Here is a 126745-nt window from a genome sequence, read left to right on the forward strand (position 1 = left end):
CCCACATATTCAGAAATCTGTTAGAAGGACTCATAGGATTCACCATATAGCTGTACTCATGGCTAAGATTAATTATAGCAACATATAAGGATACACAGTAAGGATACAATACAGTAAGGATACACAGTAGGGGTACATAGTGAGTATACATAAGGGGAAAAGACATAGGAACAGCCTGGAAGAACCCATGTACAGACTTCCTTATGCTCTCTCTCCCATAAGTCATCACACAGTGCACTCTTCCCCTGCAGTAAAAATGAAGGAACATGTGTGATATTCCAATCCAGAGAAGCCCATTGGATACTCAAAGCTTATAATGGGGGATTGGTCATGCCAACTCTGCCTAGCATGTACTAAAATTCCAGACTTCCAAAGAGAAAGCAGGTGTTCATCGTAAATCACATTGTTTGCACAAATGGCAGGCACAGTGCGCCACTCCTACCAGTTAGGAAAGGGTGGAAACCCCCCACCCCAAAATCCAACTTCACAGACACCAGCCAAGGGCCAAATTTTCTAAGGATAGTAGTCTTAGGCCTGCAATGTTAAGTCTTTTCTGCACAAAATGTTTTCTATTTATGCCTTTAAGATTTTCTCTCTATCACTGGTTTTAAGCAATTAGCTAATGATGTGCCTTGGTGTCATTTTCTTTATGTTTGTGATTTTGGAAAATTTGATACCAATATTTCTTCAAATAGTTTTTTTGTATCCTCTCTCTCTCCTCTCTCTCCTCTTTCAGGGACTCAAATTACACTTACATTAAACTTAATCTTTTCCTACAGCTCACTGATACTCTTCATTTTGGTGGTGGTGGGGTCTCTTCTCTCTGTTTCATTTTGCATAGCGTCTCTAGCTATATCTTAAAGTTCATTAAACTTTTCTTCTTCAGTGTCTAATTGACCATAAATCCCATTTAGTATATTTTCCATCTCAGACATTGTAGCTTTCATCTCTAGAAATTTTATCTAAGTCTCTTATTTTCTGATATTTTTGACATCTTTATTGAAATATAATTGACATGTATTAAACTGCACATATTTAAAGTATGATATTAGATGAAGTTTTGACGTATATAAACACCAATGAGACAATCGCCACAATCAAGGTAATAAAATAATATAGAGCGCATCCATAGACCACAGTGGAATCAAACTAGAAACAAAGATACAGAAAAATTTCCGCGTGCTTGAAAACTAAGCAACACACTTTTAATAATCCTTAAGTTAAAGAGGAAGTTTCAAAGAAATAGACAAATAACACTGAATGAATATAAAACATATGAAAATCATGGGACACAGCTAAAGCAGGGACAAGAGGGAAATGTATAGCATTAAATGCACACATTAGAAAAGAGGAATGTGGGTGACATCAGAAACATGGCAGAGTGAAAAATCTACCCTTGTCTCTCCCCGTCAATCTACAGCCAGTAAAAATACATCCACAATTCAACAAAGGTGCCTCTGCCCAACATAACAGGTCGCCGAAGAATTTCACACATTTGCACGTCTAAAGGTGGGTGGGCTGTAACACACAGAGGAGGGAACAGCAGCCATGGTTCCTGCAATCCTAGCCCTCTGACCAGGCAGCAGAGCCCACAGCTTCAGAGAACCCAGTGACAGCAAGGAAGGCAGCACACATGACTCCAGGCACCCAACCACACCAGTGCCCACAGCCACTGCTAACCGGGCAGCAGCAGCAGTGAGGCCTGGGACCCCATCCCTCCAGCTGTTGAGGCACCCGTGATCCCAGCCCCCGTCTCCCTCCATTCACAGTGGCAGAATTCATGAACCCAACAACAATGGACAAGGTAGAGGCACCTGCACGACCCTGGCTTCTCCCCCTGCATCGACCCCCTCCCTCCACAGCAGCAGAGCCTGTGACTCAGGGGGTCCCAGATGCAAGGGAACAGCCCACCATCCCAGTGATGACAGAGGCTCTGGCAGAAGCAAGGCAGCAAACACCCAGGTGGCACAAGAAGCAACAACAAAGGCACAGAGCCACACCTCTTACAGAGTCAGGGGAGGCTGGAAAGTGCCACGCTCAAATTTTACCAGGGGCAGCTCAGGCAAGAGAAACCAAAAATGTGTATGACAGTGCCACCTACCAGAAAACAAAAGAAAGGAATCAAACACCTAACCTGTCTTTTAATATCAGCAGAGGAATAATTCATCAAACAACATGAAGAGCCACAGTAACACTACACAAAAAGAAAGTGACAATTCTCCAGAAGCCAAACTTACAGTCACAAAATATTGCAATCTAATGGATAGAGAATTCAAAACAGCTGTCATGGAGAAACTCAACAAGATGCAAGAAAACACAGGAAGGCAGTTTAATGAGCTCACGAGTAAAATTAATGAACAGAAAGGATATTTTACCAAAGAGATTGAAATTCTAAAAAAGAACCAAACAGAAATTCTGGAGCTGATGGACACAATAAACGAGATAAAGAATGCATTAAAAAGCATTGGAAATACAGCAGACTATATCGAAAAAAAGAATTAGTGAGCTCAAAGGCAGAAATCTAAAAATGATACAAGAGAAAAGGTAAACAAGACATTTTTAAAATGAGGAAATCCTACAAGAGCTATTCAATTCTTTTAGGAAGGGCAGCATTAGAATGAGTATCCCAGAAGGAAAAGAGAAGGAAAAGGGAGCAGACAGATTATTTAAAGAAATAATAGCTGAGAACTTCCCAAACCTGGGGAAGGAACTGGATATATAAGTCCATGAAGCTAAGAGAACACCTAATTACCTTAATGCAAAAAGACCTTCTCCAAGACACATAGTATTAAAATTGCCAAAAGTCAGTAACAAAGAATTTTAAAGGCAGCTGGGGGAAAAGGATGGTAATCGACAAAGGAACTCCAATTAAGCTATCAGCAGATTTCTTAACAGAAACCCTACAGGCCGAGAGGGAATAAAATGACATTCTCAAAATACTGAAAGATTAAAAATTGTCACCCAAGAATATTCTAGGGGAGTTGCCTGGTGGTCTAGTGGTTAGGATTCAGCACTTTCACTGCCGTGGCCTGGGTTCAATCCCTGATCAGAGAACTGAGATCCCACAAGCTGTGCAGTGTGGCCAAAATTTTTTTAAAAATTCTATACAGCGGGGCTTCCCTGGTGGCGCAGTGGTTGAGAGTCCGCCTGCCGATGCAGGGGACGCGGGTTCGTGCCCCGGTCCGGGAAGATCCCACATGCCGCGGAGCGGCTGGGCCCGTGAGCCATGGTCGCTGAGCCTGCGCGTCCGGAGCCTGTGCTCCGCAACGGGAGAGGCCACAACAGTGAGAGGCCCGCGTACCGCAAAAAAAAAAAAAATTCTATACAGCAAAGTAATCATTCATATATGAACAAGAAATAAAGACCTTCCCAGACAAACGAAAGCTGAGGGAGTTCATCAACACTAGACCTGCCTTATAAGAGATGTTGAAAGGAGCTTTCTACCAGAAAAAAAGCAGTCAAAATACACAAAACTTTGAACGAGGTCATAAGCAGACAGAATCAGAAAACTGCAACTCTCTATCAGATTGTATAGGTTTTTACATGATGCTCTATTACAGCATAAAGGTTAAAGGGAGAAAAGAAGAAGGCAGAAAAATAACTACAGCTATCTCAGTTTGGTAACAAACTCACAACATAAAACGGGATCATTTAAGACAAAAGAAACATAAAAGGGTAAGAGGTAAAGGATAGAATACATAAAACTAAATGAAGATAAGATGCAAGCAACAGAAAAAGGACTACTTTATCTTTGAGGCATTTTATACAAGCCTCCGGGTAACCACAAAACATAAACATGGAGCATAGAAACACCATATTTTTTTAAAAACGAAATTCAGAAAAATATAGAAAACCACCAAACCAAACTGGCAGCCAGAAATACAAGGAAAAGAAACAATAGACATATAGAGCAATCAGAAAACAAAAAATAAAATGGCAGTATTGGGACTTTCCTGGTGGCGCAGTGGTTAAGAATCTGCCTGCCAATGCCGGGGACACAGGTTCAATTCCTGGTCCGGGAAGATCCCACATGCCACGGAGCAACTAAGCCCATGCACCACAATTACTGAGTCTGTGCTCTAGAGCCCATGAGCCACAACTACTGAAGCCTGTGCTCCTAGAGCCCGTGCTCCACAACAAAAGAAGCCACCGCAATGAGAAGCCTGCACACCACAACAAAGACCCAACGCAGCCAAAAATAAAAATTAAATTAATTAATTAATTTTTTAAAATGCAGTACCAAATCCTAATATATCCATAATCGCCTTAAATGTAAATGGATTGAATTCATCAATCAAAAGACACAGAGTGGGACTTCCCTGGTGGCCCAGTGGTTAAGAATCCATTTGCCAATGCTGGGGACATGGGTTCAACCCCTGGTCCAGGAAGATCCCACATGCCACGGAGCAACTAAGCCCACGCACCACAACTACTAAGCCTGCGCTCTAGAGCCCACAAGCCACAACTAGTAAGCCCTCGCGCAACAACTACTGAGCTCATGCACCACAACTACTGAAGCCCACATGCGCTAGGTCCTGCATGCTGCAACTACTGAGCCCGTGTGTCGCAACTACTGAAGCCCACGAGCCTATAGCCCATGCTCCACAACAAGAGAAGCCACCACAATGAGAAGCCCCTGCTCGCCACAACTAGAGAAAGCCCGTGTGCAGCAGTGAACACCCCAACGCAGCCAAAATAAATAAATAAAATTTTAAAAAGACACAGAGTGACTGGAGGGATTAAAAAACAAGACCCAGGGCTTCCCTGGTGGCGCAGTGGTCGGGAGTTCGCCTGCCAATGCAGGGGACACGGGTTCGTGCCCCAGTCTGGGAATATCCCACATGCTGCGGAGTGGCTGGGCCCGTGAGCCATGGCTGCTGAGCCTGCACGTCCGGAGCCTGTGCTCTGCAACGGAAGAGGCCACAACAGTGAGAGGCCCGCGTACCGAAAAAAAAAAAAAAAAAAAACAAGACCCAACTATAAGCTGCCTCCAGGAAACATACCTCAGCTCTAAAGACGCACATAGGCTAAAAGTGACGGGATGGAAGATAATACTTCAAGCCAATACTTCAAGCCAAAAGAAAGCAGGTGTGGCCATCCTCATAACAGACACAATAGACTTCAAGCCAAAAAGGTAACAAGAGATAAAAATGGACAGTATATAATAACAAAGGGGACAATTCATCAAGAAGACGTAATAGTGATTAATACCTATACACCAAACGTAGGAGCACCAAAATATATAAAACAATTATTAACAGACCTGAAGGGGAAATTGACAGCAACACAATAATAGTAGGAGACTTTAACACCCTGCTTACATCAGTGGATAGATCATCCAGACAGAAAATCAACAAGGAAATAGCGGCCTTAAATGAAACATTAGACCAGATGGATTTGATAGATTTGTACAGAATATTCCATCCAAATGCAACATACATATTCTTCTCAAGTGCAAATGGAACTTTCTCAAGAATAGACCATATGTTGGGACACAGAACAAGTCTCAGTAAAGCTAAGAAGATTGAAAGTAAAGACTGAAATTTAAGAAGGCTGAAATTGTATCAAGCATATTCTCCAATCACAATCGAATGAAACTAGAAGAAAACTGCAAAAATCACAAATATGTGGAGACTGAACAACATGCTACTGAACAACTACTGGGTCAACAAAGAAATCAAAAAGTACCTGAAGACAAATGAAAATGAAAATACAACATACCAAAATCTATGGGATACAGCAAAAGTGGTACTAAGAGGGAAGTTTATAGTAATACAGGCCTACCTCAAGAAACAAAAATATCAAATAATCTAAACTTACACCTAAAGGAACAGAAGGGACATACCTCAATATAATAAAAGCCATATAAGACAAACCCACAGCTAACATCATACTCAACAGTGAAAATTGAAAGCTATCCCTCTAAAATCAGTAACAAGACAAGGATGCCCACTCTCACCACTCTTCTTCAACATAGTATTAGAAGTCCTAGCAAGAGCAATTAGGCAAGAAAAAGAAATAAAATGCATCCAAATTGGAAAGGAAGAAGTAAAACTGTCATTATTTGCAGATGACATGATTTTTATATATAGAAAACCATACAGATTCCATCAAAATACTATTAGAAATAAATGAATACTGTGAAGTTGCAGGATACAAAATCAATATACAAAAATCTGTTGCATTTCTATACACTAACAATGAGCTAGCAGAAATAGAAATTAAGAAAATAATCTCATTTACAATTGCAATAAAGAAGAATAAAACACCTAGGAATAAATTTAACCAAGGAGATGAAAGACTTGTACATTGGAAACTACAGTAAGTCCCCTACATACAAACGAGTTCCGTTCTGAGAGTACGTTTGTAAGTCCAATTTGTTCAAAGTTAGCCTAGGTACCCAACTAACACAGTTGGCTATATAGTACTGCACTGTAATAGGTTTATAATACTTTTCACACAAATAATACATTAAAAAACAAACTTGAAAAGTACAGCAGTACCAGCTACATCACTGCTGCTTTTACGCTTGCTTCCAGACATGCTGGGCTTGAGATAAAGATACTGTACTACTGTACTCTACACAGTACTGTAAAGTACACAAAAGCACAACCACTTGTAGAGGATGCATGCACATGACAATGTATGACAGACGTGTGAACTAACTTACATGACTGGACATGTGACACACATTCATATCTTTGAAAGTTCGAAACTTGAAGGTTTGTATGTAGGAGACTTACTGTATAAGACATTGTTGAAAGAAACTGAAGACACAAATAAATGGAAAGATATTCTGTGCTCATGGAATGGAAGAATTAATGTTGTCAAAATGTCCTTATTATCTAAAGCAATCTACAGATTCAATGCAATCCCTATCAAAATCCCAAGGACATTTTTCACAGAAAAAGAACAAAAGATATACAGTTTATATGGAACCACAAAAGACCCCAAATAGCTAAATTATTCTTGAGGAAAAAAAGAACAAAACTGGAGGTATCACACTCCCCGATTGCAGACTATATTACAAAGACATAGTAATTAAAACTGCATGGTATTGCAAGACAAATAGATGTACAGATCAATGGAAAAGAACTGAGAGCCCAGAAATAAACCCACACATATATGGACAATTAATTTACAGCAAAGGAGCAAACAACATACAGTGGAGAAAGGATAGTCTCATCAATAAATGGTGCTGGGGGACTTCCCTGGTGGTGCAGTGGTTAAGAATCCACCTGCCAATGCAGGGGACACATGTTCGATTCCTGGTCCAGGAAGATCCCACATGCCGTGGAGCAACTAAGCCCATGCGCCACAACTAATGAGCCTGTGTGCCACAACTACTGAAGCCCGCATGTCTAGAGCCCATGCTCTGCGACAAGAGAAGCCACCGCAATGAGCAGCCCACGCACCACAACAAAGAGTAGCTCCCGCTCACCACAACTAGAGAAAGCCCGCAAGCAGCAACAAAGACCCAATGCAGCCAAAAATAAATAAATAAATAAATTTACATAAACAAATAAATAAATGGTGCTGGGAAAACTGGACGGCCACGTGCAAAAAAATGAAAATAGACCAGTATCTCACACTATACACAAATTATCTCAAAATGGGTTAAAGACTTGAATATAAGACCTGAAACCATAAATCTCTGAGAAGAAAACATAGGCAGTATGCTCTTTGACATTGGTCTCAGCAGTATCTTCTAGATATGTCTCCTCAGGCAAGGAAAACAAAAGCAAAAATAAACGACTGAGATTACATCAAACTAAAAAGTTTCTGTACAGCAAAGGAAACCACCAATAAAATGAAAAGACAACCAACCAAATGGGAGAAGATATTTGCAAATGATATACCCAATAAGAGTTTAATATCTCAAATATAGAAAGAACTCATACAACTCAACAGCAAAAAAAAAAAACCATACAACCCAGTTTAAAAGTGGGCAAAGAAGCTGAATAGGCATCTTTCCAAAGAAGACATACAGACTGCCAACATGTACATTAAAAGATGTTCAACATCACTACTCATCAGAGAAATGAAAGTCAAAACCACAGTGAGATATCACCTCACACCTGTTAGGATGGCTGTTATCAAAAAGGCAAGAAATAACAAGTGTTGGCAAGGATGTGGAGAAAAGGGAACCCTCTTACACTGTTGGTGGGATATAAATTGGTGCAGCCACTATGGAGAACAGTATGGAGGTTCCTTAAAAAATTAGGAATAGAACTACCATATGATCCAGCAATCCCACTTCTGGGTATTTATGCAAAGAATACAAAAACGCTAATCCAAAAAGATATCTACACCCCCATGTTCATCATGGCATTATTTACAATAGCCAAGATATGGAAACAACCAAAGTGCCCATCAACAGATGAATGGATAAAGAAGATGTGGCACATATATATACACAACAGAATAATACGCAGCCATAAAAAATATGAAATCTTGTCATTTGGGACAACACACGCATGAACCTTGAGGGTATTACACTAAGTGAAATAAGCCAGAGAGAAAGACAAATACCATGATTTCACTCATAGTGGAATATAAAAAACTAATAAACAAACAAAAACAAAATAAATGAGCAAACCAAGCCAAACAAAAACAAACACATAGATACAGGGAAAAGAGTAGTGGTTACCAAAGAGGAAGGGGTGGGGGGAGGGTGAAATGCATAAAGTAGATCAACTGTATTGTGATGAATGGAAAATAAATTTTTGGTGGTGAGCATGTTGTAGGGTATACAGAAGTAGAAATATGAATGCTGTACACATCAAACTTATATAATGTTATAAATCAACATTACTTCAATTTAAATACATTTTTTAACACTAAAAAAAAAAAAAGAGGAATATCTCAAACTGATAATTGAAGCTTCCACCCAATGATCCTAGAAAGGAAGAAAAAATTAAGCCCAAAGCAACAGAAAGAAGGAAATAATAAAGTTAAGGGCAGAAACCAACAAAATTGAAAACAGGAAAACAACAGAGAAAATCAATGAGACAAAAATCAATAAATTTACAGAGAGAGAGCACAAGGGGGTAGAGAGGGAGAGAAAGAGAACAGAGATTACCATTATCAGGACTGAAACAGGAGATATCACTACAGACCCTGCAGACACCAAAACAATAATAAGGAAATACTACGAACAACTCTATATACAGTTGTAGGTTCGTGACTCTTTTGTTTTTGACAAATAAAAAATTTTATAATTTAAGGTGTACAACATGTTTTGGTATATGTATACATTGTGAAATGATCAAACTAATTAATATATCCATCACCTCCCATAGTTATCATTTGTATGTATGTGCAGTGAGTATACTTGAAATCTACTCTGTTAGCAAATTTCAAGTACACAGTTCATTATTATTAACTATAGTCACCATTCTGTACACTAGGTCTCCAGAATTTATTCATCTTACAACTGAAAGTTTATACCCTTTGATCAAAACTTTCCCTTTTCCCATACCCCACAGCCTCTGGTAAACACCACTTTACTCTCTTTTTCTGTAAGTTTGGCTTTTTCAGATTCCACATATAAGTGATATCATACAGTATTTGTCTTTCTCTGTCTGACATTTCATTTAGTATAATATCCTTAAGGTCCATCCATGCTGTCACAAATGACAGCATTTCCTTCCTTCTCATGGCTGAATAATATTCCATTGTATACATGTACCACAACTTCTTTATCCACTCACCCATTGATGGACACTTAGGTTGTCTCTATGTCTTGGCTATTATGAATAATGTTGCAATGAGCATGGCAGTACAACTATCTCTTTGATATCCTTTTTCACTTTTTTGGATAAATACCCAGAAGAGAGATTCCTGGATCATATATGGTAGTTCTATTTTTAATTTTTTTAAGAAACTTCATACTGTTTTCCACCATGACTGTACTAATTTACATTTCCACCAACAGTGCACAAGGGTTCCCTTTTCTCTACATCCTCACCAACACTTGTTATTTCTTGTCATTTTGATGATGCCATTCTAACAGAATACGGTTTCTCATTGTGGTTTTGATTTCCATTTCCATAATAAGTACTGATGTTGAGCACCTTTTCGGGTACCCTTTGGCCATCTGTATGTCTTCTTTAGGAAAATGTCTATGCAGTTCCTCTGCCTAGTTTTTAATTGGATTGTTTGGGTTTTTGCTATTGAGTTGCATGGGCTCTTTATATATTTAGGATATTAACCCCTTATCAGATATATGATTTGCAAATATTTTCACCCATTCCATTGATTGCCTTTTCATTTTGTTGATTATTTCTTTTTCTGTGCAGAGACTTTTTCACTTGATGTAGTCCCACTTACCAATTCTTCCTTTTGTTGTTTGTGCTTTTGGTGTCATATCCAAAAAACTGTTGCCTCGTTAGGTAGTTTTAATTAGGTCCCGTCACTCCCAGAAGTCACTCCCAAAAGGGCCCTGACTAATGTACAACCCATCACTGCATCGACCGTCAGGCCTAGCACAAAGAAGCCGATTAAAACCCAGCTGAAAAGGGCAAAGCACAGAAAAATGGTCTGAAGAAGAAAATGTCCAAATGAAGCACAACTTGTTGGGCCACCACCTGCTACTGCCATGCACTGGACAGTTTTACTTGGGTCAGGTGGACCAGAGAACAGCACCAGCCCCAGGGAGTGCCCAATCTTCACATATCTTAAATGCCATCCTCCACTCATCATGGGACAAGGCATTATCACTCACAAAGCCCACCATGACCAAGTCCCTCTCCAACTCGGGCTACCAAGCAGGTCCTACTTTCTCTCTCTCCAAGTTTCAGAAACAAAAGAACCATGATAGGATATTCAATAGGGAATCTTTTTCCATCAGCATCCATTCCAGCATCTATGACCTCCGGGCTCCCACACTGACCTACTTCTGGTTGAGATGGCCTCCAGTGTACAACTCATCAGAGAAGCTTCTCCTGATCACTGTTTTAAATAACAATCCTTACCACCTCCACCCCATCCTGGTATCCCTTCCAGGTACTTTTCTCTACCTTTAAGCATCATCTAACATGGTACCTATTTTTTTATGTTCTGCCCTCCAAGCCAACTAGAATATAAACTCTAAGGAGTCAAAGACTCTCAGTTTTGTTCCCTGTTCTATGCCCAACATCTAGGACAGTGCCTGACGCATGCTGTGTTTTCAATAAATATTTGTTGAATGAATGAATGAATGCACGTGCAGTGATGTAAGACTAAGACCAAGTTAACAGAGAGAACAGACAGAGGAGCAATCCAACTTCCAGTCTACAGGAGGTGACGATGAGCAATAACTTGATATGCTCATCCTCAGGTGGGATAAAAGAAGGAATGGGACAAATGGGACGCATGAGGCATTCAGGTCCAAGCTAGCAGCACAGTTAGGCGAACAGCTATGGTTTTTGCCTACCTAGCACCCATTTACCCTTCTGACAATAACGTCTGACTTTCCTTGAGGTTCTGTCTGACCTACTTTTGGGGTGAGGATCTGACCTAATTTAGCCAATCAGCATACCCCACACCTTTGCTCATACCAATTGCTTTCTGTTTGGACACATGATCCAATTCAGGAAAGAAGAGTCAATCCCATGATATCTACCAAAACAAATGGGAAAAAGAAACTTCCTCTCCAAGGACATTGCTAGCAATAAAGACGATAAAGCCTGGAGCTGTCGCAGTCACCACCTGGAGCCTAAGAATAAAGCCAACTCAGAAGAAAGCACCAAAGAGAGATGTCAAGAGACAAACTTGAGTCCCTCCCTGGATCCAACCACACCTGAAGGTACTGGGCATTTCAATAATGCCAGCCAATAAATTCTCCTTTTCTGGTAAACTATTTTGAATTGGGTTTCTGTCACGTACAACTAAGAACATCCTGACCAATACTAAAGAACAAGAGGGAAATACATTCTTGAGGCTCTTAAATACCTAGCTGAGAAGCCTCATGTCAGGCAAGGTGTTCCAGAAGGGCCATCCCATACCTTTTGGTGAAACTCATTGCCAGTCTTTTTGGTGAGCAGGATAGGGGCTGAGGAGAAGGTCATGATGCTAGTTTTTTATTATTTGTGTTTACCTTTTGGGAATTTATTCAACAACTCTGTCTCAAGAGAGCATAATATGGTGAAAACATCACTGAACCAAGAGTCATTTCTGGAATGGAAAGCCCACTAGTTAAGACGTTCTTAATCTTCGATGGGGTCAAAACCCCAGAAAAGTACACATGTGCACAAACACATAATTTTGCATAGAGTCTCATGGGTTTCACAACTCTAGAAGCCATTCTATATCTGTAACCTCTCTGCTCTACAGAAACTAGGACACTAGCTTCTGCTTGGACTCCTCTGGTGACAGGGAGATCACTACCTTAAAAAGTAGCCCAACGTAATTGAACTGCTCTGGAAAAATTAATTCGTCTTCATATTGAACCAAGATCTGCACACTGTAACTTCTACCCATTGGTCTAAATTTTCCAGAGCAAAACAGAAAAAAAATTTTCTCTCCTGTGTGTAGCATCTCTTCATTTCTCTGAAGACTGTTTCGAACTTTTAAATGCAAATAATTTATGGGGAGAAATGCAGATGACGTGCCATGCAAATGATTTTACAGTGCATTGTTATAAAGATATATTCTGCCACCTCACTCTAAATATGCCAAATACCCAAATGTAGACGCTAAATTCCAGACAGGCACCACTGCTATTAATCGGCATGGTCTAGGTTTTGCAAAGACAGGAATTACTGTATAAAAATATCTCGAAGGAAATAGCAAAGTCTTTTGGAAAGAGCACTTCACTGAGAATCAGAAGACTTGGGAGTAGTATCTATCTCCCATTCCAACTACCTGTGTATCCTTGGGCAAATCATTTAACCCCTCCCTCTGGGCCTGTTTCTCACCGGTAAAATGTGACAAAACCTACCTCACAGGGATGCAGTGAGAATCAAATGCTATCGTGTTCGTAAAACTTCTAGCCCAAGCCCGGCACAGAGCAAATTCTCAGTACAGGACAGCTCCGGAGCTCTGCAAGCCCAGCGTCTCATTCGATGCGCTCGGCACTCTTGCACCAACGGGATTCCCCTTCCCAAGCGGAGTCTGCGCTCTGGGCTCGACTGAGGCTCCCTGGCCGCTCGCGCTTTTCTCTCCTTCTCCAAGATGGCGGCGGTCGGCGGCGCTGAGGCGGGATCCGAGCGAGCCTAGTGAAGGTAGCGGCGAGCGGAGCCCCCACGAGGCCAAGCTGGGCCCCCACCCCCAGGCGGCAGTGGCCCCGCCCCGCCACCACCCGCCGCCTCGGGCCGCGACACCGCCCTGAGGGCGCCCGGGGCCCGTCGCGGCCTAGCCCAGGGGCCGAGCCGGGGACTGGAGTAGCGGCCGCAGTCCGCCCCCGGGAAGGGGCTGGAGCGGGTCGAAGGAGGAAGGCGGGCGGGAGCTGTTCAAATGGGGAAGGCGGGAAAGTGCGGGCCGGGAGGGGGCGTGCGGCCGCCCCGGGGGCCCGCGGGCCGAGGCCGCCCCTCCCCCTGCCCGGCAGTCTCCGCCCTCGGGGGCGCCGGGAGCCGCCGGGACGCGGGAACCCGAGTGGGGCCGCCTGGCTCAGGACCCGGGACGCAGGGTCCTTGGGCTGTCAAAGGGCGAGGGGGCCGGGTGACGGGAGGGCCGGGGCCGCGGCTGGCAGGAGAGGATGCAAGGAGCTTTCTTCTTTTCCTCTTCGCACCTTCGCACAGCTTTATTGAACTAGCTGTTGCTGCAGAACTGCCGGGAGAACCCTGTTGGTTTGCCGTGAGGACCACAAAGACGGTGGTCCTTGGGGCTCTTTGTAGCAATAACCCGGTGTGGTGTGTACTCTTTGCGTGCGACCCAGTTTGAACATACCTTCCGAGTGGGTTTTTCTCCATCCAGGCCCATTTCCCCCCAAAGCTGGTACTTGTAGATTTCACTTTATTTTCTGTCGGGCAGAAGAGAACCATTTATCTCCCTGCCTCCTGATGGCTGACTATATTCCCCCATAGCAGAATAAATAAAAAACTGAATCCAAAGTAGAGCCCGTTGATTGGACAAGGCTTGTCAAAATTTGTACCGCTGGATTTTTGGGAATGTGTGTTGTCAGCCGCTCTGTGAGGTCGTCGTGGTTCCGCTCAGTTGCACTACAGTGAGAGGATTCAGTCCCCATCCCAGGCTGTCGGGATCTCTGCAGTTCCCAGAGCTGGCAGGGGCTGTGAGTGCTGCATAGGTAGGTTCGTGGAGAAGGAGAAGGGAGTGGCAAGAATTCGGAGTCGCTGGGTTCTGAGATTGGAGGAGATCTCGACGAAAATGAGAAGACATCCCCTGCTCCTATCCTAGAAGTAACAACAACGACAGCAATTCAGAAACTGGCAACAGCTGGATGTGCATCTTCCTTTTTCGGCACTGGCAGTTTGAGTTCCTGAAAGAAGTGCTGGAGGAAGAGAACACGGAATCTTGAGCAAGGCTGTCCTCCTGGACTGGACCTGGGTCTCAGGATTTTGCTTACTGCCCCGTTTCCGAGGTTTACTTTGTCTTTTTCAATACACACTTACATTTTGGGATGAAGAGGCTGGGGCTCAGATGACCTCAAAAAATCACCTTCTGAAACTTTCTTTTTTTTCAGTATTTGTAATTTGGACCTTCAAAATAACAAAGTACTGTGTCTGGTGATTTTCAGTTTTTCCCTGATTCCTTTGATAATTCTAAAAGCAAAGCCTGAACATCACGCATGTACTTACCTACAAGTGGAAGAGCAGCTCTGCCTCCTTTTTCATCTCCTGAAGAAAAGTCCCACAAGAGCCATTTGATAATTTGCACCTTTCAAAAGTACACATTTTTTATGATGGCATATTTCTTACTTCCATAAACAGCTTTAAGTAACGAACTTTTACTTCTGTTGTCATTTGTTAGCCCACTAAGAGGAACATAATTGTAAAATTATCCCTGCCTCTTGAAGTTGACAACACTGGATTCTGTAAACTCCAAAATTTGTGGAATTCGGGAGACTGAGCTTTAACACCTGTTTTACACTTGCCAACATTTAATGTAATTATGGCTTCTGTTTTCTAATGTGAATATCAAACCTACTATTTTTCGTTTTCATTAATCCTGACAATCTGCTGCCTAACCCTGGACTGTGAATTTATCGTGGATAATATTCAAGACCTGGAAGGAATATCACAGGAGTCGTCTGATCTTACATAAATGTTGCCCTAACTCTGCCTTTCTTCCACACTGTTGCTTGAGACTTCTTTATCTGGTTTCATCTTTCTTCTATGAGTCAGCAACCAAAACTAACCTCTGGGCTGCAATAATATCCTGATTTTAAAGAACCCAGAAGTTCAGGGTCTATCAGTCTGCCCAGGCTATGAGTGAGATAGTCCATTGTGTCTAAACTTAGTTTTTTAAGCTCTTGGCTGTCCCAGTTCTTTATTGAATTAGACTTGCCTTCAGGCCCTGTTCATTTTTTACTATCGGTTATTTAATCTTGTAATTTATAAAGTGCTCTTCCATGTCTTTGTAAAAATTGAATAGTAGCGGGCCTAATTCTAATACATAATGCTGACAGCCAGCACATGTTTTCTGTGCTGCCCTGTGCCTCTGAGGATCAGCTCCTAATTTTCTGTTCCCTTTTACAATTTTTTCACCCACTGGCTGTTTTTCAAAGCAGTCAGTTATGAGACCATGAGCACTTTTTCACAGGCCAGTGACATCATTGTTTTCTTTCTCATACTGTCTTCAGAGGTACTTAACTCCTATTCTGACTGTTCGTTGTTCAGCTCTGTTTTATGTTAGTTTTGATGTTACCAAAGGGAAGGCCTGGTTATAAGTCTCAGGACCTGCCTTTGCATCATACAGAAGAGCATTTTGTTGTTGACAACAGATTGGTGGACACACTGATGATGTTGAATATTTAAGATTTTTTGCCCATTATTTCTCAAATGTTCTTTGCCAAACTCCATTTATCATGAAAAACATTTAAGCTGAGGTCTCAAGATGTGGTATTTCTTGGCATTATCGGCCTATGAAGATTAATGGGATCCATATACTCTTCTAATAAGCTCACTACTTTAGTGCTAGTGAGTGGATGTACTATTTTTAAGTGAATGGATATAATTCCCTATGATGATCCCCCTCCCCAACCCCTTGTGGAGTTACACCACTTGGGTGGACAGGGGATGACAGTAATTTCTATTTGGGAAAGTTTAATGCCTAATGCTGGAACATGAAAAACTGGCTATATTAAGTATCTTGCCTCCTCGTAGTTTCTACATGAGACCTGACCTCATATCACCTTCATTTCCTGTGAAAAGCCCTTTGAGTAAATAGTTCTCCAATTACCTGTAAAATAACCCAGTTCATTTCTTCACTCTTACCTTGACCAAGTTCATTCATTCCACTTCTTAGGGAAGTGGAGAAATGCTTTTTATGTTTCTGAATCTGACTTGTAAATCATTCTTGGTAATACTTCTCTTTCTGTTTTCAACTTAGGCGTTATCTGTCCCTTGTATCTTATCTGACTTGTGCAAATAGGCCTTTTTTCTTTTGGTTTATTTTAAATGTAACTCTTATGAAATTTTCCCTTGTTAATTCATCTTTTCTTTCCCATAAGTTACATACTTCACTATTACCCATACCTTCCTGAAGGGACTGGCAATGTCTCATTGAAGTGTCCTTCAGCATTTCTAAACCCCACTATAGTGGTGAAGGTAAAATAAAATTTAAGTAAATAACCAGTCAGATCAACTTTTAAGCATTTCACTAACTGAATGAGGACATTTTCAATATATTTAGTAAATAATTTTTAAATTTCCTGAAAAAACTTTTCCTGTGGGAATTGTGACATTGCCTGTCCTAAAATTATTTGAAGAACTTTACCTTTGAGTGCAGTTCATGGCTTGTCATCTTCAAAGTCAAAATGGACGTATAAACTTGAATGCCAAAAAATTAATTTTAGGGCCCCCCTGGTGGCACAGTGGTTGAGAGTCCGCCTGCCAATGCAGGGGACACGGGTTCGTGCCCCAGTCCAGGAAGATTCCACATGCCGCGGAGCGGCTGGGCCCGTGAGCCGTGGCCGCTGAGCCTGCGCGTCCGGAGCCTGTGCTCCACAACACCACAACAGGAGAGGCCACAACAGTGAGAGGCCCGCCTACCGCAAAAAAAAAAAAAAAAATTTAACAAATTTAAGACAATATTTACGGCATTTAAATTTTAGTAGTTCTTCAAATCAGTGAAAATCTTAATAATGATAAAAATTTCATCACCAGTGGACAGATGACAATTCCTCCTTATTTTCACCTATAGCCTTTAAGAAAGGCTTGATAGAGTTGAAAGCTGTCTGTGGGCAACTAATATAAGAAGTGTGCCTACTTTTACACTTCTCTGATTTTGAGCAAATTCAGAGAGCCAACAAAATGCATACCAAAAAATTATGCTCTCAAGATCTTTAATGTCACTATCATGTTCTCATCAGTTCTGTTTAAATTGCAATACAATAGATTTTAGCCTTTCACCGATTCAAATGGTAGGATTTTGTGGTCTCGAATGCATGGTATAACCTGTCTTCCTCTGCATCCTGCTTTATCTGTGCATTTTGTAACCGTGATTGAACCTATCCCTCTGACTTAATGTCGGTTTTCACCCTGTCTCAGTGTTGTCAGACCTGTTGGCATGTCAGAAGTTCTCATTAATCTTGAAGTGTTTTTTTAAATAGGAGGTGTTTTATATACTTCCCCAAACAACAGCTTTAATTCATGAATCAAATCAAATTAAGCCTAATGCACTTCCTACAGCTTCATCCCTAGTATATTTACAAAGAGAAAGAGGAGGTGACAAGACACTCCTTTATTCCTTGCTGCCCTTCCAGTCTGCCCTTGGATCACTACACATTTCCATCTGGAAGGTTGCTTCTCCACAGTGATTTCGCATTACAGGAGGGTTTTCCTTCTTTGTTTCTCAGACCTGGTCCTGTAGACGGGAAGGAGCCTGGACACAGGGACCCATTCTCAAAGGCCCGGCAGGACCGCCATGGCTTATGATGACTCCGTGAAGAAAGAAGGTATGACCCCTTAACCTGAGAAGCATTCCAAAGGGGGTGTCCTCTTCAATCCTTGCAGCCCATGGACATAGAGACCAGGACTGGCCATCACAGCCTGGACTCCCAAGTGATGATCCAGAGCACTAGTAAAACTCCACGTCATCCCCAGACTGGGCCCATGGAAACGAAAACCAGGACAGGGTTCCAACACAAGAGTCCGAACCATAAGTCTCTGTAGTCTATTGGGGTGATCCCCTGCAGCACTCGTGGTCCTTGCCAGCTCCAGTGTGCAGGAGTCTGAGGATAGGAATCACACAGTGGACACCCACAGAGCAGCACAGCACATGAATCCTTATTCTTTTCAGCCTTACCTCTGCAAGTCTGTGTCCACCTGCCAAATCACAACTAAGAAACCATGTCTAAGGATGCACCTTGGGCCTTTGCATAGCGTGGAAGCATTGTTTCTTCATGTTTGATTCCTGTATTTGCAGCCAAGTCATCAAGACATATTCTTGTCCCCTTGGATCTAGCCCTGTGTTCCAGTGGACTTACCAAATAACATGATTCTAATTTGGAAGTGAAGGGACTATTGCATTTCATGTGTGGCGATTTGGTTGTGACTTACTTGACTTTCTCATTTCCTTTCCCAAATGAACCTGTGCTTCTCAGATTGCTTTGATGGTGATCACAGCTTTGAGGACATAGGGCTAGCTGCTGGCCGAAGCCAACGAGAAAAGAAACGTTCTTACAAAGATTTTTTAAGGGAAGAGGAAGAAATCGCTGCTCAGGTCAGGAATTCTTCCAAGAAGAAGTTGAAGGTAAATTCTAAACATTTGAATTAGGAAAGTTTTAAACTATTTCGTATCATGTTTCCTAGTATTTGAAGAAAGAGGTTTCTTTGAAAAACATTTAAAAAGAAAAATAAACATCATTCACATCTATTTTCACTATTTCCTGTGTTTTACTTTATTTTCCAAAGTCAGAAATCATCAGAAAACAACATTGGTTCCAAACTGCCTTTGCCTCATCATCTTATCCATTGCTCAGTTCTTCTTCCTCTTCCATTCTAGGATAGTGAACTTTACTTCTTGGGGACGGACACGCACAAGAAAAAGAGGAAGCACTCCTCTGATGATTACTACTATGGAGGTAAGGATGGGAGGGGGCAACAGGTGGGAGAAACACATCACTGGTTCTTGGAGTCGGGGTAGGGGAAAGGGATCCAGATGTTGCTGACTCAGTGGCCTATTTAACAGGACAGTGGTTCTTGTTCTGAGTGCCGATAAACCAGTGTGAAGGAGGAGAGAGGTGGAGGGCTGGTATTTTGGAGGATTCAGCATAGAAGAACAGTCTTCATGTGTGATACACCAGGTACCAGGTTCCTTCTCCCCTCAATCATCCACTTATCTTGTGCCCATTGCTGTCTAGCATCCCTTTTGCCATATGTAGTCCTGGGCCCTCTGGCCTGCACCTGTGGGTTACTTCTCAATCCAGCGCGTATCCACTCACAAGACCAGTTTTTCTTAGCTATATTGTGCACATAGCTGACAAGACTAACTCTTTCCTAGAATGGATTTGTCCTGAACACAGGAACAAATGATGCTTTGTCTTCAGTGTAATCTAAATTGTAACTACTCGTAATCCTGCAGCTATGGTCCATTCTTCTGGGTATGCTCTCTTTGGTTGCTTGTGAAGACTCAGTGAAGAAAAACAACTTGAGTGGCAAGAACTGTCTCCAGGGTCAGAGGCAGAATCTACCAAGCCAAGAAGCACATGAGCATCATCTCTGAATGTTTGGAATCAGTTGAAGGGCCTCCCCTCCAATCATTCCTGTTAGCCTCTTCCTCATCTTAGTTGGGTGTTTTTGGTGAGAGAGGAAACTTGCTGGAAGTTGCTTTGTCAAATGGACAATTACTTCTCTTGATTATTTCTAGATATTTCGTCTTTGGAGTCGTCACAGAAGAAAAAGAAAAAGTCTAGCCCGCAATCTACTGATACAGCTATGGACCTGTTGAAAGCGATCACTTCCCCTTTGGCAACAGGCACCAAGCCTTCCAAAAAGACAGGAGAAAAGTCCTCCAGTTCTTCAAGCCATTCAGAGAGTAAAAAGGAACACCACAGGAAGAAAGTCAGCGGAAGCAGTGGGGAGCTGTCCCTGGAGGATGGTGGTTCCCACAAATCCAAAAAAATGAAACCACTCTATGTGAACACAGAGACGCTGACCCTTCGTGAGCCTGATGGGTTAAAGATGAAACTTATTCTCTCACCAAAGGAGAAGGGAAGCAGCTCAGTTGATGAGGAGTCTTTTCAGTACCCCTCTCAACAAGCAACTGTGAAAAAATCCTCTAAGAAGTCAGCTCGGGATGAGCAAGGTGCTTTACTCCTAGGACATGAGTTACAGAGCTTTCTGAAAACAGCCCGGAAGAAGCACAAGTCATCCTCAGACTCACGTTCGTCTCCTGGCCCTGAAGGCTGTGGGTCTGATGCCTCCCAGTTCCCAGAATCCCACAGTGCTAACCTTGATCTTTCAGGGCTTGAACCTATTCTAGTAGAATCAGACTCCTCCTCTGGCGGGGAGCTAGAGGCAGGGGAGTTAGTGATCGATGATTCTTACCGGGAAATCAAGAAGAAAAAGAAGTCAAAGAAGAGCAAGAAGAAGAAGGACAAGGAGAAGCATAAAGAGAGGCGACACTCCAAGTCCAAGAGAAGTTCGGGACTTCCCGCTGCAGCAGTGGGAGAGGTCCCAGCGCCCCCCGGCCCTCCGCCCAGCATCCCGTACACTGGAGCAGCCGCCCCTCCCCCACCGCTTCCTGGCCTCCACACAGATGGGCACAGTGAGAAAAAAAAGAAGAGAGAGGAGAAGGACAAAGAGAGGGACAGAGGAGAAAAGGTAAGGCATTTTTTAAAGTATGATGCACTGTAGGAGGTGAAGCAGGTTTTTCCTTGACAGTAGTAAGAGGACTTGGAATTAAGCAGATGAACCGCTGGGAATGTAGCAAGGTAAACCTGCTGGAATGATATAAAGTAGAAAATATTGCCAATGGTACAAAAATAGGAGCGACCTTAATTATTCATGGGTTTTCTTGATAGAGTTGTTCTCCCACCGTGCCAAGCATAGGTTTAGAAATACAGAGGCTTATTCTAACTGGCCCTTAAAATTCACAGAAGGAGCCAAACCCAATTTCTTTCACTCAGCAGCGCTGTCTGGCTGAGGCAGTTGAGAGATATAAAAACGTATTCATTCTGTGAGTTCGTTGTGAAAAATAGATTTTCAAAATTAGAATGATGGAAAAAAAAATTAGAATGATGACCGATTAACAAAATAAGCTAACGGCTTCCCACGAACTGGTGTTGGCTACTTTCTGGTATTCTTTTTAGTGTCCAACGTGTGTGCTCTCACCATTTGAGTGCTTCCTGTGTGCCAAGCCCAGTGCTACCATAGGAGTTAAGAGGTGGAAAGAGGGCCAGGAGGACACAGCTCTTGAACCTCAGTGAGCTCACTGTTGTTGAGGAGACGGGAATGAGAGATCAGCCGCCTTGGTTTGATTTCTTTCTCACAACTCAAGAAATTTTCTAGCAGTTGTACTACAGTACAGGGGCTGATGACTGTGTCATTACAGGTTTCCTTTAAAAGATAAACTTTTTCCCCAGATTACCAAAGTAATATATTATTTTTCTAGAAATTTAGAAATTCAGAATAGTAGAAAGAAAAAAAATCATAGTTTTGCCACCTAAGGACAACCATTTTCTTCCTTTGCTCTGCAAAGTTAAATGTCAGGTAAAATCTGAAAGAAAGGCAGCTAAGAAAGAGAAAAGCAAATATATTAAGAATATGGGATTGGCGATTTCATTTCAGTCTATAATTGAGTCATAAGTGATTTTCTCCACTAGTAGGAGTGCCTTTTAAGCAAGTGTACAGATCAGAAAGAAAAAGCTGTATCTTGTTTTTTTTTTAACTGTACCTTCTGAGCTAAGAATCAGTGTGAGCATCAAGAACTGAACAGTCCAATACTAGGGTGGGTTTTATTCATTGTTTATTCCAAAATTGTTTCATGAAATAGTACATATCCTGTGTAAGAGTCTGTTTATTCCAAGAATTTCCATTCTAGTGATACATGATAATGCCGTAAACTAATCTTACAGTGCTAAATGTGAGGAGGGCAGGGTGGTCAGAGAAAGCTCTAAAGAAGAAAAGGGTTGTCAGCAGAAGGGAACACATGGAGGCAGAGAGATGTTTAGGAAGCAACGTAACAAAACAGCTGAACTCTAGTCCTATGTTTCCAACTGTCTGATAAATATTTCTTCCTGGATGCCTTGGCTACCTCAGAGCCATGTGTCACTAATGGAGCTCATCATCCAGACCCTTAAACGTGCATCTCCTCCTCCATCTCCTTCTGTAGTCCGCATGTCCTACCAGTCAATCCAAACTAAAAACTATATGCTGATTATTTTTCTCAGTACTTCATTATGAAATTTTTCAAACAGAAAGTATTGAAAGAATTGTACATATGCCACCCATTAAGATTCTTCAGTTAACATTTTGCTGTTTGCTTTATCATCCATCCGTCCATCCATCAATTCATCTTATCTTTGTTAATGTATCTTAAAGTAAGTTGTAGGTATCACATACACACCCCTAAACACTTCAGCTTGCATATCATTAACTTCAGCTCAATACTTGTTTTCTGGGCTTTTTTTAGGTAAAATTCACATATGGTAAAATGCACAGATGTTAAGTATACCACCTGATGAGTTTTGATAAGTTCACACACCTGTGTGACCAAACCTCTATCAAGATACAGCTATTACCCTCATCACAGATACCCAGTAATGTTTCTCATACCCTTTCTCAGTCAATTCCCACCCCTAAAACCAACCACTGTTCTGATTTTTTTCCAACCTTATGGTTCACTTTTACATTTCCCTCTTCCCTGCCCACACCCGCCACTATTTCCGCTCAGCTGTTGGGCCTGATACTCTTCCTCCTTAATAACTTCCACACCCTTATGCCCTCTATCACCACTGCCTCATCCCTCCCTCATCCCTCTCATTAAGTACATTACTACTTAATGTAGTAATAAATGGCCCCCTTTCCATTTCTTCCCCCATGCAAAATTCATCTTACTCTGATGCCAGAATGAACTTAAGGACCACTTTGATGATGACAGTTGTCTGTTCAACATCCTCAGAGCATCCTTACTGCCTTTATGTTAGACCCATAAGCTCCAGGAGGACCGGGATCATGTCTGTCTTGCTGTCTACTCTGTCCCTGGTACATAACCCACAGTCTGGCCCATCGTAGAAAGTCAGTAAATACTTCTTGAATGAATAAGTATCAAAGTCCAAACCCTTGACCAAGCATTCATAATTGTGATTTAGCCCGAAACTTCCCTCTTCAGCCTTACCTCCTGTTAGCCTGCTTTGCGTGTACTGTGTGGGGACCATACTTGTTCCTTACCGTCTTAGCTCCACTCCTTGGATGGTATTTTGCAGTGACCTTCTTCCCCTTGTTTTTTCTCCTTCACATATTGAAGGCCTGCCTTCCCTTCAAAATGCGATCAAATGCCACCTCCTCTAAGACATCCTGACTCTCCAGTTATAATTAACTTCTGAATTCCCATAACACCCTTGCTATGGGAAGTTACTACACTTGTTGTCTTCCTTATATTGGATTCATCTTTGTATATATTCGATTTCCCCTACTGAAGACGCCTTGAGGGCGTTTTAGTTCCTTAGGGACTCTCAGCCACCTTGATGTTATTACCTTCAACTCCTCGGTGTCCTTGGTAAGCATTTTGTGACACATGTCGAATGAATATGTGGATGAAAACATAGCATCGAAAAGGTAGGTTGTAAGCAAATGGTAAAGAATCTTGAATGCCAAAGTAAGGGATTTGGCCATGGGCACTTTGGGGTTATGAGCAGAGTTTAAATATGCTGTAAATGATAATTTAAGAATAAAATGATGAAGCTTTACCTGGTGACTTAGACCGAGGAGAGACTTGTGGCAGATCACCCAGGAGGTTATTATAGTCGGAGGTCAGTAATGAAAGCCTGATAGAAATAAAATTGAAGAGACAGATTCAAGAAAGACTCTGAAGAAAAAACTGACAAGATCTAGCAGCTGGGCTTGGCTCTGCGGAGCCAGATACATAAATGAGTATATAAATGTCCCTTAAGGTTTTGAACCTGGGTGGCTTGCAAGATAAAATTATAATCTCCTCAAGGGTAGGGACTTATATATAATTCCCCCATGCAGCTAGCAGTTGCTAGTGAAAAGTGAATTTCAGTTTATAGCAAAAAATCTTACTATGAATCAGTATTTGACTGTGACTGTCCAAACCTGAAACCTGATACTTTGAATGTAATCATTTATTTAGCCAACAGATTATTTATGGGACATACACCATGGTTTTATTTTTGTTTTTGTTTTTTGGCGGTACGCGGGCCTCTCACTGTTGGGGCCTCTCCTGTTGTGGAGCACAGGCTCCGGACGTGCAGGCTCAGCAGCCATGGCTCAGGGGCCCAGCCGCTCCGCGGCATGTGGGATCTTCCCAGACCGGGGCATGAACCCATGTCCCCTGCATCGGCAGGCGGACTCTCAACCACTGCGCCACCAGGGAAGCCCACACCATGTTTTTTAAACCTGACCTGTGCATGAAAATTTCCATGGAGATTTAAAAAAAATCCTTTCCAAAGAAATAAAGAAAAATTTTAAATCCTGGGTTTTGTTTCAGTATAAAAAAAGAACTATCTGAGGGAATTCCCTGGCAGTCCAGTGGTTAGGACTCTGCGCTTCCACTGCAACGGGCACGGGTTCAATCCCTGGCTGGGGAACTAAGATCCTGCAATCTGAGCAGTGCGGCCAAAAAAAAAAAATAGTATCTGAAAGTCCACCTAGAGATAGAAAGGAAGGTTTCAGGAATAGCATTCCCTCGGCCTGCAGTGAGCACACACAGAGAGCCCACTGGTGGAAATGCAGGAGGCCTCTGTGTGCCCTTTCTACCCTAGAATCTGTGACCAAGACTGCAATGCAAATAGAGAAGCAAGAGAATGGCTGGTTTGGGAGAAGAAGAAAAGTTAGGTTTAGATTCCAAGATATAAGCATCTAGAGATTCAGCATAGCTAAGTGGTTAAGAGCGTGGCTATGGAGCCAGACCCCTTGGGCTGCATTCCTGGCTCTGCCACTTCGAAGCTATGCGATGTTGGACAAGTTGCATGACTTCTCCATCTACAAGTGGGGATGATGATAGACCTACCTGGGAGGGTTGTTAAAGGTTCAGTGAGGTAATACATGGAAAGGTGTTCAGGGCCTCAGTGTGCCAAGGCCCTCTGGGGCGCCACAGCAGACTCACAGTGGCACCACTAGATTTTTTCAACATTAGAATTTCAGAAAAAACAGTCATACTTGCCATCTGTCAGGTACCTCATGAACTACTAGCGCAAAGTAATTCACAGTTTCAACGTCTTTTTATGTTCCATTCCTTTCAGTGATTGCTGTGATAAAAAGCACGTACCACGTGAAGACCCACACAGGAACCATGAACCAACAAAGTTTGGGAACCTTGGCTTTGCACAGTGTTCGGCACATTAGCTAAATAACATTCAATACACGTTAGTTGTTACAGTCATCATCTCAGTAGACTTTCCAGGGAGCAGTGGAAATGCAAGACCTAGAGTTCAGTGGACCACCTGAAACCAGGGTTGGAAGAGGGGCCGTGGTGCTGGAGGAGACACTGAGAGGGCTTAGCATCGCAGAGGGATGAAGACAGTTTCAAGAACAGATTGGTCTCATGCTTGAGAAGGAGTTCAGGTGTAGTGGGGAGAATGGAATACAGGCTGGCAGAGTTCACACGAGAGTGAGAAGCGAAGGCAGCAGTGGGGGACTCTTCCTGGAGAATTTTGACTGATACAAAGAAGGGAGATTGGACTATCTCCCCTGTGAATGGTGACACTTTCAGTGTGGAGTTTCATTTAGGGAGTGCTTTTTTAGCTTTTCTGTTTGCCTGTTTGTTTCTTTGTTGTTGAATCCTGCTTTCCAGGAGGAGAGAGAAATCATATGGTGATACCTTGATGATTGTTTCCGCTTTAAGACCATCCCGTTGGAGTGGGGATCTTTTGGTTTATGTTGGAGGAGCAGGATATGGTAACATTTCAGAAATACCTTACTTTGGGTTTTACTAAATCAGTAAAAGCCCATTCACTCCCACTCAAACTAAAATCTGTGACGTTGCCACTTCAGAGGAATGCCTTCACTTACCTGTATGTTTCCAGAATGTTCTCATTTCCTCTAAGCAAATGAAGCCTGGCCCAGTGGCCTAGTGCCTGGCACACTCAGACATTGCTGTCGATCTACTAATAAACTAAATTCTGAGAGATAGGGCTTCCCTGGTGGTGCAGTGGTTGAGAGTCTGCCTGCTAGTGCAGGGGACACGGGTTCAAGCCCTGGTCTGGGACGATCCCACATGCCGCGGAGCAGCTGGCCCCGTGAGCCACAACTGTTGAGCCTGCGCGTCTGGAGCCTGTGCTCCTCAACAAGAGAGGCTGCGATAGTGAGAGGCCCGCGCACCGCGATGAAGAGTGGACCCCGCTCGCTGCAACTAGAGAAAGCCCTCGCACAGAAACAAAGACCCAACGCAGCCAAAATAAATAAATTTTAAAAGAAAAAGTTAAATTCTGAGAGATAACTAGACTTGTCATGGTGTTACATAAATTCTCCCTCTGTTAAGACTGACGCTGAATAACAGTAGCGATAAGTGGTACAAATCAGGAGGTACCATCTCTGAAAGCCTGCTATGTGCCAGGCTCTCTGAGGCATTTTTGCACACATAGGGGTCTTGACTGACAGGTATTGTTAGCCCCCTTTCACAGAGGAGGAAACTGAGAAGAAAAGACATGGAGCCAGAAATTTAATGGAGGTTCTTTAACCCCAAGGCTGTACTCTTTCCACTGTAGCACATGCCTTTCTAAAACTTAAGAGACGGTTACCCGGTGCCACAACCAGTCTTTGACAAAGCTAAAAGTAGGTTCTAGGGTAAGGGAGACTGACATGGTGCACTGGTGTCTGAGATTTGTCCTATGGAAGCACACAGATGTTGAAATGAAGGGGCGGAAAGCTTGGACTCGAGTTCAACAGACTTGGTTCTTGTTCTTGTTGCTACTTACTAGCCTTGTTCTCTTGAGATTGCTTCCTCGCTTCTCTGCTCACTTGTGAAATGGGGTTATTTAGATTAAATTAGGTGTACATGTAGCACGCTTGGCACACACAGGGCAGGGCTCAGTCAGTAGCTGCTGTTAACAACGACTGTTGCTTTCATCCCACGTTCTTCGGAAATATAAAATATACTTGAAAACATCTTTTTAAAAGTTTTTTTTCAACCACTCATTTCACATATTCGACTAAGCAAAAGGGCTCTTGTTTATGTTTTCTTTTGCTTTTTAATATTAACATCCACCTTTTAGGAAGCAAACTCTGTAGCTGTCACCTATTTGGAAAGCAGTTAAGAACCAGAAAGAAAACAGGGTCTCTAAGGACCAAAAGCAGATGTTATAGAGCAAGTTTCCTACAGCTCCTTGGAGCACGTCGTGGGCACTGGGGAAAGGAACATCAGCTGGAGGGGAGTCGGGACCACTCTGACCCCGTTGTTTTCTTCATAGAACTTCACCTACGAGGGTGTTGTGAAAAGCAGACGAGGTAACACAAATGAATGTGCGTACTGGCCTTTTCACACACAATTCTGAGACTTTGTTATGTATTCAGTACATATTTATTCTGCACTTACATTGTGCCAGGCACTGAATCAGGTACAGTGTTAGCTCTCAAAGAGCTCCGTGTGTAGTAAGGGGTTGGAAAGCATTCAGAGTGTTGAACCTCAGCAGAGGTGGGTGCAGAGTGCCAGGGAAAGCCTGTGGGTGTCCAAGAAGCTTTCAGGGGGAGGCAGCCCTGAACTGAAACTTAAGGCCAAATAGGTATTCCAGTCAGGGAGTGGAAATGCATGTGAAGGCCCAAGAGGGCATAGGGTGTTCAGAGAACCACAGGAGGTCCAACCAGCAGGTTAAAAGTGACCATGTGGAAGGCAGGAAGCGGGCTTTAGTAAATTAAAATAATAATAAGAGCTATACTTACTGAGTTGTTCATATGTTCTAAGCACTGCACTACGTTTTTTATCTATGGTGTATTGGTGAATTTTCACAGGAGCCCAATGAGATGTAGGTATTATCCTGTCCATTTCACAGAAATAAGCTCAAAGTGAAATAACCTGCCCCAGGATGCACACCTGTTTAGTGGCAGCACGGGAATTTGAACCCAGATTTTTCTGATTACAGGACCCAGAAAGAATGTTTAAATTATATTCAGTGGTGTATTATAAGAGAGAGCAGAAATAGATTCCCATTCAGAATGGTTAAAATAAAAGCTTTGGTGTGAAAACTTTACTGCTCTGTCACCCTTTCCTTTAGCCAGATCGCATTTAGGGATCTGAGTCAAGTTAGTTCAGAAGAGCATCAGATGGTGGCCCTGCGACTCCCTGGGTAAATGACTCTGGATCTGTTTCTCATCTTTAAAATGGCAGGAATGATGGAACTTACCTCGTAGGGTTGCTGGGTCGGTTAAATGAGTTTCTATAGGTAAAGCCTTGGTAACAGTGTCTCCTACACAGTATTAACATCAATGAAGAGATTGGGTTCCTGTCATCAGCAGAAGAAAGCCAAGTTTTATTTTGAAGATTCATAAATGATGTTTTGCCTTAATTCCCAGATGTTTTATCCTTTAAAATAGGTTTTTAAACTAAAATAGGTTCTTAAATCTAAGCTATAGGTTCATAGATGGGCTTGAAGAGGGATTTCTATCCGTTTCTCAAAGAGTTCTATGATCTCGAAGAATTCAGCGTGACTGCTTTAAACAGGGCATTAAGAAGTTGCTCTTAGGGCTTCCCTGGTGGCGCAGTGGTTGAGAGTCCGCCTGCCGATGCAGGGGACACGGGTTCGTGCCCCGGTCCGGGAAGATCCCACATGCCACGGAGCGGCTGAGCCCGTGAGCCATCGCCGCTGAGCCTGCGCGTCCGGAGCCTGTGCTCCGCAACGGGAGAGGCCACAACAGTGAGAGGCCCGCATACCGCAAAAAAAAAAAAAAAAAAAAGAGTTGCTCTTAGAAGGTCTTGATATTGTGACACGTATCCTCAAACATTTAAAAAGAAGTTCTGGCTGTAAAAATTACAACTTTGTGAGTCACACTTAAGTGGATTTGTTGATAGTCATTTGCTGCTAGTAATAAAGTATCCAAGTTTTTAAAATATTAACATTTTGTTAAAGGAGAGCCCATGTTATTCCAGATGTAACTACTGTGATTCACTTGCCACACTGTTTTCTTGCACTAGAAAGTCTAGGGTGCAGTTACTAGCCTTGCATTTAGAGTCACTTGGAAATATTTTGATGTCTCGAGATCATCCATTATTTGTGTTATTTCTAACTATTAATGTAGAAAAATGTCTGTTCCCTGGAAAAAATTTAACCCTTAAGTTCGAATTCCAACTTTGGATCCACAGGCCTAAATTGCATCTTAGAGCACAATGGTTAGGTTCTAAGGTCAGCACATAAGGTGAAAATTGTCAGTTTCCCTTGAAAATCCCTTAGGAAGGCTCCACGATGAAGGCCAGCAGTTGCTCAGTCCAACAGAATGTCAGCCCAGTGCACCTGGATTTTACTCTCTTCACCAGGTGAAGTCATTGGTACATGTTAAAGAGCCATAATTTTATTTATTTTTTTTTCATAATTTTATTTTTTAAACTATGTCAGCTCCAAACATCAGAATTACACTTGGGTAGCAAGTTACACACACTGAGGGAGACATACAGGAACTGCCTGGGGAAAGCAGATCTCATGCTGTCACACACACTCCAAGGAATGGGTTCTTAGAGCAGAATCACACAGACTAATCAATCCATATCTCCCTCTCTCTGTCTCTCTCTCATAGCCAAACAGAACTTATATGAACTCATGCCTTTCTTTGTAATGCAACCTCATTTTATCTTGGGCCCAGTAAAGGGGGATTTGAAAGGATTAGATCACTTAGAGCATTTGGGGATGTGAGGCTGCTACTAAATTAATAAAGGCGATGCAGCACCCAGAGCTCACTTGTGTGGCATCTGAACATGACTAACTTCACCAGAAGAATGCTAAAAATAGGACCTTTACTACTGAAACGAAAGTTTAAAGTAAAGGCCTTGCTGCTATTTTCTTTGTCTGATTTAGGTCAGAAGATTTCACTCTATCCTCCCTCACCAGAATTTCTATTTTTAAAAAATCTTGTATTAGCTTTTTGGATGCTACAACTTCTATTTTGAAAAATACAGAGGGAATAGAAAGGAACTTTCCTATTGTGGCATAACAAATTACCACAAATCTAGCAGTTCAAAACAATATCCATCTATTAGCTCACAATTCTGTAGATCAGAAGTCCAGACAGGGCTCCACTGGGTTCTCTGCTCCATCTCTCACAGGACTGAATCCAGGTGTTGGCTAGAACTGGGTTCTTAGCTGAGGCTAGAGGTCCTCTTCCAGGTTGTTGACAGCATTCAGGCCCTTGCAGTTGTAAAACTCATGGCAACTTGTTGTCTTCAGGTTCAAGGCCAACAACAGGAGAGTGTCTCCTGTTGGGTCTCACCTCTTTTAAGGTCAGGCCCACTGGATAAGGTCAGGCCCACTCAGGATAACCTCCCTTTGGATTCACTCAGATTCAGCTCACTTAGGGACCTTAATTACATCTGCAAATTCCCTTCTGCCATATAACATAACATGATCACGGGAGTGATGCCCCATCATATTCACCAGTTCTGCCCACAGTCAAGGGGAGGGCATTTTACGGGGTGTGTCCACCAGGAGGCCGAAATCCTGGGCGCCATCTTGGAATTCTGCCTACCACAGAAATAACATGACTGAGTACCTACTGAAGTGCCAAACGCTGATTAATTCCCACCTCTGGGAATGGTATTAACCAAGTTTTACTGACAGGGAAACTAAAGCTCAGGGAAATGAAGCAGTTTGTGTAACTAGTAAATAGTATGGTCAGGATTCTAACCTAGCTCTGTCAGCCTCCAAAGCCCAGGCTCTTTCCATTTTTTCACATTATCTCTGATAAATCCTGTCACTTCTCCCTCCCTTTCAATTTATCTGCCTTTCTCCAACCCCACTGTCTTGGCTGTAGGCCTTCATCATCCCTCTCGGGCACTCCTGCAGCAGACCCCCGACCCCCATCGGGCTTCTTGCCTCCGCTGTTGCTCTGCTCCAGTCCATTCTCCATGGTCCTAACGTGCAACCTGACCATGTGACTTCCTGCTTAAAATACTTGCATCACTTCTTTCCAATGGAGTCCATACTCTTTAATACAGGTTACAAGGCATCCGTCTCTAAGCACTCCCTGCTTCTCTGAGATCATCTCCTACTTCTCTCTCTGATGAGTGTTACCATTCTAAGAGCCTAGAACACCCGTAACCACTCTTCACCTGGCTAATTCCACCCAGCTTTCCAATGTACGTTTAACGTCACTTCCTCCAGAGGCTTTCTTCGATTGCCTAATTTGTGAGGTGCTCCTAATACATGTTCCTGTACCACCCAGTAGTTTCCCTATAATATTGTCGCATTTTATTATGACATATTTATTTGTCTTTTCTGTTAGGTTATGTGTCTGGTTCTTGGCTGTATTCCCAATGTCTGGCACATAGTGGATGCTCAGTAAATATTTATTAAGAAATGAATGGCAGACTAGTTTGGTGGGTTACTTCTTTTCTCTTTCCTTTGCAGTCTCCTTCTTTTTAGTCTCTGTTTTTCTTTCTTTGCCATTGAAATACTTTTAATATCACATGTCAGGGGACTTCCCTGGTGGTCCAGTGGCTAAGACTCCGCATTCCCAATGCAGGGGGTCCGGGTTTGATCCCTGGTCAGGGATCTAGATCCCCACATGCCGCAGCTAAAGATCCTGCATGCCACCACTAAAAGATCCCGCATGCTGCAACGAAGATCCCGCACATGGCAGTGAAGATCCCGCGTGCTGCAACTAAGACCCGACACAGCCAAATAAGTAAATAAATAAATAACAAATTTTTAAAAAAAATATCACATGTCAGAGAGCAATCCACTTCTCATGTGTTTTATTCAGGATCAGATAATTAGTATAAGGTGAAGCTAAAATGGTGAGAAAAAATGGTGGGCCTTTAAACTTTACATTTCATGTTTTCCACTATTTTATGCTGCTTGACTGCCTTAGAATAAGATCTGGGCTCCAAAAGCTCATCCTCTTAACTACTCACTGTACCCAGTACAGATACTCAATGAATGCCGGTATATTTTCTACATAATTGAATAAAGTCCTTTATAAGAGTTATGAGAGGAACCCCTTTCTTCACTATGTGGATTTGGATCTAACATATTGGGTAAGAGTTGTGATTAATTTTGTAAAGGTAGTTTCAATTTTATGTTATAGCTGTAGAATAGCCTTGTGGAATAGAGAGCATTGACTTTTCATAGTCATATCATGTTTGAGAAAACATTGTTAAAACTCCTTGCAAGTTTTATTTTATGGCCAAATGTCAGGCCTATGAATAAGCTGTTTTTAAAAGATTAGTCTAAAATTTTTGAAGCTAAATTTATAACAAACATGGCATAATTTTCGTAGCCAAAGAAGTGCTATCTCATTCAAAGCAGTTTACTTTGGAAGACGTTTCAGGGTTGTTTCCATTCTTCAAAAATGGTTTCAGAATTCCTTTTGGAATTAAAGTCTGAGACATCACACAGCTTTTTTACTGTCATAAGTTTTGGCTAGTCTTTGGCCTTTGAGGATAGTTGTTTTATGAAAACAACATTAAGAACTAAGGTGAGGGCTTCCTTGGTGATGCAGTGGTTAAGAATCCGCCTGCCAGTTCAGGGGACACGGGTTCAAGCCCTGTTCCAAGAAGATCCCACATGCCGTGGAGCAGCTAAGCCCGTGCGCCACAACTACTGAGCCTGCGCGCTAGAGCCCGCGAGCCACAACTACTGAGCCCACGTGCCACAACTACTGAAGCCTGCACACCTTGAGCCCGTGCTCTGCAGCAAGAGAAGCCACCGCAGTGAGAAGCCCGTGCACCGCAATGAAGAGTAGCCCCCACTCACCACAACTAGAGAAAGCCCGTGCGCAGCAACGAAGACCCAATGCAGCCAAAAATAAATAAATAATTTTTTTTAAAAAAAGAACTAAGGTGAATAAAGTGTGTGATCAGGCTTCATTTAAAAACAAGGTGCAACTCTGAAGTCACGAGACAGGACTGTGTTGTTTGTTGGTTTGTTTTGGTTGTAAAATCAGATTCTTGAGGCAAACAGAAGTTTCCAGTAGCTTTTAAAGCACCAACCAACCGTTCATGTCATTATAAGTACAGGACCAGAAAGGACTATCTTGGGAGGCGATGGAGGACTGATCATCATGTTTTGATACTTACAGATGAGGTTGTAAGGAAAGCCAGACTGAAGACATCTCAGTTTATTAGATAATGGTTACAAAGGGATAATCTTTTCTTTTGAAAAGTAATTTTTTCTGTTACAACATATTTTTTTTCTTTGGCCCATAATGCATAGCCCTGGAGGTCAGGCTAGGCTATAGCCATTCTCGTGTTATAACTGGCATAGCTGCAGGACCCAGGGAAGTCACTATTTTTCTAAGTTTCCTTTCTCATCCTCAAAATGAGAGATTTGAACAGGTGCTATCTAACGCACCTTTTCAGGTAGGAAAACTCTTTTCTCCTGAGTCTATGGATAATTGTAAAATGGGATGCATAGTAATATATAGTATCTTTTGTTTTATATATCCCTCATTGAACTGGTTTTAAAAGCTCATTTTGTTTTTGTTTCTCAAAAATCATGCATTGCTTTTGGAATTGTCATAAGTGAAGAATAAACATATTTCAGGTAGTACAAAGCAGTTTGTTGAAGTGAAAGAGGTTCATCTTACGTTAAGTACCAAAGAATTGTCTTCAGTTATTTGCTTCTCACCTTGGACCACAAGAATGTGAATAATAAAATAACGATAAACTACAAGTGACAGTCAAAGCAGGATCAGGAAAATTTTAAGATTAGAAATCAAAACCAGAGGAACAATATGAACAAAATTTAGCTCTTGATTTTCTGGCCCCAAAGCAAAGGGAAATTATGTGGTTCTTATTTTCAAAGAAGATGAAAACTAGACACCTAAGGAGAGGTAAAGATTTTCTTGGCACTTAATTCTAACCGAAATATGTAACATTTGTAGAAAGGATGAAGAGCGTTACAAATAATTATCAAGTAGCTGCAACAACCTGAAAAATCTAAAATTAGCATGTGGTTTTTACCTTCTAAAGTAAAACTGATACTCATCTCTGAGTCATAAGTAACATGGATTAAAAATTAATTATCGTGTTTAGGAAAGCTGGTTAGTAATTTAGCACTCTTGATGAAAAAGTGCAGGTATCTTTTTTGTTTTGTTCCCATAGATGCAAGATCGCTCAACCTGTGTTCTAATTAAGTCTTACCCTGTTCTATTTTTATGTGGTACTAGCCAAAAAAGAAGAACATGTCGGCCTACCAGGTGTTCTGTAAGGAGTATCGTGTAACCATTGTGGCTGACCATCCAGGCATAGGTAAGAATATTTCTCATCTTTAGTGCTTTTACTTTCCATCTGTGTCCCTGAAGCAGTGCAGTTAATCCAGTCAGCAGGCAAACTTATTCCCATAGTATGAAAAGAACACAAGTCTCATTTCTTTCCTCAGTTGTGCAAGTCACTGTAGATTTTGTCTTAGTTCACCCCGTCCATAAAGCACAGTACATAAATACGCAGTTGTTTCTTTCCAAGGTTCTACAGTTGACCTTTTCCTTAAACTGCCCTCAGTATAGAGTCGGAGTGAGATGACATATTACATTGTTCATATTTGTCTCTATATGGAAGTTAGTGAGGTGAGAAGCACACTACACCTCAGGCCTGAGACAAGTCACGTACCCTCTGCACATCTCATTTGTCCAATGTGTGAACTAGCTTCCCAACCTGCTCACCAGGGTTGTTGTGAGGCACACTGAAGCACTGTGAAAGACACAGATGTGCTTTATAAAGCACGACCTCGCTCTACATGTGGAAGCACAGCATTACACGTCTGGAAGATCGCTTCCGAGCTGCTCTAAGGAAATTCTTCTTTGTCTCTGAGCTCTCAGAAATTCGGTAAAACTCTAACATCTCTTAATCAGTCAAATTCTCCATAACATATTTTCTCTAACTTAAGTAGATAAGCCCTGTTCCATGGAATCAAATTAAAAGACACCAGAAAGATGCTTAAGGAATAAGTCCTTAGAGAGTAGACATGTGAGAATTTGAGCCTGTCTCACGGCCACCAAAACAGCCCCTTCCTTCCAGAAAAGAATCAAGGAAAGTGATGGGGTTTGGTTTGGTTTTCTGAAAGACTCTTGTGCTATTTAAATCTGATCTTCAAGACCCTTTTCCTAGTTTTTGCTCCTATCAGTCGTCTGTTTTGTTTATGGTTAAACCTTTACTGTTTTGGGTTGTTTATGTTATTTTTTTTTTTTTACTCTTTTATGCTAGATTTTGGGGAACTGAGCAAAAAACTGGCTGAGGTGTGGAAGCAGTTGCCAGAGAAGGACAAACTGGTGAGTACAGTTTACTATGGACACATTTTTCATTGCTTTATGCCTTCCAAAATGTGTGATCCTCCGACACACCGTCCCAAACAACACTGAACACAGAAAAAAAAATTACAAATCGGTGGAAAATGGTTTAGCAGAGGGCAATAAAGTAGTTGGTGCCAGTTCACTCTACATGAGGATTTAGCTGCAGGGAGGCTGTCTTCTAACCTCATCTAATTTTTTCCCAACAACCTGACATTTGAGCCAAAAGATGACGTAACTTGGGCAATGAGTCGTGTTAAAAGAGAATCTAAAGTCAGAGGCCTTGACCACAAACACCTACTAGTCAGCTGTGGTCTGAGAACTGAGGAAAGTGGTCCACCTGATAGTCACAGCAAATAATAAAAACATGGGACAGTGTTTACTAGGTAAGTAGGTTCCAGGTCATCATCCTCATCAACCATTACGAAATAATAAACCTTCCTGTCACAAAGCTAATAAGACAATGATAAATAGTCATATTCGAATCACAGTCACTTTCCAATTAGATGATATGAAGGTAGTCTAGGCATTAGAATTACCATCTTGCTTTTTTAAGGTACAGCTTGTCTGGGTGAAAACAACATATATTTTTCACCCAGGTCAATTATCTTTAGTTTCTGTTTTCCATGTCATTGTTATCCTAGTATTGGTGTTTCCAACCGGCAGGTTAGAAGAAATATTTAAACCACATGGACATTAGGATGAGCCAGATGTTTCCTCTGTGATTTTACATTTCAACCTTAGAGTGATCGCAGAATCAATGCTGCAGTGTGACCATTAGCACTGGGGGGTATTCGTGGTCCTCTCCTAAGATACTACTGTCACCGCTATCTGAAGCCTGTTCACTGACCCTCCAGCTTAAAAGTTAACATTAACCCTCTGTCTGCTCCCCTCCACTGTTCCCTTTCTTTTCTTCATTCTCCTCTTCCATGACTGCTTTCCCTTTTACTTTTTTGCCCTTTTAAATTTGTTTGCCCTGATCTGATTGCAGATTTGGAAACAAAAAGCTCAGTATCTGCAGCACAAACAGAACAAAGCAGAAGCTACAACTGTGAAAAGAAAAGCATCCAGCTCAGAAGGTTCCATGAAAGTGAAAGGTAGTGACCACACCCCTCTCCTCTTTTCATTCTTTTCCCTAGAGCACTGTGAATTTTGCTTCCTCACTAAGAAATGGGGAGAAGAGCCTATATTAGAAGCAGATCTTGATATCCAGATATTATTACTAAATATTAAGGGTTGCCAAAAAAATTTAGAAAATGTTGTGGGTTTTTTTGCGGTACGTGGGCCTCTCACTGTTGTGGCCTCTCCCGCTGCGGAGCACAGGCTCCGGGCACGCAGGCTCAGCGGCCATGGCTCACGGGCCCAGCCGCTCCGCGGCATGCGAGATCTTCCCGGACCGGGGCACGAACCCGTGTACCCTGCATCGGCAGGCGGACTCTCAACCACTGTGCCACCAGGGAAGCCCTAGAAAATGTTAAGTCAGAAGTCAGCAAGCTTTCCTGTAAAGGGCCAGAGAGTAAATATTTTATTTTTTTATTATTATTTAATTTTTTTTTTATTTATTTATTCGGTTGCACTGGGTCTTAGTTGCAGCTCTTGGGCTCATTAGTTGCGGCATGCGAACTCTTAGTTGTGGCATGCATGTGGGATCTAGTTCCCTGACCAGGGATCGAACCTGAGCCCCCTGCGTGAGCTTGGAGTCTTAACTGCTGTGCCACCAGGGAAGTCCCTGAGAGTAAATATTTTAAGTCTGAGGGCCATATGCATTCTCTGTCACGTATTCCTCTTTGTTTTTTCTACAACCATTTAAAAATCTAAAATCATTCTTAGCTCACAGGCCAATATAAAAACAAGTCATGAGCCAGATTTGGCCCACAGTCCATAATTTTGTTAATGCCTGGTAGAGCTCATAAAAAGGGAAAATCTGGAAGAATATTGGCAAGCTTTCTCTATTTTGTCTCTGTTCTCAGCTTCCTCTGCAGGAGTACTGTCACCCCAAAAGAAATCCCCACCCACTACCATGCTGTTACCCGCCTCGCCAGCCAAAGCCCCTGAGACAGAGCCCATCGACGTGGCTGCTCATCTCCAGCTGTTGGGAGAGTCCCTGAGCCTCATTGGACACCGCCTGCAGGAAACCGAGGTGAGGGCACTGCCAGCAGCATGACTCCAGTTGCTTATATAATTTGAATCCACTTACTCATTCCACATACATTCATTGAGCAACTACTGTATGCTGGGTTATGCCAGGTGCTCAGGATACGGTGATAGAGAAGAGAGATGGTAATAGAAACATCTAGAGATTTGGAATCTACCTACTGGCTCTCAAAGTTTACACTAATACCATCCTATTGAAACAATGGCACAAAAGGAAATTAGACTACCCTGTAACTTTTTTTTTCCCAGTTTTACAGAGATACAATTGACATATAATCCTGTAATTCATTTTTATTTTTTAAAAATGCAATGGGAAAAATGAGTACAAATCCCATGGAAGCTTTGATTGTTTTTATTTCTAAGAGAGTTTGGATTTTTCTATGCATTTCCAGCAAGGTTTTCAATAGACAGATTAGACTGTACAGGGGATTAAGTGTTCCTCTACTGCTTTGAAAGTAGGTAGCAACTGGGAGATTGAGGTTCCCAAGCTCTTCATTTCTCTGCACTTGAATCATACAGTCCTATGTACCCTAAGGAGATCTGTGTCCTTTTAAGCTTCAATTTCAAAATCACTTAACCTGCAAAGCTGTCATGTTCCATTTCTATTACCATATTCAATTTCTAATCATATTTCTTCCTGGCTAACTCAGTAAGTAGTGTAGTATTTCAGTTTTCCACTGGGTCCTAATAGGACATTTCAGCAAAGAAATCCGTCTGAATTACTAAAGCCATCTTTAAGCTGAGAAATCAGTGTAGGGATATAAAACTACTCACTTGCTTCTATGTGGAAGTTGAATTATTATTCAACAAATAAAATGCCGAAGGCCACAAGAGATGAAGCTTTGTCTAAGTTCTTTGGCTAGTTTCTCAAAATTTAGTAGGTGTCAAAACAGCTGCTTTCTTGTAGGCCCAGATATTTGAATGGATATAGATATTTCCAGAATAAAATATTCTGGGATCCTTATTTATTTTTCATATTTAGACATTCTTACATTTCCTAAAAAGTTAAAATTTTAAATGATTTGTGTTTTTCACCTTCCATATTCCAGATTTTCCCTGACGTTTCCATTGAGTTTAACAAATACTTGTTGAGTACTTAGGCATTATTCCAAAAACTGGGGGGAGTAGAAATTATGATGATTTCGTATCCTCAGGAAACTTACAATCTAATTGGAAAGATAGAATAGATAAATAATTAGCAAATAAAACAAGCCAGCTTCTGTGAGCGGTTGCTGTGGGAGAGTTACATATACATATTGACCAGAAAAGGGAAAGAATGTTGCAGAATCTCTAGTCCCCTTTTATTTTAACATAAGGAACAGTCTTATTATGATATAATTCACATACCATAAAGTTTACCCTTTTAAAATGTAGAATTTAGTGGCTTTTAGTATATTCACAGATTTGTGGCTCCATTACTACTGTCTATTCCAGATCATTTTCATTACCCCCGAAAGAGACCCCATATACATCAGCAGTAATTCCCCATTCTCCCTATACTCCACTTTTTCCCAGACTTTAATCATTTGTGTATATTTTCACAATTTTGCCATTTCCACATACCACTTTATACTGTTATTTACTTTGTATTTTTTTAATTTTATTGGGGTATAGTTGATTTACAATGTTGTGTTAGTTTCAGGTGCACAGCAAAGTGATTCAGTTACACATAAATGTATATTCATTCTTTTTTAGATTCTTTTCTCATATAGGTTATCCCAGAATATTAAGTAGAGTTCCCTGTGCTATACAGTAGGTCCTTGTTGGTTATCTGTCATATATAGTAGTGTGTGTATGTTCATCCCAAGCTCCTGATTTATTTATATTTTTATTTAAATAAATTTATCCATGCTTTCACAATGATGTCCTCGATATCACAAGTAAGATACTCTAATCTTTTTTCTAATATATCTCAAAATGGATTTATATCAAATAATTAATGTTCACCTCTACGCCACCTGAAATTAGTAAACGTACTACACTTTAAGGAACACTAATTTATACAGTTTGCTTATTTAAAGACTGAGTACCTGAAACCTAATGAAATTAAGTGACTGTTATTACAAGTTTACACAACTCGCTGTGACCGAGCACAGCTTGCCCCACTTCTCAGCCTGCTCTCATTCTGCGGCTTTGTGCCACCTGAAGCAGTTACAGTAGCGCTCGAGAGCAGAGAGTTAGGGGGTCAGGAGAGGCTCTGTGAAGGGGATGTGGGGTTCCAGCGGGACCTGGAAGGATAAGCAGGACTTGGTATCACGGAGCTGTTGGAGAGAGACATCGTAAACCAAGAGAACATCTGCTTCTCGGCCCTGGAGTTTTCTGCAGAGATGGGCCAAAAGAGACCCAGTGGGGCTCTAGACCCCCCATTCCCACTTCAACCAGATCTTTTAGCTGTTTTATATATTGGGGTTCCACTTAACATTTTATTTCCAAAGGGGTTTATTGCTAAAATGATGAAAAACTAGAAGATCCAATGCATAGGGTAGAGGAAGGCTGAATATTAAGGGCATAGTCCAAACTACAGAGGGAAATGACTGCTCATGAACTACTGGAATTTTTTGAGTAGGGAGGAATGATCAGAGCTCTCATTTGGTTTTCACTGAGAATATCTTCTATTTTAGATTGGGAGTGAAAAGTGATCAGAATTAGGGAAAAGTTATAACAATAATCTAGACTAGACATGACAGAGATTTGAATTTAACAAATATTTATTGAGAGCTTACTCTGTGTAGAACCCCAGTATTTATTGGAAGGATATAAAAATGAGTATGACTTGGTTCCTACTCTCAGGTTGCTTATTGGGAGAGTCGAACATAAAATATTAGCTATCATTAACTGTAGGGCAAAAGTATGGAATAATATTCCTAATTGCTGTCTTCCGTTGAATGCTCACTCAGGCAGCTTTGGTTCAGAGTGCTGTACATGGATCCTTTCCTTTAATTCACACTGCAACTTTGTGAAACAAAATTTGTGTTCCCTTATTTTAGAAAAGGAAAAACAGACTTAGGTTAAGGAACTTTCTCTAGAGTTTAGCCCATAAGTGCTGAAACAGAGCCTTGAGTTTGGTGGCATGACCTCAGGGTCCATGCTTTTAACCCTTTGCTGCCTGCCTTGGAAGTGGGGGGAGACATTGGACAAGGAGAATGAAGGGAAAGAAAAGTCAACGGTGGCAAGGCCTTGAGACTGGGCAGATGTGTGAATGGTGGTGATTTTAGCAGAGGAAGGGATGCTAGGAGGAAGGGTAGGTTATTTCTCTTTACCGTATGTTGAGATTGAGAAATATCCAAGCAGGCAGCCAGAAAGGCAGTTTTGGAGATGAAGATGTTGGTAATAGCAGTAATCATTATTGATACTTTCTGAGCACTTCCCAGGTGCCAGGCACCACCCCAGGTACTTGATGTCTGTTGTCTCACTTAATCCACTCCGTGCTACAGATGCTGTCAGTACTGTGTTTTTCAGGCACAGCATAGAAAGCCGCTTGCCCCTCTCGGTGAGTGGGATATAGCCAGTTTCTCAACCCCGCATCTCAAGCCCAGAGCTCATTCTCTGAAGGACGCTTCTGTGCTGCCTTCCTAGGTGACATATCCTCACAGTACTTCTGGTTGAAGCAGATTATACAAGAGCTGGGCAGCATTATTTGTAGCAAGCAATCTTATTTGCTATGTCTTTGAATCACAGAGATATAAACAATATGCATTTTATAAGTTAAATTTTAAAAAGAACAGAAAAGTGGTATCATCCACTATCAAAAAAGCCACATATGTGGAGAAGTGTGTGTGTGTGTTTGTGTTAAATGTTAATGTGTAGAATTCTCATGGTTATCACATTTGAGCTATATTTGTGGAGTTCATAAGAAAAATACTTTTGCATACATGATCTCCACAAATCTTCCCAGCAGGTCTCCGGAATAGATGAGGCATTTTTTACGATTTTTCGGTATAGGTATTTTGGGGTTTTTTCCTACTGTTCCTAAGTGACTAACCTAAGGTCTCACAGAGGGTACAGTGGATTAGGGATATAGAAAGGAAACCTGGGAATGTATTCTTATCAAAGCAGAGACCTTCCATTTCTGCCACAATTTCATAGAACCACCCAGGACTTAAAGAACCATGCAAGGAACTCACCCAGAGCCTGGAGGGAGCCTCAGGAGTGTGAGTCAAGCTTCAGTCCTCTCCTGTCACGCTCTCCTTTTCAGGGCATGGTTGCTGTGTCCGGCAGTTTGTCAGTGCTTCTGGATTCCATCATCTGTGCGCTTGGCCCCTTGGCATGTCTGACCACACAACTACCTGAGTTGAATGGCTGTCCCAAACAGGTCTTGGTGAGTTTCCTTGTTTCCTGGGATTTTGGGGGCCAGACCCCTTGGGAGCCAGAGAGGCCCTGCCTTAATGAGCCCTGTGAAGCACAAGCCCATAAGGCTTCCTGGATACAGCGTTGCCATAGGCTGTCGCCCCATGAACATGACACTGAGTGTTGAATGCCTGCCAGGCTTTCAGTGAAACGGCAAACACGCCGTTTCCTAAGATTTCTCTCCATTGGAGAGAAGCGTTGTAGCCCTTAAGGTACTGCACCTCCTGTGTTGCTTATTTGCTCTTCCAGAGACAAAGAAAGTACAGGAGTCTCCTGCCTCTATTTTACTAGGGTTAATGGGAGAAGCCAGCAGAAAAGCTCCCAGCATAGCAGACAACGGCGTGACATCTTCTCTCTCCCTGTTTTCTCTAACTCTAGATTTTCTTTCTCATCTCTCTCCCTTGAACAAAGAAATATGTCTCAGGGAACTAAGGTAAAATACTCGTCAGCTGAACCTTTTTCCTTTGTTTTGCAGTCAAACACACTAGACAACATTGCTTACATCATGCCTGGACTGTGACAGCAAAGACTCCTGGGACAGAAACCTTATCCTGCCTGTTGCTGGCTTGTGTATATGTGACTGTTCCAGATCCCTTCACTGGCATCTGGGTGTAGGTTTTAAATTTTTATATATATGCATATATATATATATATATATATATAAAATGTATAATATATACATAGGACTGTAACTACTTTGCTTTTAATAATTTTATGAAATGGCAAAGGTTTAGCCAAGAGGAAACCTTGGCATGAATATGGGCTTGGGATTCTTCTACTGTGGTGGATAAATCTGCCTTAAAAATCAGTGTAACTTGGGGGCTGGGGGCTTGTTCTGGATGCCAAGTGCATCGCTTTAAGGTCAGCTAAAATGTGATTTTTTTCCAAACTCAGTTGTACCTCCAGACCCATCACTGACCATTTGCCTTACCTGTCTTACAGTCTGAAATGTAATGGGAAAGATTATGGGAAGATGTCAGTTAACTGAAAGTACAAAGCTTTTCAACTTGAAGTGACCTAGGTGGGAAGTGATAACATCGTTCCCATCTGAAAGTTATTGCGATGGCTTAAGTGAACTTAGTAGGGGGTTCATTCCAATTCCTGCTCTACCAGTGTCCATGTCGCAAAACTTATTGTAGTCATTGGTACCATTGGCAGCCTCAGCCGGAGCCAAGGAGATTTGTGAGCCCTGGAGAGGGTAAAGCTGTCAGTGCCACCAGTTGAATGGCCTGTATTGTGAGCTGACCCAGAGCATTTGGTCTGCAGAACTAAGAGCTGGTATCTTCCATTGGCCACGTCAGCTTAGCTCACAGTTCTGCTGCTTAGCTGCTTGGTGGGTGTGGAAGGTGAGCTTTGCCCAGGCTGATTCCTGGGTTCATCTCATTGGCTCCCCTGCTGGGCAGATACACAGTGTTCTGCATTCCACACATAAGCAAATTGCGAAAAAAGTACTCTGTTCTCATGTAGGGTTATTTATGTGCGTGTGTGAATGTGTGTTTAATTATGTGTATTTAACTCTTAAAACTCTCTTAGATTTTAATTTATCCTGTAAATTTCTGTATATATAATTTAAAAACGAGCCTCCACCAGCAACAGCATGTGGAAGACGCAGATTTGTCATTTCTGCCTCCCCTCCTTCCTCTGGCCTCCTCTGCAAACTCCAGATCATCACACGTTCAGGTACCGTGCCTCGGAAAGGAGCCATTATGTTGGGGTTCTAGTTCTTTACAACTGAACAGTGTCAAGAAAGTAAATAAAAAGGAATGTTACCATTCCCAGCTGCCCTTATTTCCAAAGAACCAGGCTTTTGCTTCCCAGTTCCAAAGAAAACAGTTGAGCACTTCAGCGTTGTTTTTAAATTCAGTTTGAGAGTCCATGTCAAAACCAAGCTCTGAGGTGACTGCTTTCTTCCCTTGGCCTGGACAGAGCACTGCAGCATCAAAGTAGATCTTTGAGGACAGTGCCGCCAGCCTATTTAATTCTGCTGCATCCTATTTAATTCTTTCCTTTTTTCCCACCAGTGTGGTCACAGGGCTGTGTTTCTTAAAGGTATTCTGGCTGCTTAATGCCTTTCTCACCTCAGAGCAGTTTTGAAATTTAACTGGGAAACAGAAGGAAACAGGAATTCTTGGGAACCAAAATCACGAAGAGCAGAAATCCTGGTTTAATTTTGTGTGTTAGCACCTATCCCACGCCTCCTCTGTACCCATGTCAGTTTTCTGTTTGACACAGGGTATCAAGGAAGGGCCTCGGAGACGTGGACTAGTACGGAAAGAAGTCAGTCCTACCATTGTCATTTGTACACATTAATGAAGTCCTGACGAGGACCTGCTTTTTGTTTGTTTGTTTTCCTTTAAAATCCAAACCTATTGTATTTGTATTTAAAATTTGTACACATTTGTATAATAATCTGTTCCTTGTGGTATTTGGTACTATTAGAGGAAAAACTTTGGATTCAGACCTTCTTGCAATTTTTATATCATTGTTTTGTTTTTTAAATAAATTCTAGCTGTTTGATCCAAATCCCATTACAGTTGTATAAAGAAATAAAATTTTGTACTTATATTATTAAAAATCACATTTTTAATATTTGTAGTCCAGTGTCAGCTATCTTTTCCCTGTTGCTAATGAAAGTTGCTATGAAATTTTAAACCTGTCTTTCACACTATATCCTACCATAATTTTCTTTAAAAAATAATCCGTTTGGAATAGAGGTCAAGTTTCTGATCATAGCCATCTTCCTAACAAACATCTTGCTCTGTTTCTAGTAACTTTTACGTTGCGGACTCTCATCTTCTCTCTTGCAAACTGCAAAGCCAGTGGCTCTGATAAGCGTAGCTCTATTCATTGGCAAATGAAATTGTCTGTACATTACATTGTTGGCCTAACTCAAGAAATACCTATGAGTCTTGTATGAGAATCACATCCAAATCTTGTGCTAAACCATGTGTTTCAGTACTGTCCTTACTGAGTGATGTTGGACTGGATAGGTCACTTAATCTTTATGGGCATCTGCAGTCTGATCTGTAAAATAGTGTTAATGTCACTTCCCTGTCTACAAGCCTTGAAGCCAGCCAGCCTGACATGAAGTTTAGTAGTATTGTGAACATTCAATATATGAGATCAGACCTTTCAAAGTAAAAATTTCAATTCAAACACAAGGTTGTTAACAGTCATAAATAGCAAAATACTATGATTGGCTGAAAGCCTCACTTCTTATGGAGAGGCAGCAAAAAAGAGACAGCTATATTACTGAACGACTAGAGTGATTGGCATATTTCATCACACTTAATCCTCCCCAAGGCCTTATGAATATTATCCCCCTTTACAAATGAGGAGACAGATGCAGGAAAGTACTTTTCCTGAGTTTATACAGCTACATAAATGGCAAAGCCAGAATAAACACACTGGTACAGTTGACCCCAAAGCTGAGGCTCTCTTCAACCCCAGGCCACTTTCAAAGTTAAATTGTGTATGTAATTCATCAGAATCCTTCCCCATTATATGCAGTCCTGAGCAAATGTGATTGTGGGAAAACTGTCAGACCTTTTCATTGTTCAAATGTCCTTTTGTCCTAGCTGGATTTTACTATACAGACCTCACTTTTCTTGTCATCCTGTTGTCTTTAAGCTTTGGAGGCAAAGTATCTTGATTTTTTTGTCTAAAAGTACTTAAACGATATAATTATGTTACATTTATGCAATATGTCAATTTTAAAGGACTTAAACATTTTTATCCTTAGGAAGGCATTAGATTTTTTTTTCTTCTTTTTATTTTTAACATCTTTATTGGAGTATAATTGCTTTACAATGGTGCGTTAGTTTCTGCTTTATAACAAAGGGAATCAGCTATACATATACATATATCCCCATATCTCCTCCCTCTTGCGTCTGGCATTTTGATATTGATATTGCTAAAACACTTAAAAGGAAAAATTAAATTAAAACAGACTTTTTACTAAGTGAGTTTGTTCCTGTTAGGAAACACTTTGAACACATAGTTTTAATTAGTTCTGTACTACATTTAATGTTTGCAATTTACATTCCTATCTATTGTATTGACAAAATCCACACACTTCCATTTCTAATATAATAGCTAAATAGCTTTCTGTTTACATAGAGCTATGATTTCACTCCCTGTTGGGGGGTATATGGTTTCTTACCATGAAGGATAAAACTTATGGCTGTTTTATTCTTGGCAGAAAGCCAAGATCTGCCCATAATCACTTTAATCTCTGCCTTTTTGCGGTATGTGGGCCTCTCACTGTTGTGGCCTCTCCCGTTGCGGAGCACAGGCTCCGGACGCGCAGGCTCAGCAGCCATGGCTCACGGGCCCAGCCGCTCCGCGGCATGTGGGATCCTCCCGGACCCCCGTGTCCCCTGCATCGGCAGGCGGACTCTCAACCACTGCGCCACCAGGGAAGCCCTGCCCATAATCACTTTAAACCAGAGTGGTGCAAGAAGGCAAGAACTTCTGGTTAAATCACCACCCAACATGGGGATGTTAAAGGTTGTTAATGGAAGAATCCAATGGAAAATCATGCTAAATATATTCCATACAACCAAGCAATATGTTTAAATGAAGAAAAACATGGAAGGTACCTGACATGAAGATCATCTTAAGTGTACATCTCCCCTTATAGTCCAAATCCATTACAGAAAGGTAGATTGATTTAGATTTTCATGCGTTAGTCACTGTGCTGCACAACAGTGAGAGAAATGGACATAGCATCCCAGCCCTCAAAGAGCATCTAGACTACTGGGGGTATGGGCATGTATTAACAGGTCTCATGAGCATTATTAAAACACTTCAAAGCACAGAAGTACATGACGTCCATAAAGCTTTTATGTTGTACGGTAAAGATGTCAGCCCCTATGACTGCTCAGATTAACGGAAGTGATTAAGTTCTAATTCAGGTTTTCTATCGTCCTAAATTTCTGCAATTTACTAGCCTTTCAAATTTAAAATTCACAGATATGCCCAAAAAATACTGAAGCATCCTGCAGTAACCCAAACTACCAAAGCAGTGGTTATTGTATCTTTTGGAGTGCATGTCATTAGAAGCAAAAAAAAATAACCAATAGATCTAATATTGGTATCTAATGAGTAGATGACATAGCTGAAACAGCACACGAGAAGGTTGAAGATATTAGAATTACAAAGCTGCGAAGAGCCTTTGAGATTCTTAATTCTTAGCTTGGGGTCCACTGCTGCACCTCAGGGACCCCAGAAACTCCCTGAGGTCAAATTGTATCTCTGCCTTTTTTCTTCAGAAAGGCTCCGCTGCTTTTTACACTTTCTCAAAGGAGCCAGTGACCTAAAAAAGAAAGGTCCTTGACCTAATTCCAGAATCCAGAGAAAATGGAAGCCCGCTGTTTGAATCACACAGTAAATGAATGGCTGAGATGGGTCCCAGGACCCACTCGTGACATCTGTGTGCTTTCTGCCACCCTGGGCTCTAGCCCGTCCCTAGCTGCAATTCACTGAGTTGGCTCTCAGTGTCAAGGTGTCGCAAAACCCTTGGCTCTTCCGTCCTATTTTGAGGTAACGGAATCTGGGCTGCAAAGAGGATACATTTTGCAGCTGGGAGACCTCGATCTCAAATAGGAAGAGTCTTCTCTGGGCAGGGAGACAACAGGCCAGAGAGGCTGTCAAACCCAGCAGTGGGTGTGTAGTCATAGTGAGGTCCTAGCGGCTAAAACTAAGAGCGAGAGCTGGAGTCTCAGCTTGCTGGGTAACCTTACCCAAGTCATTTCCCTGGTCTGAGACTGGGTTTTCTGGGTGTGTAGAGATCAAAGACAACGCCCCTAATCCTTAAAAAGACGTGAAGGATGTGGCTTAGACCCAAGCGCCCCAGGCCCGCAGCCGCCCGACGTCGTGCGTGACGTCCACCGACGCCGAGTAAACCGCAGTGAGGTAATCGCCCTCCGCCTCGAGGCGCCGACCCTCCACGTCAGGGGCGGGGCCTGCGGCCGGCTCCAGACTCCCTCCGCCCCGCCCCAGCCGCGCCTCCTCGAGGACCGTCCGGCGCGTCACGTGACGGGTCCGGCGCTGGCGGTTGCTGTCAGCTGATTCCCCGGCTTGGTGGCAGTGGCAGCGGCAGCGGCAGCCGTGGCGATGGACTTTCTCCTGGGGAACCCGTTCAGCTCTCCGGTGGGACAGCGCATCGGTAAGTCCCCGGGGCCCGGCCCAGCCCCAGCGCAGGGTTCCGCGCCCGGCACCGGCCCCCAGGCGCGCCTCCAGGTCCCCAGTTACACACCTGAGGGAGGCAGGGAGAGGAACGAGGCTGGAGTGTCTCTGCCTGACCTGGCCCCGCCCAGCCGCCCGCCTGCTTTGATTGATAAAAGCCGAGGTCCACTAAGAAGCCTCGGCTTGTGATGGATACCGACAGCAACCAATAGGTAAAGAGAGAAGGCGGGTCCTGGCGGCCGCGACTCAGCCAATGTGCGACTGCTAGGGTCGCTAATCAAGGGAGAAAGTTTGGGGGGTTAAAGGGACTGCGTGGTTTTGCAGTCTATGCGCCCCTCGAATGTTTCTCTCGTCGCCTCCCCGGCGCACGTCGCGCCGCCTGGGCCCTTGCCGTCTCATTCCTGGCTCACTCGGCCCTGCGGACACGGATACCTGAGAAGGGCTGGAAGTCCATTCTCCAGGACCAGGAGACAAGGGCTTGGCGGCTGGGTGGGCGTCTTGCTGGGAGGGGGACAGGGAGCCCTGCCTCCCCCGGGCCGGGGCTAGACGCTGAGGAACCCGCTCCATGAGGAAGCCAGGCCAAAGCTTCAGGACGTGCCGGCCTTGGCCGCCCTCACCAACCGGCATCAGATGGACGGCATGGAGTCGCAGACTCTGAGCTGGAAGTGATCTTAGAAACCACCTGAGTCGGTCTCCCTCATTTCTCAGTAGAGGGGATGGCCAAGCCCTGTGGCAGAGACACAGGCTCACTCAGAGCCCAGATCTCCTGAATCTCTCGCCCCCTATTGACGGGAGACTTATTAGTTCTGTGACGTTGCCTCTGTAGGGAGGATTCCTCACCTGTGATTAGGGGATAATAATGATCCCTACCTCCGTGAGGTTGTTGTGTAGGTTAAACTCGTTAATAAATGTAAAGGACGTAGCGCCTGGCACGTGGCCGATGCTATATAAAAGGAAGTGGTAATATTTATTATTGTTACTGAGACGCTGCCAAGTGAGGGTCTGGAATTCCTGAAAATGGCTGGACAGTTGGTCTCATAGGCACTCATTTCTGCCCACCAACGCAGAGAGGACCCACAGGCCGTGCCCCAAACCGCTAACAGTTCTCCAGGGCAGTCGGGGTGTGCCTCCTTGCATGAAGAAGCCCAGGGCAGTACTGTGAAACTCCCTCCAACTTTTTGACGGTTTTTAGCCTTAAGTTCAAACTGGGAAAATTGGATCTTTTAGACAAGATATTCTTTCCATTCTTACTATCTTGGAAGCCAAACCTCGCTTAAGTCTGTTGACCCAGCTCTGTTGAAATCGCCCCCGTGGCCGTTTGTGGCTCTTCTGAGGTTTTGTAATGAAATGTCTTCAAGAGGAGGCTGTCAGTAGAGAATTTACACACCAGGAAGCTCCTGGATTAGAGAGGGGAAGCTGCACCTCTCAGGGCCACCTCCCTGCCCCACCTACTACAGACACACACACACACACACACACACACACACACACACGTGAGTCATTGTTTTGGAGCTGAAAAGAGAAGGCAGCTTGTCTCTCATCTTCATTTCTCTAGCTGCAGATACCACTGCTTTCATCACATGCCAAGTCTGAGACTTCTACCCCTCCCCGCCCAAAAAAATTCTGGCTTTCACAGTCAGCCACATGTGCCTGAGCCTCTCTAGAAAAGCTCATGTGGACTCTGGGCTTTAGATGGTCAAAGAAAACAGTTTCTTTTCTTACCCTGAAAGGTTGCCTGTCTTGGGCAAGAGATAACTCAGTCCAAAGAGTTACTAACCCTTAATACCTTAGAGGACAGAGCAAGTATTACTGCAGGAACAGTCCTTACCCTGGGGCTCTTGTGACCCAGGGCTCTCATCAGAATCCCCTGGAAGACTTGTTAAAGCATCGAAGGCTGGACCCCATCCCCAGAGTTTGTGACCCTAGAGGTCTGAGATGGCCACTGGATTGGAAACCACACATTAAAACCCTCTGTTCTAGCCCATCCCCTTCATTTTATACAGGAGACTGAGGCCCAGAGAGGGGAGGTGGAGACTAGGACTCACCCAAGGACCCCAGTGAAGTGATAGGAAAGCTGAGATGAACTGCCCTGAGCCCCTGATATCTGAACCAAAGCTGAAGAAGCTCTAAAAGTAGGATTAAATGAAGAATGTCTGCCATTTGAGTTAATACCCTCAGTATTCCTTTTTTCTTTTCGTTTCTTTTTTTGATAAAGAGATGGCAACAGCCCTGATTGGCTGTGATTACTATTACTAATGACCTAGTATTTGCTGCTTGCATTTCTGTAAACTGCAGGGGTGAAATAATCTCTTCTCAAGCCTGCCAACTCCATCTCTCTGTTGAGAGTAGAGTCCTGTCCAGTTGGCAGCCCTGAGCACAGTGGCTCCTGACGGTGTTAATCAGGGGTGAGTGTCTCTCAACTCACAAAGTCCCCAGCCACCCACCTACACCCCTTTGTGCTTGCTGCTCCCTCTGCCTGCTCCCGGTGCATCCTTCAAAGCCCCGGGCATCGTCACCTCCTCCCTGAGGCTTTCTCTGACCCCTTCAGATCCAGCCATTGCTTTTGTGCCCTCCCATCACCCTAGCTCTGCAGGCTCCCTCACTGTCTGCCTTTGGGCTCTGAGCCTCTGCTCCTTCCTGGGTGGAATGGGGGTTATACCAGCATCCACCTCTCAGGATGGTTGTGAGAGTGAAGTGAGCTGCTCCGTGGACAGGGCCTGGCACATTGTCAGTGCTGGGGAAACATCATTGTCATTTTTATTATTTTCATCATCATCACACTAATAAAGCACTGTCCCATTCTGTTAGTAGTTGTGCATGTGTCTCCCCGGCTAGCCTGGGCTTCCTGAGGGCAGGTGCTGTACCTTACTGATCCAGACCCTTGGCTCTTAGCATGGTGCCTGGCACATAGTAGGAGGAAAGAAAGGAGAAAAGGAAAGTAACAGTTTGTGAGCAAATGCCAGGTGCCACGCTGGTATCACGACCCTGTTGTCGAACCCAAGTTCGTGTGCCCAATGCACAGTGAGGCTAAACAAACCAAACAGTTTGGAGCAGTGAAAGGTTTATTGCAAGGGCTAAGCAAGGAGAATGGGCTGCTTGTGCTCAAAAGACCCAAACTCCCTGATGGTTTTCAGGGAGGAGTTTTTAAAGGCAAAATTGGTTGCGGGGTTGGGGGGAGTGCAGGGTCTGTAACTTTCCTCTGATTGGTTGGTGGGGAGGTGACACGATGGTGCTCCAGGAATCTCAGGCATCAACCTTCTGGTTCCCTCCACTCTGGGGTCTGCTTGTGCAGACCTGAAGTCACCATCCTCCCCCTGGGTGGGACCCCCAGGTCCAGCAGAAGAACTCAGAGATTTGTATCAGATTGTTAAGTAAATCCCTCGAGGAGGAGCTGGGACTATGCTTTATCGCTGCACCAGTGTTTCTTGACTGCCTTTCCTTTGTTTCTGCCTTCCCTCCCTTCCCTAATTAGTAACTGTTTGAATCTGCACTTTGACACTCGGGGAGATTTAGGAGGCTGAAGCCTTTTTCCCACAAACAAGAAATAAGGAAGGGAGGGAAGGGGGACACGGAAAAGCTTTTGTGCCCGGAAGGACCCCACAGGGTCCCACTCAGTTTCAAAGCCCCCTTTTCTTTGATATTCATAAGTCTTGAGGGGAACAGGTGTGGGACGAGAAAGGGAATAGTTTTGGATGGAGAGCTTAATCAGGAATTCGGCAGAGGACGTCGGTTTTAGGGAGACTCAGTTTCAACCCTGCAGGGTTTTGCTATTTTTTCCCATGTCACTAAAGGTAAGTCTGAAGACAGGTGTCACTTCCCAAGGTTTCACAGCTCAGTAGAGTCTCTGGCTGCAAAGCCGAGGTCCTCTCTCATACCCTCACCACACTGCCTCTGGCTGATCAACACCTGTTTGGAATATGCAGCATCCCAGCCCTCCAACCTACAGTTATTGTTTGACCCACAGACTAGCTTTTCTGATTGCAATGCACACCTGGACCTGTGCACATTTCCAGGTCACTCACCTGTCCACTAAAGAAAAATTTGCACAACCTAGAAGTTGAGAATTATGTTTTATCTGGAGACCTTACGATTACAGCCTGCGAGGCAGCCTCTCAGGTAGCTCTGAGGGACTGTTCCAAAGAGGTGAGGGAGGAGCCAGGATATACAGGAGTTTTTGCTGGGGGGGGCGGGGAAGGTAGTCAAACATAAAAAGATTACTGCTAATCACAAAAAACAGACATCTCCAGTTAATGATTTTAGCGCTTTCCTCTGTGTGGGAAGATGCAGGAGTCTGGGCTTATTGAAATCAGTCCTTTGACATGCGTCTTCAGTATCTAGCGCCAATATCCTGTTTCTCTCCATCCTGAATCCCACTCAGGTGCACCTGTGGTGAGGGGAGGGTGCTACAGTGGCCAGCGGCTTGATGGCCACAGCTGCCTTTGTTTACTGAAATGGCGGGTGACGTTTTTTGTCCGCACACCCTTATCTATCAGGAGAGCTTACCGTTTCCCGTGGGCAGCAGCCTGGGGCTGAAAGGATCCCAGATAGCTGAGTACTAGCTGGTGTTGACACAGCCCTCTTCTTCCAAGGATTTAAAAACCCTTCCCAGGTATTCTCTGAGGACAGCCCTTACTGGCTGTGTCTTATAGAGAGACGTCAGAAGGCAACCCAAGAACCCCATATTCCACTTCAGGCTGTCGGCTCACCCCTGGCACTTTGAACTAGAGATGCAGGTGACTCAGCAGAGCAAGCTGCAAACAGCACAGACTATAAACATGGGCAGTGCCTGGGGACCAGCCCCGGGCAGCGGGTGCGGAGAGCAAGATGGACCGGGCGGAGAGCCCAGAGCCTAAGACTGAGCCCTGGGCTGGACGGGAGAGGTGAAAGGTCGGGGAGAGCCACGCTTAGTTCCACAAAGGCCAAGCCAGGGCGGCCACGGGAAGGCATCATAGATAAGAGACCATAGGCATTAGCAGGAAGAGAACACCTCGGGCCCTCGGGGCTGCCATTTTGGGAGTGATGAGTGGAAACCAAACTGGACACTCAAGCAAGGTTGTCAAGGGGACACCAGGCTGGGCGGCAGGAGACCTGGGTCCAGCTGCAGTTCCACTGCTGACTATGTCACACTCCTTCCCCACCGCCTCCCCTACCTGTCACACAGAGGTGCCACCGTCCTCCCTCTGTTTCCCAGAGAATTGAACAACTGAGGGGACAATGAGGACAGGAAGGATTGATGCTGGAGGAAAGAAGCACATGGCTGGGCATTGCAGAGGGGCGATAGAACCGACTGCACAGGCTTAGAGGGCAGAGTGGCTGGTTAGCAGAGGAGCTCAGTGCCAGCGCCTTTCACAGTGGGCCTGGCTGCCTTGTTTGGTGGTGAGCTCCCTAACCCTGGAGGTATGAAGGCAGAGGTTGGAGGGGAGGGAGGCTGTAAGGAGGATGCTGCATGGCTGGCAGGGTAGACTAGACCAGGATTTGCAGACTTTAAAGGGCCAGATAGTAAATATTTTGGATTTTATGGTCCACATGGCCTCTGCTGCAAATGGCTCAACGCTGCCCTCAGAGCACGACGGCAGACAGACAATAAGTCGATGAAAGGGCATGACTGTGTTCCAATCAAACTTCATTTATGGACGCTGAAATGTGAGTTTCATATAATTTTCACGGGTCATGAAATTTGTTCTTCTTTGGATTTTTTTCAACCATTTAAAAATGTAAAGACCATCCTTAACTTGTGGGCCATACAAAAGCAGACTGCATTTGGCATGTGGGTTTATAGTTTGCTGACCTCTTAGCCAGAGGCAGAATGATTAAGTTCTTTGTTCTTCAAACTGGGGTCGCAGAGCACCCCTGTCAGAGATGTTTGAGGATGCTCTAGCCCTGGACCCCCTGATTCAGAATCTCTACCGCTTCCCACCCTGTGCCGTGGGGAGCCCTTGCATCTTGAAGCTCCAACTCCTTGATCCATAAGTGCTGGCGCCAGGTTAGAACCCAGAATTTCTGTCTTAAGGATAACAGGGACTAATGTCTAGAAAGGGCTTTGTGTCAGCTAGCCGCATGGTACACAGTAAGGCATCCAGGATGTGCTCCTGAGTCAGGCCAGGTGGTCTGAGTCCTGGTTTATCCTTCACCTGCTTTGTTACCTGGAGCAAGTTACTTAACCTCTCTGTTCTCCAATTTCCTGTCTAAAAAATAAGGATAATAATAGCACGTATCAGTTGGGATTGCTGCATTGCTGTGTTGGGAAATTGTAGTATTGTCACGTTGTGAAGCATTTGGCCCGGTGCCCGCCAGACTGTAATTGTCCATAATTGTTAGCTGTTGTGATTTTTTACCCGGTATTATCATCATTGCTGGGATGTAGTCTAAGTTCGAGGCAGAGCCCAGGTGCCCACCCAGGGCCCTGGCTCCAGCACAGCCTCTGTCTGGTCTTGGTGTCACTGGGAATGAGCAGTCGCAGGCTGGGTGGCAGCCACAGCCACAGACAGGTCAGGTTTCAGGCTGCGGGGTGGAGCCGGTTCTCACTTGGGAATTAAAGCCTTTTGCCTGACCCTACAGATGGAACTGGTGAATAGGTTTTGTTCCCTCCCTGAGCTCAAAGAAATAAAAGTAAAGCCCTGGAGTTCCGTCCTTCTGGTTTTAGAAAAAAACAAAAACCCTCAGTGTCTTCTAATTAGCTTGGGACCATCACCCCGTGAGAAGCAAGAGGATTCAGGACAAGTTAACTCTTTACCTTCTTACCAAGGAGGCCTCGGTCTAGGCTAGCACTCTCCAGACTTCTGCCCTTCGTGTACCACCTTTATGATATGTGTCTGCCCTTCATGTACCACCTTTAGTTTTATTTTCAGAGTGTTTTCCTTTTGTTCACTCACTTTTTAAATTTGACCTTATCCTGTGTAATTATATCCTGAAATCATGACTTTGATAAGCTAGTTTGTGTTTTTTCCCTTCTACTCGACATTCAGGTAAATAGGTAACTCTAAAAATGTCTTTACGTTTGCCCACGAGCCCACCTAGCATGTTCCCAGGTGGCATGTTTTGACCGCTGGAACGTCAGCAGTCTGAATAGGGTCAGAGCTTAGACCCTGCATCAGAAGATGTGGGTTCAAGTGCCAGCTCCTCCCCTTCCCAGCCGCATCCCACAGGCAAGTGACAGAACCTCCGTCCCACGGAGGTGGGAAGCTTGACAACTGAGAAATCACCAAAAAGTGCCACAGAGAGCCAAGCAACTGTGCAAGACCCATGGGGAGAACCTGGGCTTTGCTCCTGCAGGGGAGGTAGAGAAAGGAAGGAGGGAGCCGGGGAGGAGTGGGGAGGAGCCAGCGAGGCCACACAGGCTGAGACCAGGAGAACTGAAGGACAGGCAGAGGTGTCCCCTGTTCCAGTGGAACTTGTTTGTATTGATGCAGGATAAACCCTTGGGGTGGTTACCTTCATGTAACAACCTGGCCAGGCCATGGTACCCAGATATTTAGCCAAACGTTAATCTAGATGTTTACATGAAGGTATTTTTTAGATGAAATGAACATTTAAGTCAGACTTTGAGAAAAGCAGATGACTGTCCGTAGTGTGTGTGTGTCTCATCCAATCTATTGAATAGAAGAAAGACTGGCCTCCCAAGAAGAGGGAATTCTGCCAGCAGACGACCTTTGGACTTAAGCTGCATCTGTCCTCTGGGTCTTCAGCCTGCTGGTCTACCCGGCAGATTTTGAACTTGCCAAGCCTCCATAATAGCACGAGCAATTCCTTAAATCTCTTGATAGGTACGTACATACCTACATACCTACATTGGTCAGTAACATCTTTTACATTCGTGAGTTGGGGGAACAAAAAAGGAATGTCATATACACCTTGGCCAGCCCCTTCACGCCTCTCTACTTTCATGGACTTGCTCCTTCTTACCTAGATAGTTTTTTAAAAGACGTCCTTCATCTAACTGAAATTTTCTTCAGTTAGGTACTATAGTTAGTTATATCAACTTTAAAATTGTGGGTTGCCACAGTTATGCCTCTGTAAAGTATTGTAGAGCTCCTCCTGTGGCCTGTGGTTACAGAATGGCAGGGGAGAGGCAACCAGGGCTTTGAGGAAGGATGGCTCAGCAACTTAGGAGACTGCTGGAACTTTCCATGCTAGGTCTGGAAAGAGCTATCCGTTTGGAAAATAGGCTTCAGGACAGTGCTCTCTGGGGAAAAATGAATGGCTTCTGCATGTATGTGATTTAAACATCTATTTTATGGGAATGCTTGGAATTTTCACACAGTGATTTTTAGGTTGATAATTTTGTAGTTGGTAACGTTTGTTTTGGTGTTAGCTGTTGTGCTAGGTGGGATGCAAAGCACATGAAGTGCATTCTCTCATTTCCTCCTCACATAACGCTGGAAGGTGAGTGCTTTAGTTATCCCTATTTTGCAGGGGAGGAACGAGGGCACAGAGAGGTTAAGGAATTCACTCAGGGACACACAGCTAGTGAGTGCTCCAGTCAGGACTTGCACTGGGATTTGTCTGTGTCCAGATCCCACTCTCCTAACTTTCCCGCCTCATTGCTTCCCCTTAGAATTGAAAGGGACCTGGCGGGTTTCCTTTAGAGTGAAAATGTCTGGGTTCAGGGTCCATCTAGGATGAGTTTGTTCCTAATGGTTCTTTCTGTATTTCTCCACCCACCAACCCAACCTCCAGCATATTGGTTTCCTCCTCTTGCTAGCCCCCACGTAACAGAGAGCACAGGTGAAGGCACCCTCTGGTGCTGCCTCTGTTATCAGGAGAGGAAAAACTTCCCCAGGAGCCACTGGGAAGAAAATTCCACCCACACCTCAGTGGCCAGAACACAGGGCCTCTTCTGGCTGCAAGGGAGGCTAGAAAAGCTAAACAATGTGGGCCAGTGGAGAGTGTCTTTCACAGCAACAAGCTCTGCAGGAGTCAGTTCCATGCAGTAGAGTTGATAAACATCCAATGTAGTCACAGGGTGAGTTAACACAAATACCATGTCCCACGTGGGCAGGTGAGTGGGTTCCCACACTGTTTCCAGGAGGACAGCACAGCTGGGCGGTGTCCCAGGCGGATCAGTGGGAACAGTGAAGGCTCTAGAAGTCACTTCCAGAATGGAGTGGTCACAGGAACTGAGGATGGTAACGTGGAGGTCAGATGAAGGAGGCACACGGTGCTTTTTAAAAACATTCGCAGAACTGCTGAGCTGAAGAAAGATTAGGATTTCTGCACAACCGCTGCTAAGGGATCAATGAGGCCAAAGGGTGGGAGTACTTCATTTAAATTAAAGTGCTCTAAGGGCTTATGGTCGTGGTGAATATGGCCTCATCCTTCATTCAGTCATTCATCAAACACATCCTGCAGGTTTTTCACAGGCCCGGTCATCCTGTGTGGTGTAGAGAATTCAAGGACTCACAAGCTGTAACCTCCACCCTTGAGCTCACAGCCTAATGAGAGAGACGTAGAAACAAAGAAGTAAATGCCACAGGGTTATTGTAGCACTAAGCAGAGCTTGTGGCTGTGGCGCGCGCAGAGTGCCGTTGGCCCAGCATGGAGGGGAAGGCCCTCTGGGGGTCAGGGCAGGCCCCGCAGGGAGCAGCGGGCAGAAGGCCCAGGCGGTGGGAGGAGGAAGCGGGGAGAAGGCCGGTCTGCACGCCGCAGGCTGCCACCAGGCTTCGGGTACCTCGGCTGCAAGTGACCGAGAGACAGGCGAGCCGGCCCCACGCGCTGGGCTTACTTGGCAAGAAGTCGGAAGGTCGGCAGTTCCAGGATTGGTCTCATAGATCCACGATGTATTGCAACACCCAGGCTTTTTCTTTCTCTGTCCTGAATATGTTGGCTTTGTGTCCTGAGCGTGTCACCTCGGCCCGAGCTCCAGGCGCCGTGCTCCCATGCTGGCTCCCAGAAGAGAGGACAGAAGGAGACCGGGGGGTTCGGGGGGTGGACAAGGCTCTCCCCTCCCCGACAAGGCCCCGCCGACACCCTGTACTCCCCAGGGATCCGGACTGGGTAGCTCACCCACTCCTGGACCGGGCTCTGGCAAAGGGGAGAGGGGTTGCTGATTTGGGTGGGGAAGAGGAAGGAGCGGCTGGGGGGCAGGCTAGGGGGTATCTGTGCCTGATTCCCTCTGTCTGGCTTTGAAGACTGGTCTGCCAAGCCATTGGCATCATTGCCTTTCTCCTCCGGCTGCCTTGCTCCCTCCTGACCCTCAGCCTCCCTTGGGCTCCTGGATCTTTCCCGGTCTCAGCACGGCCTTTTCTCCCTCCCTCAGGTCCTTCAGACTGACCCTCAGGCCCCTCGTCTCTGCTCTTCTTCCCGTCATCCCTGAGGTTTCATCACGGATTCATTCATTCAGCACGTGCTCTTCCTCTACCAGGAACGTCCCTCCTCACCTTCCCCAGCCTGGCAGCTTGTGCTCTGTGCTCAGCTCAGTCGGCACCTCCTCACCAGAGCCTTCCCGGTTCCCCTGCTCCCGGCTCCCCCAGCGCCCCAGACTGACCTCAGTCACATCACCTGTCATTTTGCACTGAACACGCCTGTCCAGCTGTCCTCACTGACCGCTGTAGGGCCTCCCTAAGGGCAGGGATTCTCTTCTCCCTCTTTGCCTCTCTAGCACCTGGCACAGGGCACAGGCCTCCCTAGCACCTGGCACTGTAGCTGCTCAGAGCGTGTCGTAGGACGGAGAATAGATGGGCGGGAAGAGGGCATCTAGAAGGCAGCTGGGGGGCAGATGGGATAAAGGGGCACTGGGCAAGGGATGGAGGCAGCTGGTGGGTGGGGGGAGCGGAGTCGAGCAAAGGGGTGGGTACTACTTACAGCAGATTCCAAACAGCATATCATATCGTTCATAAATATTTCAGCGTGTCTTTTAAGGGCATGGAATAGGGTTCCCATGTAGAAACCAACAAACAAGCCATAATCACAATATCATTACACACTTTAAAAAAAAATCATACAGATGTGTTTTTTAAAGCCTGAAAACAGTAAAGACTAGAAGGAAATCTCAGAGGTTCACCATGGTTCCTTTGAGTGACGTTAGTAGGTGGCCGTTACACTGGAAAGATGACATTCCATGAATGTGGACTAAAAACAAAACAGCTGTGGGCACCTTTGCAGGGGTGCCAGTCATGGGAGAAGGATCTCGAAAGAGGGCCCCCATGGGAGCTCTGGGTAGAGCTGACGCACCGTGTCACTGCTTTCTTGATCACGGTCAGCTAACTCCCATTCTATCCCTACCCCCCGGGTGGGTGAGCCCTGCCCTAGACCTGGTCATAGTCAAGGTGGGACTAGGGCTGCTATCGGCCTCGACCTTTAAGACAGTTCCTTACTATTTACAAACCATATTTCATTGAATCTAGAAAGAAAAATCTACCAACTGAGCTCTGACAGGTCATCGTTTGTAAGAAACATCCCAATATCAGAGAGATTCAAGAGTGGACAAGGGGGGAATTCCCTGGCGGTCCAGTGGTTAGGACTCCGCACTTTCACTGCCGGGGTCCAGGTTCGATCCCTGGTCAGGCAACTAAGATCACGCGAGCCGTGTGGCGTGGCCAAAAAAAAAAGAAGAGTGGACAAGGGAGCTTAGGGTCAGTGAAACATGAGAATGTTTCCCAGGACGGGGTGGGGACGGGTGCTCAGCACTGAACTGGGGCGGCGAGGGGGTCTGGAGGCTCGGTCGCTCCTTCCGCAGACGTTGGCCAAACCTCTACCCTCGTTCCCACCAGAGGGTAGGCCCCGGTGAGACAGAGATGTTCCCGGAGCTCAGGGTCCAGCCAAGGCAGGCAGGGGCAGAGCAGAGGGAGAGCACACGGGTCCAGAGGCCCCCGGGCCCGGCTCTGCATCCCCGTACTCCACTGCCAGGTGTGGGCATCAGCTGTGCCCACACGTGGTGGGGGCTGTAGGGCAGTAACAAGAGGTCCGCGCCGCGTCCTGCACAGGCTGACATGCAGCGAAGGCCGGTCATTTGGTCGCTGTTGTCCACAGTGTTAATGCCGCAGTGCGAGATGAGGCCTGGCACGGTTTGCCCAGTTGGAGGCGACACTGCGGGGCCGACGCTGGGGTAGGGCCTTAAAAGCCGTCCCCATTGGCTCGTCTGAATCTCAGCCCCTCTACTGTCTCAGTGCCTGCTCTTTCCCATCGGGGCATTTTTGCTGTCTGTAATGTCACTTGTGGCCGCCCACCAGACTGTAGACTTCCCAAGGGCAGGACCTGGTTGGTTTTGCTCTCTGACGTCTCCCAGGGCCTGCGTGACACATGCTGAGTATGTTCGAGAGGCACATAATCTAGTGGTTAAGGGTACGGATTTGGGAACCAGACCTCTTGGGGTTCAAACCTCTGCTCTGCAACGTACAAGCTGTGTGACCATGGGCAAGCCACTGGCCTCTCTGTGCCCCTCAGCGTACCCATCCTCTGCCTTAGGGGCTGTGGTGAGGGCCGGCAGAGCTGCTGTGAAGTGCAGAGCCCCGTGTTTGGTGTGTGGTGACAGCCCGGCGAGTCAGTGTGGTGGGCCGGTGGGGGGTGGTCTCGTCATCACCTGTGAACCAGTGCCGGCCTGAAGGGGAGCCGCGCATCCCAGGCAGAAGCCCCAACGCCTGAAAGAACAAGGTCCGCAAAGGGAGGGAGAACAACACAGTGGGTCGGGGCTGAGCTCAGCCCCAGCTGTCCCTCTCAGCCCCTGAAAAGGTCCGGTTTTTGACCCTCAGGCAGTGGGGGGTCATGGATGACATTTAGACAGAGAAAAACACTGGTTGGATTTATGTTGGAAGAGGATAGTGTGGAGGTCACGGTCCAGGTCTGGGTGGGAGACAGTGCCTGAGCCAGGGCCGTGGCCGTGATGATGGAGGCGTTGAGCAGCTGGAACCCTCAGCTGGAACCCCGGTGAGTGAACATGCAGGGTGGTGGGGAGAAGGCTCTAGGCTGTTGCCCTCGGGCTGACCTGGCAGGAGGTGGTCAGTGTGACTCACATCCACAGTGCTGACCACGGGTCCCCTGATCGCCGCAGAAATGGCTTCCTGCAAAGCAGGGCTTCCCCAGTGGCCAAGAGGGCAGGCTCGCCAGATACCCAGGGTGCCCTCGAGGGTGCGCAGGCTGACACCAGGGCCCCGGAGCTGGAGAGTGTCTGGTGGCCACTCTTTGCTGCTCTCGGTCCAAGTCACAGTCATGGGACTTAGCAGTGACCCGTCGCTGCCCTTTAGCTGACACCATACGTCCATTGTCTGGCTGAAGAGTCCCAACACCTGTGAGGGAGGCAGTCAGTCTTCTCCCGGTTTCACAGATGAGGAAACCGAGACTCCGAGGCTCGGATCCTTGCGCGTGGTCTCCGAGTTCAGAGGTGGGGCCAAGCTCATCCCACTCCAAAGCTGTGCCACCGCCCAGCCCAGCTGTCCTGGCACCAGCCCCACGTGGAGAGGACAGAGCAGACAGAAAGACGCCCGGTGGACCCCATCCACCGCCCGCCAGCCCCCGACAACAGCAGGTGGTTTGCAGGGCCCAGCTTCCTCAGGAGCTGGGGACAAGGGCAGGGCCTCCGAAGGTACTGCCAACAGCCCAGAGCTGGACAAGTCAGCGGGCTGTCTTTTAGAACTGGTAACCATTGTCAGTGTTTTTATCCCCCCTTCTTAAAATAGCCAGCTGAGTTACTTTTGTGGTTAAAACCAAAAATAGAACACACATCCCCAGATTCCTGTGGGTTTAAATTTCTGCCCTTAACGGAGCATGCCTGCCCCTTGGACCTGTTTATTAAGGAAGTCTTAGGCTTCTCCCAGATCTGAGGGGAGGGGTCTGGGTACACCTCTCTTCTGGAATTGATCAGATGGCTCTTGTCTCTCTTCTGCCTCTTCCTCCTCTTCCTCTCCACCCCCCCCACACCTATTTAGACTGACTGAAGCTCCCCCCTTTCCCCCGACTCCCTCCAAAAAACTCCATCCTCTTAATGGCTCTGCCCACGACTGGCACTCAGGACTAAAGAACTTGGCACCTGTACTCAGGTTAGCATCAGACTCGTGCTCCAGGGGTCCTGATGCATCCACCTTGGTTCCTTGGGATGGCTTGCCTCTTACTCATAAATGTCCCAGCTGCCCCCTTAGCAGCCCGCTTGCTGTTCCAAAATGATTATAATCCCTTCTGAAACCCCGCCCTTCTCTCCCGCAGGAGAAGGGAGGTGCCCATCGTTTTCAGCGGTCACTGGGAGAGGTCATAGGGGATCCAATGGTGGAACCACTGAGAGGGCTGCTAGAGGAGGAGGGGGCAGATGGCCTGAGGGGTCCAGGCGGATCATTCTGGAAAAGCAGAGCTCCCTGACTCCTGATGGGAGGCGGGGGCAGTGGCATCCACGGCCATCCTCCCTTTCCACCATGTGTGACCTCTCCAGGCTCAGGTTCCTCATTAGACAAGGGCAATAGTGTATGCCTTATAGGTGTGAGGGTTGAATCACCTTCTTTACATAAACAGCTAACAGCTAACAAATGCTTGGTGTTACCTAGCATCTAACTTGGGAAGTTAAAATATTCCCGTTGTGGAAGGGCCCAGCTGGGGGCAAGGGAGCCTTTGAAGGGGCATGGGAGGGACACAGTCACTTTCAAGCTCCAGAAGGTTCACTCTGGGTCAGCATGGAGGACGCATGGGGGCAGGGAAGCAGGAGGAGCCGGGGCATGGCTGACGAGGGCGGGGCGGTGGCCCAGCTGGGGCAGTGGCCGAGGGCAGGGCGGGAAGGGAAGGCTGGGATGGAGAGAGCCTCAGGGGCTGGAACTGGCAGGACTCAGGGGCCCCTTAGAGGCGGTCGGGAGTCAGGTTGGCGAATCCCCCAGGCCAGGAAGTCACTGAGACGTGGCCTCCGAAGGAGGAGCAGTTCTGCGTGGTTGACCAGCCACCATCCCCCAGACCCTCCAAAGTAGGGCCCAGCCCCCCCCGCTCAGGAGGCACTGGTCCAGCTCTCTTTGGTTCTTCTTATGTGGTTCAGTTTGTGTGTGAGTCCCAGGGGTGGGAGTGTGGCCCAAAGAAGCCACATCCAGGACATAGTTGTGGGATGAGCGAGTCCATCTTTCACCCATTTAAAGGGCAGCCTTTCTCATCCCCTCTCGCAGCCCTAACCCAGGAGCAAAGCAACGCACCCTGCTGCTGGGTCCATACGTGGATGCCTCAGCTGCCTGGCATGTGTCCTGGGCCACCCTGGCATCCATCCAGCCCGCAGGACCCAAGGGGGACCCAGGGTGGAACTGAAGTCAGGCCAGTTTCAAAACCAGGATCATGGAAGCCACCGTTGTAGGGAGCTGACTGTGCCAGCCCAGCCCAGGCTCTGCCCACAGGATGGGGCTGCCTGCCCAGCTGGAAGAGGGCCCTGCCCAGTCACACGGAGTCTGCCCCGTCTATCCTGACGGGCCTGGCTCGGAGTGCGGCTTCTCTGGGCACCACAGGGCAGGGACCGTGTCCATCTGTCCACACTGCATCCCCAGTGCCTAGAGCAGGCCTGCCACGTCAGTAGCTGTGCGACGGACGCGTCAGGGGCCTCACCCGAGAGCAGGGTGGTGAGAGAGCCTCCCTTGCACCATCGCGTGGAATAAGAGCTCCGTGTGCCCGGTCCATCGGGGCTCCTGGGAGACGCCCACAGAGCTATGCCCGCGGGTGCACTCAGGCCGCGGGTGTGAGGGCTCTGAGCCTGGAGCCGGGCTCTGAAGCCGAAGACACAGCCGTGATGGGGGAACTTGGCTACTGCCCTAAACGCTGATCCAACCGATGGTTAAAAACTCGTGCGTGGGCCTGACAGACCCGCAGGAGTAACGTGCGGGGTGGAATCTTGCCTGACATAAGCAGAGTATGGAGTTGTCTCTGCACAGTCTGCTGGAACTTGGTCTTTTTCTTTTTTTTTTTTTTAACGTCTTTATTGGAGTATACTTGCTTTACAGTGTTGTGTTAGTTTCTGCTGTATAACAAAGTGAATCAGCTATATGCATACGTATATCCCCATATCCCCTCCCTCTTGCGTCTCCCTCCTGCCCTCCCTATCCCACCCCTCTAGGTGGTCACAAAGCACCGAGCTGATCTCCCTGTGCTATGCGGCTGCTTCCCGCTAGCCATTTATTTTACATTTGGTAGTGGCTATGTGTCCATGCCACTCTCTCACTTCATCCCAGCTTACCCTTCCCCCCCTCCGTGTCCTCAAGTCCATTCTCTACGTCTGTGTCTTTATTCCAGTCCTGCCCCTAGGTTCATCAGAACCAATTTTTTTTTTTTTAGATTCCATATATATGTGTTAGCATATGGTATTTGTTTTTCTCTTTCTGACTTACTTCACTCTGTATGACAGACTCTAGGTCCATCCACCTCACTACAAGTAATTCAATTACCTTTCTTTATATGGCTGAGTAATATTCCATTGTATATATGTGCCACACCTTCTTTACCCATTCATCTGTCGATGGACACATAGGTTGCTTCCATGTTCTGGCTATTGTAACTAGAGCTGCAATGAACATTGTGGTACATGACTCTTTTTGAATTATGGTTTTCTCAGGGTATATGCCCAGTAGTGGGATTGCTGGGTCATATGGTAGTTTTATTTTTAGTTTTTTAAGGAACCTCCATACTGTTCTCCATAGTCGCTGTATGAATTTACATTCCCACCAACAGTGCAAGAGGGTTCCCTTTTCTCCGCACCGTCTCCAGCGTTTATTGTTTGTAGATATTTTGATGATGGCCATTCTGACTGGTGTGAGGTGATACCTCATTGTAGTTTTGATTTGCATTTCTCTAATGATTAGTGATGTTGAGCATCTCTTCATGTGTTTGTTGGCAATCTGTATATCTTCTTTGGAGAAATGTCTATTTAGGTCTTCTGCCCATTTTTGGATTGGGTTGTTTGATTTTTTGATATTGAGCTGCATGAGCTGCTTGTATATTTTGGAGGTTAATCCTTTGTCAGTTGCTTCATTTGCAAATATTTTCTCCCATTCAGAGGGTTGTCTTTTCGTCTTGTTTATGGTTTCCTTTGCTGTGCAAAAGCTTTTACGTTTCATTAGGTCCCATTTGTTTATTTTTGTTTTTATTTCCATTCCTCTAGGAGGTGGGTCTAAAAGGACCTTGCTGTGATTTATGTCATAGAGTGTTCTGCCTATGTTTTCCTTTTTATAGTGTCTGGCCTTCCATTTAGGTCTTTAATCCATTTTGAGCTTATTTTTATGTATGGTGTTAGGGAGTGATCTAATCTCATACTTTTATATGTACCTGTCCAGTTTTCCCAGCACCACTTATTGAAGAGGCTGTTTTTTCTCCACTGTACATTCCTACCTCCTATATCAAAGATAAGGTGACCATATGTGCGTGGGTTTATCTCTGGGCTTTCTATCCTGTTCCATTGATCTATATTTCTGTTTTTGTGCCAGTACCATATTGTCTTGATTACTGTAGCTTTGTAGTATAGTCTGAAGTCAGGGAGCCTGATTCCTCCAGCTCCATTTTTCTTCCTCAAGATTGTTTTGGCTATTCGGGGTCTTTTGTGTTTCCATACAAATTGTGCAATTTTTTGTTCTAGTTCTGTGAGAAATGCCATTGGTGGTTTGATAGGGATTACACTGAATCTGTAGATTGCTTTGGGCAGTATAGTCATTTTCACAATGTTGATTCTTCCAATCCAAGAACATAGTATATCTCTCCATCTGTTTGCATCATCTTTAGTTTCTTTCATCAGTGTCTTATTGTTTTCTGCATACAGGTCTTTTGTCTCCTTAGGTAGGTTTATTCCTAGGTAGTTTATTCTTTTTGTTGCAATGGTAAATGGGAGTGTTTCCTTAATTTCTCTTTCAGATTTTTCATCATTAGTGTATAGGAATGCAGGAGATTTCTGTGCATTAATTTTGTATTCTGCTACGTTACCAAATTCATTGATTAGCTCTAGTAGCTTTCTGGTGGCATCTTTAGGATTCTCTATGTATAGTATGTCATCTGCAAACAGTGACAGTTTTACTTCTTCTTTTCCAATTTGGATACCTTTTATTTCTTTTTCTTCTCTGACTGCTGTGGCTAAAACTTCCAAAACTATGTTGAATAATAGTGGTGAGAGTGGGCAACTTTGTCTTGTTCCTGATCTTAGAGGAAATAGTTTCAGTTTTTCACCATTGAGGATGATGTTGGCTGTGGGTTTGTCATATATGGCCTTTATTATGTTGAGATAGTTCCCTCTATGCCTACTTTCTGGAGAGTTTTTATCATAAATGGGTGTTGACTTTTGTCAAAGGTTTTTCTGCATCTATTGAGATTATCGTATGGTTTTTCTCCTTCAATTTGTTAATGTGGTGTATCACATTGATTGATTTGCATATATTGAAGAATCCTTGCATTCCTGGGATAAACCCCACTTGATCATGGTGTATGATCCTTTTAATGTGCTGTTGGATTCTGTTTGCTAGTATTTTGTTGAGGATTTTTGCACCTATGTTCATCAGTGATATTGGCCTGTAGTTTTCTTTTTTTGTGACATCTTTGTCTGGTTTTGGTCTCAGGGTGATGGTGGCCTCGTAGAATGAGTTTGGGAGTGTTCCTTCTCTGCTATATTTTGGAAGAGTTTGAGAACGAAGCTCTTCTCAAATGTTAGCTCTTTAATAAATGTTTGATAGAATTCCCCTGTGAAGCCATCTGGTCCTGGGCTTTTGTTTGTTGGAAGATTTTTAATCACAGTTTCAATTTCAGTGCTTGTGATTGGTCTGTTTATATTTTCTATTTCTTCCTGGTTCAGTCTCGGAAGGTTGTGCTTTTCTAAGAATTCGTTCATTTCTTCCAGGTTGTCCATTTTATTGGCATATGGTTGCTTGTAGTAATCTCTCATGATCCTTTGTATTTCTTCAGTGTCAGTTGTTACTTCTCCTTTTTCATTTCTAATTCTATTGATTTGAGTCTTACTTTTTTTTCTTGATGAGTCTGGCCAATGGTTTATCAATTTTGTTTATTTTCTCAAAGAACCAGCTTTTAGTTTTATTGATCTTTGCTATTGTTTCCTTCATTTCTTTTTCATTTATTTCTGCTCTGATCTTTATGATTTCTTTCCTTCTGCTAACTTTGGGTTTTTTTTGTTCTTCTTTCTCTAATTGCTCTAGGTGTAAGGTTAGGTTGTTTATTTGAGTTGTTTCTTGAGGTAGAACTGTAGTGCTGTAAATGTCTCTCTTAGAACTGATTTTGCTGCATCCCATAGGTTTTAGGTCGTCATGTTTTCATTGCCATTTGTTTCTAAGTATTTTTTGATTTCCTCTTTGATTTCTTCAGTGATCTATTGGTTATTTAGTAGCATATTATTTAGCCTCCATGTGTTCGTATTTTTTACAGTTTTTTTCCTGTAATTGATATCTAGTCTCATAGCATTGTGGTCAGAAAAGGTACTTGATACGATTTCAATTTTTTAAATTTACCAAGGCTTGATTTGTGACCCAAGGTATGATCTATCCTGGAGAATGTTCCATGAGCACTTGAGAAGAAAGTGTATTCTGTTGTTTTGCATGGAAAGTCCTATAAATATCAGTTAAGTCCGTCTTGTTTAATGTATCATTTAAAGCTTGTGTTTCCTTATTTATTTTCATTTTGGATGAGCTGTCCATTGGTGAAAGTGGGGTGTTAAAGTCCCCTACTATTATTGTGTTCCTGTTGATTTCCCCTTTTATGGCTGTTAGTATTTGCCTTATATATTGAGGTGCTCCTATGTTGGGTGCATAAATATTTACAATTGTTATATCTTCTTCTTCGATTGATCCCTTGATCATTATGTAGTGTCCTTCTTTGTCTCTTGTAATAGTCTTTATTTTAAAGTCTATTTTGTCTGATATGAGAATTGCCACTCCAGCTTTCTTTTGATTTACATTTGCATGGAATATCTTTTTCCATCCCCTCACTTTCAGCCTGTATGTGTCTCTAGGTCTGAAGTGGGTCTCTCGTAGACAGTATATATATGGGTCTTGTTTTGTATCCATTCAGCCAGTCTGTGTGTTTTGATTGGAGCATTTAATCCATTTACGTTTGAGGTAATTGTCGATACGTATGTTCCTATTACCATTTTCTTAATTGTTTTGGCTTTGTCTTTATAGGTCTTTTCCTTCTCTGTGTTTCCTGCCTAGAGAAGTTCCTTTAGCATTTGTTGTAGAGCTGGTTTGGTGGTGCTGAATTCTCTTAGCTTTCACTTGTCTGTAAAGGTTTTAATTTCTCTGTCGAATCTGAATGAGATCCTTGCTGGGTAGAGTAATCTTGGTTGTAGGTTTTCCCTTTCATCACTTTAAGTATGTCCTGCCACTCCCTTCTGGCTTGCAGAGTTTCTGCTGAAAGATCAGCTGTTAACCTTATGGGGATTCCCTTGTATGCTGTTTTTCCCTTGATGCTTTTAATATTTTTTTCTTTGTTTTTAATTTTTGATAGTTTGATTAATATGGGTCTTGGTGTGTTTCTCCATGGATTTATCCTGTATGGGGCTCTCTGCGCTTCCTGGATTTGATTGACCATTTCCTTTCCCATGTTAGGGAAGTTTTCGACTATAGTCTCTTCAAATACTTTCTCAGACCCTTTCTTTTTCTCTTCTTCTTCTGGGACCCCTATAATTTGAATGTTGGTGTGTTTAATGTTGTCCCCGGGGTCTCTGAGACTGTCCTCAGTTCTTTTCATTCTTTTTTCTTTATTCTGCTCCCTGGCAGTTATTTCCACCATTTTACCTTCCAGCTCACTTATCCGTTCTTCTGTCTCAGTTATTCTGTCATTGATTCCTTCTAGAGTATTTTTAATTTCAGTAATTGTGGTGTTCATCACTGTTTGTTTGCTCTTTAGTTCTTCTAGATCCTTGTTAAACGTTTCTTGTATTTTCTCCATTCTGTTTCCGAGATTTTGGATCATCTTATGACTATCATTATTGTGAATTCTTTTTCAGGTAGGTTGCATATTTCATCTTCATGTATTTGGTCTTGTAGGTTTTTACCTTGCTCCTTCATCTGTAAAAATTTTTTTGTCGTTTCATTTTTTTTGTTTTTGATGGGTGGTGCTGTATTCCTGTCTTATTGGTTGTTTGGCCTGAGACGTCCAGCACTGGAGTTTGCAGGCAGTTAGATACAGCCGGGTCTTGGTGCTGAGATGAGGACCTCTGGGAGGCCTCACTCCGATTGATATTCCCTGGGGTCTGAGGTTCTCTGTTAGTCCAGCGGTTTGGACTCAGAGCTCCCACCACAGGAGCTCGGGCCCAACCTCCGGCCTGGGAACCAAGATCCCGCAAGCCGGTCACTGGGGGTTCCTCCCGTCCCCTTAGGTGTCTGTGGTCCCCCACCAGTGCCTGGTAAGTGCCCTAGTTGGAAGAAGACACGGATTCTGTGTCCTCCTAGTACACCATCTTGTGTCCAATGGAACTCGTTTTAAAGTCAGGTCTGCATGAGGATGGAATCTAGAAGATGGAGAGGGCAGGGAAAGTGGGTGATGTGAACGCAAGGACAGCACTTCGGTTTTTGTTTTTTGATTTTTTTTTTGGCTGCATTGGGTCCTTGTTGCTGTGCGCGGGCTTTCTCTAGTTGCAGTGAGCGGGGGCTACTCTTCGTTGCAGTGCACGGGCTTCTCATTGCAGTGGCTTCCCTTGTTGCAGAGCAACAAGGCGCCCAGGCTTCAGGAGTTGTGGCTTGCTGGCTGTGGAGCACAGGCTCAATAGTCGTGGCGCACAGGCTTAGTTGCTCCGCGGCATGTGGGATCTTCCCGGACCAGGGCTCGAACCCGTGTCCCCTGCATTGGCAGACGGATTCTTAACCACTGCACCACCAGGGAAGCCCCAGCACTTTGATTTTAAAGAACGTTTTTGAACGTCCTATAGTATGTTCTGTTCCCATGTTCACTGTTCGCCCACCTCCTCTCACACTAGAGCACACGAAAGGCAGCCGGGTCCCAACACTGAACAGATCTTACAGCAAAGGGCCACCGACTGTGGCCTCGACAGGTCTGCAGAGTCTCGTAGTGGCTCCTGGCCTGGAGACCTGACCCCAAGAACCAGAGACAGGATGGCTGCACAGCATTGTGAATGGACTAAATGCCACTGAACTGTTCACTTTAAAACGGTTAATTTTACGTTGTGTGACTTTCACCTCAATTGAATAAAAATTAAAAAGACCCACCACCCACTGAGTACCTGTTTTGCACCAAGTACCATGCATATGCCTGGTTTGCATCATCAGACACCCCGGGGTGCTTCTACCCATCTACAGACAAGCTAGCTTGTAGAGGAAGACCACGGCCAGGCCTCCTGTTGGTAACAGAGTCGGGATTTAAAACCCTGTGTCCTTGGCTTTGGAGGTAAAGAATATCTCTGGGAGATTTGAGAGGAAACTGGGGGCCTCCAGGAAGAGGGAGCTGGGGGCAGGGGAGGCCGGTAGATTTACTCTCCATTCGATGCCTCTTTGGAGCTTTTGAACCATTTTGAGCCATGTGAATGGTTTCCAAGTCAAAAGATAATAAAAGGGTCAAGAGGGAATATTTATTTACAAAAATCTAAAACAAAACCCTGTATCTATATTGTCGTGTCAAAAACAAGCGCTCTGAGGCCAGGCCCCCTGAATCCCCGTCCCGCTCACCCATCTGGTAGACCCAGCCATGGCTCCCTCCCCGGCCTCGCATGGCTACTCTAACAATTAAGTGACGAAATGGGGCAATGAAGGTGACACTGTTTATATGGTGCCTGGCCCATCTCGGGTGCCCAGAAAGCATCCATTGTCCTCCCCACTCCCGCTGAATTTGTCCATCTGGGAACCCCACACACCGGTGTGACCTGTGGTTTCTTGTCCTCAGAGAAAGCTACAGATGGCTCCCTGCAGAGCGAGAACTGGGCACTCAACATGGAGATCTGCGACATCATCAATGAGACCGAGGAAGGGTGAGGACCCCCGGGGAGAGGCGGGACGCCGGCGGGGTGGCCACAACAGCACGCCTTAAACGTTTCGGAACCACGATCTAGTCTGACTGTCTCATCAAATGGATGAGAAGCCCAGAGATATAGGGTGTGCAGCCCACCCAGCAGCAGCAGTGCAGTCGACTGGCCCTTCCTAGGACGTCACCTGGACGGCATCTTCCTAGGACAAGGCCAGCTGGCAGCTCGTAGAATTAGGAGGAAGCCCCAAGCCCCATCTGCATGCCGTGGGCTAGACTGTGCAGCAGGGACCCCTAGCTTCCCCAGTGAGCAAGAACGGACTTTCGTTTCCTTAAGCTCTGAGGCCAGCAGGGAGGGTTGCTGCCACAGGGAGGGGAGTAAATGTGCAGTGGAACCGAGAGGCTGGTCAAGGTTAGCTTTGGCCGAGCATTTCTGGTGCTCGGGTCCCGGCATCCTGCTTGGGGTCAGGCAGCCCCGCCAGAGACGTGGTGTGGGGCAAGCACCGTGGTCCTGGCTCCTGGGCTCTGACCGGCATCACTGACCAGTGGTGTGACCTTGGGCAAATCACTTTACCTCTCTGGGTCTTTGTCTCAGAGACAGAGCTCTTCCATCCTTCCAGCAATCCACCCAAGGCCCTGAGGGGAGCAGCGAGGAGATGGATGCAGGGTCACTGTCCTTCTCAGGAGAAACCAGGGAAGGGTTGGGAGGGGTGTTATGACCACAGCCAGCAAGAAACGCCAGATGAGGCCTCTGTTCCAGAAAAACAGGCTCAGCAGTTGGAGCAGGTCTCAGTTCTCTCCCCATCTTTCACTGGGATGGTCCATTTGCCCTGCGAGGGTTCCTCTCACCACGTGGTGCTTTGTGTGTGGAGGGAGCATATGGGGAGCACCCAGCTCAGAGCCTGAGGAGGCTGTGGGAGTCTGCAGCACATGGTCAAGGCCAATTAGGACTGCACAGGGGCTGCCAGAACCTTCCAGCTCCCCAGCCGTGTGCCATGGGCTTGCCGAGGCGCTGGGAGGGGACATGCCCCCCTGCATCTGGACTCATAAGTGTCGGGGGTGAGAGTGGTGGGCGGGCAGCAGGGCCACCAAGAGAGAAGACTGAGGCAGAAAACCTCACGGAGCCTCTTCTTGAATGTCGGGGCTGAAAGTCACTGCTGTGTCCTTGGAGAAGCAAGTCCCCATCTCCCTTGTAAACGTCGGCAGAACTGGAGTCAGACTTGTTCAGGTGCTATTGATTTGAGCACCTCCTGGGTTCCAGGCTCTGCACAAGGCCCAGGGGACCCAGCAGTGAGCAAGGCAGATGTGACCCTTGACCTCACGGAGCTTGTCATCTAAGCTTTAGTCTCTTGTCCACTCCCTCCTTGGGTTGTGTGTGGCCTCCGTGCCACCCACTTTGTGCTGTGCTCCTGGCAGAGTACTAGACACACGGTAGGCCCACAGTAGTGGCACACAGGCCAGAACTTCTGGGTCACTCTGTAAGGAGTGGAAACAAGTCCCTTTAGAGAGCTGACGTGACCACAGGGGAGTGGCCAAGCCAGGAACAGAAGCTACCTTCCCCTGAGATGGAGCCCGGAGGGCGAGGGGCTGCCCCAGGGCATTGGGTTGAAAAGCACCCTCACACTTCAGGGGCAGGGTCCCACCCCGTCAGGGGCCGTGGCCCTTCACCCCTCGTGTCATCTCCGTCACAGCCACCCCCACGCAGGTCTCTTCCAGAAAGCCTTGCCTGCCACCTTCATTCCTGTCAGGGGGCCCATGTCATGTCAGGGTTCCCGGGTCTGTCGACTTGCCCTTGATGGATTTGGCACTGACAGTCTGACAGATGCCCAGCAGACAGCAGGACCGGCCCTCCCCAGCCTAAGAAGTGTTGCTTGAGCTCCTATAGCGTGCTGGGCTCTGGGGAGGCAAAGTGTCAGAGGAGGACGCCACTCCTGGCCTCTAGGGAGCATCCTCTCTAGCCAGGCAGTCCCGGGGTCAGTGCACCCAGGAGATGGAGGACTGGGAAAGCGCCATGGGCGAAGCGGATTTTACCTGGGCTTCTACCCGGTAGATGTGGAAGTTCGGGGGGCCACGAAGACTCCTAGGCCAGGACAGTCCGGGCAACGTGGGTTTCCCCTGTACAGGGCTGAGCGGCAAGGGTGCAGGTGGCAGGCCTGGGGGCGTCAGTGGAGTTACCGATGGGGCGGGGAGAACAGGCTGCCGCCGGCTTCCCCGCGTGACCAAGCGGCCTCCCCAGCCCCTCCCTCCACCTTCCCCCAACGCTCAGCGGCATCCTTTCATCTCCTCCCCGCCCGCCTGCCCAGGCCCTGGTCCAGGCTCCTGCCTCCACGAACCGCGTGCCCTGCGCCCCGCAGCTGGCTGCATCCCATCCTTCACGCTCAGCTGTGGCGCCACCTCCTGGGAGAAGACTTCCCTGACCTCCGGCACCCACCCACCCGCCCACACTCACACACTCACACTCGCTCTTACCTCGGGACCTGCTTGCTTCCCTCCCTTATGTGGGTCTCCCTGGAACATGTGATCCTTGAAGCAAGGCCGAGGGGTCTTATTCACCAGTGCGTCCCAGCACCCAGCCTGGTGTGGGCACATCTGGTGCCTGATAAGGCCTGGGTGGAAACAGGGGTGAGTAGAGGAGCTGGCCAGGATGGGGCACAAGAACTCTGTGCCTGCAGCTTATTGGTGCTTAACCTTCACTACTGCATATAAAGCCCCAGGGGCACGGTGGGCATGCAGATTCCCTGAGAGCTTGCTTCAGGGGGTCTAGGGTCAGGTCTGGGGTTCCGCATGTTTAACAAGCACTCACACCTCCCCACTAAGGGATTCTAGTGCAGGGTGTCCAGAGACTGCACACTGAGAATCCCTGCCAAGCAGTCGTCATCTACTGAGGATTTTGGTGGGACAGGAAGATTCTGATGTGATTAGAACCTGGGCACACAAAACAGGGCGGGACCAAGGGAGACGGGTAAATAAGAGCCTTCCCGTCTTCCAGTGCCTCCTGATCTTAGGCGCACAGCCTCCTCTGTGGGATAAGGAGGTTCCGTGCCTCAGCCCGTCCTTCCTCTTGTCCTTCTTCCCAGCCCCAAAGATGCCTTCCGAGCAGTGAAGAAGAGAATCGTGGGGAATAAGAACTTCCACGAGGTGATGTTGGCTCTCACGGTGAGTGCCCCGTCCCTCCATCCACGGCAGGACCACAGTCCCCTGGGGGCCCAGCAGGACTCCCAGCCACCCTGGGGCTACTCTTTCAAGGGCTGTGGTCAGCCTTCAAGGCACTGTCCTGTCTACACGGCTGGCCAACGAGGAGTGGCAAGAGAGCCTATTTGGAAAAGTTCCCTCTAACCTACCGATGCAGGGAGCAGACACACAGGCCCACATCCCTCAAGGGCCCGTTATGGGACGCGTGGGCAGAGGACCTGCCAGTGACACAGAAGCTCAGTGCACCCAGGCCTCTGGGGGGCGGTACCCAAGTTGGGTTCCAGTTGGCACTTGGCCTAATTGGCCCTGAAAAATGAACATAAAGCAAAGGCCAGAGGCTGAGGACAGTCCTTGCTCACAGCAGGGCGGGGCAGGCAGGAGTTGGCAGCCTGGCAGTCAGGGTGGGCTTGGCTGGGGGGTGGGGGTGTGAGCACTCTGTCTCCGCCTCCCCCGTGGCAGCGCTTACATCTGGATCCGTCTGCTCAACTGAAGATCAGAGGCAGCTCCTGCCCGGGAATAGAGAGACAGGAGCGGGGACAGGAACAGGGAGGGGAGTTGGGCGCCTTTGTCGCAGGCCGCGAAGTCACCATTTGATTGAAAGTCCTCTGGTTTACACCTGGAGAGCCACCTCCCCTCTAGACTGTGTTCAGCTCAGAGACGGCCTCAGGACAGGGTTCTGTGGGCACCAGAGCCACTCAGCCAGGGGCCTCCAGCCAGCGCACGGCCCTCTGCCCGCCCAAGTCCCCCTCCCCACCCCAGCCAACCAGCTGCCAAATCTGGTGTGATCCCCGCTCCTCTGTGTTCTGGGTCTCACTTCAGGGAGCTGCATCCTCTGCTGGGCCTCCCCACTCGGACATGGGTGGGGTGTGAGGGTGGGGACCCGGGCGCTCCCGCTCCTCTGCTGGGTGCTCACGGGCACCGCACGGCCTCCAGGTCTTGGAAACCTGCGTCAAGAATTGCGGGCACCGCTTCCACGTGCTGGTGGCCAGCCAGGACTTCGTGGAGGGCGTGCTGGTGAGGACCATCCTGCCCAAGAACAACCCGCCCACCATCGTACACGACAAGGTGCTCACCCTCATCCAGGTGAGCGCGGGCGGCCGGGGGCGGGCCGGGAGTAAGGTGCCCCTGCCACTGCTACTCTCTTGTCTGTTCTCTTGGGTCCGTCTTGCTCCTCTGCTGACGGGACCTCTAAGCCAGGGGGTCGGGGGTAGCCTTGTTGGCTGAGGGCCTTGCTGTGGAGCGGGCTGTCCAGGTGATGCCACCAAAGGACCAGCGAGTCCAGAAGGGAATTTCTGCTCCCTGGGGGCTGGCAGGCAGGCTCGCAGGGGAGCCGGTGAGCAGTGGTTACCGGCCGTGTCCCCTTGTCCTCTCTCAGTCCTGGGCTGACGCGTTCCGCAGCTCGCCCGACTTGACAGGTGTGGTCGCTGTCTACGAGGACCTGCGGAGGAAGGGCCTGGAGTTCCCCATGACCGACCTGGACATGCTGTCCCCCATCCATACGCCCCAGAGGGTGAGGAGCAGCGGGCAGGGGCAGTGGGAGTCACTCCCAGAGCGGGTGCTGCTTCCTGGCGGCCCCGACCTGCCAGCCTCACGGATTCAGCTTGTTGCCTTCTAGACCGTGTTCAACTCAGAGACACCGTCAGGACAGAATTCTTCTGTGGGCACTGATGCCAGTCATCAAGGGGACTCCGGCCAGCACACCACCCCGCTGCCCACCTTGGCCCTACTCCCCAGCGACACACCCATAACGCCAACCGCTGAGCAGGTAAACAAGCCTGGGCCGTAGCCACACAGGTCAGGACGTGAGCCTCCCCCTCCCCACAAGTCAGGGCAGGCCCCTGTCAGTGTGGAAATTACTCTGCCCAGTCCTCAGGGCAGCCCCACAGGGCATGTGTCATCCTTCCTGTTGGGAGATGAGGCTCAGAGAGATCAGTTCACTCGCCCAGAGCCACACAGTTCAGCAGAGACAGAGCTGGGATTCAAGCACAAATCTGACTCCAGGCAGGCTCTGTCCTGCACCTGGGCCCTTCTCCAAACTGTGCCTTCCGTGGAGCCCTGTGGGCAGCTCCAGGGAGAGGAAGCACCCAGCAAGCAGCCCTTCGGCCGCCGCAGCTCCACTTCCTTGCTGGGGTTTGCTCAGGGTCTCACGTAAGATTTCATTTGGACAGAGGTTCTTGCTAAAAACGTTTCTAAAACATCTGTATAGAAAAAAATTTAAACCCTTGCCTTGCACCATGATGCTTCCCACCAAGCCCCAAGAAGAAGGTTTGAGGCATAGTGTAAGATCCTGGAGGCCGGGCCTGGGCCTCGTTTTCTGGGGCCCCATGAGTAGCTTTGCAAGACTGCCTTCCTCAGACCAGGCCGCCTGTCCCTCCGCCCCTGCGTCCTGCCAGTGAGGCCAGCACCCTGCACGTTGGCCCCGAGCAGTTTGTGGCGGCCTTAGCTGCCGCCCTACGAGGGACGTCCACAGCCATGACCGGCATTCCTGGGTGCGCGGTCATTTTAGTCGTGGATGGCGGGGTTGCTCGAGGCTTGCACACTGGGGGTGCCCATTTTTGAGGTGTTTTACAAACTTCTACGGTATCGTTTGGCCTTAACAAACAAATAAACTTACGAACAGCCTTTCATACCCAAACCTATTCAAAGAGAAACCTCTGTACTTATAGCAAGTTAAGAAATCAACCCCCAGAGTTACAAATAACATTACTAGAAAAGTTTTCCTAACAGGCCCAATAATTAAAAGTGCATAAAAGTGGTAAAATCACCCTGTGATCCAAAACTGATCTAACCTGGTTATAATTTTAACCAATTTGCCTGAAGTCTGGCAGCTGTGTGGATTAAGACTCTGATTATGTCCAGTGGAAGAAGGCTCTTGCTAAACAAGACCGAGCAGTCTGTTTAATTTCAGAGTCCCCTTCTGTCTCCTAGGACACGTTAAGGCGTTCAGGAGCACTGATGTAACTCCCAGACTCCTTGTAATTAGGTCCCATCTGACCTGGACACGCTGGGTTTGTGATCAGTTGTTTTTCCCTTGCTTCTGCCAGGAGCGTTTGTTAAACAGGCCAAATGTACCAAACGTTTTACGGGTCTGGAAGCTGCTGGCAAACCGTAGTGGGCCTGTGTCTGCACTCCCACTTCTTCATCTGTAAGGGTTGGACAGTGATACCTTCCTCATGAGACTATGGTCAAGGTTAAGTGGCAACATACATTAAGTGCTTGGGCCTTAGAGGTGATCAAAATGGTAGCTCCCCTCACAGGCAGGCGCCGTGAATTTATATGGTGACACTGATTCTGAAATCAGCTGGTTCAGCCAACTGAGAATGCACCAGCATTTCCCAAAATGTAGGCTGCTCAATCCTAGACCCGTGAGGTAGCCCATGATCAAAGGGTTCATCAACCAGATCAGGTTTGGGAACGTCCACACTGGTCCCTTCCTGGACATTCACAGTGTCCACGTGGTCCATGAGGACAGGAAACGCCCCGCAGAGCCCGCCGCATGAGACACCACACCTGAGTGCAGAGACTGTGAGACTCGATTTACAGCTATTCCCCAAGCCAAGACTGGGACCCCTCTGATCGTTGAAAACCTGCTCACGTCCCTTTAACGAGTGCTCAGTCTCAGCTTCATACTCAGGGTGGGGGACGGCACTGGGTCTCATCCTTGGAAGAGTCTGGGGCACCAAAGCGGACCAGGAGCAAGACAGAACCAGGTCCTCCTAGGAGGGAGGCCTCCCTCCTTTCCCCTCAGGGGAACCCCCCACTCCAGGACCTTGTTAGGCGCCAAGCACCCAGGAGATGCCAGAGCCCTCCAGCCACACTCAGGGCTGCCTCCGCCCTCAGCTTCTTTCCTCCTGGCCTCTCCCTGCACTGGGCACCTTGTAACAGTTGCTAACATCTCTGTAAGGGGGTCAGGGGGGGTGAGGGCAAGCCTACCACGGGCCTCTTGGCGCAGGGCTGTGGCCCGGGAGCCTAGAGAGGGTGCCAGCAGGTCGGGCTGGTAGTGTCAGGCTGTGTCCCAGGAGTGGCAGAGGCTCCAGACCCCGGCCTCTCTCAGCGGGGCCAACCGTGTGTTCCAGATTGGGAAGCTGCGCAGTGAGCTGGAGATGGTGAGTGGGAACGTGAGGGTGATGTCGGAGATGCTGACGGAGCTTGTGCCCACCCAGGCGGAGCCGGCAGACATAGAGCTGCTACAGGTGAGCAGCAGTCGCCCGGTTCAGCCTCCCGGCCCCGCCACCGCCACGGTGCTTTCCATGGCGGACTCTGAGCCCCTTGGTCACAATGGGAGATGATAAAGCCAGGGACTTTGGGCTCCATCAGATTGGAACTCGGGGCTCTACCACTTGGTGGTTTGAACAGAATAGCCCCTCTTGTCTCAGTTTCCTCATCGGTAAGTTTGCTTTTGTGGTACAAGTTTGACCTGAGTATTAAATAAGGCTTTGTACGTAAAACACCCTCCCTGTGCCTGGTTCCAAATAGCTCCCCATCAGTGGTCTTGAGGAGAAGCTGGAAGGTGAGGTGTCCACCTTTCAGAATATGAAACTTAGCAGGCAGGCCTGCGCTGGGATCTGCAGGCTGGGGCTCCCGTATGTCACGTGATATCCCTAGGGTGCCACCCCCAGCTGGGGCCCCACTTGAGTGAGGGGGTTGTGTGTGGGGAAAGGCACCCTCCCCACAGAGGTCAGTCCTAGACACGCCAAGAAAGCTAGGGACCCCCGAGGCCCAGGAGTCAACCTGAACCTGTGAGGGGACAGAGGGCTTGGCATGATCACCTCATTTTGTGTCATTCCTGCTGGGCCTCACATTCCTGGAGGGCGAGGCTGGGTTGTGCTCAACTCTCTGTCCCTGGGCCCGACCAAGCTGACACAGTGTTCTTGCTCCGGGGTCCTTACCTTATGGTGGGAGCAGGGGGCAGGGTTGAGGGGAGTGAAGTCAGAGTCTCACAGTTGAGTGAACACACGAATATGAAGACTAAATGACAGGGCTTCCCTGGTGGCGCAGTGGATAGGAGTCTGCCTGCCAATGAAGGGGACACGGGTTCAATCCCTGGTCCAGGAAGATCCCACATGCCGCGGAGCAGCTAGGCCTGTGCGCCACAACTACTGAGCCTGTGCTCTAGAGCCCAAGTGCCACAACTACTGAAGCCCGCGTGCTTTAGAGCCTGTGCTCCGCAACAAGAGAAGGCCCCGCTCGCCGCAACTAGAGAAAGCCCTCGTGCAGCAACGAAGACCCAACACAGCCAAAAATAAAAAAAATTTTTTTTTTTTAAAAAAGAATAAATGACAGAAGCTTGAGTGAGTTGGGAAGCGGCAGGATTGCTGTAGCACAGTTAATTTTGGGTGTCCCAAGCCAAGGCCTTGCGGGCATGGGCGATTTTGGGGACTCAGAAGGCTGGCTGGCAGGCAGGCAGGGGTGACACAGGGACAGCTGATGCACACTGAGCGTGTCCTGTGTGCCAGGCTCTGATGTGGACACGTGATATACGTTCACTCACCGAATTCTCCCCCTCCCCCCCCATGGGGTAGGTACTCTTGTTATCCTCACATCCCAGGTCAGCAAACTGAGGCAAAGAGAGGTCATGGGATGCCCCCAGGGTCACAGGGCTGGTCAGCAGCAGAGCTGGGGTATGAACCCAGGACCCTGGCTCCACCAGCTGCTTTTCTGCTCTTGAGTGGGGCAGGAAAGGAAGTAGGGACAAAGCTGCGGTGTGCTTGGTCATGAGGGGAGGAGAGGGGAGGCCCACAGGATGTTGGAAGTCCCCTGGGCCTGCCCTGCCCCAGCTCAGGCAAGAGAGGAAATCCTGGGAGAGGGTCTGGCCTGGGGGGAGGCGGGGGCGGCAGGGTCTGAAAAGAACCAAAATCAGTGGTCTTCATGATGCCAGGAGAAAAGTGCTGGCGCATGGCCACAGTCAGCAGTGCCCGACCATCTGTTGGGACCTCAGGACCGTGACCCGGGCCCCTGTCCACCTGATGGCAGGCACCTGAGGACGGAAACACTCAGTCCTACAAATGAAAAGCCTGTAAATGCTTCAGCTTCTATTTTTTTTTCTTTTTCCCAAACAAGTTTAAATACATAACACTAACTGATTAAAAGTCAGTTGGCGACGTGGTGACTAAATGCAATGTGGGAACAGAAAAAAAGGACGTTAGTGGAAAAACTGGTAAAACCTGAATAAAGTCTGTAGTTAGTTAACAGCATTGTCCCCACATTAATGTCATAGTTTTGACAAATGCCAAACTAAGGAGAGGCTGGGTGAAGAGCCCCTGGGCTGTCTTATCTTGGCAACTTTTCTGTAAATTTAAAATTATTCCAAAATAAAAAGCATTAAAAAAGAAATTAGAGGGCTTCCCTGGTGGCGCAGTGGTTGAGAGTCCGCCTGCCGATGCAGGGGACACAGGTTCGTGCCCCGGTCCGGGAAGAACCCACATGCCGCGGAGCGGCTGGGCCCGTGGGCTATGCCCGTGAGCCTGCACGTCCGGAGGCTGTGCTCTGCAGCAGGAGAGGCCACAGCAGTGAGAGGCCCGCGTACCGCAAAAAAAAAAAAAAAAAAGAGTAATGAGGCAGACATTCAGAGTTGGGATAATAGTTGGATCATCCAGTTTATTTTTTATGCTTTGGTCACAAAAAACCTCAGTGCACCCAGAGAAGTGGCAGGTGTTCCACCAGCCACCTCACAGTCTTGATTTTTCCGCGATGCAGAGGTGAGGGCAGGAGCTTCACCCTGAGGGCCGCACAGCCAGGTTAAACCCACAGCACGGCCCCCATGTTGGTCGTCTCCTGTGTGCTAAGCACTTAGAAATGAGACGCCAGTGCTTGTCCGTAGAACCCCAAAAGCTGTTCTGTGCAACCTGAAGTCCAGCCTGGAAACCTCTCCGCCTCCAAGGTGCGCCCAGGGCCGGGTGTCCGGTAGAGACGGCCTTGCTCCGGGTCCAGCAGCCGTGGTTGTCTCACTTCCTCCCCTGGCAGGAGCTCAACCGGACATGCCGAGCCATGCAGCAGCGGGTCCTGGAGCTCATCCCCCGTGTCGCCAATGAGCAGCTGACGGAGGAGCTACTCATCGTCAACGACAACCTCAACAACGTCTTCCTGCGCCACGAACGGTAGCCCCGCTGTCTGCCCCGCCTCGGGCCAGTCGCCCCACCTTCTTGCCTTCTCCCCTGTTCACACCCTCTGACTTCTCATGTCCCTCTCAAACACCAGGTCAGCCGCCCAGCACACATGCCCTCAGCTGTCTTCGTCCAGCGTAGGCAGGAGCGCCCGCCCTTCACCCCACACCTCCTTTCCTGCCGCCTGCGTCCCTGCATCCAGGATCACAGCTTAAGCTTTCGAACTTAAGCAGAAAAAGAAGTCATTAGGAGAACAGCCTTTATTGAATGGATAGCTTTCAGAATCCAAAGAAGAATAAAAGTCAGGCCTCCCAGTGGGGCAGGAAGGACAGATGCCAGGGCAGTTCAGGGGCCTCCGGGGCAGAAACTCCTGGACCATGACCCCAAGGTATCATCATGAATACATGGGCTCCAAACGCTTGCCCACCTTGTACCATTCTGTCCAAGAGTCAGCTCCCCACGAGAAACTCTGATTGGCTCAGCGTCCTTGTGGGATGCAGGTGTGGGAGGGGACAGGCCCCCTTGACCACAGTCCCGCCGGGATCACAGGAAAGGGGGGGAGCAGCTCCCCAGAGGAGCACTTAGCTGCTGTTACAAAGGCAGGGAGAGGTGCTGGGCCTGCAGAAATGATGTCCCCCACGCTTCCTCTGAATCTGTAAAACGGAGCTCATGATTCCTTGTAGATAACTGAGGGCCCGTGCGGTTATGCCTATAAAGCACTCGGTGGTCAGGCTGTCTGGCACAGGGTACCAGTTATGCCAGCCGCCTCCAGCCCCTGGTTCATTTCGTGTTTTTATCCATCAGCAAACACTTGCTGAGTGATTCTGAATCAGGTGAGGGGGCGGGGCCGTGGCAGGCCACGGTTGCCTGGCCTCTCCTGCTCGCTGACCTGGTGGGACTAAGAGCCCCTGCCATTTGCAGTGCGGGCCGTGAGGTGGCCCAAGGGCCCGATCTAGGGGTGACTGGGACCCCTCTGACACCTATTCATCAGACCTTACGTTTGTTGGGTGGTTCGCTTGATCCTCACACCTGGGAGGCAGGTTCCACTGTCACCCGCTTATTAATAGACAGGAGACTGAAGTTCAGAAGTGAGGTGATTTACCCAAGGTCACACAGTGAGGGACAGGGCCAGGTCAGGAACAGATCTCAGACCGAAGTCCTCAGTCTGCCCACCAGCCCCTTGACCTGTCTAGGGCAGTTTTAAGTGGCTCCATAAAGCAGTGTAAGAGGTGTGTCTTACACCACTTTAGAGACACACACACACACACACACACACACACACACACACGCACGCAAATGTATGTTACCGAACAAGTTCCAAAAAACAGTACTTACCTTTGCTGTGTGCACGCACCCCCGTTTCCTTTTCTGCTTTAGTCTATTCCTGTTGTTTATTGAATGCTAATGGTGACTAAGGTGACCAGATAATTGATAATCTAATTGGGACACTTGCAAGTGAAAAACAGGCCCTGCTAATACTTCCCTGGGGCAGCAGGCATAAACTGGATCTGTCCAGGGTAAACCAGGCCGTGTCATCACCCTGTTTGTGACCCACTCTGTTGGTTTTGAGACCTGCAGTGGGAAAAGCTCTGGCCTGGCTGTGCTAAGGGGCCACCCAGTCCTTCTCTTTGACTCAGGTCTTTTCTGTCTCGTAGGTTTGAACGCTTCCGAACAGGCCAGACCGCCAAGGTAAGAGGCTGCTTCTCCGTGATAATGGGAAGAAGGAGGGCTGGGCCCACTTCCCTCCCCAGGTATCCTGGTTGGGATGTGCCTTCTTAGCCAGAATCTCCAACAGGGCCCCTTCTCAGTTTTTATGTCATTGTGCCATTAGGGTAGATAATGTTCTGCCCCCAGCTGATGCCCCAGGGTCTTCTGAGCCTCCCAGGCCTCCAGCTGAGCTAGACAGGCCAAGGGGAGGGAGAAAGACTCCCTGACTCCCAATCACTGCTGCAGGGACGGGGTGTATGTGGGTTGGGGGGTATTGCTGGTGACAGATCCTCAGGCAAAGAATGAAGGCGCCAGTGCTTCAGGACAGAAGGGAATGAGGCTGCAGGTCAGGTTGGGAGGATGACGGTGGCCTCTCCCCTGCCCCCAGGCCCCAAGCGAGGCCGAGGTGGCCGCTGACCTGATCGACATGGGCCCTGACCCTGCAGCCACCAGCAGCCTCTCGTCCCAGCTGGCGGGAATGAGTAAGTGCAGCGTGCGGGTTTCTGGGCTGAGGGTACCTTACATACTGCGGACACCCCTGCAGCTCTGGGGGTGCCGTCCCATTACACAGTTGCAGCTGGAGTGCCAAGAGCAGAATCTTGGCCCAGACCCCTCCTTGCCAGGGTCCAGTGCTGAATCTTCCTGCAAGGCTGAGCGGCCCGGACAAAACACAGGGGACCCTCCCTTGCAGTCTCACAACTCCTGAGCCCCCTCAGATCTCAGAAATCCCACTGTTGTGTGATTTCCCATCAACACCGTGAATTCCCCCTGGCCTGAATCATCTGGTGAACCTGGGCACGTCACTTGGACATCCTGGGCCCTTTTCCTCCTCTGTAACAGGGGCAGGAATGGGCCCTGCTCACAGGTCATCGTGAGGCCTGGATAAGCTTCTGCACAGAGCGGGCTTAGACCAGGGCCAGGCCCAGAGTGCATTCCTGGTAAGCGTTAGCCATTGCCACCGTCGTCACCATGATTAGTGTTATTGGCTGCCTGCTTCACACCAAGCCCTTGGAAGTAATTGAGAGAGAGGAAGTGACTTGCCCCTGGTCCCTCAGCCAGCAGGTGGCCTGCTCCGTCCGTATGCACCCCGACCCCACCACCACTCCAGGCCACACTGCTTCTCCAGAACCGACCCGGGCCCGGCAGGGAGCAGCTCAGCCACGGCTCAGTGTGCAAGGACAGCCAGGCAGACCCTTCACGTGGCCTCTTTGTCCCCACAGACCTGGGCTCCAGCAGCGTGAGGGCTGGCCTGCAGTCTCTGGAGACCTCTGGCCGCCTGGAAGATGAGTTTGACATGTTTGCGCTGACACGGGGCAGCTCGCTGGCTGACCAACGCAAAGAGTGAGTGGCCGGGCCCCGCCCTGGGCCCCTGCAGTTTGGGTCGCCCCCTATCAGGGGAGGGCCTCTCTCCAGGTCCCTGAGCCCAGTTTGTTGGTGGGCACACCAGCCCCTGCCTGCACCCCATCAGGATAGCAGAGTTCTTTCCCCCGAGCCAATCCTGGGAGGCCCGGGGAACCCTGTGCCCTACAGGCAGCGATGGATGGGGGCAGGGGTGCCCGTAGGTTGATGACCAGCTAGGTGCCAGGATCCTAGATGATCCGCTCAGATGAGGAAACCAAGACACTGAGGGGCTGGGTCGTTTGCCCCAGGTCAGGCAGCTAACGTTTGGAGGCACTAGGTTGGGAACCCAGGGCCGTCTGGTTCCAAAACACAGTGCCTCCAGCCCAGCCCTGCTCTCCACTGCACTGTAGGCTGTGTACCAAGCCCTCGGGGGCTGGTCCAGTCATTTCTGCTGTTCGTAACCAGCCAGAGAAGTCCTGCTACCCCACCCAAGTCTGCCTGCTCTGCACTGGAGCTGGGCTTCTGTCCTTCTCTGGGACTGTCCATCTCCATCAGGGAGATGCTTTCAGCAGCCGAGGCACGCGGCCGAGTGTCCACCAGGGCCAGCTTCCCGGGACCGGCTCCGTACAGGTTGGAAGTAGTTTGCTTGAGGTTGTTGTCAGCCCTTTGCTTATAACCCCAGGGCAACCAGGATGTACAGCCAAGGAAAGCTCTGGATTAAGGGACCTTCCCAGCGGACTCCCGAGCTCCCTAGTGGTCATTCTGGTGTCTTGGGGGACTGTTGATGGGCCTCCAGAGGACCCAGGGATCCCCTCTCCACCCTGGCCAATCCAGGTGGAACCTGACAGGCTGCTCGCAGCCCTGCCCACTAGCCTAACCAGCCCTGCGCTGTGAGCCGCACCTCTAGGCTGGGGCAGAGCCTGTACTCCCAAGCCCAGGTGCTCCAGGACCAGTGGCTCACGGTCACCTTGGAGTTAGGGGCACACTGAGGCTGCTGTGTTGCTGCAGGCTAATGAGTCTGGTGGGACTTGCAGCCTGGAGGGCAGCCTACCTGAGAGCCCCAACCCGGCTGAGGTTTGCTGCTGCACCGTCACTCCTCTGGGGAGCGGGGTCCCGAAGAACAGAGAAAAGCACACCCCGAGCTTGCCCCCTGGGGCCCGCAGTCTCACGGGGGGAGTGACCTTCATGCGGACCGCTGCTGTGCAGTGCCGCGTGCCATCCTGGAGGGGCGTACCCAGCACTATGGACTCGGAGGAGGTGCGTGCAGCTCTGCAGAGGGCACTCAGGACTGGACCACGCAGTGGGGAGGTCAAGGCGGCCATTTCAGGCCATGGAACAGTACGTGCAAAGGGTCAGAGACAGGGGAGAATGTGAGACGCCAGGGCCAGGGAAGACGTACTGCGAGGGCAGCACGTACCGTCTCAGGTCATGGGTCCTCCTGCAGGCCCTCCCTGGGGAGGGGTTTCCACCCCAGCAGAAAACGCCCTGCGGGATGGGAGTGTGCCCGAGCCTCCTCTTTGCTTTGCCAGCCTCTCTGGCCGTCCCTCTCTGATGCATCAGCTGGGTCTTCTAGTCCTGGTCACCTGGCTGGCCTTTGGACTCCCCACCTTGCCCTGTACCCTGGGGCTCTTGAACCCTCCAAGACCTCTTCTGCCCACCGAGTGTCTGCCCCATGCCTCCCTTTGGCCTGTGCCGACCACAGCTGGCACAATCACGGCCTCACCAGCTGACCAGGCTCTTCCACTCAGGATGCCAAGTAGAGCCATGGGGACATCTGGGTGAGCAGAGTTAGGGTCGCCTTAGCCAGGTTTGGCCAGAAGCAAGGGTGCTCTCTTTCTCAACGTCTTCCACGCTCACTTGCTCCCCAGTGCCGCTGTGTCTTCTTCAGGCACTGTCAAGTGTCACCCCAAGTGGCCCTGGGTCCAGCCCCTGCCCCCCAGCCTCACCGAGACCACCTGAGGGGTGGCCCTCCTCCCTCCTGCACCGGGCACAGGGCCAGCAGTCCCGTGTGCGTCGTGTGGGCCCCACCGCTGCAGGCACGGCCCCCAGGGATGGCCAGGCTTTGGCCTTGGGGGCTGTATGAGAGCAGGAGAGAGACGGAAAAGCCGAGGTGGTGGGGAGTAATTAGGAAGGAACACATGGTTCTTTTGAATGAAGGGCGTGGTCGTTTTCTGTACATTCCTGGGGCTGGACATGCCTCATCCCTGCCTTTCCCCACGGCGCACCCACTGTATCTTAGGTGCACGGCCACTTCCACGCCAGCGTCAGCGGGCCTCCCCGGGTCAGGATGCACTGCTCAGGCTTCGGCATCTCCTCCTCCTCGCCAGCTCTTGTTGCCCCAATTAGCCAGGGGTGCTAAGCTGCCCTCCAGAAGGGCTGGGCGCCCCGCCCGCCGCCTGGCCTTCGGCTTGGCCGCAGCCCACTTGCATGGGCGCCAGTCGTTGGGGGGTGGGGGGCGGTGAGCTCGGTGACGAGCGCGCTCTCCCGGCTGCCTCCGGGTCCTGTGGGAGTAGCGGACGGCTGCTCTTCAGAGAGGCTGCCTGAGAATTTGGGGCTTTTACTCAAGAGGCCTCTTTAAGTGCCAGTCTACCCAGTCCCCAGGAGGGCAGGTTGGCGTTACGAGAGTCACACGTGCTATGGTCTCGGCTCCCGAAGCCTCGAGCTGGACAGCCCTGGCTCCAGCAGAGGGTGAGATGCTCCCCAACCCGCCCCACCTGGAAGAAGAGCCCTCATCTCTATCCGTACTGGCTTTCCTGTTGAGGCTAGAATTCCGTGCCCTCGTCGGTGCCTCAATGACTGACCCGGTCTCACCTCCTCTCCACCAGCAGCTCAGGGCGAGGATACCTGCTCTTTCTCAGTGCCGGGGCTGAGTCCCCAAAGCCTCCCCTGGACGTCCCCTCTGTAGCAGTCAGAGAGACACCCAGCCCCCTCGTTAGCACAGGTTTTCCTCCCACTCCTGGTTTATTCTCTCGCTCCCCTGCAACCTCACCTCAGACACCGCAGGCACCTCCTTCCCCGTCCTCCTCTGCCCGGAAGCTGTGGTATCAGCTCCGATTTCCTCCCAGTACCTGCCGGCCGGCCTCCCCCAGAGGACATTCAGAATCCTCTCCCGCAGTCTGCACGTTTGTTTTCAGCTGCAGAATGGGATCCCCCTTCAAATGCAGCCTTGCACAGAACCGTGATTTCTGAAATTATGCAATGGGAGCAGCTCGGAAAAGGGCCTAGATGCAAATTCTCTATGGCTGTGGGGTCAGTGACGCTATTTCTCATCCAGATCTGGTCACAGGAGGTTGGTGGTCTTGGTCTTTGGCCCCCAACACCTTCCCTCCCCTCTCCAGCCTTGCTCTGCCTGTCATGCGGGTCACACGTCTGATCCCGGTTCCCAAAGGCAGGAAATGAGACCCTTCCTACCATCCTCAGGCAGGCCTGCAGAGTTGGCACACTCCCTGTGGTCTGAGCCGCCCCTGCCCAGGCACGTCCCAAGTCCACATGGGTTGTGAGTCCAGCTCATCCCCACTCAGCCGCCTCTGTCCTCACGTCAGCTGGCATGCCTGGTAAGGCAAGGGCGGCACGTAATGGCCACTGTGGCCTCTGTGTTTCAGGGTAAAATACGAAGCCCCTCAAGCAACAGATGGCCTGGCTGGAGCCCTGGATGCCCGGCAACAGAGCACCGGAGCGGTAAGCAGAGGGGCCCTGCCGCCACCCTGGGGCCTGTCCAGAAGGAGGGCCAGGGGATGCTTGCCCAGCGATGCCCACGGTGGTTTATAATAGGCAGCCTGAGAGGGCAGATGGGAGCTGAGTCAGTATTCGGCCTCACTGCCCCTCCAGAGACCTGTTATCTGCAGGAGTGTGGACAGAGGTGGACAGGAGAACAGACCCTAAGACCACAGGGCGGCACCCAAGGGCGCCATTTTTGTTGCATTTAACTCCTGGACTGTGTGGAGTGACAGCCACGTGCCCACACCGAGCAGGCGCTGTGGGTGACCCCGCCCCCTCGCAAGGGCTCCAAGTACAGTTCTCGCACCTTTGAATTTGTTTCTGGGTGCCTTTAGGGAAGAGAGGATCTCTGTCCCAGTAAGTGGGCCGAGTAGCTCCTTGGGAGGTGGTCAGAAAGTGCAGGACCTGGGAGCTGGAGATGCAGGGGCAGTGAACAGCGTGGCAGAGGAGAGGGTTGGTGACAGCGTAGGGCTTCAGAGGCCAAGGTGGGACTGGGTGCTCGGAGCCCGAGGGGCAACTGGGAGGACTGGGTTTATGCCACGTGAGGTGGGAGCCCTGAGCAGTCTTGAGCAGAGGGGAACGTTTATCTGGCTTCCGTTTTAGAAGGACCCAGCCTGGAAGCTGGGAGAGCGGTCAGGAGGCCGTGGAAGCTGCCCAGTCTTCTGGAGTGGGGCGCGGGGCAGGGGGTGCAGGAGGGATCCCCAGCGACTCCCCAGAGACGTCCCCAGCATCCCGGGAGTCATTCCCAAGTCAGACAGGGCAAGACCTGGAACACTGTGGAGGTGGGACCAGCAAGGACTCAGATGCCTCCTGTGCGTTGTGGACCTGCTGCCTCGCAGAGCGCGTTCACGCCCCGGTCTCAGAGCCTCCCACCATTTTTCTTTGTAAGCAGTCATTTGTTGAGCCTGTGCCCTGTGCTAAGCACTCTGCGACCCCAGCTTACTGAGTGAGTCATCACACAAACCCTTAAGGTATCCCCTTTTACAGATGAGGGGTTAATTACAGAGGGGGGTTAAGTGAGACCACAGATGTCACATCCTTAGCACAGTGCCCGGCACGCAGTGAAGCTTTTAACCTTTACATCACTGCAGTGTGGTTCTTCCCACTCACAGAGAACACCACGGCTTACAATTGAGGTCATTTGCCCATGATCTCACAGCTGTTGGTCTGTCCAGCTTGGAAGCCAGTGCTGGTAACGAGAACCCCAGACGGCCTGTGGAGCTCTAAAGAGCAGAGGTGCTCCCCTGCTGCTCAGCCTTCCTTTCCCAGGGGCCATCATTCTGGCTCCAGGACTCCATATGAATCAGGACACTCAGGAAGCCCTTCCCTCCCACGCCACCTGACCTCCCATGGACGGAGGCTGACCGAATAGCCCGGCCGTGCTGACCGCTGCAGCCCAGGACTGGTGTCACTTGCCCAGGGGCACACGGCAACAAGGGCATGAGGAGCACTAGATGCAGGTCTCCTGACTGCTGCCCCACCCGGCAGGCGGCCACGGGGCAGAAACACGCACACACCACTGCCTGCAGAAAAGCAGGCGCTGGCTAAGTTCTGCTCGTTCATCTCTGACAACTTGGGAGATTTAAGTGACTTCCACCAAATCGGGGTGTGACTTCCTTAAAACCAGGTCATGAACATCTGCTCCGAGGTGCTTACGTCTGGCTGGGGGGTAAGGCTTTCTCCCTCTCGGTTGTCAGAACATGATCCCAGGCAGCAATGTACAGAATGGAATCAAGTGCCGACTCTGTGGGCAGCCAGTGGCTGCCCCCCGGGGTTAGTGAGGCCTGGGAGGTGGGGATGCTGGATGGCATGTGACAGGCCCCGGGCTGGGTCTGTCCAGGCGGGGAAGGCAGTCACAGGGTGATGGTCTGGGAGCCAGGACCCGAGGCTTCCTCCACCGTCGGTCTGCTCTGGGGCCCTAGGGATCTCCTCTTTGCCCGTCAGTAAACATGAGGGGACCGGGTAGAGCAATGCTCCTAACCCTGGGTGCCCATCAGAATCCCCTGAGAACCAGTGAGGGGCTAATGGCTGCCTACTCCACCATCCCAGGATTGCTCAGCTCCCCACCCACAGGGACCCTTGGGGTGAAGAGTAGGGGAGAAGCTTTGCCCTGCCCATCCAGGACTCCGGAGTCCCCACAGGGAGACGCCCTCTGCTGCTTGCTGTCCCCTTTTACCGCCCACCAGCCCAGCACAAGCATGGGCGCGCGCGCACGCACATGCGCGCACAGAGGCTCCTGAGGCGGTAGCAGACCCCTGCTGGAGGAGGCCCCCAGCGCACCGGTGGCCCTGGCCCTGGCCTTCCCGCCACCCTCAGCGTGACCCTCTCTCACCCAGATGGGAGGCGGCAGTGAGAAGAGCCTCAGTGACTGGATGGTGAGACCAGGCACGGAGAGGAGGGGCCGGGCACACTCGCAGGGGGCCCCCCCAGGCGGTACTGTCCGTCAGAACCAGTGGAGAGCAGGGTGGGCAGCCAAGGGCCTGCCAGTGCCCACCCAGCACGGTCCGGCTCCCTCTGCTCTCGCTTCCATGGCCCCTCGGTGCTGCCTTGGAAGCAAGGCCCGGGCAGCCCCTGTGGCAGCCGGGAGGCGACCGGGGCTCTCCTGGGCTTGGGCCAAGTGCCTGCAGAGGGGGCTGAGGCGGGCAGCCCAGAGAAGTCACTGCTGCCGCTGCTGGGAAGTCAGCTCCTGCCTCTTCTCTGGGTGCTCCTGCTGCCCCCTGGGGCCCTCGGTGCTGAGGACGGGGCTTGGGGACTGACCTGGCTTTGGTTGGAGAAAGACTCACTCTCCCTCTGTTTCCCAAAGTCGCTCAGTGGTAAGCGCGTTTCCCCGAGCGCCTACGCTGTGCCGGGCGCTGTGCTGAGCTCTTTAGCTCCCTCGTCTCGTTTACTCCTCACAGCGATCTGGGCCTGGACGGTAGGTACTGTCACCCTCTCTAACGATGAGTGAAGTGAGGGGCAGAGAAGCTGAGTAACCTGCGCCGAGCCGCAGGGGTCCGGCCAGCGTCTGGTCTCTCTGATCCCAGAGTCTGTGCCCTTAACCTCCAGCTGGATTCTCCCGCTGTAGACGCATTTCGCGTGGGAAGCCCCCGGGCCCCAGCCCTGCCCCAGTCCAGCCCTCAGCCCCCCGCCTCTGTGCAGGAGCCTGTGTGGTGGAGCCACAGTGCCATGTCCCCGTGCATAGCCGCAGCCCCTCGGGATGCACCGGCCTGGCCTCGTCTGGTGGTCTCGACCCCTCCCTCTGCCCCGGCCCACCTCTGCCCCCTTCCACCACAAACGCTGAGTCTGCGGAGGTGTAGGGGGACAGCCTGCAGTCGTGCCCCCTGCCTCAGCCTTGCTGGCTGGCCGCTCCCTGGGCTGTGAATATTCTTGTGTCAGATGCCCCTGAGCACCTGTGCTTGGTCCCGGCCCTGGGCCTGCGCACCAAGCCCGCACCCTTGGCCTGTAGGAGCCGGGGGTCCGTTCTCTCCTCGTGGCCCTGCTCCAGCTGTCAGGAGCCCTTCCCCATCCCCTGCTCAGCCTGCTGGCCCCGCCTCCCCCTTGCCCACAGCCTGGCACAGCGGGCAGAACTTGGGGTCCCAGGCAGCAGGGCAGGAGCCATCCTGAAGGGACTGCCGGGGACGGGGGCGCAGGGCAGGTCCGACTGGCCCCATCGCATGAGGGAGGAGTCCCAGGGGTGGGCAACTGCCCCAGGCCGCGGCCGGTGGGCCCCAGACCGGCGAGGCGCACTGCCCTCACCTGCTGCCCTTCCCTCCAGATCCCCGTCACCCAGGCCTGCCTCATGGAAGACATCGAGCAGTGGCTGTCCACGGACGTGGTAAGTCCGGCCCCCTCCTCGCCCACCTGACCTGGGGCTCCCGTTGTCTCATGAGGAGGTGACGGGGGGCGGGGTCAGGATGAGCGACCGGTGAGGAGAGGGCGTTAGCGGGGCTGGTGTCCCCTCCCCTGCCGCTCCCCCGGCTCTTCCCTTTAGAGGAGGGCCCGGCCCCGCACCCCTCGCAGCCTCTGGGGCCTTCCCTCCCCCGAGCCTGCTGCCGATCGAGGTCCCGCTGTGGGCAGGACAGGTGGGCCGAGGGCAGCCGGGACCATGGGAGCACTGAGCTCGGCAGCCCCCTCGTGCAGGTCGGGAGGCTGATAGACAGCTGCGAGGGGTGCCACGCCCACGGTGGGGGGCGGCAGTCTCCAGAGCCCCACTGCCCCCTGTGAGCGGCAGTCTCCAGAGCCCCCACCCCAATTCTTGGCACCAAGGATCAAGTGCCTGGGCACTTCCAGGCCCAGAGGCCGCCTTCTGCAAGTGGCCAAGACCACGTTTCTGCCCGAGGTCAGGAGAAGGTCCATCCGTTTCATCTGGTGGGTGAAGGCTTATCCGCTCCCCAGCCCCCAGCATGAGCATGTGTGGCCTCAGGCTTGGGTGTCAGCCTTTCCACCATGGGGCGAGTCTGCCCACCCCTCTAGACACTGGAAGGAAGGGACTAGCGATTGTCAGGGGCCCACCGGGCACCCTACCCTGCGCCTGGCCCTCTGCAAGTACTCCTCTGTTATAGCTTCCCAACAACCCTGTGAGTGCCACCAAGCAGAAAAGCGAGGCTCAGAGAAGTCCAGTGGCTCGGGCCAAGGCCTGGGGCTCAGGAAGGGGTGGGGCCGAGGTCTGGACCCCTCGGGGTCAGCAGCCTGCGCCCCAGCCCGCTCCGCAGTGCCCGCAGCTAACCTCACCTTCTGCTTTCTCAGGGGAACCATGCGGAGGAGCCCAAGGGCGTCACCAGTGAAGGTAGTAGACCTTGGCCCTGCCCACCCCTGCCCCGCTCCAGCCTCCGAGCCCACCCGCAGCCTCCCTCTCGTTCCTCCAGAATTTGACAAGTTCCTGGAAGAACGAGCCAAAGTGGCCGACCGTTTGCCCAACGTCTCCAGCCCCTCCGCCGAGGGGCCCCCGGGTCCCCCGCCTGGCAGTGCCCCTCGAAAGAAGACCCAGGAGAAGGATGACGACGTGCTGTTTGCCTTATGAGTGTGGGGTCTGGCACCCTGCAGCCCGAGCCCCCGCTGCTCCCACACCCTGCGCGGGGACCTGTCTCTCCTTCAGCGTTACGGCTGCTTTGGGGGGGCTTGTTACGTATGCCCTTCTCTCCCCCTTGAGGTTGGGGCTGCGCTGCCTGGGGGTGTGGGGGGCAGCCGGATGAATTGGGGGAACAGGTCAGTTGCACTTCGGAACCCTGGACACCCCTGCCTCCCCTCCCACCCCAACTGACCACTGCGACTTTGCTGAGAACCCGGAGGCCCCGGGACAGACAAGGCCGGCTGCTTGGTTGCCCCAGCGTGAGTCCCCCTTGCCCCTCCCTGGACCCATGCCCAGAGGAGCCCTCTTCCGAGCCCACACTGACAGTCGAGGCCTGGCCGTGGGCTGGAGACAGCAGCAGTTTCTGTCACAGCCTCAGGTCCATTCCGCAGGCCCTGCCTTGGAGCCCGAAGGCTTTGGCCAGCTGTCGAGGACAGGGCGTGTGGCCTCTGCTGAGCGCACGCTGTCCAAATATGAAGCTGCACGTGGTGGGGGGAGACCTCACCAGGCCCAGGCCGCCAGGGGAGGCTTCCAGGGATGCCTGGGGCACCTGTGGCCCCCACGAACTCCACTTCCTTGCCCTCCGGCCTTCCTCTATTGCTCCCACGCAGGGCTCCACCAGGCACTGGGCCTCCGCATCTGTTGGTTGATCCTCTTGTCCTGGGAGAGGTGCCTTTTGTATCCCCAATTAAAGGTAGAAAAGCATCCTGCTAGCAGTGTTCAGTCTCCAGGAGGAGGTGACTTCTTGGCCTCACCAGAGGCAGGGACTCCTTTGGGCTGGGCTGGGCTGGGGGCCACCCGTGAGATGGGCATCTGCAGGCGAGGCAGGTGCAGCAGCAGGCCTGGGCACCCAGCCGCAGCTCACACCGGCACAGGCTCCAGCCACGCGTTGCCTGCCAGGTGGCCCCGTTGCTCTCCACGAGTGACGCGTCTGCACCCTCAGCACCTCACACTGCCGTCCGCGCTCAGGCCAGCTCCTGCCCAGCAGCAGTAGCACTGTGGTCACAGAGACGGAGCAGGTGTGGGGATGGGGGGGCAGTGAGCCTGCAGGGAGGATACCGCCATCCCGTCTGAGGCCTAGGTGCCAGGCGCTGTACCGGGCTATACGTGGGCTCGCGGAATCGTCTCGACAACCCTGGGCGGAGCAGAGTTGCATCTTGTTTTACAGAGACTGAGTCTGTGACTCAGTGGGTCATGTGAGCCACCCCAGGTGCAGCTGTTTATCAGGTGCTGGGCACTTCCTCACGCATCAGTGCGTCGTCCCCATTTCTCGGATGACAACACTGAGGCTCAGTGTGGATGCCTGGGCACACAGGTCAGGCGCGGTGTCAGTTCTTATCTCCATGGCAGTTCAGCCACCCCAGGTCTCGGGGTACCACCTTTTCTGGTCTGGGATCTTCACACCAGGCTCCCCAGGAGTCACTGCTTGAGGCACATTGGTGCCCCCTGGCCCAGCACTCGGTGGTGGGAGGGAAGGGGGCTGGAACAGTTGATCTGCCTGAAAGGTCAGCCCATGAAGGACAGCAGAAGTCTGAATGCCTGGGTCCAGGGGACCTGGGCAGCTGGAGTGGGGCTCACCTGGGTCTCTGAGCAGCCCCCAGCTCCCATCAGCAGCGGGTGGGCTGTACGTGCGTTCTGAGGCGTGGCCTAGAGCCGTGCACACAGGAGACCAGGCTCAGCCAGCCCTCCAGGTGGAGCTGGGGCAAGGGAAGCAGCTGGGAGGCGGGTACAACGGGACGGGGATGGGAGGCTTGTCCATCCCCTAAGCAGGGAGGAGGGGCCTTATCGTCTAGGCCGAGATTCAGAGCTTTGCAGAGGAGCCAGCCTGGAGGAAAGGCGGCTGAACGTGACATCTGACCCATTTCCCCAACCTAAACCACCTTTTTTTCTTCTCCCCGCCACCCCTGCCCAAGGGGAGCAGCCATATCACTGTCCCCTGGGTAGCCAGCCATCGGCCTGGTCGGACAGCTTTTCAGGAGATGGAGGCGCCCTGGGCCCTCACCCGTCAGTCATAACAAGCTCAGCTGGTCCAAACTCAAGGTTACCGCCTACATCCTGCGTAAGTTAGCTGTGTCCGCCCAGGTAAGGGGAAGGCAGTGGTTTTAACGAGGTATTAACCAGCTTTGCCTAGTTACTCAGCAGTGACACCTGTGCCGAGGTGGTGGAGCCTTGCCAGCCCTGCCCAGGCTGCTGGGACTCAAAATTGGGAAGAAGCCCAACTTGGTGTACCGTGCTGTCACACGGCCACCAGCACCCCCGCCGTCTTCTGCTTTAGGTCACGCAGAGGCGGCTGGGTGCTGGGGACCGTGGCCCGACTCCCCAGTCTGCTTTATCTTGCTGGCCCGGCCGCCTCCTCCCGTCAGCACTCATGACAGCAGGTCGCTTCCAGAGGCCCCTTCCCCGGCCGCTTCTGGCCGCTTCTGGCCGACGGCCAGCCACCACACACCAGACCACCAGCGTCTGGAGCCAGAGCCGAAGTCTGTGCTTGACTCTACCTAGCCTGTGAAGGTCCCTAAAGCACCTGGCTTTGGTGACCATCTTTTTCACAATGTGCACCTGTATCATGAGGCTGGCAGCACCTGGCGGTCAGACGAGAGGACTGTGGGGATACTCGGTGGGTTGCCCACCCCCACCGCTGGCTAGGCTGGACGGCCACCACTCGTGCTCACACATGCGCAGTGGGGCGCGCTGCGCCACTGAGCTCAGACAGGTGTGCCACCTGCTCGCACAGCCATTCCAACCATCTGTCCTGGGACCTGACCTGAACCCCTGGGAGACTGGGGGCCTCTCCCCTTTCCCTGCAGCTCCCCAGCTCTCCCAGGTCCTCCCCTCCATCCCCACCACATGCCTGCTGTGGGCCCTACCTGGCCTGGGCCTTTCCATGCCTCACAACGGTCCTGCGGGGTTGATGGTTTTGACCACTGCTTACAAGTGGGAAACTGAGGCCGGGGCACGCCAGGACCAGTCACACCCTAAGTAAGGGAAAAGCGGGACCTGTTCCTCTTGGCACCGCTGCCTCTCCCCTCTGCTTGCCCCTCCTCCAGGTGAGCGACGGCGAGCAGGGAACCCTCAGTCGGTGGCTCCAGGGGCTCGTGGCCTGTGAATGGCTAAAGTTGCCAAGTGACCTGTTCTTTGCTGCGTGTGGGTAGGAGCGCCGGCTGCGCACCAGGCATGGTTCTAGGTGCTGAGAATACAGAGGTGAATGGGCCTGGTGAACGGGTCACGTGGAGGGAAGCGGGCAATATAGACAGGTGTAAGTTGCAAACGTGCCACCTTCTCTGAAATGAAGGAAAGGGAGACTAATGCCAAGTGACAGGGGCTAGGAGGCCGGGGAGGGCCTCTGACCAGGACCCAAGGCTAGTGAGGTGAGGCCTGCCCAAAGAGCCCTGCCGTGAAGGTGTCCAGGCTTCCCCGGAGGGCGCAGCTCTGGACGGCCCCACCTTGAGGACCCCTCCAGAGAGAAGGCATCTGGGGCTGGGCTGGGCGAGGGAGCCCCGGCAGGAGCCACCGGTGCTGGCCAGGCTGGGTTTCCTGGCACCAGGCAGTGTCTGAGGCCACAGGTCCTGGGCCAATCACAGCAGCGGGAAGTCATGCGGCCCCACGTAAAAGAGGACCAGCTGCAGGCGGGAGCCTTGGGCTGCGGCCCCCGCGTCAGGATTAACCAGGCACCAGTGGCTCCTGCAGGGCCCTCTGCCTCGGAAATGGCATCTGGCCAGGGGTGTAGGGAGGTTGAGTGGAGGCAGGCAGGTGGGTAGGGAGGGGCCACCTGGGAGGCAGTCCCTGGAGCCTGGAGGAAGCTCTGACCAGAGCTACCTAGAAGCCCCTTAGCAGGGCCTCCACCCTCTTTGCACCCTCCCGGCTTCCCTGACCACCACCACCACCACCCCCGCCCAGACCCAACCCTGGGCCTGGACGCTGACCCCACCCCCCAATCCCAGTGTCAACATCCAGCCTCTCCAGTTGTCATACAACAGCAAATCATGATGCTACCCTTCTGAGCTGTGTGACCTTAGGCAAATTACTTAACCTCTCTGTGCCTCAACTTTCTCACTTGTAAATAGGCTAATAGCAGTTGCTGCTTCATAGGGTTGTCATGAGGGTTAACTGAGAGGACCAGTACCACAACATCTGTCAAGGAAATGTTCCAAACATGTTGTCATGGATGGTACCCCCTCCATCCAGAACAGCCTCTGCATCTGACACCCAGCCAGGGGCACTGCCCCGCCAACTCCTGGGTAATTTCAGAGACCCCAGCTCAGCCTCTGGTATTGCTCTCCCAGCTCTCAAGGGTGCTCGCTGCCTCCCAGACAGCAGTTCCAACAACAGGGCCCTTGTGCCCCTCTCTTGGGTCTGAGCTGCTGCCCCTGAGTGGGGCCGGAGTGTCTTGATCCCGGCAATGAGAGAGAGGCAGGATCTGCCCGCTGGTCCTGGATCGGGCTCTGCTGACGCACAGTGGGGAGCTTTGGGAAGCGCCCCCTACCCCTTCTCCAGGGGTGACCCTGGCTCAGGACAGTGTCCCACAGCGACCACGAGATGGCAGCAGCGCTGCATGTAGCAGGGCCAGTGGGGCCAGCACCACCGAGTTGACAAGCCGGGAGGGCCGGCAAAAGGGAGCTCTGAGTGCCTCCTGCGAAGCCCGGGGGGGGGGGGGGGGGGGGGGGGCACTCGTTCCTGTGGGCCTGCTCAGCGGACGCCGAGTTCAGACCCCTGTGTATGTCTAGTTCTACCTGTATGGGCAGAAAAGCACAAGTTTACACCAACAACTCCAATCACAACCCAATATCAGAGATTCCTTCTAGTTTTCCCCGTTCCCTATGACCCCCTTCGATAACAGTGAGAAGCCTGCTTCCTGCTGCCCTTTGTGTACAGACTTACTTGCTCAGGCTGGCCAGTGTATTAGTGTGCTAGGGCTGCCATAGCAGAGTTCCACAGACTGAGGGCTTAAACGATAGAAGTATATTACCTCGTAATTCTGGGGCGGGAGGTTAAGGTGCCAGCAGGCTGTTTGCCCTGAGGCCTCTCTCCGTGGTTTGCAGATGGCCTTTTCTCCCTGTGTCTTCACATGGTCTTCCCTCTGTGTGTGTCTGTGTCCTAATCTCCTCTTCTTACACAGTCATACTGGATTAGGGCCCATCCCAGTGACCTCACGTTACCTTAATTACCTCTTTAAAGACCCTATCTCCAAATACAGTCGCATGCTGAGGTCTTAGGGGCTAGGACTTCAACAGCTGAAGTTGAGGGAGACACAGTTCAGTCCACAGTTGGTCAGATATACAAAGTCCTGGCCCCTCTGGCCATCCTCCCAGGGCATGACCACTCTGCTCTGGACCCCATCCTAGAACAACATCACCTCTGACCTACACTGGCTCTGCAGAGGAGTGACCACATGTAACACCCACCTCCACACCCCTGTTAGGGATTTGAGGGTGGTTTGATCCATCCTTGGGCCAACCTGGCCTTGGGAGCCCAGGAAGGGCCAGCCACTGGGGCCAGGAGCAGAGCAAAACAGGAAGGAGGTGGAGGCGAGGAGGCCACAGGCACCCAGAGCCTGGGCTAGGGGCTGTCCTGGTCCCCACTGCCACCTACTATGTTTTAGAGCAGATCCAAGGCAGCAAGCTGGCAGGGCTCTCTTCTGCCCGCCCTGGGCAGCAGGACCAAGCTAGGGAAGCAGCCTCACATGCCCCCATCTTCTCCCTTTGCCTCTGGCTCAGGAATCCTGTGGCCTGTCCCTGCCCCTGCCCTAGGGCAGCCTGCACCCCTGTTCCCCCCCACAGTCCAGGCTGGGCCACTGTGGTATCACAGACAGGGAAACAGTGGCCCAGGGAGGGGAGGGGCCTCCCTGCCCGGGAAGAGGCAGCCCTCAGCCCACCCTGAGAGCTCAGCGAGGCCAGGGCGGAGGCCTTATTTGTCCGGCAGAGGCTGTGTGGCCCCAAGCCCTGGCGGGGGATCAGCAGACACAGCTTCTGGCCCACACCACCACTGATTTACAGTTTGACTTGAGACAAGCCCTTTCCTGCCTGGGCCTCAGTTTCCCCAACTATGAACCAAGGAGATTGATTAAATGACCCTGAGGCTTCCTCCCACTCTGCTCTTCTGCTCCCTCAACCCCCAAATTCCACAAGCCTCCCTCTGGGAAAAAAATGGGAGGCTACAAATCCTCGTAACAGAAGTGGCAACATGGGGTCCCAGGGTTCTTCTCCCGCTGCAGGAGCCACAGGAGTGGGAAAATGCCTGCTGGCCAGGTCAGCAGACATGGAAGGCCCTGGGCCACCTCCTTGCTAGCACACCGGTTGCCCCCTGGGGAGCTTGGGCTGGACGTGCCCTTTAGTCTGCAGGAGCTTCCGGCCACCTGCAGGAAGGGGGCTGCCAGGATGAAGCAGGGCAGGGTCCCTTCTCAGGCCTCGAGTGATGCAGAGACTTGGTCAAAGCCACACAGCAAATCTGTGGCAGAATCAGGACTAGAATCCAGGTCCCCCACGGAACCTGCCCAGCAGGGAGCGGGGAAAGGACGGTAGCTGAGAGTCCCTCTGTGGAAACACCTCCTGGCCCCTTGTACGCACCCCTGGATCCCCCAGAATGTTAATGCTCCCCAACTGGTCTGCAGGTTATAAACCTTCTCCCACCAAGGACCTCCTTTATCACGGTTTCCGCAGGACCTGAATTTGCACGTTTTTCGTTGGTCTTGGTTTTTTGCCTACAGAACACTTTGCAATGCAATGAGGAGTTAGGATACTTTACCTTTTGTGCGTCACAATCGGACTGCATCGCCTACCGAGGCAGTTTCTCATTCCAGCCAGACGTGCCCCAGCAGCTCGTTCTTGGGAACTCACTGTACAGCCTGTTTGTCCAGCCCCACTGGGCCTGCCCACTGTTTGGGGCAGTCCCACCACCTAAAGGGGCAGGGGATGAGGACAGCTGAGCTCACCATCGGCCAGGGCACCCGCCAGGCTCCCACAGTCCTCGGACTTCATCTTCACCACACGTGGTCATTCTTTTTTTTTTTTTTTTTTTTTTTTGCCTGTGTTGGGTCTTCGTTGCTGCATGTGGGCTTTCTCTAGTTGTGGCGAGCGGGGGCTACTCTTCGTTGCAGTGCGCGAGCTTCTCCTTGCGATGACTTCTCTTGCTGTGGAGCATGGGCTCTAGGCGCGCGGGCTTCAGTAGTTGTGGCATGTGGGCTCAGTAGTTGTGGCTCACGGGCTCTAGAACGCAGGCTCAGTAGTTGTGGCCCATGGGCTTAGTTGCTCCGTGGCATGTGGGATCTTCCCAGACCAGGGCTCGAACCCGTGTCCCCTGCATTGGCAGGCGGATTCTCAACCACTGCGCACGTGGCCATTCTTGACCCCTGGCTTCTGCACTGGTCTCTCCCTTGTGGACACAGTCTGCTCCCACTTCCCACCTCAACTCTGTGTTACTGAGTCCAAGCTCATATTGCTCACCACACAACAGGCCAGTAACTCGAGAGATGAGTTGTTGGGGCAAAGAATAGTGACTTTATTCTGAAAGCCAGCAGAACGAGAAGATGCTGACTAGTGTCCCAAAGAACCGTCTTACCGGGGTTCGAATTCAGGCTTCTTTTATACTAAAAGGGGAGGGGGCGTGGCTGGTTGTTGTAAACTTCTTGGTGCTGGAAACCTTTATTCTTGCAGCTTATAGATCTGGTCGATGTTCCTATAAACCTCCAACAAGACAAATGTTATTCTCCGTTCTGCAACTTTTTAGCTCTATATGAGTGGAAAAGTGTTATACCTGTAAAGGTCAGAGCCTTGAGAATAGGTTATCCCGTATATTTCAGGTTGTAGACAACATTCTTTTAGTGATTAACTTGTAGCAAAAGCAATAGAATACACAGGTTAAAGGAAACATATCCAATATGGAGTCAGATTTGTTCTTCCCTCTGACACCTGCAAACCCAGACTCTCAAATTGTTTGAGTCCCATTTGCCCCACCCTCCCTGGCACTTGGAATCTTAGCTTTTAGACCCCAAGTTGCGGTGAGAAGACCCATCCCCTCTCTCCCTCACGCCTCCCCGGTTACTCTCCCACCATGTTCTCTACCCATTGCCCACCCACTGAGGATCAAGAACGGATACTGCTGAGCCTTCTCAGATGTTGCCATGGAGCTTGAGGGCCAGACAGGGGCAGTCAGAGACCTCCAGGTGCGAACGCCCAATGCCTTCCATTCCCTCCTCCATCTCTCGGTGTCCCTTCCCCCCATCTATGCACCACCAATCCATCCACCATCCCGCCACTCATTCATCCAACACAAATGCCAGTACAGCCTCCTTCCTTCCATCGCCCGTCTATCCAGACTGCATAGACACCTGCCACACAGGGGACATCAAGAGCCACCAGTGAGGGCCACAGAAGCAGGGACATCACACAGAAAGTACCACGGCTGCACCACCTGATAAGAGATGAGGCCCTTTCTGTGTTTCTTGTCCCCACCATAGCCCACCAGAGAAGAAAGGGACCCAAAGGACAGGGGGAAGGGGGGTAAAGGAGCAGGCCACCCCACCCCCTCCAAGTCTCTCCAGTAAGGCCCTGGGAACTGAGGAGGTGGGTGTTCAATCAGATGTGAGATTTAACTTTGGACTTTTTCATGCTTGAAAGTAACAAGAAAGTTAACAGAACCGCCAGAGGTGTCAAAAAGGCTGCAAAAAGGCTGCAAACGGGAGGCTGGGCTCCATCAAAGGCAGGCGTAGGAGAAAATGAACAGAAGTCATGGTCAGGTTTGTGAACTGTGACTTGGGATCTGCAAGCTTGGAGAGGGAGCTGGGGAGAGCGGAATTGCTCTGTGTGTCAGTGGGAGATGAATCCTACAGTTCCAATGCCCCCTGGGAGAGGGGAGTGGAGCTGAGAGACAAGCAAAGGGGAGGAGGAGAGAGGAGCCGGGGTGACCAGGCAAAGGGTTGGCGGAAGATCTGGAGATGAACTACTGGACTGGGGGAGGGGAGGGAACAGAGTATCCCCAAAAGGTCTGGAAGAATAGACTTATCTAAGATGCCCTGTAAAGTGTCCTCTGTGTGAGACCTGATATCACTCCTCTCTATGACCCCAAGATCTATGTTCCACTCACCAGTATTTGTCAAGAGGAGGGTTTTATGGAAATGGAGAAGGGGTGAAGCTTCACGTCTGAGTCAGCACAGTACTGAGCAGAAATCGCTCAGGAAGAAGCAAGAATGGCAGGGGAAGTGGTGAAAACATAAGTGTCCAGGGATCTCTGAAACTGTGGAGGATTTTGGACTTTTACTGGACATAAAGTTAGAAGATTAAAGCATCAACTCTGCCTTCCCCCCCGTGATTTCCTCACACACAATCAGAATAAATCTCAAAAGGCGAATCTGACCATGTTTTATAACACCTGCACCCCCAAGCCCCAACACACACACCTAAAACCCTTCACTTTTTCTTGAGTTAAAGGCCCACTTCCTGGCCCGTCCCGCAAGGCCTCTGGGGTCTGGGCCCTGCCACACTCTCTAGACATACAGGCTGGCTTTCTCACCTCAGACGTTTCATACCCTACTGACCACAGGACCTTTGTACATGCTGTTCTCTCTGGAACTGCCCCACCCCCACCCCAACCCCCAGTTAACTCACTCACCCTTCAGGGCTCAGCTCAGACAAGCCACTCCTGAGCTCCTGACCAAGTCATCCATCCATCTTGGAATTTACCGCCATGATTACAGTGGCAAAGAGGAATGGAATAACCACAACGTGGCTCAGAGTCCACACCTTAGAACAATCATGATTCATGCCCTGGCACTGGGCACACGTTCCCTGAGTACATCTGAATCCCGAACAAAGTGAAGGTCTGTCATCGAGGGGGCGGGGGGATGGCTGTTAAGTAGACAACCAACAGTGTCTGCACCCTCTTGCAGGGGTGGAGGGGGGCTATCATGTATTCTGGAAAGTGGAATGGAATGGGCAGAAGCATGAATGAACTCACCATGTCTCAGGTCTGGACTCAGACTGGCCTGATGAGATTGTGGGCTGTGTGAGGTGTGATGGAGCCTCATTATTGGACAGCTTTTTTTTAATACAGGTAAACTGCAGGTCAAATCATGTCCCCTGGGACACACAAAAAACCCACACAGCAAAACCTCCCACCTCAGCAACAAGTGAGGCTTTTTGTCTCATCCTCCGACGGAATCCTGGTAAAGACCAGTACAGAGTCATAGATTAGTGCCATTCAGCTAATCCCTGTATCTGACACCAGTCTGCTTGCTCACCTCCAGCGATGGGTTACCCACCAACTCCCACAGAAAGCCCATTTCACCTGACCAGACCCCCACCACCGACCCATCATTAAGCCATAAGATCTAATTGGCATATTGTTTAATGGGAACAGAGTTTCAGTTTGGGGTGATGAAAACGTTCTGGAGATGGATGGTGGTGACGGTTGCCCAAGAATGTGAATGTACTTAGTGCCACTGAAAGGTACACTTAAAAATGGTTAAAATGGCCTTTCTGCCCGTGGACACCGCCGAGTAAGCATCGTTGACGTCTCCCCCCCGCCCCCCGCCTCCACTACCGTCATGTCTAAGTCAGAGTCACCCAAAGAGCCCAAACAGCTGAGGAATCTCTTCATCGGAGGTCTGAGCTTTGAAACAACCGATGACAGTCTGAGGAGCCATTGTGAGCAGTGGGGAGTGCTCACAGACTGTGTGGTGATGAGGGATCCAGACACCAGGCGCTCCAGAGGCTTCAGGGTTGTCACATACGCCACTGTGGAGGAGGTGGATGCGGCCATGAATGCAAGGCCACACAAGGTGGATGGAAGTGTTGTGGAACCGGAGAGGGCCGTCGCAAGAGAAGATTCTCAAAGACCTGGTGCCCACTCAACTGTGAAAAAGATTTTTATTGGTGGCATTAAAGAAGGTGCTGAAGAACGTCACCTAAGAGATTATTTTGAACAGTGTGGGAAAATTGAACTGACTGAAATCGTGACTGATCGAGGCAGTGGCAAAAAGAGAGGCTTTGCCTTCGTAACCTTTGATGACCATGACTCTGTAGACAAGATTGTCATTCAGAAATACCACACTGTGTATGGCCACAACTGTGAAGTAAGGAAAGCCCCATCTAAGCAAGAGATGGCTAGTGCCTCATCCAGCCAAAGAGGTCGAAGTGGTTCTGGAAACTTTGGTGGTGGTCGTGGAGGAAACCTCAGTGGTCGAGGTGCCTTTGGTGGCAGCCGTGGTGGCGGGGGATACGGTGGCAGTGGAAATGGCTATAATGGATTTGGTAACGATGGAAGCCATTTTGGAGGTGGTGGAAGCTACAATGATTTTGGCAGTTACAACAATCAATCTTCAAATTTTGGACCCATGAAAGGAGGAGACTTTGGAGGCAGAAGTTCTGGCCCCTATGGTGGCGGAGGCCAATACTTTGCCAAACCCCGAAACCAAGGTGGCTGTGGCGGTTCCAGCAGCAGCAGGAGCTATGGCAGTGGCAGGAGGTTTTGATGACTGCCAGGAAACAAAGGTCAGCAGGAGAGGAGAGCCAGAGCAGTGACAGGGAAGCTACAGGTTACAACAGATCTGTGAACTCAGCCAAGCACAGCGCTGGCAGGGCCTAGCTGCTACAAAGAAGACGTGTTTTAGACAATACTCATGTGTATGGGCAAAAAAACTCGAGGACTGTATTTGTGACTAATTGTATAACAGTTTATTTTAGTTTCTGTTCTGTGGAAAGCGTAAAGCATTCCAACAAAGGGTTTTAATGTCGAATTTTTTTTTTTGCACCCATGCTGTTGATTGCTAAACGTAATAGTCTGATCGTGACGCTGAATAAATGTGTCTTCTTTAAAAATGTGCTGTGTAAAGTCAGTCTACCCTGAAGCCATTTTGGTAAACTACCCCAACAGTGTGAAGTTAGTATTCCTTCAGGGTGATGCCAGGTTCCATTCAAAATGTACTTACAACCTGCTTTGGTGGAGAAGCTACTGTCTTCCGAAACCTTGGTGTAGTTGAACTGACAGTTACTGCGTTGTGACCTGGAGGTCACCGTGAAAAGGGTCACCCAAGCCAAGTCATGGAGCTTTTTGATTATTAATATGATTGTTGGCACATCCTATGCAATATATCTAAAGTGGATTATGGTACCAGATATAGATGGGAATGAAGCTTGTGTATCATCCGTTATCATGTGTAATAGATAAACAATTTAATACCCTCTTGAAAAAAAAAAAAGGTTAAAATGGTAAATTTTATGTTATGTAGTTTTACCATAATTTTTTAAAAAAAAAGTGCTCTGGGCTTCAAAACTTACAAGCTTGTGTGGCTTTGAGTGCTTTTATTTATTTTTTATTTATTTTTATTAATTTTTTTGGAGTATAAGTGTTTTACAATGTCGTGTTAGTTTCTACTGTACAGCAAGGTGAATCAGCTATACGCATACATATATCCCCTCTTTTTTGGATTTCCTTCCCATTTAGGTCACCACAGAGCACTGAGTGAAGTTCCCTGTGCTAAACAGTAGGTTCTCATTAGTTATCTGTTTTATACTCAGTATCGATAGTGTATAGATGTCAATCCCAATCTCCCAGTTCGTCCCACCCACCCACCCACCCCTTCCCCCTTGGTATCCATACGTTTGTTCTCTACATCTGTGTCTCTATTTCTGCTTTGCAAATAAGATCATCTATACCATTTTTTGAGTACTTTAAAAGTAACCATTTAAAGGTTACTCTAAAAACATATATAATTAAGAGTTCAGGGACTTCCCTGGTGGTCCAGTGGTTAAGAATCCGCCTTCCAGCGCAGGGGACACAGGTTCGATCCCTGGTCAGGGAACTAAGATCCCACATGCCGTGGGGCAACTAAGCCCACGTGCCACAACGAGAGGGAAGCCCGTGCGCCGAGACGAAGATCCCACGTGCCGTGACTAAGACCCAATGCAGCCAAATAAATAATTTTTTTAAAAACAAACCAAAAAATAGTTAAGGCAAACTCTTAGTGCGCCCCGTGCTGTTTGATCCTGATTTGCTTTCATTCAGGCCTCGGAAATCTGGGCTCAGTATTTCCACCTTCAAGTCCTGCCTCTGCCCCCGCAGGGATTATAGTCACCGTGACCCTCCCCTGCTATGAGCCTACTATGTACTAGGCTCTGAGGCTCTGAGGATGTGTCAAGGAATAAGTCAGAGCCCTCGTCCTCCCTGACACACAGGGAACAATCAGAATTTTTCTTTTCTTTTTGTTAGTAAAAACCTACAGGGCTCCAGTCTCCGTGAAACCTGCAGGGCTGGCCCACAATGACTCATCCTTGAAGACCTCACCTGGGTAGAATGGTGACAGTGGCACAGAATGCCACTGGCCCCTGAGCACTCAGCACACGGAATGTTTGTTTGGTGCAATGTGTGGCCTCCTGGGAATGTCGGGTGACACATGACAGCGTGGGGATGTGTGGAAGGACAGGAGGCAGGAATTGCCATCTCTGAAATCTCATCCTAGATCAACCCCACCTGACCCGCCCAGGAATCACAGACCCACCAATCAGAGAACCGGATGGAGAACAGGAGGGAGTGGAAGACCCAGATAACCCACAGGGCTCACACTGGCAGCTCGCGGGCCATGGCAAGTCTTGTAAGGGGATTTTTTTTTTTCAATTGAGTTTATTGTCAATGTCCAAAAAAAAAAAAAAATAACCTGTGAAATTTCTCATTTCTCTTTTTAAAATAAATAAATAAAAGAGCGTGTCTTTCATGGCAAGAGCTGGCTGGAGCTGAGTTCCAACTGCTCCCTTTGGACGGGACCCATGGGCCCCAACAGTCCCTACCCCTTAACTTCCCTTACTCACATTGCCTGCCGGGCCTCCTGGAGGCCTCTGAGGTCAGGATTTCTGATCTAATCCAACATCTCTATCTCACAGAGGAGTCTGATGAAGTCCAGAGGGGGAGTGACTTTCCCAGTAAGTAACTCATCTGGGACGAGAAAGATCTAGAATCTCAGGGGGCCCACCCAGCGTCCACCGCAATCCTCCAAAGAGCCTCCGGAGTGGCTCTGCTGATGGGCAGCAAAGTGGACTTGCCTGTGTGGTGAGGCGAGCAGGTGGCTCATTGGGAAACCTGAGGAGACGGCCAGTCAGGCACCCCGTCCAGCTGCAGACGTGCCCCACTCCAAGGGGACACAGACGAACGAGGCGCGGTCCTCACCCCTCGCCACAATTCCTGTGTCCCCTGGTCTAACCTTGACTCCCTGTTGCCTCACCAGCTCTGGGAGCCCTGGTTCTTCATCTGTAAAGTGGGGGTCCTCATCGCGGCAGGCAGAATTGAGGTCCCCTCCCCCGCGTGTGTAGGAAACAGCAGGTGTGCAAGTTGAAAGTCACTTGGGGAGGAGCGTGGGAAGGAAGTGGGCTGACGAGGACAGAGAGGAAGGAGAGATGAGGTAGCCGCCACAAGAAGAGGGACCTGGGAAAGAGCAGCGATGGTTACGGGGGCGCCAGTCAGGATGCGCTGGGTGATGCTGAGGTAAGAAACAATCCCTCCTCTCAGCCACTCCCCTCTTCTACTCATTTTTTACCCAGTTTTATTGACATATAATTGACATAGAAGTTTGTATTAGTTTCAGGTGTACAATGAATGCCCACCCTCCCAGGGGCTCTGGGGGAAGATCATGGCTCCAGGCTTAGAGCAGCAACCTCCTCAGATGTCTTTCACGTGGTCCACAGCGTTGACTGCGCCCCAGTGTCCCCAAGCCCTGAGTCCTGTGCCTTGCAGAGAATCCTGTGACATTCCAGATTCAGGCCATGCCTTTCCTCCTGTGCGGGGTTCGCTCAAGTTCCAGCTCTTCCCCACCTCTACCTCCCTCCTGCTCACTCACTTCAGGGAGAGGAGAAGGCAGCAGGGGGCAGGACCAGGGCACTCATTTCTCAATCATCATAATTATAAAAACATATCCACATGCAACTAGAGAGTGTCGTACTAAGTGAAGTAAGATTCCACCACTTATATGTGGAATCTAAAATATGACACAAATGAACCTACCTATGAAACAGAAACAGAATCACCAACATAGAGAACAGACTGGTGGTTGCCAAGGGGGAGGGGGTTGGGGGAGGGCTAGAGTGGAAGGCTGGGGTTAGCAGATGTAAGCTTTTATATATAGGATGGATACACAGCAAGGTCCTACTGTATAGCACAGGGAACTATATTCAATATCCTATGATAGGGACTTCCCTGGTGGTCCAGTGGTTAAGAATCCGCCTTCCAATGTGGGGGACACGGGTTCAATCTCTCATCGGGGAACTAAGATCCCACAGGCCACAGGGCAAATGAGCCTGCGTGCTGCACCTACTGAGCCTGCACACCACAACTACAGAGCCCACGCGCTTTGGAGCCCATGAGCCACAACTAGAGAGAAACCCGCACAATGCGACAAAGAGCCCGCATGCCACAACTAAGACCCGACACAGCCAAAAATAAATAAATATATTTTTAAAATCATATGATAAACCATAATGGAAAAGAATATTTTTAAAAAGGATGTATATATGTATGTATAACTGAATCACTGTGCTGTACAGCAGAAATTAACACATCGTAAATCAACTGTACTTCAATTTTTAAAATATTAAAACAGAAAAAAAAAGAATAGCCTAGAGGAATGAAGTGATTGAGAAAAAAATAGTTGACAAATCACATGGAAAAGCTTCTTTTAAAAACTGTTTTTTATATGTCACTTTTTATTAAAAAGAAAATATCAGTTACAAATTTTAAAACAACATATCCACGGAAATAATTACTTTTTATCGCACAATTATAACAAGCCAGGCACAATGCTAAATATTTGACATGGATAATTTGATTTCACACAAGCTAGGAGGTAGATACTATAATTATCCCCATTTTACAGATAAGAAAACCCAGGCACAGAGACAGTAATAGACTTGGCCAGGTCACACGGCTTATTACTAATGGGATTCAAAGCCAGGTCTAGATGTGTTTAACCACCAGGCTTTATAAAGAAGGAATAGCATCGTTTATAAGTCTGTTTCCCTTTGTTTAGTGAGCATCTCGCACTTGACACAAAGGCACTTTTCCTAAAAGTCCTACATAATCAGTCATAGGCCTAATAAAGGCAAATTAAAAATCTGGTAATAAAAAGCATCTAAACTCTGCCACCAGCTAACTGGATCTCAGTTTCCTTATTTGCCTTATGAGGAGGTTTAACTTAACCACATAGTATTCTTGCCAAAAATGTTTTGCCAGAATCTAATCAGGAGAAAAAAGACAAATCTAGAACATGAGTCATTTTCTTTTCTTCCTTTTCTTCTTTTCTTTTTTTTTGATCTTTATTGGAGTATAATTGCTTTACAATACCGTGTTAGTTTCTGTTGCACAACAAAGGGAATCAGCCATATGCATACAAATGTCCCCGTATCCCCTCCCTGTTGAGCCTCCCTCCCAACCTCCCTATCCCACCCCTCTAGGTCATCGCAAAGCACCAAGCTGATCTCCCTGTGCTATGCGGCTGCTTCCCACCAGCCAACTATTTTACATTCAGTAGTGTATATATGTCGATGCTACTCTCACTTTGCCCCAGCTTCAACCTCCCACCTCATGTCTTCAAGTCCATTCTCTATGTCTACCTCTTTATTCCTGCCCTGCAACTAGGTTCATCAGTACCTTTTTTTTTTTTTTTTTTTTAGATTCCATATATATGTGTTAGCATACGGTATTTGTTTTTCTCTTTCTGACTTACTTCACTAAATATGACAGGCTCTAGGTCCATCCACCTCACTACAAATAACTCAATTTCGTTTCTTTTTATGGCTGAGTAATATTCCATTGTATATATGTGCCACATCTTCTTTATCCATTCATCTGTCGATGGACATTTAGGTTGGTTCCATGTCCTGGCTATTGTAAATAGTGCTGCAATGAACATTGTGGTACATGCTTCTTTTTGAATTATGGTTTTCTCAAGGCATATGCCCAGTAGTGGGATTGCTGGGTCATATGGTAGTTCTATTTTTAGTTTTCTGAGGAACCTCCATACTGTTTTCCATAGTGGCTGTATCAATTTACATTCCCACCAACAGTGTAGGAGGGTTCCCTTTTCACCACACCCTTTCTAGCATTTATTGTTTCTAGCTTTTTTGATAATGGCCATTCTGACCAGCGTGAGGTGTTACCTCATTGTAGTTTTGATTTGCATTTCTCTAATAATTAGTGATGTTGAGCATCTTTGCATGTGCTTCTTGGCCATCTGTATGTCTTCCTTGGTGAAATGTCTATTTAGGTCTTCCACCCATTTTTTAACTGGATTGTTTGTTTTTTGGATATTGAGCTCCATGAGCTGTTTGTATGTTTTGGAGATTAATCCTTTGTCTGTTGTTTCACTCACATATATTTTTTCCCATTCTGAGGGTTGTCTTTTTGTCCTGCTTACGGTTTCCTTCCATGTGCAAAAGCTTTTAAGTTTAGTTAAGTCCCATTTGTTTATTTTTGTTTTTATTTCTGTTACTCTAGGAGGTGGGTCAAAAAAGATCTTCCTGTGGTTTATGTCAAAGAGTGTTTTTCCCATGTTTTCCTCTAAAAGTTTTATAGTGTCTGGTCTTACATTTAAGTCTTTAATCCATTTGGAGTTTATTTTTGTGTATGGTGTTAGGTAGTGTTCTAATTTCATTCTTTTACATGTTGCCAGTTTTCCCAGCACCACTTAGTGAAGAGGCTGTCTTTTCTCCATTGTATGTTCTTACCTCCTTTGTTGTAAATTAGGTACCCATATGTGCATGGGTTTATCTCTGGGCATTCTATCCTGTACCATTGATCTGTATTTCTGTTTTTGTGCCAGTACCATACTGTCTTGATTACTGTAGCTTTGTGATATAGTTTGAAGTCAGGGAGCCTGATTCCTCCAACTCCGTTTTTCTTTCTCAAGATGCTTTGGCTATTCGGGGTCTTTTGTGTTTCCATACAAATTGTAAGACTTTTTGTTCTAATTCTGTGAAGAATGCCATGCATAGTTTGATAGGGATTGCATTGAATCTGTAGCTTGCTTTTGGTAGTATAGTCATTTTCACAATATTGATTCTTCCAATCCAAGAACATGGTATATTTCTCCATCTGTTTATGTCGTCTTTGATTTATTTCATCAGTGTTCTATAGTTTTCTGAATACAAGTCCTTCACCTCCTTAGGCAGGTTTATTCCTAGGTATTTTATTCTTTTTGTTGCAATGGTAAATGGGAGTATTGTTTTCCTTTTTTAATATTTGTTTATTTATTTGGCTATGCCAGGTCTTAGTTGTGGCTCACGGGATCTTCGTTGCAGCATGTGGGATCTAGTTCCCTGACCAGGGTTCAAACCTGGGCCCCCTGCAATGGGAGCACAGAGTCAGCCACTGGACCACCAGGGAAGTCCTGAACATGGGACATTTTCAAGGCAACTGACATAACTTTTCAAAACAATTCTTCACAAGTTAATGTCCAAAGGTACTGTTAAGGGCTTCCCTGGTGGTGCAGTGGTTGAGAGTCCGCCTGCCGATGCAGGGGACACGGGTTCGTGCCCCGGTCCGGGAAGATCCCACATGCCGCGGAGCGGCTGGGCCCGTGAGCCATGGCCGCTGAGCCTGCGCGTCTGGAGCCTGTGCTCCGCAACGGGAGAGGCCACAACAGTGAGAGGCCCGCGAACCGCCAAAGAAAAAACAAAAAACTGTTAAAAGATACTAAAAAGACATGACAAGCAAAAGGAAGGTGTGAAACTTGACTGGATTATGGGGGAGGAAGGTGTCTTTTAAAGAGCTGTTTTGGGGATCCCTGGGGAAATGGAATGTGGACAGATGGTGGAGGACATCATGGAGTCAGCGGTCACCTTCTTTAGTGTGATGATGATAGCATGAGCCTTTTCTCTCACAGGTGAAGGGTTATGACGTCTGCAATTTACTTTCAAACTGCGCTGAAAAAAAGAATGCAGGCAAACCTCTTTTTACTGTGGTTGCAGATACAGCATTTTTTTTACAAATTGAAGGTTTGTGACAACCCTGTGTTGTCAGATGATAGCATTTTGTAGCAGAAAATATTTTTATTTTTTAACTTTTTAAGTTGAAGTATCGTTGATTTACAATGTTGCATTAATTTCTGCTTACAGCAAAGGGATTCAGATATATATAGATATATAGATATATATTCTTTTTTAAAATACTCTTTTCCATTACGGTTTGTCATAGGACATTGAATACAGTAGGACTCTGTTGTTTATCCATCCTATATATAAAAGCTTACATCTGCTAACCCCAACTTCCCACTCCATTCCTCCTCCGACCCCCTCCCCCTTGGCAACCACCTGTCTGTTCTCTATATCTGTGAGTCTGTTTCTGTTTCATAGATAAGTTCATTTGTGTCATATTTTAGATTCCACATATAAGCGACATCATATGGTATTTGTTTTTCTCTATCTGACTTACTTCACTTAGTATGATAAGGAAAGTATTTTTAAATTAAGGTATATACATTGTTTTTTTAGTTATAATGCTATTGCACACTTAGATTACAGTATAGTACAACTTTGATATGCACTGGGAAAATCAAAAAATTTGTGTGACTCTCTTTATTGCAATCTTGGCTTTATGGTGGTGATCTGGATCCGAACCTGCAAACATCTCCAAGGTCTGCCTATAAAAAAGAAAAGGAGGGAGAGAAACAAAAGCAGCAAAGTGTCATCAGTGTGTGACCTCAGGGACGGGTGTGCTGGTGCTCACCATGCTGTTCCATTCAGCTTTTTGGAAGGTCTGAAATGCTTTCACAATAAAAAGGGAGAAAGGGAGAAGAGGAGAGGAAGGCAGAGTTGGTAAGTCTGGTCTCTCAGGGTCCCTCCAGGTTTTGGAGTCGGGGACCCCATGTTAGTTTGCTAGGGATACCAGGACCAAGTGCCACAGACCGGGTGGCAACACACATTCATTCTCCCAGTTCCGAAGGCTGGAGGTGCAACAGTCAGCAGGGCTGGTTTCTTCTGAGGCCTCTCTCCATGGCTCGCAGATGGCCCTTCCTCTGGGCATGCGCCCCAGGGCTCTGTGTATCTCTCCTCCTAGAAGGACACCAGTCACATTGGATAAGGGCCACCCTAAGGGCCTCCTGTTAACTTCATCTCCAAACACAGTCACATTCATATGTTGAAGTTAGGGCTTCAACGTATGAATTCTGGGGGGACACAATTCTGCCTAGAACATTCCCTAAGTGCTACTGAGTCCAAGCTCGTACTGCTCACTGCACGACAGGCCAATAAATCAAGAGGCATGGGCTTCCCTGGTGGCACAGTGGTTGAGAGTCCGCCTGCCGATGCAGGGGACACGGGTTCGTGCCCCGGTCCGGGAAGATCCCACATGCCGCGGAGCAGCTGGGCCCGTGAGCCATGGCCGCTGAGCCTGCACATCCAGAGCCTGTGCTCCGCAACGGGAGAGGCCACAACAGTGAGAGGCCCGCGTACCAAAAAAAAAAAAAAAAAGGCAAGTTGTTGGGGCAAGGAATAGTGACTTTATTCAGAAAGCCAGCTGACCGAGAAGATGGTGGACTAGTGCCCCAAAGAACCATCTTACCCAACATAGAATTCAGGCTTCTTTTGTTCTAAAGCAGTGAGGGCGGGTGTTTGGTTGTTGTAGACTTCGTGTTGTCAGAATCCTTTGTTCTTGCAGCTGTCCAGGTAGGTCAGGTCATGATGTTCCCGGAACCCTCCAACAAGACAAATGTTATTCTCTGTTCTGCAACTTTTTTTTTTTTTTTTTTTTGCGGTACTGTTGTGGCCTCTCCCGTTGCGGGAGCACAGGCTCCGGACGCGCAGGCTCAGCGGCCATGGCTTACGGGCCCAGCCGCTCCGCGGCATGTGGGATCTTCCCGGACTGGGGCACGAACCCGTGTCCCCTGCATCGGCAGGCGGACTCTCAACCACTGCGCCACCAGGGAAGTCCTGTTCTGCAAATTTTATCTCTATATGCATGGAAAAGTGTTAGCCCTTTGAAGGTCAGAGCCCTCAGAATGGGCTATCCTGTGTATTTCAGGCTATAGGCAACATTCTTAACTTGTAGCAAAAGCAATAGAATACAAAGGTTCAAGTAAAAGAAACAGAACCAATGTGGAGTTAGGTTCCTTCTTTCCTATTGCATAAGGCTACCTTGAACTTCACCCCATACTCCACAGGGGCACATATCAGCCTTGTCAGCCAATTCTGCTTCCCCTTCTCGCAGAGGCCGAGGCTGAGCTCCGGGCGGGAGGAGGGAGGGAGGAGAGCTCTTCCTCCCCCTTGAACACAGCACCAAGCTTCTCCTCCATTCCTTATTGCCTCCTCCACCACCCCACTGCATCCCTGCACAACACATGCACACACCGCACATGCACACAGCACATGCACACACTTACACATACCTACAGCCAGCTGCCCAGCCAACTGCTCAGGGCAAAGTCACATACTGATGTACTGGGGGTGAGGGCTGCCAAGTGACCTGTGAGAAGGCTCCTCCCTACCCTGGGTGCAGCATCACAGGCCTCTTCCTGGAGCCCCAGAATCCTTTCTCCTTTCCTGAGGGGGTGGACCCCGGACCCCTAGCTGCCTTCGCTCACAGGACCCCGAGGTGGTCCTTCCCCCAGGCTGTCACTCAAACAAATGAAAACAACCCCCCCTCCCTCTGCTTCAATAATAAAAGTCATATTTACTATAGAAAATGTGGGAAATATTCAAAGTTTTAAAAAGCAATAACTTACTTTTACCTATAATTAGGTAAAAGATTCTAGAGGCCTTAAAAATATGTTTATGCTTTGACCCAGTAATTCTGCTCTCAGGTTTCTATGGAAACCCATAGTCAAAAATGCAGGAAACACTTTTTCAAAAAACTTTCTTTTGCTGAAGTACAGTTGATGTACAATGTTGTGTTAGTTTCAGGTATACAGCAAAGTGATTCAGTTATACTTATATACATATATATTCTTTCTCAGGTTCTTTTCCATTATAGGTTATTACAGGATGTTGAATATAGTTCCCTGTGCTAGACAGTAGGTCCTTGTTGTTTATCTACTTTATATAAGGAAACACTTTTTGCCTGAAGATGTGCCTTTTGTTGTTATTCACAATGATGTGTAACCCAGTGTGTGCCTCCCTGGTGCCCCAACTTCTTGAATTATGTAGAAACACCCTGTTTTTTAATTTTCAAATACAAAGTCCCCAGCCCCCCCCCACAAGGCACCTCTTGTTGGGGGAGCTCACAGTCCCCCAGGCCACCCCCCTTTGCCCGCATTTCTTGCTTCTGAAGCCTCCATCTCTTCTCAGGGAACCCAGTTTTTCATTCCTGCAAAGATCGCTGCCTGAGACTTTTGTGAACTGCAGATTTTGACTGAGGGTCTGGGGTGGTGGAGGAGAATTACAGGGCACGCAGCAAAGGCAGCACCTTAAAGTTGAATATTTGCTACCTCTGTCCACGAGCCCAGTGGCCATTCACCACTTTCTCACCCTAAGCCTCAGTGTAGCAGCTGGGCTGTATCCTGACTTCCGTGGGCTGACTTTCCAGCTTCCGCTGAAGGACCCTGTCTCAGAAGCCCCTCCCCCTTCACCCTTTCTCTTTCTGTTTCACCTTCTCCTTTCAGACCTTGTGGGGTGGGTGCGAGGCAGCAAAGCGTGTTCCAAAATCAAAAAGGCAAATCTCTGATGTGAATTATGCCCCTCCCCTGCTATATGAAACCCACTGAGGTTATTTTTGTTTGTTTGTTTTAAATACTCATCTTCCCCTTTTGATAGAAAAAAAGGAAAAGAAAAGAAAAAGCAACCCAAAGGTTAAACATAGGGGCTGGCCACTTAGGTATATTATATGTTGAATGAATATATATGTCCACTTAGTGGATTTTTGTGCAGCCTTTGAAATGATGCTTACAAGGGGCTTGTGATATTTGAGGAAAACGGTTAAGTAAAAGGGGGAAAAAAGGCACAAAATAGACATGATCACAACATATAGAATTTGCAAAGAAAAAGGCTGTAAAGAAAGACACCTATTTTTTAAGCTGTGCTGTTTCTTACATATCATATTGTATACTTACTCCTTTGTGAGTATGACACACTTTTTCATTTGTTCAATTAAAAAAATGCTAGCATATTAACACTGATTGTCTGCAAGTGTGAGATTACAGATTTCACTGTTGCAAATAGCCATGCAGTACTTTCATAACTGGTGGGTAAATCAGATTATTTTAAAAATTTATCTAAGCTTCAAGGATGATAATAGACCATGGAATGTCATTAAGTGAAGGGAGCTTATCTTGTCCCTCAGGTATTTTTGTTGTTGTTAATTTCTTTCTCTTTAATTAATTAATTAATTTTTGGCTGCATTGGGTCTTCGTTGCCGCACGCTGTCTTTCTCTGGTTGCGGTGAGCGGGGGCTACTGTTCATTGAGGTGCACATGCTTCTCATTGCTGTGGCTTCTCTTGTTGCAGAGCGTGGGCTCTAGGCACGTGGGCTTCAGTAGTTGTGGCTCGCGGGTTCTAGAGCGCAGGCTCAGTAGTTGTGGTGCACGGGCTTAGTTGCTCCACGGCATGTGGGCTCTTCCCCCGACCAGGAATCAAACCCGTGTCCCCTGCATTGGCAGGTGAATTCTTAACCACTGGCCACCAGGTAAGTCCCTGTCCCTCAGTTTTTAGATGGGGAAACTGAAGTCTCAGAGAGACAACCAAGTATTTATTGAATCAGGCAGAAGGAAATCGCTGATCACTCGGCTGGGCCAACCACCTTCGAGGCGCTGCAGCAGTTCCCACACTGCTGAGCAGTGAGTGGCGGTGTCACTCGCTCCAGGTCATTTGTTAAGGTACCCTGTGAACGTCTGCCATTCCAGAGCTCATGTAAGCCTCCCAACAGCCCTGCACGGTTGGCCCTGGTGTTAAACTGCTGTCGGCTCTCAGAAAAGTGAGGAGTTGGGGAGGACTCGGCGGTCAAGGCCGGCACGCTGTCCCCTTCCTGAGGACTGCTTGGGCGCCAGCGCACGTGGCCGGGCTCTGCCTGCCCTGCTGAGTAATCATTTCCCAGCAGGTACAGCTGAGTCACGGTCCCCTGCGGCTTTTCGCTGAGTCACGGTCCCGAGATGTTTTCGCTGAGTCACGGTTCCAGCTGCTCCCGGTTTAATCTCTCTGGGCAAAATCCCCGCTGCCGGGCGGGCGGAGGCGGTGACTCCTTGGATCCTGCACGTCCCCACGGACAGCGGAGTCCAGCAAGGCGAGCCCTCCTCTCTTCCTCCCTTCCCCTCCTCCCCAGCCTGCTGTCCTCGCCTCATCCCTGTTTTAGGGAACTAACATTTCTTGGCGGCCAGGCGCAGTGCTGGAGGCTTCACACTGCAGATTGCAGAGTCCAGTGGGGTGGGCGTGATGATCCTCTTTAGGAGATGGGGATCTAGTCAAAGGCAGGGTCGTCTGGGAAACAGCCAGTCCGGAGCATCCCCAAACGACAAAGTCATGAAACAGAGGCTGCAGAGGGCAAAGAAGCAGGACGACTAAATGCAGTGCAGCATCTGGGTTAGAACCTGGACTGAGGGAAAGGGCTATAAAGGACCTTTGAGGGCAATTGGTGAGATTTGCATATAGGCTTTATATAATGATTTGTATAAAAGTCAAATTTCCTGATGTTTATACTTGTACTGCAGGTTACGAGAGACAGTCTTCCAGATATAATACATACTAAATTAGCCAGGAAAAATTTATTTTAAATAAATATATATTATATGGGGACTTCCCTGGCAGTCCAATGGTTAAGATTCTGCAGTCCCAACGCAGGGGACATGGGTTCCATCCCTGGTCAAGGAACTAAGATCCTGCACACCGCGTAGCGTGGCCAAATAAAATTTAAAAAATTTTAATTAAAAAATAATGAATAAATATATATTATATGAAAAGAGTATGTATATATATAAAAAAATCAAGAGAGAGACAGGATGAATGATAAAACAAATGTGACCAAATGCTAACCCAACAACTGGTGAATCTAGGTGAAAACACAGGAATTCTCTGTATTATTCCTGCAACTTCTGCATATTTGGAATTATTTCAAAGATTACTTTTTTGATTAAAAAATAAAGATGAGGACTCTGACATTCAAAACTCCCAACTGAGAGCAAGGTTTGTCAGATGTTAGTGACCCCACCCTACTCAGAACCATCCAGAGACTTCTAGATAGGAAGAAGGCTCTGGGGGATCCTGAAAGGGGAACTGGATGCCCCTTTCTGACCAAACAACACCTAACACTCATTACAGGCTTCCTGTGCCAGGCCTGGCTCTGAGCTTCCCACAGATATTAAACTGATTTAATCCTCACCACATCCCCTTGAGCTGATGCAATTATGTCTCCTCGTTTTGTCAGACAAGGAAATAAAAGCTTAGTGGGGTTGAAGTATACACATGAGGTAAGTCATGAATCCCATATTTGACGGCAGTCCTTTTGCTTAGGGTTCATTGTTTTGACCAGTCTACACTGCCTACAAGTGCTGTGATCAGATTGAACCAGGTCCAACCAGGTCTTGGAGCCATAGTCAGGCTCCATATTGGCCAAGCTCTCCAGCCGTCTAAGCTCCCAAACACTGGACTGCTGCCTGGTCTCGCCATAGGTCTTCAGCCCCTGGACCTGTGCTAATGGAGGCTAGGCAGTGTTCTAGAAAGGTACTGGTCCTTCTCCATCCCTCATTGCCTTAGGCCCAGCTCAGTGTTGTAGAACTTCAGCATGCTTTAGAGCCAGACACAACTGGCCTCAAGTCCTAGGTGAGCTGTGTGACCATCGGCAGGAGATTTAACCCTGCTAAGCTTCATTCATTTAATACATACTGATTTCTTGCCTTGTGCCAGGCTCTGGGCATAGAAGCGACACGGTCCTTACTGTCTTCAAGGAGCTCACGGTCAGGATGGGGGCAACTGGGACACAGGGACCTCAGTGGGGGGACCCCATAAGGCGAAGGGGAGAACATCAGCAAAGTCTGGGCTGAGTTACAGCTTTATGGAGATGTAACTGACATGCAATAAACTCTACATATTTAAAGTATGCAAACTGATGAATTTTGACATATGTATACCATGAATGTATACCATCTCCACAATCAAGATAATGAGCTTATCCATCATTCCCAAAAGTTTCCTCATGGTCCTTCGTAATCCCCCCCTCCAATGAGATAACCACTGATCTGATTATATTAGTTTGCATTTCCTGAAACTTTATATAGTTCTATATACATTTCATATATAATTTATATAAATGGAATTATACAGTAAGTACTCTTTTGCGGGGGGCCTGGCTTCTTTTACTCAGCATAATCATTTTGAAACTCATTCATGTTGTGCGGGTCAATGGTTCATCCCATTTCATTGCTGAGTAACCAGAGTATGTTCATAGCACAATTTGTTTATCCATTCACCTGTTGATGGGTTGTTTCCAGTTTGAGACTTTTGCAAATAAAGCCACTGTGATCATTCATGTACAAGTGTGAACATATGCTTTCATTTCTTGTAGGCAAATTTGTACCTAGGAGTGGAATCACTGGGGTGTACGGTAGGTGTATGTTTAGCCTCTTAAGAAGTTGCCAGACCGTTTTCCAAAGTGGCTGTACTGTAGGGGAGTAAAAAACCTTTTTCCTCTACCCTCCTAGGTTCCCAGCTGGGGGCCCTGGAAATTAAGCCGATGAAAGATAAATTAGGGACTTCCCTGGTGGCGCAGTGGTTAAGACTCCGAGCTCCTAATGCAGGGGGCCCGGGTTCGATCGTTAGTCAGGGAACTAGATCCCACATGCATGCCACAGCTAAGAGTTCGCATGCTACAACTAAGGAGTCACGTGCTGCAACTAAGGAGCTGGCGAGCCGCAACTAAGACCCGGTGCAACCAAATTAATTAATTAATTAATTTAAAAAAAGATAAATTAATAAGAGAGAAGCAGAGTGTATTAACCCACACAGCGTACATCCACATGGGAGGTCACAGTGCTGAGTAACTCAAAAGAGTGCTCAGAACTGGGGCTTATGTAGCATCTTAGAATAAATGTGTAGACAGGTGACAAGAAAAAGGAAAAAGAGTTTAGGCTTTGGGGGGCAGCAAGCTGGGGGAGGGTAAATATATAGGGGAAACTAATGGAAGATAAGGGTTAATCTGGTAAGGTGTGTTATGCCGATTCCTCTGAGTGCCATCCCTGGCTAAGAGTCTGGAGTTGTCCAAGCCTGCTTTGAAGCAAGTAAGGGGGAAAGCAGAGAATGGTTTGCTGGCATTTGCTCTTTCTCAGTTGTCTTCAGCTCAAAATAACCCTCAGACCAAAGTGGTAGTTTGGGGGGTGTCACACTCTGACCTCCTGTGAGTACCATTTTACGTTCCCACCAGCAGTAAATGAGTGTTCTCGTTGCTCTGCATTCCCAGCAGCAGGAAGAACCAGCTTTTAATTTTAGCCATTAGGATAGGTGTGTAGTGATGTCTCATACCAGTTTTAATTTGCATTTCCCTAACGACCTATGAACTTGAATATCTTTTCATGTGTTTAGTTAGCATTCACATATCTTCTCTGGTAAATTGTCTGTTCAGACTTTTTACCTGTTTTTAAAAATTCACTTATTTGCCTTCTTATTATTGAATCATATCGGTTCTTTACATATTCTACAGACAAGTCCTTTGTTGGATATATTTTTGCAAATATTTTCTTCTAGTCTCTGACGCCTCTTTTCTTGGTCACAGTGTCTTTGAAGGGGCAAAAATCTTAACTTTTAATGAAGTCCCATTGGTTGTTTTTTTTCTTTAATATTTTGTGCTTTTGCTTTTGGTTTTTTTTGGTTGTATTTGAGAAATCTTTGCCAAATCTAAGGTCAGTAAGATTTTCCTTTATGATTTATTCTATATGTTTTATAGGTTTAGCTATTTCATGGAGGCCTATAATCTGTTTCTGGGCTGAGTCTTGAACGGTGACCAGCCCAGCAAAGGGACAGGAGAGAGCATTCTAGGCAAGAGGGACCAGAGGCGTGCGAGCCTTGGTAGTTCAGGGGGAGGTAGGTATTCCTGAGACTGGCACACAGGGTGTGACGGAGCAAGAAGGGTGGGATCCCTCCCACTGGAGACGTGGCCGAGGGCTCGGAGTGCCAGGCTAAAGAGTTTGCACTTTATCTCAAGGGCCATGTGGAGCTAGCCATGCGTACTGACCAGAGGAGTGGTGCCAGCACTTCAGTTGCCTTGTCAGCAAAATCAGGGGCAGGAGAAGGAATACAGGAGATAAGGAACGAAAAGGTGTTCCATCAGAGCCAGGGCGCCCCGCTTCTCCTGCATTTTTCCTGCATTCATCCTGGGTGGATGAGGGCACCCAGCCCTCCCAGGAAGGTCATGATAAGCAACTCCTATCAAATGCTAACATTGGGGCTTTCCTGGTTGGCGCAGACGTTGAGAGTCCGCCTGCTGATGCAGGGGACACGGGTTCGTGCCGCGGTCCGGGAGGATCCCACATGCCACGGAGCAGCTGGGCCCGTGAGCCGTGGCCGCTGAGCCTGCGCGTCCGGAGCCTGTGCTCCGCAACGGGAGAGGCCACAACAGGGAGAGGCCCGCGTACCGCAAAAAAAAAAAAAAAAAAGCTAACATTTCCTGGTGACCGTCTTACTGTTTTGGGGAGCTCTTTTTTTTTCCTCTCTCTTTTTTACTTTATTTTTATTTGTGTTAAGGTACAGTTAATTTACAACGTTGTGTTAGTTTCAAGTGGACAAAGTGATTCAGTTATACACATATAACATGGGGAGCTCTTTTATTAGGAATGTTCATCTTTTGTCTGTTACACGTGGAGCAAACGTTTTTCTCCCATTCTCCTGGTGGGGTTTCAACCTTCTTTATGAGGTCTCTCACAACCCTGAAAGATTCAGCGTTTTACAGTCCAGACTGAGGATGGTTTTCACGACTTGGGCTCGTCTGCCTTCCGGAGAGGAAGGCTGTGGTCCATTTAGGCTGCACATCACTACTGCGCTCCCCATGCCACCCCCGCCCCACACCCGCTGGGTCAAGGTCTGTGTGGGGCATGGGTGCGGTCAGGACACCCTGAGTGACCCTGTTTACCCAGGCGGGGGTCCACCGATTCCCCTGGAATACCGGTCCAGCTGAAGCTAGAGGCCACCCACCCCCCCAACCCCGTGTTCCCCCAGCCTCAGCGGGGGCCTTGCCTCTGTTTTTCACTTTGGAGCCTCGGGAGCTGCAGCGCCGACCCCTCCCTGCGGTCCAAACCACTTCTGTTTTCCAGGCAGGCGGGCGGGCGGCGCCTTCGGAATGCTGAGTCTCCGTTTCCACCTTGCCCTCGCGCCAGCTGCGTTTCTGCTGTGTCATGGTTGGGAGGGGGGACTGGCGGAGACAGGAAAGGCAGATTTTGCTGAGTCACCAGCTGCTTCCTCAGCCTCCAACGGGGTGCTTGGTGAAAGGGCAGCTTTCACAGCTGGCAGGAGGAAGTGAAACTTCCAGAAAAGGGTAGAAGCTTCCCACTCAAGTGTTTGCACAGCGTTGGCAAAGCCCTGTCCCATACATCTCAAAATGGATTTGTCCAAGACTGAGCTGCTGAGGTCCCCCACTGCGGTAAACTGACAATTCCATCCTCCCACTTGGCTGAACCAAAATCTTTGGAGTTATCCTTGACTTCTCCTCTTTCTCACATCCCATTTCCTGTTCTTCGGACATTCTTAGTAGCGCTGCCTTTAAAATATGAATGTCCTAGGCCACTTCTCTCCCCGTCTTTTCCAAGCCACCATCATCTCTCCCTGGATTTGTGCAGTAGATAACCTTCTGCCCATGTCCTGTGTCACCCATAGCAACCAGTGATTGATCCCAGGAAACCCCAAGTGAGACCCCAGCACTCCTCCCCTCCAAGCCCTGCAGTCTCCCCTACTCGCAGAAGGTCCTTGCAACGGCCTGCAGGCCCTACAGGCTCTGTTCGCATCTCTTCTGCTCCCATCTCTGCTGCAGCCACACTGGCCTCCATGCTGCTGCCTGTCCCTGCCGGGTCTGTGCCACCAGGGGCCTCGGCTGTGCCTTTTCCCTGCGGCCCCAAAACAACGTCCCACCCCCGACATCTCCCAGCCTGTATGGCCCACCCTGACCTGACTGTGATTTAGCACCACGATTGCTGAGTCCTTCTCACACTTCATGTCTCTCTGACTTCTCCTGCCAGGTCTCTTCTGCCTCCAGCCTGGGAAAGTTCTCTACTTTTAAGGGCTCCTGTGACTAGACTGGGCCCACCCAGAGACTAGAGGGTGATCTCCCTACTTTGAGGTCTGTAACCTTAATTACATCTGCAAAGTATGACCCTATTCGATGGTAATAGAACATATTCACAGGTTGCAGGGATTAGGCAAGGACATCTTTCGTGGGACCATGATTCTGCCCACCACAGATAAACGCCCACCTCCTGGGTTTGGGGAGGATGAAACGTGGCCATGCTTGGGAGAATGCTTGGCTCAGAGCAGACCCCAGTGTTTCTTTCCGATTTCCACTCACATTTGTCTCTGGTGCCCCCTGCCCCCTTTCTGGATCATTTCCCCAGGCCCAGACTTCATTAGGACCCTGAGCACCCACATTCTGTCACGGTGGGCTTCTAGCCTCTTCAGCTTCGTACCTCCAGCACACATACAAAACTGGCCTGTTTCAGCTGCTCAAGCATTTGACTCTGAAAGGAAATCCCAGAGAGAGGGTGGTGGGTTCTCTGATGCAATAAAGCTGTAACGCTGGGAAATGGCAGGAAGGGTCTCTCTATCCATCCCTGTCCTGCTTCCCGAAGCTGTCGTGGCAGATACCACAAACACAGTGGTTTGAAACAACACAGATAGATTCTCTGGAGTTCCGGAGGTCAGAAGTCCTGAAATGGGTGGGCAAGGCTGCATTCCTTCTGGAGTTCTAGGGTAGAATCTACTTCCTCGCCTTTTCTAGCTTTTGGAGTGTGCCTGCTTTCCTTGGCTCGTGGCCCCTAACTCCATCTTCAAAGTTAGCAGCACAGCATCTTCCAATCTCTCTGTGTCCTGCTTCCCTTATCACATCACCTTCTGTACCTGTAACCCTCCAGCCTCCCTCTTATAAGGACTTTTCTGATCACATTAGGCCCATGAGGATAATATAGGATAGTCTCTCCATTTTAAGATCCTTAATTTAATCCCATCTGCAAAAACCGTTTTGCCATGTAAGGTAACATATGCGGGGGTTCTGGGATTAGGATGTGAACCTCAGCCTACCACAGGAGGAGAAAGAATACCATTCACATCGTTCCAGTTGCTTGAGGACAGGGAAGGGGTAAGTCAGGAAGCTGAATCAGCACGGAGAAGGGCCACAAGCTCAACACTGGGACAGACGAGACACTAGATCAACTCTTACCCGGCCTCCTTTGCCCTGGGGTCGTCTGGGACGGAGGGGTGGTCTCTTCTTACCAAGTCAGGGGCTCCCAGGGAAGAAGCTGGAATGAGTAGCAAACCCGGACTGGGAGCCAGGAAGTCTGGGTCACTGAAGGCTCTGTGTCCTACGGGGCACAGCCTGGGGAAGTCACTCCCCTCTTGGGCCCTCTGCTCTCCCATGTTAAGTACGAAGATGTCAGATCACACGAGCTTTACCTTCTGGGGTTTCTGAACAGACAGGCTGATGGGAAGCATTCAGACCTTCACACGCTTATCCTCTAAACTCCTGGAGGACAGACTAGCCCCCCTGTAAGAAGGCATGTGGTGTGGGGGTCAGGAGTATGGGCTGTGGCTTCAAAGTGCCATGGTTTGAATCCTGGCTCTGTTATCACTAGCTGTGTGACTTGGGAAAACTACTTAACCTCTCTGTGCCTTCGTATTTACATGGACAAAACGCAGATGAAAATGACAGAGCTGTTGCCAGGATTAAATGCAATCTTGCACGTAAAGGTTCTACACATAGTAAGTGTTCAATAAAGTTTGGCTCAGATGGCAATTCGTAATTGTAGCCTGATTCCAGCCCTCCCTGGAAGCCTAGCAATATTATCATGTTTACCAGAAAGAGATCTTGTGGTAACTATTTAGTTATTCATTCATTCATTCAATGTTGTCTGCTACTTGCCAGGCATGGCTCCAGTCTCTGGAGATTTCACAAAACAAAGCAAAGCCCCTGCCCTCCCGGAGCTTACATTCTAATGGGGGCAACTGTTTCTAACAGTTCTTGCAACTCTTTTTTGAAATCTTTTAGCAGCTCCAGTTCTAGGTCTGACCTCTGTGAATCTTGTGAACCAGTAAATGCCACCCTCTGTAGAATGAGCCTTTCAAGGACAACCTCGGAGATGACTTCTGGGCTGTAGTGGGATAACCATGTTCCTTCGGGTGGTCTCCCCCTCCACTGTATTCTGGGAGATGACACTGCACCCTAAATTTTGAAATCTTTGTGCCACACTGCTTGAGTTCAAACCCTTAACCTCTCTGCCTCAGCTTCCTCATTTGTAAAACGGGGACAATAACAGTACCAACCTTATGGAGGTGTTATGAGGATTTAATCAGTTAATACATGCGTTCAGTACAGAGTCTGGCGCACAGTAAGTGCTCAGTGAACATTAGCTGTTAGTATTGCTATCACTGTTCATTGAAGCAGAAGGTGGGTATATAATTTATACCAAGAGCTGAACTCCTTGGCGTATAGCCCTTCTATCTAGGAGGCTCAGCAACCCCCGGGTCACTGGATTGATTTGGTGACTGAAATTCAGGTCAGTGACCCTGGAAGAGTGTGGATCATGGGCCAGAGCTCTGACTTTGGACTGGATGGACACACTGACCTCCCATACCTGCCTGGTTCTTCCAGACTTCCTCCAAGCATTGGAGACTCCTATAGGGGTACAGCTGGGAAGGAATGCCTCAGCCACCGTAGTCCCCCAGTTGGGGAATCCGTGCTTGACGGGCGGTCCTCAAGCCTGTACTCACATTCCTTCAGAAATGGGGCACTTGCTACCCTGTTTACAAACAACATCCTTGTAATGAGCCAAAATTACCTTTTTTGTTTGTTTTGTTTAATCTAGAATCCAGTATTGCAGCATTGGGAAGGGGCTTTAGGAATCATCCTCGCTGTTTGTTTTGTCATCTGGGCTCACCCAGTGACATACTTATCCCCAGTCCTAAGGGATCAATCGCCTGCATAATTCATTCCATAGTGGATCAGAGAGCCAGCTCCGTTCCAGGCCTGGTGCGGGCACTGAGGATGAGATGAATCAGACCTGATGAGTCCTGGAAGAGCGCCCTACGCAGGTAAGCAGGGAGGTGGTCTGGATGACCAGCATTGCTGTCCAGTTGGGTACCAAGTGCTAAGAAGGCCTAGAGGAGGCAGGCAGCGACCTGGACTCACCCTGGGGCTTGGGTCCCGTCTTCCTGCTTTATGTGTGACCTTGGGCATGCCACTTCATTCCCCAGCCTCAGTTTCACTGTCTGTAAAATGGTAGTGATCTACCCCACAGGGTAACTGGAGGGATGAACCATGAA

At 48.6% G+C, this 126745-nt stretch overlaps 3 protein-coding genes across 9 annotated transcripts; all 3 read left to right on the top strand.

Moving 5' to 3' along the window:
• The first annotated feature begins 13134 nt into the window (after positions 1–13134).
• On the top strand, positions 13135–44733 carry HMGXB4 (HMG-box containing 4). Of its 4 annotated transcripts, XM_029206413.1 has the most exons (12): positions 13135–13205; positions 17960–18058; positions 18707–18855; positions 19108–19186; positions 19294–19408; positions 19972–20927; positions 34596–34677; positions 35629–35693; positions 36703–36808; positions 37682–37851; positions 42061–42183; positions 42688–44733. In XM_029206413.1, exons 5-12 carry the CDS (start codon positions 19393–19395, stop codon positions 42730–42732), a joined length of 1563 nt encoding a protein of 520 aa, XP_029062246.1. In that variant the 5' UTR covers positions 13135–13205; positions 17960–18058; positions 18707–18855; positions 19108–19186; positions 19294–19392; the 3' UTR covers positions 42733–44733. The 4 variants fall into 4 exon arrangements, with proteins under 4 accessions (XP_029062246.1, XP_029062244.1, XP_029062245.1 ...); XM_029206411.1 differs by lacking the exon at positions 19294–19408 and having other exon boundaries at positions 13140–13205; positions 42688–43653; XM_029206412.1 differs by lacking the exon at positions 17960–18058 and having other exon boundaries at positions 13166–13205.
• Positions 44734–48198: 3465 nt separating this feature from the next.
• TOM1 (target of myb1 membrane trafficking protein) lies at positions 48199–94084 on the top strand. 4 transcript variants are annotated; one of them, XM_029206187.1, is made up of 16 exons: positions 48258–48381; positions 71163–71247; positions 74318–74396; positions 75366–75515; positions 75808–75942; positions 76048–76197; positions 78509–78625; positions 81396–81529; positions 83191–83224; positions 83631–83724; positions 84463–84583; positions 88186–88261; positions 90637–90675; positions 92055–92114; positions 93026–93065; positions 93145–94084. In XM_029206187.1, exons 1-16 carry the CDS (start codon positions 48330–48332, stop codon positions 93297–93299), a joined length of 1521 nt encoding a protein of 506 aa, XP_029062020.1. In that variant the 5' UTR covers positions 48258–48329; the 3' UTR covers positions 93300–94084. The 4 variants fall into 4 exon arrangements, 3 of the variants coding, with proteins under 3 accessions (XP_029062021.1, XP_029062020.1, XP_029062019.1); XM_029206188.1 differs by lacking the exon at positions 90637–90675 and having other exon boundaries at positions 48199–48381; positions 93145–94056; XR_003791192.1 differs by lacking the exons at positions 90637–90675; positions 93145–94084 and adding an exon at positions 89193–89246 and having other exon boundaries at positions 93026–93040.
• A 9198-nt stretch (positions 94085–103282) lies between these two features.
• On the top strand, positions 103283–104963 carry LOC114885587 (heterogeneous nuclear ribonucleoprotein A1-like). The gene has a single exon (XM_029205618.1). The coding sequence runs from the start codon at positions 103882–103884 to the stop codon at positions 104806–104808; it is 927 nt and encodes a 308-aa protein (XP_029061451.1). The 5' UTR covers positions 103283–103881; the 3' UTR covers positions 104809–104963.
• Positions 104964–126745: the final 21782 nt, after the last annotated feature.

The sequence above is a fragment of the Monodon monoceros genome, unplaced genomic scaffold (assembly GCF_005190385.1).
Source record: "Monodon monoceros isolate NGI ecotype Baffin Bay Population unplaced genomic scaffold, NGI_Narwhal_1 Super_Scaffold_6, whole genome shotgun sequence".
Classification (NCBI taxonomy): domain Eukaryota; kingdom Metazoa; phylum Chordata; class Mammalia; order Artiodactyla; family Monodontidae; genus Monodon; species Monodon monoceros.

Bases quoted from the DNA above. Each gene is read 5' to 3' on its own strand.
- HMGXB4 (XM_029206411.1), top strand. From the start codon at position 18,028: ATGGCTTATGATGACTCCGTGAAGAAAGAAG. The intron at 35,694-36,702 runs GTGAGTACAGTT...ATCTGATTGCAG, and splicing joins TGCCAGAGAAGGACAAACTG to ATTTGGAAACAAAAAGCTCA. The intron at 36,809-37,681 runs GTAGTGACCACA...CTCTGTTCTCAG, and splicing joins AGGTTCCATGAAAGTGAAAG to CTTCCTCTGCAGGAGTACTG.
- TOM1 (XM_029206186.1), top strand. From the start codon at position 48,330: ATGGACTTTCTCCTGGGGAACCCGTTCAGCTCTCCGGTGGGACAGCGC. The intron at 48,382-71,162 runs GTAAGTCCCCGG...TCTTGTCCTCAG, and splicing joins TCCGGTGGGACAGCGCATCG to AGAAAGCTACAGATGGCTCC. The intron at 83,725-84,462 runs GTAAGTGCAGCG...TTGTCCCCACAG, and splicing joins GTCCCAGCTGGCGGGAATGA to ACCTGGGCTCCAGCAGCGTG.
- LOC114885587 (XM_029205618.1), top strand. From the start codon at position 103,882: ATGTCTAAGTCAGAGTCACCCAAAGAGCCCAAACAGCTGAGGAATCTC.